This window comes from Thamnophis sirtalis, unplaced genomic scaffold, assembly GCF_051295495.1.
Source record: "Thamnophis sirtalis isolate CommonGarterSnake01/CBP01778 unplaced genomic scaffold, rThaSir2_p1.2 scaffold_11, whole genome shotgun sequence".
Classification (NCBI taxonomy): domain Eukaryota; kingdom Metazoa; phylum Chordata; class Lepidosauria; order Squamata; family Natricidae; genus Thamnophis; species Thamnophis sirtalis.
In genome coordinates, this window is record NW_028261391.1 from 30,132,438 (window position 1) to 30,260,275 (window position 127,838).

Consider the following 127,838-nt stretch of genomic DNA (forward strand, 5'->3'; position numbering starts at 1 on the left):
TCAGCATTTGCCATTTGCTGCAATATTAAATTGATAAGAGGAATCATTTACAAACATTGTATAGGCAGGACTGTAACTTTGTTGCTTGTATCCTTACGATTTATATTCATATTGTTTCCTGATTGCTTATTTGTACCCTATGGCTATCATTAAGTATTGTACCTTATGATTCTTGATGAATTTATCTTGTCTTTTTATGTACACTCATAGCATATGCACCAAATTCCTTGTGTGTCCAATCATACTTGGCCAATGAAGATCTATCTGTCTGTCTGTCTTACTGAAATAACATTTTAACTTAATATTCATGGTTGCTTTTATGTTTCTGGAAAAGTGATACTTTTTACATATATTCATGGACTTTCAACTATATGCTAAACACTTACAATCTATCAATATGGAATATGAAAAATGATGGCTTTGTTGATAATGGATTACATCAAAAAGATTTTGTTATAATGGAAAGGTTGTGCTACCCTGGACCAACAATTCCCCCTGCTTATGTGGTCTATCAACCAAATGGAATTATTATCATTTTGTATAAGTCAGTGTCTTAACAATAAAACATTCCTGAAACCTCTGCTTTTCCTGACTTTGCATGCCTCAAAAAAGTGACATCTGTTTCATTCCAAAGGGCCAGGCATGAAATAATGAATTCAAGTTACTAGATTTCAACTGAATGTTAGAAAAATCTAACAGTAAGAGCAACTCCTCAGAAATGATAACCTCCCCTTTATTGGGCATGTTGAAGCTACAGTACATAGAATGCTTTAATTTGGATTCCTGCACTGAGTGGAAAGCTGATCTTGATGGCTTAAATTCCAAATACTAAACAAATGTGTGTAAGTTTTATTTTTAACTATTAAATTACAGTTTCTAGTAACCAACCTAAAGCAATAGAAAGGCATTAAGAATTCTATCCAAAGGGTTTCAACTCCCGGCAGTTAACATTCTAATGTTCATAGCTCTGACACAGAACTTTCAGGCTCTATTCAATTTGTCCATAATTTACAATTCCCTGTTACAATATGTCCAGGAAGATCCAGTCAAGATTAAATACTTTTGAAAGAAGATGATTCTACAATTAAGGAACCCTTATATTTTCAAATTGGCATTTTAACACAGGAGTACAGGCAGACTGGGTATATGTTTTCATAAGCAAACTAATATTTTCTAGTCAGGTTAATTTGCATCAGCCCCCCATTACAATATGTACAAGTTTCAATTATCAAACTATTTTTGCTTGGGAAGTATGTTCCATGGTACAGTTTAATAAGTATGCAGCAGTAGGAAGCATTTTATCCCTCAATATGTTCAGAAGAGAGTAGCAGCTTTTTCGAAGGCCTATTGTAGAAAAGGAGTAAAATGTTGGGGTTATAAATGGTCAAGTATGAGCATTACTTCTGATGCAAGAAGACTGGAGTCTCACATCTTATTTTAAGACACAAAGTAAATTGTATTTTAATGTAACCTCATCTTTAATTTTAAATTAATCACATTTGAGGTTAATGAGATTTTGAAGAGTGAAAGCAATTCCACATCATGCCTACTTTCCAAGCAGGATTAAATAAGTATAAAATGCCTGAAACATTTCAATTAAACATAAAACCCAAATATTAAGAATTGTATTAAGAACTTATACGTGAGTTATCTTGTTTTTCTTTCCCTTCTGTTGTTGTATGAAGATGAGATTTGTCTGAAAGCAATAACTATATTTTTTAATTGATCTCATAGGTGCTCTGAAAGCACTTTAGCTGAAGAAAAAGATACAGATATGTTAAGTACATAAACCCCAACTATTTCAAAACTATCATTTTCAAATGTACAGCCTAGCCCTAGATGCTTCAATGCAAGCATGTTGTTTTTTTGGCAAATTCTGCCTACCTCTATCAGAGAAACAACCCCAACATTAAATGAGAGAGATAAATATATAATTTCCTAGTTACTAGTTTATGTTTCCAAATTCAAACTTTTTAATATAAACTATTAATATTTTAAATACATTATCTTCTATGTACAAACAACTTACACATTTCACAAGGATAAAAGGTTTAATTGCATGTGAAGAAATTACATATTTTGAAAAGGCAGTCAATTCAATTTCAACTTAAAGTACTATAACAAGCATTTATCAATACCTAAATAATGATAAACCAAAAAAATGCACCTCAATTATTTATTAACTAATAACTTCATTTTGAGAAAAATAGCAACATTTCAAGTTGAAATTGCTCATATTAATAACAATAGACCAATAAGCCCTAAATAATTCCCAAATAAATGAAGTGTTCATATTAAATATTTACATATATTCTTAAATACTGCAGCTAAGTTCCTGATGGAAGATTTTTAAAGACCAGTAAACTTTTACGAAAAATTTAAATCCAAGTCCCTGTGTAGACATAAATAAATATGATGGAATTCGCCACACTGTGAGTTCCTTCATAGAGAAAGTATACCACCAGTTGTATATAATTTCAAACAATTTTGGTGCAATAGCTGAAAACCGTGCTATTTGCCTATTCTTTGGACTACCCAGTCCTGCTGGCAGAGGGGACAACGGTTGTTCTGTTTCACCCAGAGTGACATGCAGCAATTGTGGAACGAATGATTACACTCTCCCCAGACCACTAAAAGAAAAAGAAAAGCAACTTGAGACTACAGAAATCATTTATGACAAAATGTAGTTCAAAGTGTAAACCCTGCAGTTAACATTATACATACATAGATTTTTTTAAAAAATAGCATGCATTTTTAAGAGCAGAGCTGTCAAGCCATACTTTTCATATTCATGCATATCCTACATTAAAGTACCATTAATATATTTCAGCAGTTATTATGAACTTCATACATAGTGCCACTAAGCCTTTATAGACTTCAGCCTTCACCTTTTTTGCTCTGACTAGAACAAAGAACAAACCATTCTTTTCTTTTCAGAGTCTTGGCTTCTTATAAATTATCAATGGTTTGTTTAAAGAAAAATCTAACTAGTTAAATAAGTCATTCATTGTTTAAACACATCTTGATTAGTAACTCTAGATTTTATTTTAAATCATGATTTTTCTTGTTAATAGCCAAAGTGTCAGGTACCATTTGGAAAGGATAAAATGGGAGCATCAAAACCTGATACTTCAGTTATTAGAAAAATATGACACTATGAGTCCTGCACAATTAGGGTTTCCACTTCTGGGTAAGATTGTAGAATTGGTAAATAATTTCTCCATTAACACAGGAAGTGTAGGAGAAAGGGTGAGAGCCCCATGCATCTTTTGGTCTTCCTCACATATTATTTTCTTTTTTACATCTGAGGTATGCATGCAATACTAAATCTTTATATGTGCATTCTTTATCAGATCTATTGGCTACCTATTATAGGAACACTATAGACTTGTTTTCAAACTTCCACAAATCTACAATGTCTTTCAAGTGTACTACCATAAATTAACAAATCAAACAATGGCAGAGAATTAATTTTAGTGGGAAATTATTAAGTGTATATAAGAATCTAATACTTTACTTAAGTTTGGCTGTTTCATTTTTTTAAACATTCCAATCCAACTATGATCCATATCAATAACTATGAAGTTATCTTTCAGTTTAAACATCCTCTCCAAATTCTGAAACTTCCTTCAGACATAGAAAATACATTATGAAGTCAAATGATTCCCTTTAATTTAAAATGATGCTTAACTGTTTCAACAAAACGTTTTAAAAACCAAAAAGACATAAAGAAGTAGCAACTGTTATTTTTCTAATTAAATATTAATACAACTTAGTTTGTATCAATATAGATTAAGCTAATAATTGTATGTTTTACACAATATATTCAAGAGACACTTTACTAAATAAAATATATTTAATTGAGGTTTTAAACTCCTTCCCACTAAGATAAAGCCTTTTAGGGAATAACAACAAAAAGTACCCCAAAACATACCAACGCAATCTTCTTGTTTGTTTTCAGCTTGACATCTAAGACAGGCATCTAGATGTAAACAAGAGCAAGACTGTTATTTTAGATGCAATATTAGTAACGTTTACAGAGTATGCAGACCATATTATGAAATAACCTAATTCACTCTAAATCATGCCCTGCTATTCATTCAGCTTCATCTATGTTATGAATCTTACTTCTTTCAACTAAATTGCAGATAGCTTTTAAAAACTGGCATAATTATATATAAACTAGTATATAAATTATATAATAACTAGTATATTATAATTCAGTATAATATATTAAAAACTAATATAATTTGTACAAAGAAAAAATGGATATTTGATAAGTTGATATACCTCAAAAATGACTTAGCACAATTCTCTTTTTAATAGGATGTGATGTGTTACTAAAGATTTATGAATGATCAAGTTAGGGCACTTGCAAGATAATATAAAAGCCTTATTAAAACTAATAAATGTGACCTTCCTTTCTTTATAATCCTGTAAGAAAAAATAAAGAGAAATATACTATGTGCCTAATAATATTTAATTTTATACAAATTCTTGGTGTATACAAAGTGATACTTGGTATTACTTCCCAAAATGCCATGCATTAAATGTATTGGAGCAATACATACATCTGTGGTGCACACAAATACATATTAACTATGCAGGGAAATCATACATTTTGGATTACCTATATTCTCCCTAAAGACACAAAATATGACTTTTGACACTGGAGTATTGATTTGTATGATCCAAGCAACCTGATAAGCCTTCTCTAAATTTTATTAAAAGGCATACATTTTGTGAGCAGTTACTTCCAGTATACAAAAGAGTGTAGTTTTTAATAAGACTTGGAAAAGGTCTATTATAGATTAACACAGCTTTTCTCCTACAATGAAACTGAACAGTCTCAATCAAGTATATAATTTGAATATTTTTGACATTACTGAAAGATCAGCATATTAGTGAAAACAAATAAACTACCTATCGCTGTACTCTGACCAAAGACCAAAGACTCTTTGAATTACTCAGTATACATAAATTCATACAACATTTTTTTTGTATTGTGTGAAAGTCTGAACCATAAACTAATCATACAAATTGGATCCCAACATAGTTTGAGGTGTGGTACAAACATAGCTATGTGCTCAAATCATATTACTATCATCTTCTTATACTTTTATGGGAATAGAAAAAGTTTACACATCCACATGAAGAATTCTGTGTAGACAAACATGAAAATACATGCAGTAAGTCAGATCCAGTTTGGTCTACATGAATTGAGCACTGCAGCTATGAATTCTACAATTTCAGCTGCTGTGTGTTAAAAAATGTATTTGATGCCTATCCTGATTATTATTACATACCACCTCAATCACAACACTTGTTCATTTTATATGCAGATTTACTATGGATTATACGCTATAGAACACCTCTAAAAGCATTTTGTTATATGAATTAATTATATGAACTGTGGGGCTTCCTGAAAACGCCTCAATGTTCAATACTAAACATCAGGCTAAATGCAGTACCTATGAAGGATATCTCAATACATACGTACACAAATAAAAGAGGTCGGGACTGGCATCATTGAGTTACAGTGTTTCTCAGCTACCCCTTAAACGCAGAAATCTTCTGCTATGTTGGATAGGAAATAAGACTTCCCATCCCGAAATATCTGATTTTATACATTCCCACAAAATGATTTAAGAAGGCATAACGGTCGCCCACGTAGTCTTCCTCCCAGTTGCAGTAAATCGAGGAGAACGGGGGAAAGACGAGGGAATGCAGCAAAAAGAAGCGCTCCTAAAGAAGACAATCCGGGAAGGAGATTCCCCACCGACCCCTTTGAACTAAGGCTGCGGGTCTACAGCGTCTAGCGGCGCAAGAAGGCCTCCTTCATTAATGCCACTAGGCATCCATCGATTTCTAAACAACGGAAGTCTACCGGGGGAGGTTGAGGAAGAGGAGGAGATGGTGGTCTTGGCCCGGCGCGGCCCATTCCCGTCCCAGGAGAACGAGCGGGTCGGGGAGGTAGCAGAGACTTCAAGGCCTTCCTTTCCGACCGAGCCTGCCTGCCACTCTCCGCTTACCCATGACCTGCACCCGGCAGATGGCGCAGGTGTCGCACTCGACGTCCCAGCTCCACATGGCCACGGCGTTCCACTTCTTCAGCGAGAACATTTTGTCGGCGCCGCCAGCTTTGGCGCCGGAAGAACCCGAGTGAGAAGTAGAAATGCCGGGCTCGTCTCCGTCTTCCACGTCGGCCATGGCTGTGGGCGGGAGGAGGCGGTGGCGAAGGCGGCTTGGCTGCCCCGCCCGGCTCCTCTGGCGCAGCTCTGCCCCCCAGCGGCAGCCCAAGGAGTCCCAGACCGCCGAGCGCCCGACAGGACTGTCATTTGCCTTAAAAATGGCAAGGATTGAAAGGCGCCTTAAATGTAGCAGCCTGGGGTCTGGATAAGGTGACCAGATTTTCAGATTGGTAAAGAGGGACACCATTGACCGGGAGCGGGGTGGGGGGGTGGAGGACTTGATTAAAAATGTTATATTTTATCAAAAGGTCACACAAGGCGATTACATGACCCCAGGACACTGAAACCATCATAAATACGAACCTGTTGCCAAAGATCAAAATTTTGATTACGTGACCATGAGGATGCTGCAACGGTCACTAAGTGAGAAAAATGGTCGCTAAGTGTGAAAAATGGTCATCAGTCACTTTTTTCAATGCCATTGTAACTTTGGTCATTAAATGAACTGTTTGAAAGCTAAAGCTAGCTTGCATTATAATGCCTTATGCTTATACATTTTCAAGAAAGAGAAGCTAAACTCTTTATTAGAATAGAAATAGAAATGAGTAGAGTAGAGTAGAATAGTTTATTAGCCAAGTGTGATTGGACACACAAGAAATTTGTCTTTGGTGAATATGCTCTCAGTGTACATAAAGAAAAATAAATAGAATGCATTCATCAAGAATCATAAGCTACAACACTTAGTGATAGTCTCTCTCTCTCTCTCACACACACACACACAAACAGACACACACACACACACACACATACACACACACACTCCTCTGGATTCACTGGGATGTTTATAAAATTCCCCTCCTGTGCACACACTCCTTCAGCTCTCGCTCTCTCCCTCTCTCCCTCTCCCTCTCCCTCCCTCTCCCTCTCCCCTCTGGATTCACTGGGACATTTAGAAAATCCCCCCTCCTGTGCACACACTCCATCAGCCTCTTTCTCTCTCTCTCTTTCTCTCTCTCTCTCCCCTCCTCTGGATTCACTGGGACATTCAGAAAATCCCCCCTCCTGTGCACACACTCCATCAGCCTCTTTCTCTCTCTCTCTTTCTCTCTCTCTCCCCCCCCCCTCTGGATTCACTGGGATGTTTAGAAAATCCCCCCTCCTGTGCACACACTCCTTCAGCCGCTCTCTCTCTCTCTCCCTCTCTCTCTCTCTCTCTCCTCCTCTGGATTCAATGGGACGTTTAGAAAATTCCCCCTCCTGTGCACACACTCCTTCAGCCTCTTTCTCTCTCTCTCTCTCTCTCTCCCCCATTCTCTGGATTCACTGGCACGTTTAGAAAATCCCCCATCCTGTGCACACACTCCTTCAGCCTCTCTCTCTCTCTCTCTCTCTCTCTCTCTCTCTCTCTCTCTCTCTCTCTCTCTCTCTCTCTCTCTCTCTCTCATCCTCTGGATTCACTGGGACGTTTAGAAAATTCCCCCTCCTGTGCACACATTCCTTTAGCCTCTTTCTCTCTCTCTCTCTCTCCCCCCTCTGGATTCAATGGGACGTTTAGAAAATCCCCCCTCCTGTGTACACGCTCCTTCAGCCTCTTTCTCTCTGTCTCTCTCTCTCTCTCCCCACTCCTCGGGATTCAATGGGACGTTTAGAAAATCCCCCCTCCTGTGCACACACTCCTTCAGACCCCCCTCTCTCTCCCCTCCTCTGGATTCACTGGGACATTCAGAAAATCCCCCCTCCTGTGCACACACTCCATCAGCCTCTTTCTCTCTCTCTCTTTCTCTCTCTCTCCCCCCCCCCTCTGGATTCACTGGGATGTTTAGAAAATCCCCCCTCCTGTGCACACACTCCTTCAGCCTCTCTCTCTCTCTCTCCCTCTCTCTCTCTCTCTCTCCTCCTCTGGATTCAATGGGACGTTTAGAAAATTCCCCCTCCTGTGCACACACTCCTTCAGCCTCTCTCTCTCTCTCTCTCTCTCCCCCCTCTGGATTCAATGGGACGTTTAGAAAATCCCCCCTCCTGTGTACACGCTCCTTCAGCCTCTTTCTCTCTGTCTCTCTCTCTCTCTCCCCACTCCTCGGGATTCAATGGGACGTTTAGAAAATCCCCCCTCCTGTGCACACACTCCTTCAGACCCCCCTCTCTCTCCCCTCCTCTGGATTCACTGGGACGTTTAGAAAATTCCCCCTCCTGTGTACACACTCCTTCAGCCTCTTTCTCCCCTCTTTCTGGATTCTCCGAAGTTTTTAAAATTACCTCTTCTGTAGAGACCAGGTTATCAGCCACATGAGACATATGCTGTGTTTCTATGGCACAGTAATCCCCTCCTCAAACAACATGCAATGCCAATTTAGAAGCCCCAAGCAGCCGAGGTGAAGCAGCAGTCCGGGGCGGGGGAGGGGCTGAGCTTGGACAGCCTCGGAGGCAGCCCGCCAGCTCCGAGAGAGAGAGAGAGAGAGAGAGAGAGAGAGAGAGAAATAGAGAGGGGGAGGGAGGGCTGCTCAAAGCAACAGAAGAAGAAAAAATCCGTGAGGGAAGCCCGCGGACTCCACATGGAGTAAAGTCTTCTCCTCCCTCAGCCATTGGCAACAGCTCTCAGGGACGCGCAGGCAGGAATGCACTCGGCTCGAAGAAGAATATACGCTCCCAGTTGCTAGGAGAGCCTTGGCGGCTGGAGGCTTTATCGTAACTTAAAAAAAATTGGGACTTTTTAAAATACCCCAGGACACGGGACAAATTGTTCAAAAGGGGGACTGTCCGGCCAAAAGCGGGATGTCTGGTCACCTTAGGTCTGGATGACATTAAGTTAGCATTCCTAAACTATGGTGATACCTATGTGGATTTGCGGTGCTGCTGTGGGGCTGTTTATTTGAGTGTAGTAGTTTAAGATCCGTTTGTGGGTCATACGCTGTGCTTTGGCCATACACATAGATAACTTTGAATCGTCTTCCTCAATAAATACATGAATAAGCAAAGCTTTAGATTCCGTTGTTCAAATTAAGTTCCCTTTGTCTAGTTTTAGCATTTCTGTAGAGAACAGTTTACATTTTAGGATAGCTTTATGCAGAAATATTGACCATACAAAAGAGTTCACAAACTTAAGCACCAGACCTGGAAGAAAAGAAAATGAATACCTTTGTCATTGAAAGCAGGTCCCAAATTCCAGTTCTCAAAGCCAGCAGTAGCATCTCCAGAAGAAAAGTAGTAGAAGTAGTGATAGTAGCTTCCATCAGAGGTTTTTCTGAAGTAGCAGCCTGAGTGCACATCTCTTGTTCAATATTGTACTTGCTCGTCATTTTAACTATTTGTGAGAATTGGACACTATTATGATAACTTATCCAGTAGATGCAATTCTTGCAAGAATGCATTATTTCATATAAGGGATCTTATGGAAATACATATATTGCTTCATTGTCAAAATACTGTTATTTGGTAAAACATGCTAACAACAGCATTTAGACTTATATACCGCTGCACAGTGTTTTCCAGTGTTCTCTGACTGGTTTACAATGTCAACATATTGCCTCCAACAATCTGGGCCCTCATTTTACCAACCTCGGAAGGAGGGAAGACTGAGTCAACTTTGAACCTGTCAGGATCAAACTCCAGACTGTGGGCAGAGTTAGCCTGCAATACTGTGTTCTAACTACTGTGCCACCAAAGCTCCTAGACCAGAATGGCTGCTAGACCAGAATTATGATCAATATGCATGACTATATCCCTGAGTTTCTTAATGAATATGAAGCTGTTTTCCTCTGCCTGAAAGATTTTAGGGTACTGCCAGTGGACTGATCCACTGTTACGGTCTTCTTTTTCACTGTGGGCTCAGGAGAAAATCCTCATGCTACACACTGAAATTCCTTTTTAAAAATGTTAGTATGGAATTCTATTTCCTTTTATACTTTATGGATAACAGATGGTTCTGAATAAGAAATGATTCTGCAATGATTTTCTCCTCCTTGCGCCCAGCAGCAAAAATCCCAGGCTTATCAGCTGTCATTCCTAACCTTGAGAGACCGCCTGCTGCCAATTACCTCCCACAGACCCATTAGATCTCACAGGGTTGGCCTCCTCCGGGTGCCATCTACAAGCCAATGCCACCTGGCTATTACCAGGGGGAGGGCCTTCTCTGTGGCAGCTCCGGCCCTCTGGAATGAACTCCCTGCAGGGATTTGGACCCTCACCTCTCTCCAGGCCTTCCGAAAAGCCGTCAAAACCTGGCTTTGCCGGCAGGCCTGGGGGTGATGAGTTCCCTCCCCTCTCGACATGTATGGTTGTGCGATTGTTGTCGACTTTTATTATTTGTATTTTGTCTTTTATGTTCCCCCCTTTTTCCCCTTTGAATTGTTCGCCGCCCTGAGTCCTCCCGGAGAAGGGCGGCATACAAATAATAAAATACAATACAATATAATACAATACAACCTAATTCAGAGGAGTGCATGAGGTCTCCTTTATGGTTTGTGTTAGAGAAGAAGAGGTACTTGAGTTCCAACCATTTCCATTGATGTTTTTTGTGAAACTTTCTGTCCATCCAGATCACGCTTCCCAAGATAATAATGAGAACTCCCCATAATCATATTTATACAGAAACAAAAAGAGTGCAAAATGCTTATGTATGTATACCTCTAATCCTAGGAACATACAAGATTTTCACACATCTAACATTACAGCTCTTTGGGTAGAAATTTACAACCACCAGCTGAAGAAATTAATGGCTACTTTTGTCCATTGTGATCTATCCAAACTGATAGCGATTATAGAAAAGAAGGGAACAGTTCTACTAAACCTTTAGCATCTTTTCATCCCCAGATACATAATTATCATAATTCACTTAAACATAACTAAGAACCATATAAAAAACTTTACTTGGATGAAATCCCTTCTTTATTTGCTGGGTAATGGATACAAGCATCCAAATGCCATCAGGGATGTATTCAAATTGTAATAGCTTCATAATATCCTGCAAACCTACTGATATTTAGATGTGTAATAATTTCAACTAAAGTAAATTAAAACCGTGAGAGCAGATTGGTGCAGTGGCTAACTCATCAGCTAGAAACTGGGAGATTATAGTCCTGCCTTAGGCACAAAGCCACCTAGAAAAAAGGCAATGGCAAGCCACTTCTGAAAAACCTAGTCAAGAAAGGGCAGCGACTTGTCCAGGCAGTCTCCAAGAATCAGACGCAATTGAACAGAAAAAAAGTTAACAAGATGCCGGTGAGACTTTTTAAATGTGATGTGGCCATTATTACCAGAAAAAAATCATTTCATCAAAGAATTTTAATTGTCCTGATTGTATTCCTAGCAATAGAAAAGCCTAGCTTTGAATGGAAAAAGAACATAGGGCTCATAGAGATATGATATTTTTTCAGTATATTGTTAATGCATATATAAACATTATATGTGCAAGAAACTGAAAAATTAGGAAAAGCATAACTTACAATGTAATGCATTTCCCCCCCGGAAGTTATATCTATATATTCTTAAACCTGCAAAAGGATTACATAACAATGAAACTATTTTTAAAAAACCTACAAGGTAAATCTTACTGAAAACATTTTATAACTAGAACACCATGTTTCTTTAACATATAATGTACATCATGAGGGTATTCATCTTCAATCTAATTTCTTCAGAAAGTGCATGTAGACTTTATAATATTTGACTGCTCATAAAACAAATATATACAGATTCTAATGAGCTGCAGTATTAGTATTGGAAGTTGAAGATTAACCCACTGTGTGTAAAATCATACATTTAGGTTATTGTTGCTATGCTTTTATTTTTATGAAAATTCTAATCCAGTGGTTAAGTTGTGTATTCAATGCACTAAAGAGAATGACATTTCTAACACTAATATTCATTTTGAGGGAAGACTGATTGAATCAAGCAACTCGCTTCTTCCATCTTCAGCCTATTTCAAATTTAGTACCTGGATAAAATATATGCCACACCTGATCACACAAATGTTGACCCTCTTCTTAGTCTGAGAGCATTATTTCTTTAACTGAATTTTAACTTAAACTGTCAGCCACTTCAAATCAAAATATACTTGTAATAATTTAATGTATACCTCATTTGTAAGATAAAGTGGTTTATGATTTAAAATGCTATAAAATATAAGTGCAGATGGGGGGAAGCTAAAAGAAAAATGATATATTAAAAGTTATCTTGTTAAAAAGTAGTTTGGTCTAGTGGTCAAGCATTAGCTTAAAAGAAAAAAACTAATCTTCGCATTAGTGATTTTGGGCTAATCATTTTTTCTCAGCCTTAGGAAGAAGACAATGGCAAATCACTTCAGAAACTGTTGCCTACAAATGCCTGTGGAGATTCTCAGTCATTCAGGTCATAGTTGTCTCAAAGATGCCTTTTTCTTCCAAAGGCATCTGGACGGTTTTTTCGCTTGAGGAAGAAGTTTGCCTGCAAAATTGTCCATGCAGTTGCCAGGAGTCAAGTCTAACTCGAAGGCAAAGAAAACAGAAAAGGTCATTATTACTCAGTGGGTCAGGCATTACAGATACAGAAGGGTAACAACTAGATTACATCTACTTTAAACCAAGCCAGATGGAATGAACTTTGTTTCAGATTGTTTTCAGATCTAGTCAGATTCTGTGTGTCAAAATGTGAAATATGATAAAGTTAATAATTTTCAATTGGAGTGTTTTGCATAAATAGAAGTGCAGTTTTTGCTCAATGTGATATAATTGAAGTGCCACTGGTTAGATTAGAAGTGTGTTGCTAAGAGCAAGAATATGCAGTGTGCAGATGATACAGTGTTGTTGACTGAGAACCTGAATGATAAGCAATCAATATTAGATTATGCAGTGTAATAAAATGACCAAAATCAGTTGCAATTTATAAAAATGAAGTAGATAAAAACTTGTACAATATTTCCTGAAGATGAGAAACTAATTTTAATATGTGCAAATGGTGATGAAAAGGCAGTGAACTTAATCTGTTATGCGAAATGGGTGTTTGCCAAAAGTCTTGAAGAGACCTTCCTGTGCCCATGTTATTATTTGGAAGTGAGAATTTGGAATGTCATGAGAACAACAGATTAAATGCATGGGAATCGGTTACTTAAGTGTGGGAATATAAGAAGAGGGGATCAAGAATGAAGGCGTGAAGAAGAAATGTAGACTGAATACAAAAGTGAGCAACTAATAAGAAATACACTGATCTGGCTTGATTGTAGAGAAGTCAAATCATTACTGTTTTTTTTTTTAATCAACATTTTCTTGAGATAGCTGGTTTCTTAGGGAGTCCATTTCGTTATCTGGTTTTGGGGATCATTTAAAATTCTATCCTTTACCCATCCCCCCCGCAATGCTTGAAAGTGGCAGGGACTTATAACAGTGAAAGTAAATGATCCTGTTGCCTCTTCCTCACCTAAGCAGAGAATAGCATTTTGAAAATGTGACTCTAGCTTGATGTATACTTTAAAAGTCTTCTGTATCTAAACGCTTCCTGCCAGAAAGGGAGGGGGGGAAGGAACTTCAATGAAACCATAGATCTCTCTCCTCTATTTAATGTAACTATAAAGCTTACTGAGAGAAGTCATCTGATGAACATGGGGATCAGTGTCATTAGTATTCAGATTTTTTTCTTGAAGTATACTGTATATGGCCTGACCTGCTTTTAAGATTTACTATATATTATTCACTGCTATGCAGAACTAGAGCTGCAATGTATGCATTAGTTGCCATGGCTAACATACAGACAAGAACAGAACTTCACTACTAGTCACAATTCTTGCCAAAGATTCAAAATGTATGAAGAATTGATTTCATATATTTTAATTCTTAAATGATTATTAATGAGATTGTTGAACATTTAATAGATTTAGCATGGGATCCTAGTGTTCTCCAATCAGTGGAAATTTTACTTGAAATCTAAAATGTAGCAGATTTAGATTTAGATTTAAATCTAAAGATTATAAAGTGCACACTAAGTAAATCTATACTTCAAAAATAATTTATGAGTGAATAATTAGTTTCAAGGATGAGGTAAACTGAGCAATTGATGTACATCAAATGATTTGCTTTCTTTTCTTATCCAATGCTATTTGTATACTAAGCTATAAGCCATAGAAAATCTCACAGGACCATCTTAAACCAACTTAATCTCATCCTCCTTAGACAGTATGGCTCCTGGCTGAAAATAGTTGCCTGTTCAGGTTACATTGTTATATTTGGACAAGTCAAACTGTTGTTTATGATTTTGGTATGCTTCTACAAATCACAGCTAAACTAACCATAACTGTTAAAATATAATCAAAATAATATGGTTTTTCATTATATAATCCAGAAACAGATTCTTTCCATCTTCTAATGGTCATGTTGGAGGAAAGAAAGAAAGATTCTTATGGTATACTAAAAACATATCCATGGTTTGACTTTAGTTCCATATCTGTTCAATGGAACATCAGTTTCACATTCTTAAAACTTCCTAAATGCCAATTTCATATCATAATATCCACCATAGTGGCACTAATATTGATTCACCAGCAAGTCCCAATCAAAACAGTTTAGACTAGTTGCATTCCCAATAATGCAGGGGTTCCCCCCTAATTCAAAATCTGGTCTTCCTACACATTTATACTATATCTGTATGGAGACAATAAAATCTTAAGTCTGTAAAAAAATGTCTTATCGTGTTGCTAAAATACAGTGATCAAGGTCATTTTTAGAAATTTCTATTTTTGTTTTAACTCAGCTTGGCTTCACAGAGCCATATCTGAAAAGGTTTAGAGCAGTGATGGCGAACCTTTTCAGCACCAAGTGCTGAAAAGGGAATGCGCATGAACGCTTTTCTGGGCTGCAACCTGGAAGAGGAGCTGCCCAGGGGGCATGTGTGCACTGGAAAATGAACTTCCAGTTTCCGGTATGTGCATCCCTGCCAGCCAGCTAGTCTTCCTGTTTGTACTGGTGTGCATGCACACAGGATGTTCAGCTGGCCAGCGCAAATGCTCACACTGGAAAACAGACGACCAGCTCTTCCCATTTCCAGCACTGCCACATGCACAATGGCCAGTTGATTGTTGTGAGTTTATGCGCACCAGAAACCCGGAAGATGAACGGGCGATGCCACGCGTGCCAGGTGACATGGCTCCATGTGCCACTTCGGGCATGTGCGCCATAGGTTTGCCATCACGGGTTTAGAGCCTTTCCTCATTAATTATTTACACTGAAATTGGAACAGTATTATCCCATGTTTACCTTTTTGTCGCCTATGACTTGTCTCGTCTCAGAACTATGATTTATGAAAACACCAAACTATCACAAAGAGAATTAGGAGAATGCATCCTTTATCTGGCAATTGTTTCTCTCAGTACTGCAAGGTTGGGGTTTGCCAAGATGAAAAGCTCTCAAGTTGAGAGAAAAACAACATGTCATACTAGGGCATTAGGCAGAATACCTTTTACAATGCAATCACATATTTCTATTTGGTAGAATTTTTAAAAAATGGGTAAATGTCAGAGTTTTTTTTTAAACTGTTACTCACTCTGTTGACCCAGATTAAAAGACCCCACAAAAGTACTGGGACAGTTGAATTACTATATTCTATTATTACTTTTATACAATTACTCATATGCTATTACTATTATTACTATTCTATTACTCCTATACTATTAGTAGTATAGAACAATGTTTTCCTCTTACAGACACTGGTCTGTCTTTAATTCCTCTCCCTCTGGGATTTCTTCTTCTTTAGTAATGGGCAGTTGCACTTTCCCACATTGGGCTTTGCTTTGCCACTTTTCTCTCTCCAAATCACTAGTCTCTGAAGGGAAAAAAAACCTTTTATTTGACTTTTTCCTGTTATTGCTGCTGTTGCTGCTGTACAGCTTTCAGAACCACACATCCCTATTCTCCTCCTGCTTCTTTGCCTGTTTCGTGGTTGCAGTTTTTATAGGCATCTCTGCCATGCTGACACTAGAGAGGAGGCTCAAATAGGAGTGGGAGGAAGGAATTTTTCCTTCCATTTTTCTCAGCAGCCTAATTTTCAATATAAATACTAAAGGCACTAAAACAATAAAAAAATAAATTGTAATCAAAAATCTTTCTGCAACTGCTTTGAAATCTGGAAGAGGAACTTCTAGGGATATAGGTAGGGCCGAAAATCATTTGGAGTTTGTTTGTTAAGAGTTTGTTAAGTATGATTCATTACATTCACAGATTCATTCATTACATTCACAGAAATTAGTCAAAATTACTTTGTAATGTGTTATTATAAACTAGTTTCTTTAGGCTGCAAATAAAGAAACAAATCCATCATAAATAAAACTGGCAAAGTCAACAAATTCACTAATTGTGAGATAGTTTAAATTTAACTATGAATGTCCTACATATAATGAATCTTTAACGCAAACACCCACTATTGCTTCTCCTAACACTCTGTTCTTCTTACATTGTTAATATGGAATTTATAATTAATTAAAAGCTACCCAGGAATAAAAGGTGTATTTTTTGTTGCAGTCTTGTTTCTTAAATCTTTAATGTCAATCATTTCTCTATCAAAATACTGTGGAAATTATGAACTGGAAAACTCCGGAGAAAGGCTGTCCTTTTTTTGTTTTCAAGCTTGACTTCATAAAATCTCAGGGGATGTGCAGATGATATAGGGATATATCCCTAGGGGAAAATGTTGGCCTGGGAGAGGATGTGAGAGATGAAAACAAAACAAATGGGTTAATCACATATCTTGAAGCTTATTTCTACAATAAATCTGTTTAAAGAGGTACCAAAAGAGTGCTTCACTAATGCAAATAGCAAAATGCCTGGTTTTCTTCCATCCTGTCCAAAACTAATGAAGTTTCATTAGCCAGATTTATAACAGGCTGTTGGAACAAATGACCTAACATTTGTAAGAACATCTGAAATACAAAATTCATTGATACGGAATAAACACACTGACCTTTGAAAACTATTTCCTAAAGTTCCTGTTACTTATTTCAATATTTAAGGTACCAGAAAGCTAAAAACTTTACAGAGATTTGTTGCTGTTGTAGACCCACTTTTGGCAAAAGAAAGTATTCCTGGCTACAATTTCCCCATCCAGTTCGTCCCGTGAATAAGTCCTTTAAGTTTAAGTTATTATGAATAGCTTCCTCCTGTAACCTAATAATTTTATATTTTTCATCTGTGCAATTCCATCCAAATATTTTGAAGTTTTAGCATCTTTGGTATCTTTCCCTCACAGATTTTTGAATGACCACAACCTGGAATTGAGTTAGAATAGCCTTCAATAAAGAGCAACTACATATGGTGAGATAAAATCAAATACATAGAGGAGTCCCCAAACTATTCAGTTCATTGACCCCTTCATGACGTTTCACGAATAATACCACCACCAATGGGATAGTCCCATTGACCCTTGAGATTGTCTATACTGAGTCTTTGGGAAACTATGATGTAGAGGATGGAAGTGATAAAACAACAAAATTATTGTTTATTATGACAACTTATCCAAGTATACTTGAAATAGCCTCATGCTACTTTCAGATCCTATTATCCATAGATCATTGAAAATATTACAATTAAAAAGCCAAGTATTCCAATATGTGAATGTTAATTAACTAATTGAGCCAAATTTAATAAACCGAGCAAATAGTTTGTGAAAAGAGTAAAGGTTAAATGGTGATATTTGATGCTGTTGTTGAAGCAAATGGCAATTGGCCTCACATGGTGACATCTCAGGCTGCTTCAGTAACATTAGAACAGAATTCTGTACTTGAAAGTAATTGACAAGGTAATTATGGGCAGGAGACTGTGTGCTCCGAGGGCAGCAACTACACTACTCCCCTGAACTCGATATGTTGTTGTACCTAATGAGATCTTTGTCTAATTAAATAAGTACTATTTACTGCAACAGGAATACTTTAAATCACAAATCATCTTCAATATTGCTGGGCATCTTTAATAATGAGATGTAATCTGAGCCTAAATTTAAATTCTGTGTTTAATAAATTGATATTTGTAAATGTGGTAAAATTGATTGTGTTTGTATCACAGTGGTATATGAACACTGCAAATCTCAAATATTTCTCTCATGTCTTCCTTTGTATTAGTTGGAATATAAGTTTTAAAACTATATTCTTGAGGATATATATTTTGTTAAGGAAATAAATATTTACTTTGCTCTTGTCAATTATTACTTGTACAAAATTATACCTATTTTAAAGTAAACTTGATGGTTTCAATGAATAAAATCTCCATTCATCTTATTTTACTTATTCCATTTAAATTGCATAAAATTATGTTTTGGCAAAACCCTTTATAATTTAATAGTTTAGTGAAAATACTTATGTAATTTGACTTTGATTTTAGTGGTAAAACTATTGATTTTAAACATCTCCGAACAAAGAAATTTCATTTACATTCTATCATATTTAAGAAATGAACTAAAATAAAGTGCAATAAAAAGTTTCAAACAATTCTATTATACTTTAATACTTTAAGAAAATAAACTTTAAATAAAACAATATCTATATATCATTAATACTCAATATACCATCATTAAAATACACTGTTAAATTTACATTGCCAACAAAAACTAAGTAGTGAACAGACAATACTTAGGATTACTTCAAATAGAAACTCCTTTCAATAGTTCTCACCTATTTGTACAAAATATAATGTACAACTTTCTACTGCATAGGAAATATACAATTGACAAAAAGAATTGCATGGGCAGATCTGGAATTATGTCTGGCACTTGGTTATGTTTTCATCAACACTGATATGGTATATGGAAATTTAAACTAATTCAGTGCTGCTGTGTTGATTTTCACTGCCTCAAAATTTCATTGGTACAATACCATCTGTTTTGAAAGTGCTTTTGTTCCTGTAATAATTATAAATCTAGTTTGTCAGATGAACATAATTGTCAAATGAAAATAATTATTGAATGTGATTTAAGATTTTCTGGTCCAGTAAGGTCAAATTGGTATTTATAAAAGAACAATGTAAAACCCATAGTTAAAATAGGAATGAACACTTTTAAGGACACAATGCTTCATATGCTACTGCTGTGCACTCATCCCTGAGAGAACAAGCAGATAGCCATGGAGGTCCTTTAATACAAAAAAGGTATACAAAAATAAGAATAGTGTACATTATTTGCTCAATAAGCTAATGAATTTGCAATCAGGAATTCTGATAAAAAAGGAAAAAAATATTGTATGAGGTGTACGCTAGATCTTGTTAATAGTGGGCAACCCATTGCAATCCAAATACAAAATAAACATTTCATTTAGCATTATATTAAAACCGTGTTGAAAATTCTGATGTTTCCCTTTCTGTTCCAATTCAATTTAAAATAATGTGCTTTCAAATTTTATTTCAGAGGAGAGAATTTTGGTAAAATTCACTTGGGCAAGGAGTGTTGTTTTAGTCATGATGGTCACAAGGTATCTGTGAATGTCCTGTCTTTCACTATGTAATAGTGATGGCTAAACCTTTTGCCATCACATGCCAAAAGCGGAGGGAGCACAGGAGGATCATGTGTGGGCATGCCCACACTATGTGACACCCCTAATGCATGCGTGTGCAACCTCCGCCCTTGGCGCGTTGTGGATCCATTTTTTGCCCTCCCCAGGCTCCAGAAGCTTTCTAGGAGCCTGGGGAAGGCAGTGCCCATAGGACTGTTTTTCGCTCTCCAGAGGCTTCAGGAGGCTTCCCTGAAGCCTCCAGAGGGAGAAAAACGGCCCAACAAAGTTAATAAATGAACCCATCCACAAGCGTGAAGCCTGCACAAAGCCTAAAAATCAACCACTTTTTTGGTAGGATAAAAATATTTCTCATGACAATTATTTATAATCTGACTTCCAAGATAGACATTTTACAAGGCAGTTTGCAATCAGTTATCAAAAATCATAAATAAAAAAGCAAATAAAAATTGTAAAAAAAGATCCTGGTAGCCTTCCTACAGGGCAGTTGGTTGGTGGAATTAGAACTTTGGTAGGTGATAGAGCAAAGTCCAGTCAGAGGATGTCTTGAGAGTTTTCATGGTCCTTTCTCTTCATCTCTGCCTCTCTAGAAATCCTCCCAATGATTGCCCTCAACAATTACTTCATTAAGCTGATAACATATAGTAGGTGTAGGGAACAATACCCAAACTAACATAGTTCTATTTTCTTTAATGACAACTATTATAATAGTATTTTAATACTATTTGCAGAATGAAATCCTCAATACTAGATGTCATGCTTTCTGAAAAGGTATTGTATACTCCCTGCAAGTCCTATTATAAAAAAAGGGAATAACTGTGATTGGGAAGCAAAAGGGTTAAGTTGAATGAATACCAATAATAGTAAGAATTGAGTAGCATCTTACAATTATGTGGTTACTACGTAAAATACTACAGAGCTTAGCTCAACTAATATTAGAATAGAATGAATGACAGTGATGATCAAAGTAATGCTGTAATTCAGCATATAGCAAATCTTTTAAATATTTGTAACTATATTTGTAACTAGATTGACTGCCTAAAAGTCTCAAGATGATATTATTCAGTCATATATATTGATGTCAAATGGTGATCTTCCACACATATCTACAGGACTGAGGAAACCCCAACATAAATATATGAATATTTTTAGATAAATACTTATGGGGGAAGTCAACTTAGCCTCTCCCATACACTAAAAACCAATAGCATATTAGCTATTTGAGGTGGAAATATATTTAGCAGCTGGCTGGTTGAGCTTCTGTATACAATATTCCTCTATGACAATTACACAGAAATATCTAATTAAAAAATCCCACTAAACAGACACAAAATGTAGTCCCAATGGTTGTAAATTATTTCCATTTATTATTCAAATGCTAGAATTTTCAGAACAAAATTAAGCTTTCATTTCTATTGTAGAAATATTTCAATAGAGCAATCTTAAATTGGTGTTATAGGAATAATTCAGGGCGGAGGAATTCACATTTAATTATACCCTATTGATTTGGTATAATCCAGGAAGGAAATAGTTTTTCTTACTGTCAAATACTGTAAACAGGAATAAAATAATTCTTAGACTGATAGTTATAAATCTAGAATATTTTCGGCTGACTCATGTCTGTTTCCTATTTGAAAGGGAAGCCAGGAGATAGAAGTGAAGGATTTCTGTGGGTGAATCCCTTGATTTTTCCTTCCATAGATGATAAGATTCAGAATTATCTGTGAAAATCTAATACTTCATCAAGGATCCACTTTTTTTAAAAAACTCAAAGATTATTTCTCTCCATGCTTAAATTATGTATAAAATTGATACTTCTTTTTCTTGTACTAAAATAATTTGCAATTTCCAAATGTATTAAAGTTCATGTACGAATATGTAGGCATAGGAATGAAAGCATATTATAATGCTTATAATTTTAAGGAAAAGAATCAGTCGAAGATTGATTTAATCCTGGACAGATCAGAGATAATGACTACAGTAGTTTATGGTAGATTAGAAGCTGTTATGAATTTTCTGTGTGTGAAATACAAGAATATATGGTTAAAAGTATTTGAAGTTTAGTTTTATTGTTGGGTTTACCTGATAACTTTTTAAATGGTAAATAGTTGGCAGGTCAAATTAGTTGGGCAAATAGAGCTGTACAAGTTTATAAACGGCAGACCTATTTTGCAAGGGGGGAAATTATTATTATTGAAATATATTTATCAGTAATCAACTGGGGTAACTATATATGTGCATTTTAATACACTTTTTTGTCATTTAGTTGCTTTGCTATTGTTTCCCTTTTTCTGTGGAAATTTGTATTTTAACTTTGGAAATATAATTTTTATTAAAGGAAAAGGAAGCATATTTTCTGATATTTTGCATAAAAGACGTTCAGGCTTTAACATGGACACAATTTCTGTTATCATTCCTCTACATCACACTTGTGTTTTGCTTTGCACTTACTAGTTATAATTTGTGGTAATGATTGTGTTATACAATCTGTATCATTCATTCTGTCACTAAATTATTACAGTTTCCCTTACATTTTACCCCAAATGCACAATCTGCATTGATAGATTTATACATCCAGTGAGTTTGTTTCTTTTAATAAGTATTTGTACCTATGTCTCAAACAAAAATATAAAAAAACATTTATGATAAGGATATCAACTATTGGGAAAAAGAAATTCTATTTAGGTGCATTTAATTTAGCGGTTAGTTCAGTCTTAGGATCAGACTATTTACCTCAATGGCAAGTTCTCTTATTTTGCTAGCATACCATTACAATCATGTAGTATTTAAGCCAGTTTTATCTTTTTAAAATCCCTATTTTATGTTTCTATTAGACAATGAAAGCAGTCTTAATGAATGATGGCAAATAATAGTAAACAGGAGTATTAAAAGGTAAGAAGCCCAATAAACAGATAATCATGAAAGTTAACTTCAGTGGAAATACACTGATTTTTATAGTGCTTAATAAATTGCTCCCAAGTTGAGTTTTCTGTAGTACCACATTCAGTAAAGAAAAGGTAAAGTCTCTTTTGAGTTAAGCTTGACTTCTGATAATGTCATATAATACTGATTTTAAAAACTTAGCCTTTTCTTCTCCCAAGTATTAGTTTGTTCATATTTATTACATACCGGTCTTTTTATCAGTCTATAGGTACAAATAAAACAAGGCAAGTTTAAGAATTTCTAAAAGTAAAGTTTAGTTCAAAACTTTACTTGGCAAGTAAAAAATATCCTAGATATAAAATATCATAAAAGTATGACAGTAGTGATCATTCAACTGATCATAATGATTAAATACTATAAAGTATCTAGAATTATAATCTGGGGTAACCAGATATGTAAAGTGCTTGGAGTGACTTTCAAAAAGAGCTAGTTACAATTGGGTATGGCAATGTTCACTGTATACCGTCTACTTTTAGGCATTTTTAAAAAAAGTATTATTAATGATATGCCTCATGGTATTCAGCTACAGTATTATATGAACAGCATATATTCTCCTTCCCCCAACCCCAATCACTAAAAATACTACTGTGTTATAAAAAACCACAATTGTTCCATATCACATCTTTCACTATTCACTCCAATTGTAAACAAGACATATAGATTCCCTGACTTGTCCTGCTTCAGTGACACCGCTTAAATAACATAACTTTGCTAATTGTCAATGCACATTTTGAAAAAGTACCATCATTTCTGTTCTTTTAAAAAATACAACACATTTATACTGTAGATTAAGAAAGGAAGTTTTAAAAGTGACTGTGCGCTGAATGTAAAGCTTCAAATTCTTTTGCCGCCTGTCAGAATATCTTTGTCCAGATAATAGCGATAGTCACAGAAGCTGATGATTATCCTGGCAGATAAAATTCCAACTGAAGGTGGTGGTAGTTGTTTTCTTCCTTAGAAAGCTTATTTCTTTAGAAGATCGTCCCAGCTTTAGATGCTTTACTTATATTTTCGTATGTTAAGTTCTTTAAACAATATGGATATGTTTCCCTTATCCCTGCAGAAATCTGATTCCAGATTGTTCTTTCCACTGTTAAATATTAAATAAGGTTATGAATGCAGCTAATTTGCAGGAAATGTATATTCTTAAATTCACTGAATGATCACAAAAGCAGTTTGTTATTAAAGAGTGAAAATTATTCCAATTCTTTTCTTTCAAAATCCATTTCTACTGAAGTTCCTTTGGTTAGGAAATTTTTCCAACAATTGGGTTTTCTCTACAAAAGAAAAAAAGAACCTTATCTAACTATTTGTTAGAGACAGCAAGTTAAAAATTATTTTTCACTTACAATAAATGCTGTGTTTTGAGATAACAACAAAATTTCAATTTTACTGATTCCTACTGAGCAGACTTAAATCCACCTGAATATCTCCCACAAATAAGGAAACAATCTGGATGAGGGATCTATTCATACATCTTAATTTTACAAAACCTGAGGCAGTTTATATAATTTGCATAATGACATTCCTATGGAAAGGAGAAAACAAATGCAAATAATGTATTTTCATATTTAACAGTTGGAAATATTGAACACTTCCTTTCCCAATTAGTCTATTAAATCATGGTTTTAGTGTATTAAGATTTGGAGAATGAAGGTTGTGGTCTTAACTGCCCATCTGAACTGCCCTCAGAGATAATTCCAAGTTCTAAACACATTGCATTCCCAAAACTAGCCATATTCATTTAAAATTAGTTCGGTATTAATAGGGATTGCATCTAGTTGTGACATATGTTCATTTTATTGTGGAAAATTTGTCATTATGTTTCAGAATTTACTTTCTTCCCAAATTACTTCTTGTAATATGTTGTACAGGGCCGGACAAAATCCACTTGCTTGATTTCTAATCACTTGACCCCAAATTTGAATTGATTGCAATTTATCTGCGTGAAAGATATAGTAAATAATGATATATTAACATTTCGTTGAACTATCTTTCACAACCAAACCTATTGTCATGATTTATCTTGGTAGTTATCTTGAACAATACATAATGCATTAGATGACTGTGTGGTCACAGAATTACATTAACATATAGTTGCAGTTTGTTAAAGAACAAGCCTGTTGTAATGGTAGAATTGCCTACAATACTTACTCACTGCCATATTTAGCACTAGATGATCTTTTTTCACGATAGTTATCATGATGTATGCCCAATTGTTCTACAATCGATATTATTTGCTGAAGAGTTTGGAAAGTTGCTACCGAATCCTCAATTTTGAAATCTGGCTCTTTCTGTGGACCTTGGTAGACTGCTATACTTCCACAAGCCTCTAGAAATAAGTATACATTAGAGTATTATGAAGTTTTAAATGTTCAAAAAACAAACTTTTGCTGTTCTGAATCTTCAGACATAGGTTTTGCCATAAATGTGATTAATTAAAATAATGAAGAAAGGTATTTTGGGTGCATAACAAATACTGGTTCATGTTAATTAACTAATTCATCAGTGTAAATTAAAACAATGTAAATTAGTTGTTTCTGGATTAATAAATGCAAACTTTTCTATGAAAAAAATATAAAAGGATCAAAAGGATCACTATTATATTCCTCTTTCATAAATCTGTAAATTCTATCAAGTCTAAATATCCAGGAGATGGCGCTGAGTCAACAATTTCTTGATTTAATGAACCTTGGATCATCAGACTTTATATAAAATGCATAAAAACTAACCTCAAGAACCTCAAAAAGCAGCAGCCCAACTGGATAAAACTTAGTTTCCAAATAATGAACATCAAATATAATCACTCCCTGGTTCTACAATTCCATATTTGCTACTTGGGGAATGCTTACAATACCCTTTTGACTTAGTTCTACTGGAGTCTTTAAATTCACAAACATCACTTCCGCTATTACTACATTTGGATAGATAGGCTCAAATTAAAACCTATTTAGATGTAATGGAGATTCAGCTTCAATAGAGTTCTCCCTTCCATGTATTAGCTTATTAAAAGTAGGCTTTACTTTATTAACACACATGCAATAATTGAGATGTACACTGGCAGGATACTTTTGAGAACCATATCTTGAATATAGTGCATTCAGACCTCCTTCACTTTTCTCAATTTTGTTATGCTGCAGTCTAATACCAGTTATTGAAATTCATTTTTTTCATTAATCTACACTCAGTACCCCATAATGACAAAGTAAAAACAAAAGTTTAGAAATGTCTGTAAATTAATTTTTTTAAAAACACCTCAAATGTTACATTAGCGTAAGTATCCCGACCCTTTGCAAGGGAGTGATTATAGTTGATGTTCATTATTAAGTTTTATCAAGCTGGGCTACTGAAATTTAGCTCTCGTACCTATTTCTCTTGATCGTTGCGGACATGATTTTACACCTTGACTGGAGTCAACCTATGGTAAATTAAATTCATTGGGCATGATTTGGAAAGGCACAAACCTCTCTAAAGAAGGCATCACAGCTGACAAAGCATACTGTAACAGAGCAAAAATCACGAGGTCAAAGGAACTGCCTGCAGAGCTCAGACAAGATTATTGCAAGGCACAGATCTGGGGAAGGCTACAATAAAATTTCTGCTGCACTGATGGTTCCTAAGAGTACATTATGTCTGGAGGAAACCAGGCACCACTCATCATCTGCCCAATATCATCCAAACACTGAAGCACGGTGGTGGCAGCAGCAGCATTGTACTGTGGGACTGGAGCAAAGTAGCGGGACATCCTCAATGAAAATCTGTTCCACAGTGCTCAGCACCTCAGACTGGGCTGAAGGTTCACTTCCCAACATGACAACGATCCTAAGCACACAGCCAAGACAACATAGGAGTGGCTTAGGGCCAACTCTGTGAATGTCTTAAGAGTGGCCCAGCCAGAGCCCTGTCTTGAACATCTCTGGAGGGACTTAAAATTGGCTATCCACCAACGGTTGTTATGCAACTTGACTGAGCTTGAGAGGATTTGCAAGGAGAAATGGCAGAACATCTCGCAATCCAGGTGTACAAAGTTTGTCGGGTCATATCCAAAAAGACCCAAGCTATAATTGCTGCTAAAGGTGCTTCAACCAAGTACTAAGTGAAGGGTCTGAATACTTCATGCAATGTCATAATTCAGGTTTTTAAAAATAAATTTACAGACATTTCTAAAATTCTGTTTTCACTTTGCCATTATGCCTATAAATTAATGAGGGGAAAAAAGAATTTCAACAACTGTAGAATCAGGCTGTAGCATAACAAAATTGACAAAAGTGAAGGGGGTCTGAGTACTTACTGAATGCACTGTAACTGAAAGCAAATAATTGAATCTAAGCCAAGAGGTTTTTTTTCTAATAATTGAAAGAAGCAACTGTGTTTACAATATATGGAATGCAAACAAAGGCAAGGAACACGCCAACTTTTGCATTCTCCTTTATACGTAATAAAGCTTGGCATCCTTTTAAAAAAGCCTCCAAGGACCAGGGATTCCCAAATGGGTTTGGGGTACTGTAGTGCTGGGGGCTGAGAGAGAATATCTGGGGAAAACTTGGAAATCTATCATTTTTGCCTGACATGATTTTTGTTTTGAGCCAACCTATTATATTTGAAAATTATCTAGAATGGACATGGGATTACAAATTTAGACAATAGCTAATACTAGCTATTAATATTTCAAAACTGATTGTTACTTTGACAAATGGGTCTTTCATACCTTGCATTTTTTGGAGTTTTGGCATACTGATTGCAAAGACTGAGTAGATTCTCTCTGTTTCTCGATCTCCATCTATTTCTATCTGAATGTCATCAGGTACACCTCTTCAATTAGAAATACAAAATTTTACAAAATGTTATTTTTAAAGGAGAATCACTAGTTATATATTAATACATTTACAAATAAAAGAGGAAACAAGCAAGGAATATTTGCAAAACTTCTAGATCATTTATGCTTACATTTATACTATATCACGATAGGTAAGAATTCTTAATATACGCCCTGCCAGAATTAATTCAAACAGTCTATAAGGCTATAGCAATTCATCTGTGAAACTAGTCAATTGCAATTTAATTCCTAATATCATGCAATAATCATGTATACACCATTCATATTATTTGATGCTGAGACAATATACGATTAGGGTTAAATAAGTATGAAATCCTACTCTCTGTAACTACTTCAGACAGAAATGTTCACTAAGCAAGCATCAATCAACCATCTTTTTAGTAAAAACAACAACCAGGAATAAGATTGAAAGCTAGGCACATACATATACAACTATCAGATTATTGCTTTGAGTAAGCAACAGAATATAAAGCACATAGAGTAAGAAATATCAATACCAAAATATCAAAAACTTGCAATGAGAAGTATTGTTAAATCTAATTTATGCCAAATCCATTCGGTATATCTCCCTACTTGCTTCCACCAATACATGTATTATGGATGCCATTTTTTTTACTTTATAGTTATAATAAACTTTTATTGCTTTTTTATAGTAATATTATAGTATGTTTTGGTGGGTTTTATTGTGAGATTCCCTATGTCCTAGGAAGCAGTGGGGAAGGAAGGAAGGAAGGAAGGAAGGAAAGAAGGAAAAAAGGAGCACTGTAATGATATATACTCAGGTTGCAAAGAAAAAAAGTCATTTCCAAATAGCAACTTAAGTACTTTCATTTATTATAGGATTAATATGTTGTTTCATAATCAGAATTGATGACAAGTTGCCATAAATATTAATACATTTTCAAATCTAGTTAATCTCAAGCACATGTATAATTCTGATATGAATCTCCCTTTGGTCATTAGGAAGGCAAGCTAAGTCACAGCAATATACTGTAAGCAAAATTATTTCTATTCCAAAACATGCATGTTATTTTTCTTGAGGATGTTACTTACGCAGTACATGGTGTACAGCCCTCTGTGTTTTCTGATGTGGCTTTACAGCAAAGCCAATTTCCATTCAAAAAAGCAGATGGGTGATAGATGTTCAATCGCTTTTGGTTGCATCTGCTCACTCTACAGAGAGCTTCTATCCACTCACTAGCCTCCACACAATTATTTGCCTGCACATAGAGTGGTTTTTCAACATGTATTACTTGAAACATCTGAAAAAGAAAACAACGCCATTCAAACTCTCAACAATTTATTTAAAGGAGAAAAGAAAAAAGAGCCTTGGCATGATTTTTTATGCTTATTTGTTTATGTATTATTAAAAAGCTTTGAAAACAGAGGACTGGATGCTTAGCCAAATGGCTGCCTTGGTGTAACAGATACTGGTTAATATATTAATTTCCATTTTGCTCAGAAAAGGAGGGATGTTATGATCACATTTTTGCTTCTAGGCTGATAGACTGCCCAATTTCATCCATGATTAACATCAGACCCCTGAGGATACCTCAAGGCAGAGGAAAAGAGAAAGTAGGAGAGCCATAGGTGGCACGCGGAGCCATTTGTCAGGGCACGTGAGGTGTTGCCCTGTCAGCTGGCCAGTTCGCATGCGCACACTGGCCAGCTGAGTTCAGCATTTTTAAAAGCTATTTTTCGCCAGAGGGTCTCTGGGAGGGGGGGCTGTTTTCACCCTACTCAGACTCCTATGGAGCTTGGGGAGGGTGAAAAAAGAATGCAAAAATGGGGGGGGGTCACGCCTCTCATGTGCGTTGCATTATGGGTGCAGCACGCCCACGTACGACCCCCTGCGCTCCCCCCTTATGGAACGCCAGCTAAAAAAAGGTTCGCCATCACTGTTCTAGTACAAGCTGTTCTAGTACAATAAAGAGATGCAGGAAGAGAATTCTGCCACAACTTAATTAATAAGTATGACAAATAGAAGTTAGACATTGAGGAATTAAGAGATTAATTAATGATTACTAAATTTATCTTTTTACTACCACTCATCCTCCTTGTGTTCTTGATTTAATAAAAAATAAATCATCCTACAAAGAAAAGCCCCAGCCTCTAACGAAGTATTCATTTATAGTTGTATCTTTTTGGAACTCATAAAAGCCCCACTAATATGCAGATTCACCATATTTTTTTTAGAGCAATTGAGATTGAACAGGTTGACACTTTTAAATGCAACCACCTTGAATGGTCTTCAACATCAAAGGATAGTTAAAGGACCATAATTATGCCTTTCAGGCAGCATTATAATTTTCTCCTGCCATTAGACATTCTTTTTCTCTAATGGTGGAGAGTTAATTTTTCCCACATTTAAAAGCTTTTTAAAGCCAAAACATTAGATTTTAAATGAATATACTTCTCACCCTTTCCAGGTTGTTGAAAGACTTTGTCTGGGCACAATATAAAGTGTTGCCATTAGTACTTCTATTCAGTAAGTACTCCAAACTTCCCTTACTGAAATAGGTTTGCTTTTGGGAATCAGAGAAGACTGAAACCATTGTCCACATATTGCTGCATTGCAATTTTTAATATATGGAATTCACTTATTTCACTTCTTATGTAGTATTCATAATGAACCAAACTCTATTCTAACCCTAGCATTAGTACTACTGTGGCTAAGTTCTGTGTTGGTTATAATGCATCTTCAAATTCTGTAGTTCTGATTATATTGTTACATATAATCATTAAACCTAATAATAATAGAGAAATTCTTACCCTAAATTCAGACAGTTGGTAACTGACTCTAATTTATGATGGTTGCAGTGTCCCGGGATCATATGATCACCTTTTTCAATCTTCTAGCAAGCAAAGTCAATGGGCAACCCAGGTTCACTTAACAACCGTGTTACTAATTTAACAACTGTGATGATTCATTTACAACTGTGGCAAGAAAGGTTGTACAATAGGGTAAAATCACTTAACTGTTTCACTTTGCAATTTTGGGCTCTATGGTGATTGTAGGAGGCTTGAGGACACTTTGTAGTTCAAAATCAACATACAACTGCTTTTTCAGTACATGTAACAAGAATTTGAATAGAGTTTTGTATACTGGCATTAAAGTTCTCACTTTTACGTGATATTTTAGAATTTTCCATGCTTGATTGTTATTTCAAAAGTTACTTACATTTTTCCTGTTAAATGCACCCTCATCAAGTTTTTCTACTGCAAGAATGTTTTTGACTGGAATGGTGAATATAGGTTCTTTATCTGGATCAAGAAAAATAAATTCTTTAATTATAAATAAAACCCTTAACCCTTAACTTTTTAAGATAATGCAAAACACAAATTCCTGGGGGAATACATTATATGTGATAAAGATAAGGATAGTGAAGCATCTGGTCAGGATGGTAAACTCAGTGTATTCTGCTGGGAATGTATCTGCAATGAATGAATGAATAACCTTACAGGTAAAGGAATCCAATATTTCATTTTTTGCTTTTTCGACTCCAAAGTATACATTTGTCTACAGTATCCTGATTAACTCACATACATATAAGCCCAATGGCAAATAGTTTTGTAAACTTAATACATTTTGAAAAATTACATAATTAAAAACATAAAAGAGTACTTTGTTTATACTGAACAAATACAATATTATAATGTACTCTTAACCATTGGAATTGAAGCATATAATCCATTTATCACCATCAGGTCAAGCTGTATAACTTGAAAGGTTAACATTAAAAAAAAGTACTGTACCACGTTGCTTATGATAAGTGAGTTCTCTACTTGTAAGGCAGAACCAACGCTTCTTGAAATTCTTTTTTCCAATACGAGTTCTTCCTTGTGCTCTTTTGAACATCTCCCTGTGAAACAAATACAAGAACATTTTTCACAGATATTTTCAAATTTTCTAATAGGCTATCCAGGTATATTCGTTTACAAGTTAGATTAATGGATTTAACTTCTGATCTTATCACAAATGATCAGGACAAAAAAGTATTGAGGATTTATTCCTGATTCTGCATCAAGGCATGCTAAACTGCCATGCAGTTTCTTTCCTATATTTTTTTTCTTTCCTCTAGTGCAGTCTCTTCTTTCTCATCCTCTTCTCTTTTTCTCCCCTCTCACACTGTTTTTGTGCTTTCTATTCTTGTATGAAAGTTGGCATGTAAAAACTGGGATATGGGGTTCGATTAATATTTTATACAATGTTTGTACCACTCACAATGTTTTTTTTAATGCTCAATTTTTCTACAAACACAAAATTGTTGTGGAACCAAATTTAGGAATATTAATCAAAACTGAATATAGTAAAAAAACCACAGGTATAAACTAGAATAGCATTTCATTGATACTGTTACTATAATTTATTACATAAAACAAGAAATGTTTACAAAATTTGAAGATAATTTTTTTGACCTACAGTCTTTGACATGACCACAATTGAGCCCATTTCTATTGCTAAGTGAGACAGTTGTTAAGTAAATTTTGCCTCATTGTATGACTTTCTTGTCAAAATGTTAACTGAATCACTGAAGTTGTTTGATTAGTAACACAACTGTTAAGTGAATCTGGCTTCCTCATCAACTTCACTTGTCAGAAAGTCACAAAAGGGAACACATGGCCCTGGGACAATGCAACTGTCATAAATATGAGTCAGTTGCCAAGCATCTGATTTTGATCATGTCACCATGAGGATGTTGCAATGGTTGCAAGTGTAAAAAATGGTTGTAAGTCAGTTTTTCCAGTGCCACTGTAACTTTCAATGGTCACTGTTGTGGCCCAGCAGGAGCCATTGGAGATGAAAACAGACTCCGATAGCGAGGGACCCTATGAGTTGGCTCTGGAAGATGTGGAGGACCCTGGACAGGATTCAGACTCCGAGCAGGGATCAGAGAGGCTGGTTGGTCACCAGGAGGTGCCTGAGGCATGGAGCAGCAGTGAAAGCCAAAGGGAGTGTGCCCATGACGTCAGGCCCTGGAGCAGTGGTGAAGACGTCAGGCCTTTGAGCAGTGATGAGGTTCAGAGGGAATTGGTTCTGGATGGAGGCGGGCAAATAAATGCCGGCAGCAATTAAGGAGACAAAGGAGATAATTGGACCCAGGTGGTTGTGTTTAGGTCCCTCCCAAGAGATTATATAAGGAGAGACTTTGGGAGGAGGCTGTTTGCAGGATTCAACTAATATACTAACGCTGGAGAAGCTCTCGTATGTATTTCTTATCTTGGAAATCTGATTTGCTGCCAAAGTCACATTTACTGTGAATAAATTGTCTGGCAGTAATCTTGTGTCGGCGTGCCTCATCGTATGGAGGGGGGGGGGTCAGGACAGGTCACTATATGAACTGCTGTTAAGACAAAGACTACCTGTAGTTTCCTTCATTGTATAAAAGAACATCCTTGTATAGATAGATCCCATTTATAAATAACTTCATGGACTCCTAAACTATAGTAAAAGTCAACAAGATAATGTCTATACCACTTCCAGATATTGTTCATGAAATTTCTTTAAAAAATGAAATGAAAGTGCTTGTGTTAACACTAACTAACACTGATGGTGTTACCTAGTTTAGGTAATGAAATGTCTACAAGAAAATAACCAAGCTCGAGGAGTCCTCATTTCAACACTGAGCTACAAATATTCTCCTTTAAGGCTATAATTTTTGAACTCCTTAATTATTTGTTAATTTTTATTTTCTGGCTTCATACTTCTTGACAGCATAAAACAATGGCAATTCACACTTGAAATGTTTGCCCACACTTGATTTATATACGTAGTAAAGAATACGGGAAGGCAATATTGTTCATAGGAGTAAGATGTTTTATATTTAGGTCAATAGAAATCCCTACAAAAGCCCAAATGTTAACACTCGTTTCACAAAGCCTTAACATTCAGAACAACTTTTTCAAACACATAAGTAGTTGTCAATGAAAGACTACAATTCTGCCTGGAACTAATATAAAGTGTCATAAATCTTACATATTTGATGTATTTTTTTAAAATCAATTACTGCCTTGCACAGTGTACTTTATATTAAGTTACCCTTCTTTTAGATGCAATGGCTCATTCATGACACTTGGTTCTTTACTTTCCGTGGAAGACACTTCATCTAAAAACTGAATATGGAGAATATATTAGAATAATAGGACTTATTTTCCCAATTTTACCCAGAATCTTAAAAATTAAAATTTAGAACATTAAAATACCCTTATTTTAAAGTAAAATAAACATTTTAATAGTTTTAAAGTTTTTCTACATTTTTCCTTTGCATTTAATTATGTATTTATTTTTAAAACATTTCTCCCAAGTATTTTACTAAAACAAGTGGAATTTTAAATGTAACATGTAGAGACAAACCTCTGCTGGACAATTTAGATTTAATCTGTGACTCACAGAAAAAATAAATATGATAAAACTTTCTAATTTTGCAGGAGAGCTAGGAAAACACTTTTTGAGAAAGTCAAATATGTATAAAGGAAACAATACCTTTTTTACTATTTTAATGCATTCTTCTTCTTGAAACATTTTGAAAAATTCACACATAAATGTCTCCTTGAAGCTTGACTAGAAAGGGAAAATAGATAGAAGTAAATCTTTTATAGAGAGATGCCAGTAGACTAAAGTAATTTCAGTGTGATACTTACCAGCTTATTTTTGGATAAACTTCCCCAGCTTCCCAGTGTCTGAATTGCTTTTGATATAAGAGTTAATGTTCTAGATGTTTGTGCATCCTATAAGAGGCATTTAAAGAAACACATTCACTATTTTACAAGTGATAGTTCAACTGGGTTGTATACATGTTGTTCTTGACTAACAACCATTCAGTGATGTTTCAAAGTTACAATGGCACTGAAAAAAAGTGCCTTATGACCATTTTTCACACCTACTAAGTCGCAGCATCCCCAGACATATGGCCAAAATTCAGATGCTTGGAAATTGGCATGTACTTATGATGGCTGCAGTGTCCCAGGGTCACGTGATCACTTTTTACAATCTTCTGACAAGGTAAGAGAAAGGGGGAGCCAGATTCACTTGGCAACCATGTTACATCAGCATATAAAACATACATTTTCTGCAACTATAAAGGTTTCATGGGCATTCACATAAGCATTGTAATATTGAAACAATAATTGTTTTTCTTCAGATGTAAAGAAGTTGGTCTTAACTGCACAGCAGTCAATACAGTTACATCCAGGGTAATTTTGCCTAAAATAATAAGAAATATTTGTTCATGTGTTTTGGAAAGTTCCTCAATCTTTTGGAGAAAGTATTTTTGGCAAGAATTAAGAACATAGAAAATAGCTTTAATTAATTAATTAATTAGTGGGCAAAGGATTTTATAATCCTCCTATAATTCTATAAATCTCAATTTAAATTAATCCTTTAGTAATGACAACATAAGTTTCAATTTTACTTTAATGAAGAATGAGACCTAAGCCTGAAAAAGATGAATTGATAGGCAATGTCCAAAAAACAGAGAACCAAGTGTGATATAGTGGTTAAATGTTGAGGTGGCACTGGCAAAGTCTAGGTCCACTATGACTCATGGAAACTCACTAGGCGATTTTTGGCCATGCACTATCTCTAAATCCAGCCCACTGAGAAGGTAGTGATTGTGGTTGGGGGTGGGAAGAAATGAGAGGAACGAATACTGTATGTAATATCTTGAGCTGCTGAGTGAAAGGAGGAATAAAGTGGATATGAGAAGTGGGGTGTAGCTGAGAAAACACTGGCCTAAAAATTTGGAAGAAAAATTGTGCAAATTCCACATGTACTACTTGGTGTTTTCTAAAGGAAAAAAATGCATCTTCAGTGCCAAAATAAGCAAGAAAAATTATCACATTTTTTGCCAAAATGCTTAACTTCTTGGTCCAGTGGAAGATTTGCACATAAATACGTTGTAGAAGTTATGCACCTAAAAGAATCATATACCAATAATTCAGGAAGAAAAAAAAATAGACATCTTCCTACAATATTACTGAATTCATTCTGTCTGCATTGTATTTCCTGTGGAAGCTTTCATAAGAATTTTGCTTAGAATAATAATATGACTCGTTTATTAACTGCACTGAGGATTATCTGTAAAGAGATGTCATTAAAGGCTTTTGAGCAATACAGTTAAAGTTAAATCAACTAAAAAGATTTTTTTTAAAAAACAAAACAAATGATGGAGTATGATTGCTCTGTGTGTGTTTGTGTGTGTGTGTGTGTATCTGCCTATCTGTCTTTGAGTTAATGTTGACACCTGGCATCCACCTGAATTAGTCCTTGCAGGTCTCTTGGCAAGATTTGGATGTTTGCCATTGCCTCCTTCCTAGGGCAATGAGAATGACTGGCTCAAGATTACCCAGTTAGGTTCATACCTAAATCAGAAGTTATAATTTCCTGGCTCTAACCTGTTGCCTTAATCACTACACCAGACTAGCTCTTCAGTATATGTTTTCAAATTTTTTATAGTTATAAACCAGCATGAATGCATTTTTAATTTTTCTCAATTTTACTGAAAATAGGAAATACACTCCCAAATGTTAAGTCATTAGATTTCAATTAGTCAAATGTTTAGTTTGGTTTTAGTCATATACTAATTTCTAATGTCTATTCTTTTCAACATATGAAAGTGAATCAGAATGCTTTACTGTTTGATAACTGATCAGTGAGGGTTTTTTTAAAAAAAAAAAATTAAAAAAGTTAAGTAGTTTCCAGGCTCCCTCAGCTGCTTATGTTGTAAGCTTATCTCTGAATACATCCTCCTAAGCTCACCAACTGTATGAACATAACATTATCAAAACTTACTGGATGATGAGGTCGTAAATGGAAAGTATGAGGCGATACTACAGCTACAGCAAAGAAACGAAGGAACACAAAGCTGCTCACTGCAGAGTACTGTACATGAGGGTCATCTGCAGAGAAAAACCATGAAATGTACAACTTAGCAGGAAATGGGTGAAATAAGATTGTGAAAAACCTTAGTAGGGTGTCAGTAGAAACAAAATGGTTACTATTCTTCTGCAAAATAGAGAAGTAGCAAGTAGTGTGAAATGAAAGTGAAGTTATGATGAAAGATGCATAGCCCTGTGTCATTGGGCATGTATCAGAATTGTTACAGTTTATTTGATGTTACCTGCTTATTATAGTAAACTAAGGATTATGCCCCTTCCTCTTCTCTGTCACAGGTGTGAATGAAATTGCAGGTTTCCAGTTCTGCATTTACTTAATAGTAGACTCTATTGTTATGATTAATCTTAACTATGCAAAGGAAGATACTTCCAAAGATACATTTTTAAATTTGATACGTTTCCATAAAACACAGTTAATATTAACGAAAATATATAGTGCAATCAGTTTCCTGCCTGTTTCCTCTTACTTTAGAAGTAAAGGTAGAGATGAATTTAGGCATCCAAGGTTGGTGCATGCAATACTCACCTATGAAATATATTTTCTATGACTGTTACTTTCTATACGGAGGAAATGTAAATTATTTTTCTGTAAAATAGCAGGAAGAGGCAACTTATTAAGAAATTTTAATTTACAACTCCTCAGCCTCAGTCTGCATATCCAGTGATTGATTATTATAGTAGTCCAAAGCCACTGCTTCCTATCCCTTTAGTACAGTATTACTGTGGAGCATAAGTATGATTGCTTGCTGTTAACAGCAGTATATCAACACAAGGCAGGCAGTGTCTATGACTGGTATATTAATAATTTGTATTTCCCTCTTTTTGTAAATGCTATAGAACTGATTTTTGGTAACATTCTCATGGACATCGACTCTTTATTCAAGCCATAGATCATATAGTCATTTTGAGACATTGATACACTTACTAGGAAATCTTTCAGCAGCCAAGCGCCTCAGAGAACACAAGACATCACACATTAAAGTTGGGCAACTTATGCTTGATTGTACAATTGTACTGAAAACTTTGTCAACATAATTACGAAGATTTTCCTGTGCAGACAAATAATTTCAGAAAGTTAATTTATTTTATTTTAAGTGTTTACCAAGTTCATTTTATCAATGAGATAAATCTCTTCAACAAAATCTGTACGTATAGTTACCATCCTAGCATTTAGTGGCAGTTTAAAGAATAAAAGGCATACTAATAGTCTAAAAAGGCCCTCCAAAAGCTCTTTCTCTTTCCCATCACTTTATATGATGTCATTCTGTCCTTGGTGGTGACCGGGGCAAAATTCTGTGATGCCATCTGGGATTCCTCCTGGTTTGTGACCTTAAAGGAAGTTAAGACATCCTATGCTATTGTCTGCCATCTGAATCAGGGAAATTGTCAACAGCTCTTTATAGGGAGGGAATTCCTTGAAGTCTTGCTAAGTACTGTGGGGTGCTCCCTTCTGAAAAGGCTGGTCCTGGAATCAGGGGTCTTGGCCAACTACCATCTGGTTTCCAACACTTCCTCATTGTTGTTGAGACAATGGTGTTCGACCAGTTTCATAGAGCCCTGGATGAAACAATTATCTGGACTCTTTTCAGTTAGGATTCAGGCCTGGACAAGGGAGAGAAAGGACATTGGTTCTCCTATTGGATGATCTGGTTTAGGACTCTAAAGAGGGATAGTGCATCTATCCTGGTTGTATCAGACCTTCTGTTGGATTTAGTATTACCAACCATGGAATCTTACTGCCTATGGGGGTTGAGAACTGGAGGCATTGTTTTGCAACAGTTCCACTCCTTCCTCAGTTGTTAGTTCCAGTCAGAGGTGGCACGAGCTTGACCTGATAGCCTGTGATATGTGAAATGTTACAGGAGTTATTCCTCTCTGCCTTGCTTTTTAACATTTACATGAAGTCAATAATGAGGTCATCTAATGGCCCAGTTGTATAATCAATATGCTGATGAGACCAACTTTACATTGCCATCTTGAAGTATAGGGGGGAGATGCTGCTGATATTCTCTCTTGGTTTCTGAAGACTATTAAATATCTGAACTGGAGAAAACAGAGTGAATCTGAGCCCAAGTAAGATAAGAGTTACTGTTTGTACAAGAATCTTCTGTTCACACCAGTATAGGTAGGTATTGCCCACACGAAGGAAGGTTTGCAATGGGGGGAAAGGGCTTCTAAACCCATAGATCCTTCTAAAGCATAGTTAGAGGCTACTGTCCATCTGTGGCTGGTGTGCCAACTGCAACTTGACCTTGTGTAGAAAAACCTTTTATGGTAACTCATGCCCTCATTTTCATGTGTATAGATTATTGCAATGAATGTCACATGAGGCTGCCCTTGTAGACTAGTTGGAAGCTGCACTGGCCCAAAATGTGGTGGCCTGCATAAACATCAGTTGTTGGTGATGGACCCTAATGCTTCAATTTCATAGGCTCTGCATTGGCTGCTGATAGGTTTTAAGGTACAATTTAAGGTACTGGTGTGGAATATGATGATACGGTTTGATTTAAATTGTGTCAAGTATATATCAAATATTCTATTTTATTCTACAGTTGTTTTTAATTATACCCATTAATTACAGTGAGGTTGACACAATGAAGCTGAAGTCCAGAAATGCAGTAGGCAAAATCATAAGAGAAAGAAAAGATGTTCAGATTCTTAATATACTTTATTACAAAAATTATTATGGACTTTTACATTCCAGAAAATGCTTGGTTGACAAAAGTTCCATAAATATAATTTTTTTTTAAAAGAGCCATACAACATTTTAGCATACCTTGTGCATTTCCACATTATCTCCTTCTTTCAGTTTCAGGGGATCAATTTCACAGGGTTTAGGATTTTCACATATCTAAAACAAGATTAAAATTTGCAGCACAATTATACACCAATCTACTCAGACATGAATTCAGTGACATTTGTTCTTAAATTAAAATAATGGAAGTTTTATCAATTATAAAATGATAATAATATGATAACTATGTTGTCTCAACAATTTGTGTGGAAAATTTTACCTATGCAGTAAATGCAAAGTTGGCCATTTGAAGCATTACAGTTATAGGAAAAAATCTGCTCTTTTTAAACATGTATCACCCATATGGGTAACTAGGAAACAATATACTTTCTTGTTAAAGTGATATCTGACTTGCTCTGGCTTGCAGCTAGTAATGGTAGATGATATTCAGCAGGAAAAGTTAAAATGCAGTCACAAGAATACCAGCAATCTTTGCTGAATGAGACTGAGCTGTTTTGGGAAGAGGAAGCTACACACACTATAAATGATGCTGTGTTATTTATCCCCTACAATTGTAGTTGCTACAATGAAAAAGGTAACCCTTTTTGTGACAACAAGGAGTCAGAGAAATATAAGCCAGGAACATATGGGTTGCCAAGCTGTCTTTTTATAAGTATAATCTTTATTGTCATTGTATTTAAATACAACGAAATTGGTTACTTACTTCAATCTTCCCATAAAGTCAATACAATATGGAATACTCCAAGCCCATAATAAACATTGCATATTTTCTATTTCCATTGTGATATGCACAAACTAATGGATATAGTAATTTCCAAAAATGTTATATTTGTCCTTAATGCTCTATCCTAGGGTGTGTTTCATTGTCATTTTTTAAAATAGTTTTGAAATCTAATTCCCACTACACTTTGGAATTCTGACCACTGAAACAACATTCTTTCTATTTGCATGCTGAAAATTCAATTTCAAATCTATGTCTAGTGAAGTAGATGTATGCTACTGAAAAGGGAAGATGATGGTAGATGTAAAAATATCGTACATTCAAGTTTAATATGAGGTGCTCAGCCTTTGGTAAGCTGTTCACACAATATATTAATATAAGGTGAAAATATTAAACAAATGGATTAAACAATTTGCAACCTTATATTTTGCAAAGTGATTGGACTCTTATGTAGCATATTAGATTTATCTTGCAGACTGGCATAAGAACTGGAATAGTTTATCCTTATCTCAAGAAAGCAATACAGACATTTTAGACCTGGCACAAAGCTGAAAACAACTGATATCTGTAGTAATAGCATGAAATTTTAGGTAGTAGGAATTTTTCTATTCCCAATATATAACATTTTAATGCATACATTTATCATACCTCATCTAGAATTGATTTTAAAGTAACTTTCAAGTAGTGCTTTCCCACTATTTTCATCATCTCATCTACACATCGAGTAGTTAAAGAGTTTCCTCTGAAGATTGTATTTACTTCTCTGTAATACAATTCAAATTAGAAATTCAAGACTATATGCATATACACATATCAACAAACACGCAAGCAGATACAAAATGACCAAAGCTCTCTGCTGCAGTTTTTCTAGCTCATATAGTTTATAATAATGCAAAATGTTAAAATACCTTTAATATTAAGAATATATATCTGGATACATATTATCAATAGATACCAATGTCTTCTAGGTTGCCTTAATAGTAGGTATAATCAATATTATACAAACATTTATTAAGATACAAAAGGCATAATTTAATTATTGACACCTCTTTCCAAACACTCAATCAGAATAGGCATGGTCTTCAAAAATGCACATAATGCCACCTAACTTAGTCAACTAACTACGGTATGTAGGAAGCACACCACAATAGCAGTGGGGGATTTTAACTACCCTGACATCAACTGGGAAACAAACTCTTCACCAAGTGAAAGATCCAACAGGTTCCTGACAAACCTAGCAGAAAAAAATCCCCAAAAGTAGAGAAGAGAACAAGGGGATCAGCCATATTGGACTTAATTCTCACTAACAGAGAGGAAATGATAAAAGGCGTTGAAGCCATAGGAACCCTGGGGGAAAGTGACCATGCAATATTGGAATTCAACATTATGCAAACACAAGTAGTAGAACAAAGTCAAACTAGACTATTGGACTTTAAGAGAGCTAATTTCAATAAACTTAGAGAGAGCTTGGGAAGAATTCCATGGATGAGAATCCTCAAGGGAAAAACAACTCAAGAAGCCTGGGAAATTTTGAAAAATGAGATTACAAAAGCCCAGTCTAGCACAATACCAATGAAGAAGAAAAATAACAGCTCCCAAAGAAACCAGCATGGTGCATAAAGAACTCTCTGACAAATTGAAAGACAAAAAAGATAAGTATAAAAAGTGGAAAGAGGAGGACATAACTAAGGCAGAATATCAGCAAATAGCCCGAGCCTGTAAAGATGAAGTGAGGAAAGCTAAGGCTAACAATGAAGAAAGGGTTGCCACAAAAGTAAAAAAATAACACACACAAAAAAAGCTTCTTCCAACATGTTAAAAACAAGAAAAAAGTTAAGGAAACAATTGGTCCATTGCTGGGAGAAAATGGCAAGAAGGTGACAAGCAACAGGGAGAAAGCAGAACTATTTAACTCATTTTCTGCATCTGTCTTTACACAAACGGCTAAAACAGTCCAACCTATCAAAAACAGCACCACAAAAATCAGATTAGGAACACAAGTTGAAATAGGGAAGAAAATGGTAAGTGAGCACCTGTCTACCCTAGACGAGTTGGTACCTTGCTCAATAGTAGTAAGTGTGAAAAGGATCTTGGAGTCCTAGTGGACAACCATTTAAATATGAGTCAGCAGTGTGCAGCAACTGCCAAATAAGCCAACACAGTTCTAGGCTGCATAAACATAGGGATAGAATCAAAATCATGTGAACTGTTAATACCACTTTACAATGCCTTGGTAAGGCCGCACTTGGAATATTGCATTCAGTTTTGGTTGCCACGATGTAGAAAAGATGTGGAGACTTTAGAAAGAGTGCAGAGAAGAGCAACAAAGATGATTAGGGAACTGGAGACTAAAACACAAGAAGAACGGTTGCAGGAACTGGGTATGTTTAGTTTAATAGAAAGAAGGACTAGGGAAGACATGATAGCAGTGTTCCAATATCTCAGGGGTTGCCACAAAGAAGAGGGAGTCAAACTATTCTCCAAGGCACCTGAGGGTAGTGCAAGAAGCAATGGGTGGAAACTAATCAAGGAGAGAAGCAACTTAGAACTGAGGAGAAATTTCCTGATAGTTAGGACAATTAATCAGTGGAACAGCTTGCCTCCAAAAGTTGTGAATGCCTCAACACTGGAAGTCTTTAAGATGTTGGATAGCCATTTGTCTGAAACGGTATAGGGTTTCCTGCCTAGGCAGGGGGTTGATCTAAAAGACCTCCAAGGTCCCTTCCAACTCTATTTATTGTATTGTATAGTTTAGTATTGATTCAATTTATTTCCAGAAATATAACATCATCATATAACTGATTAAGTTCCTCCATCTTTCCTTGGTTCTATATAATCTTGATATTGCTATGCCATTTCTGTTTTTTAAAATCAAATCATTAATAAACTCTAGAAAACTGAGAGAATTTGCACATTCTACAACCATTAATAAAACCAATTCATGCTTAGCTGGCTTCAACCAGGAAGGAGAAAGAAACCTTGGACTGAATTATACTAATCTTTAATGCAGTGTTTCATTGAGGAGGAGGCAAAGCATAATTGCATGGATTCCCTCTTTAATAAATATAAGAAAGATAAACCGTGGAAGACCCTATATGTTTTTCTCTAGCATCAGAAAATTGCAAGATTTCCCCAAAATTTAAAAATAGTGCATGTCAAAGCTGCTGTAATTATCTATTTTCTAACAAAATCAAGCAACTATTACATTCATTTCAAAAGATTCCGAATCACTTAGTCCTAAGCAGCAGAAAATTTGTAATATTTACTGACAAAAATAATTTCATTGAAAATGTATGTGACAAGTTTATCTTTGTCATAGACATAGCTATTGGAGAGAATGGAAAAAGTCGATCACTTACTCAGTTTCCTTCAGTTCTAATTCTGCCACTGCAGCAATAAACTGCACTAATTTATGATGGTGCAGCAACAACCTTATAAGTGGCAAAATACCATTGAATTTCTCACGACACACTTCGGCCAAGATGTAAGCAGCTGATGCAGAAATTGGCTATAAAAAGGAGGAAATGGGATGAATGTACATAATTGAAATATACAGGGAAACGTTAATAAGAGTAATAGTAATTTTTCATTTTAGCCTAAGTTTTAAAAAAAACTATTTAAAATACTTTTCTTCCAGTTTCAAGAATTAGTTACTTTTTGCCATATAGAAGAAAACCTATATTTTTTGCCTTTCATTTGACAGAAGAGGAAAAAATATCTGAAAATTACTGTTTTATGTTCATATTTTTTAAATATCAGATGGAGCATCGAACTGCAAAATACTTTCAATAAAAGCAAAATCAGTTCTTTATGAGTGCAGGCTATCCAAAACTGAGAGCACTTCCAGCAACCAAATAAACTGTTCTCAAAATTAATCAGCAAATTAGACCTGGGAAAAAGGTTAAGAGTACAAATTGAAATGGTTTACCTTTCAAAAGTATACTTTGCCATTTGAACTCTTATTTCAAAAGAAGTCAAAAAAGATTTAGGGAAATTTGAAAAGGAATAGTAGATAGTGGCTTGCCTTTTAGAGGATCTTTACCCACCTTTAAACCAACCCAAATAGGTTCCAAAGATAGTCCACTAAATTATGGCAGTATTTTTGACTTTATGACAGTATCTTTGACTGTAACAGGGAATTAAATCAAAGCAGTTGTTGGCCGTTATACAGAATGCACTCGCATAATAGTTATGAGTGTGGCCTCCACAAAACACTAATTTCTTAGCGGGGAAAGAGGTCTGAAGCAGACTTCAAATGTTTATTACATATGCAAGTCCATATTGAATTATTGAATTTTGTACTTATGTACATCAAAAGGGATAAGGGGAAGTATGAATAATATAAATATGTGGCAAATTAAAAATGCAAATTAAATAAAGAACCTTCTTTTGAGTAAGTGAGATATAATTCTGTGCCAAATTCAGAAAAATTCTATATACAAATGTAGTGTAAAAGCTGGACCAAGAACTGAGATGGTTCTGTTATCTGACTCATATGTACAGGGCGGGGCATAACCTTTTCCTAGGGGGTCACAGCAACACTTGTAATAACAACACAAATAATTCATACACCATTCGAAAGCCCATCAAAAACTGAGTTTATTGACACGATTTAATAGTCAGTATGACCACCATTAGCCCTTCGAACAGCATTCAAACGAGGTGGATAAGAACACAACAAATCTTCAAACAGTTCCGTTCGATTTTCCAGATTTTTCAACACAGTTTCCAAATTCATTCTCAAAGTTTCAACCGAAACAAATTTAACATTTAATAGCTCATTCAATTCAGTTTTTAATGGGCTTTAAAATGAGGTGTCGCGGAAGTTGTAAACTGCTGTCGATCTTGCTGTGACCCCCTAGGAAAAGGTTATGCCCCGCCCTGTAGTCTACCAGATTTTTGATGCAATAGAAGTCTGATTGCTGGCTACATGACAGAATATTTGTTCTTGTCTAAAAAAATGATGTATTGAACCAAATCTGTACAATATGCATACTTCTCAATATTGAATAAACACAAAGCAGCTTTTAAATTTTGTTATAATGAGGAAAATTCTTTAAGCACACTTTTTGTAGAGAACTTCTGTATAGTTCAAGTGTTTGTTTTCTGAATGGCAAACTCTTGACAATCATAGCAAATAGCATCTAAAATTCTATCTTTTCATAGAGTATAAGAAGTTGTTTTTAAATGTTAACCATTTTAGGAGTTGTACAATACTGTATTATACATATTTTTGAATTCTGAACACAAATCTAATCCAAAATATCTCCTTTTGAAAGGAGAATTTACCAACAAATCCAGTACAAAAGGAGTAGGCTAATGGCAGAGCATTAGCTGCTTAAAATGAAAAATGGAAAATACCTCCACTTCTGATGATTTCAGAAGCAAGTCTCTAAGAGACTCATAGTACCCAGATGGAAGTACATAATCTTCAGCATAATTTATATTCAGTCTAAGAGATCCATGATCTTCACTTTTGGCAGATTTATTTCCATTATCTTTTGGCTGTAGGAGGTACCTTAAAAAGAAGAAATTATAAGGCTTAAGATATTATCTAAATGACAGGCTGAGCAAACTGTATTTTTAAGCAATTACTGAATTTTTTGGAGTACAAGATGCTCCTTTTCTCCCCCCAAAAGAGGGTGAAAATTTGGGTGCGTCTTATACATCGAATGTAGAATGTCCCCCCACGCACACCAGAGGCCAAAAATGCAAGGCGTGGCGGCAGCGCTCATCTGTGGCAATCCCTGGAGCCTGGAGCAGCTGATTGGGGGTATTCCGGCAGTACGATCCACCTGCCAATCAGCTTTGCTGAATCAAGCTGCAGTAAGTGCTAAAGCTGACCTGGCTGGTCAGAGTTTGCAGCAGCAATCACATTCAGAAAACACACACAAGTAACTGATTCAGCATCTTATACTCAAAAAAAATACGGTAAGTCAGAATAAACAGAGATACGACTGTGGTGGTGAATCTATGGCACACATGCCAGACGTGGCACACAGAGCCCTCTTTGTGGGCATGTAAGCCATCACCCCAGCTCAGCTGTGGAAGCGCATGCCTCCCACCAGCCAACTGGTCTTTGGATCGCTGCTGCACATGCGAGGGGCATGCGTGCATGCTTGAGGGCGGGCAGGCCGCATGCGGGAAGGGTTCATATGTGCAGGTGCGGGACACATCCACGGGGCCCGCGCGTGCATTGTATTTTATGGGTACGGATGGATGCACGCACGCACACACACTTTGGGCACTCAGTCCGGAAAAGGTTAGCCATCACTGCAATAGGATATTTTGTATTTTTTTATATTTTTGTACATATAAAACGGGGCAGTTTTATATGCAATTTTACTAAAGCTTTAAATAATATTGGGATCTATGGCTACCCTATACACGTTGCTGGATATACACTATGTCCACATGGCTTTTGAGCAGTTCTAAACTATCAATTGCAATCTGACTTTTCCTGTCTTTGATTGCAGTTAAGATTAACTGTTTGCTTATTTCACTGCAAACAATAATACTTAAAAAATGTGTTGGTTTCAATGAAAATGTAGGAAAGATTAATTCACTTGGACTAGTCAGTAAAGATATGGAAGGTAGAAGAAGCTATGCTAGTTTAATTATGTTAAATCTATTCTTCATTTTACCAATATGACAATTTAGTGTCAGTTCCTTACCATGCTTGGAAAGTATCACTTCCTAATGCTTTGACAGGAATCTTAATTTCTCCTAGGAAAAGATCTTGCACCAAGTTGCCATTGTTCCATAAGTCAATCCTGAAAGTTAAATCTTAGTTTTAATAACTGATTTGTTAGCCGTCATAACATATTTAATTTTTAAGTGGTCATCTGATTTAAAATAATCACACAGAGCAGCACACCAACTGCACATGCACAAAGGTAAGGTTATTATCTCTCATCTAATAGTTTGTCTGAGTTAAGAAGAAAAGTGTATCTTAGTTCTATAGAAAGCGATCGTGAGAACCTGCCTACCGGTACTAGTTAAATCTAAAGCTTTATCAGTAAGAAAAAAGTAATGGTGCTGAGGCATTCAAAGAAAAAATGTATATTTTCTTCTCAGGCATTTACTATTCTTGTTTTATTTTTCTTAATTCCATTTAGTCTTTATTCTGATTAAACTGTAGCACTCCAATGACACATGCATTATGCATTCTTTAAAATTACTTTTTAGCCAAGCCAATTCAAGTTTTCATAACTTAAAAGCATATTCACACACTGTATTTGGGTTGCTGAGTCTTACCTCACCAATATTTCTGTTAAACAGCACATATATTAAGAAGAGAAAAAATCCATTGTGTTGTGAGACTTCTGAAGATATTGTAGCAGGTTCTGTTGCCTCCCTAAATGTTATACCTACTGTGATATGAATTCACATATTCTAACTTACCCTACAGAAAAGCTTTAGTTGAAGTTAGATTAAGAAATAATGTATTTTCTTCAAAATATTCCAATTATAATTCCTTTTCAAGTTATTGCATTGAGAGGTGTATATACACATTTGTCCACTTAGTAAGTAAGAAATGTGTAAGTCACAAACCAGTTAAAATGTCTGAACAGTTATCTAGATGTACTCTAAAATCAATAAAACTAACCATAATATGATTTACTTTTTAGCCACAAATGCTTGTTATACACAATTAGAATAAATGCTGCAAGTAATATACTTTGACTTAATAAATTGCTTTTCTGAATATGCTTCAACTGCTGTTTTTGAAAGCATTAGTGTTTTTCAAGACCAGTTTTAAACTGAATCTCATCCCAAACTTAATTATCCCAATCATTTTCAGCAATTACACAGCAACCTTTTTATTTTAATTATAAGAAGCATTGTCTACTTTGATTGCCATATCTAAATTAATTTTAACATGTTGAACAATATACCTGACTTCCAGTTTCTCAATGTCTTCTTCTTCTACCTGAAACTGTGACTTCTTGGTGTAACTACTGGACCTAGTTACCTGAAAATAAAACTTACAAAATTAATTTGTTTCTCTTTTAGCAGTACCCATTTAATCCAGTCTAATAGCTAGGCCTTTCTAATATTGTATGTTACTAGAAAATGGATCAAATTTTAAGTAAAAACATATATCTTGAAATGTAAAGAAGAATATTACAGTAAATGTGTTTGCAATATATCAATGATAACATTCACTGCTGTAAGATGGTCAGCTCTAAAAAGCATTTTAATAATCTATATAAAACATAAGAAATGCTTACTCTTTGTTTTACTCAGTTAAAGCCCAAGTCCCATGTTTTGATATCATGAAAAAATTAGTTAATTAACCCTTGATTTTTAAAGTGTTTAAAAAATATTCCTACAGCATTTATAATCTTATTCTGAACCAGTAAAAAGTCTTGGATTAAGTTCCAGGTTCGGATGTTAGCTGAAAACAATTACAGCTAGCATTCTTCCAGGAAGAACATAATACATTTTTAAAAAGAAAATACAGAAGTTGCCACAAAAAATGCTATTTAATAACTGTCTTTTTAGTGTATAAACACGATTATCCTATTATTATGTTAAAAATAATCTCTCATACATCCTTTTCAACACTTTAAAAATATTCCAAAACGTTCATGTTAAAGTGTAGCTAAAAGAAGCAAAAGGTTGGTACATGTTTCTATATAGTAGCTATCATATCAACATTAATAATCAACACTCATACATTTCTATTAATAATTCTCAGTTCTCAACTTAGGGCCATTCACTTAATGATGGTTCAAAGCTTGGGAAAAAGTGACTTATGACCTATACTCAGATAAACATCACAACACCTTTGAGTCACAATTCAACTTGGCAAAGGGCTCATTTACAACCAGTTGCAATGTCCTGCAATGACTGCAATTTGTGAGCTTTTTTAGAATCTTTTTACATATAGACTGTTCATCATAATCTTTCTCCTATTTTTTCATGATTTTCCACCCAAGAAAATATGAAAGTATTACTGCACCCTAATTCCAAAATTTTACAAACTGATTCATAATTAACATATAAATGGCTAACAAAAAAAGCAGTACAGAATAAATTGATGGACAGAATGTCAACATTATATTGATAAGAAATTAGTTACCTCAAAATAAAATGTTTCATTAAATTGTGGATTGCTTGTTTTCTTCTTTACCTTTGTCTTCTTTTGATCATTCCTGTTCCAATATAATACAGCTTTACTATACAGATCTTAAAATATATTATTGTAATTAATAGGATTAATTTATGTGAGTAACCATTTATTTGTTAGTTTAAAATGAAAAAAAGACTTTTAAAAATTATCCAAGTACATCACTGACTTCTTGAAATTGTATAGTCCATTAAAAATGTAAAAAATATTAAGTAGGTTAATATTTGTGACTGAAAATATAAACAAACTATACACAGTTTGCATTCAATACATTGGAAGATTTTGGCCATTTGGGATTTAAAAACCTATTACAATTTGATTATGTGAGATACTTATAAGAAAAAAATTAAGAAATTTTCAAGAAATATTTAGAATTACAGAGTTTATAAAATCATTTATAAATGAAGTTATTTATATATTGTAGCCTGAAACAGATTAAGAATGAATTACAGAATTCAGTTTTTTACATTTACATTAGCATTTTAAAAACTCTTTATCTACTATTGCTTTTATATACTCATTGTCAGGCCTGCAGTCATATTCCTTTTAGGATCTTTGGCCTGCCACACACTCTATTATTTTACTATGCTGTTTCATTAGTGGGGTAATTGGGAGGGGGAATAGTAAGGAGCAGAATGTGTTGTTGTCAAAATAAAACATTCCTTTCTAGAAGCCCAAGGTCATTCTTTGTCTCTGCACCTGACTGGAAGTGGATGGGTGGAGATGCCAGCGTGGCAATGGAAGATTGGATGGACTTGCGGGGGGTGGGGTAGATCATGAACTTTCAACTGGGTGAAAAACACAGGAACCTTTCAAATTCGGGTTTTCCACAGATGTGCCAACATGTCTCTTTTAATAAATTGGAACTTATAGCAATGTTTTGCCTTGGACTCTGATTTAATTTTGGATGATATTCTGAATGCTGACATTCATATGATTTCATATAGAGACACAATAGTCTTTTAATAGGTATTTTCTTCAAGCAGGGAATCAATGACTGAGGGGAAAATAGAGCCATGCAAACTAGTTTTTCTTCTCATAACCTAAATATCAATGTGAACAGGAAGGGAATCTTTACATGCAATACTGAATAAAGAGAAAGTAGTACACACCAGAATGTTTTGAAGGAACAAAGTGATTATAATGAATAAAAATATTGTGGAGACAGCAGTAAACTAGCATTATTTCATACACAGTTTTTTAGTTTAGCCAACTGCATATTTTGGATCCCACATGAATGGTGTGGATGTACTGCTGTCATGGGAATGCAACTGTATGCTTTTATAAGATCTATATCCCACATTTTTCAGAAGCTCAAACAGTGTACATATACATTTCTTCCCCCAACATAAATCAAGAATGTAAATTGGGGTAAGAGCAGAGAGTTGTCCACAGACAACATGTCAGCTTCCATATCCAAAAGCAGAGTTGAACCCAAAGTTCCCAATTCTAGGACTGTAGTTTATCCACTGGCTTTACAGTGACATGGTTAGTCCCCAAAAAAGTATTATGAGGCACAGTGCCTACAAAAAGCCAAGGATTTAAATTTAATTCAGATTATTTTCATGCACAATATGCATACTAGCACTTTTAAAAAACATGCCTCTATATTGTCTTATATGGAGTATCCACAATATGCAGTGCTATAATTCAGTTTAATCTACCATATAATACTATTTAAAAATGTGCATTAACCTTGTATATTTTGTTAATGAGACATTTATCAACTGAAAACTGGTGTACTAATATCAACCTAATTTTGACGTAAATTTTAAATTGTTATCTTGGCAACTTCAATACATTTTAATTAGTTACCTTGAAGGACCTACAACAGATACTGTAGCATAAGGGTCACAATTTTGCCCATTAATAAGAGGTAGTCCATGACATTCCTTCAACCTAGAATTTAAAAAAGAAAAAGAAAAAAGGAAGTTATTAATGTTTCAGTTCATTTAAAGTATGTCACATCTGATAGATAAGTGAAAAATAGGTTGTGTTAATCCAACTGTCAGCTGCTGTTGGACATATATTCTTCACACAGGCTAGCAACCATGTTTTCCATTTTCATTATCTTGTCAGTAACTTTTAACAGCATCTATTACTAATTCTAAGTAATTAGACTTTTTTATACCTGTTCCATTCTAAAAGCTAGTGCATTTAATCTTGAGAGAACAAAAGGGATGTGATATCACACTACAAAAACCTGAAAGACTCACACAGCAAGAACTGTCATCTCTCATTCCAAAAAACAGGCAATAGTATAACAGATTTATGTTACAGAAGGCAGATTCCAATTTCATTTAGAAATAACTCTCTAGTGGTAACTGGAGATCAGCAATAGAAATAATTATTCAGGGAGATGGGCTATTGCAGTAAAAAGGTTAAATACAATAACAGTGTAATAAAATGAAATAATAGCAGAATATTATTAAAACATTAAGAACAAACTAAATCCCATTGAGAACAACAAATCAGGATGAGAGTTCAACTTCTAGATCTCCTCCTAAGGCTTTCTTAAAAAGGCACGTTTTCACAACTCTCATGCTATGTAACAGGGCTCATCTCAAGTGGCATATCTATGTAGAACTAGTACTGCTAGAAGAAATTTATTCCTTCATGCTTGAGAAACACAGAGAAAGAATTTATGGGAAATTTGATGCTGGATCTTCTGAAATTCTGAGCCAATACAGATGTGGTTCATATAGAATTTCAAGATAATTTCTACTGGGTTATACCAGTGTAAAAAGTATGTTTAACAATATGAATAAAAACCATCTGTCTCCGTGGGACAAGGCATCCCCATACACTGATAATACCCAGTTATATATATATCTGACCTGGGTGAAGTGTGTTGCAGTGGGCATTCTTTTGTGATGTCTGGAGACTATAGGGATCAGAACAGGAAACAGCAGACTTCAGCTGAACCCCAATAAAATGGGTCTACCCATTGCTTCTGTATCCATGAGTTTATCATATTTGGTCTTGGATAGGGTCCCACTACTTCAGGAAGACCCAGAACATAACTTGGGGTAGTTTTGGACTCACAGTTCCTGTTCAAAAAGCATATGGTGGCTATGGCTGAGAGCGTCTTTGCCTAACTTCGCATTAAACATGGGGCACCTGCAACACGCTCTACATGGGGTTAGCCTTGAAAAGTATCCAGAAACTTCAGCTGCTGCAGAGTGTGACTGTGGGAACAATACTGGATGCCTCAAGAAGAGCACATGTAACACCCTTGCTCCATACACTGCACCAAGTGCCAGTTTGTTTCTGGTCCAATTCAAGGTGCTGGTGATTCCCTGTAAAGCCCTACATGGCTTAGGACCAGGTTACCTACAGAACCAGCTTCATCACATCAGCCTGTCTCATTTATTCGGGCAGGAAATGTAGGATGCAGACCAGCAATCAGAGAATTTCAATTTGGTGGATTTAGGAAGAGAGACTTCGTTTCCACTGTTTCGCAATATGGAACATCCAGCTCCCAGAGATGAAGGAAGCATCCACTCTCTTGGCCTTGGGCAAGGGAGTCAAAAACCTGACTTTGCAACCTTGCGGGGGGGGGGGGGGCGGACACAAAGGACCACCAACCATGGGGCTGGCTAGTCCATGAGAGGGCCCCCGCGTAATAACCAACATTAAATGGCCACAGTGGGATTTTCATCCTTTTGAAGTTTACATTGTCATTATTCTATAATTTTCTTTTTTAACCCTAACTTAATTTTAATGTTAATTTTATCCATTGTTTTATCAATTATTGATACTGTACATCATCCAGAGTCTCTCTTTGATGGAAATGGGTGTTTAGAAATATGAAATATAAATAACTTCATAGTGCAATAAATTTCCAAATGACGCTCTCAGTTATATGCTTCATTTTTTTATTAATATCTTTTGAAAATAATCCCATCCTCCATGTCTTTTATATTATAGATTATATGATGCTTTTTAATAATGTAGATATACTAATTAACATATGACTTGTTAAAAGATCTCTATGAAAACATAAAATAACATTTGCAATACTGAAAAGTAAGAATTTCAGAAACCTTAAGTTAACATTTTTCTTATCAATGATCAGTTCTGAGCATGTAATCATTTATTTGCTAGCTATCTGACTGATATGGGCTCAGAACCAAAGTTTGAATACCTCCTGCTATACCTGAAAGAAAAACTGCATGTACATTTGTCAAGATCTACCATTTTATCTATCAAAATAAAATCTTGGTAAAGTTTATCTTTTTGTGCCCTTCTACACATTTAAGTGTTTTGTTTACTTTTAATTAGATACTTTAAAAAAAAACCTCAAATATTATTAGATACAGTATGTACTTATATCTCATGTCAGTTATATGAAATTTTATAACATGCTCAAACACTGGGACCTAGGAGGTTTGGGTATACAAGGCTTGTTTTAACTGTATCTTCTCTTTCTCATCTCCCCAAATATGAAATGTGTAGTTGGAAAAAAGAAAAAGGATAGATCTCATGTTAGATACCAAAATTGTCATTCCCCCACCCCCTCAAAAGAATGGGAAAAGTAATGTTCAGAAAATTGAATTAGAATTTTTTTTAGGAATGTAGTCATTATTAAACAAAAGTAAAATTCAAAGGTGTTTTACATTTGGAAATTTTCCTACTGTTATAATAATTAATAACATTTTAATCTGATTATTTAGTTTCCATAAGCAAACATTTTTGAAAAGAATTAATAAATAGCCTTACTGTACTACTAGCTGCTGGCATACAGATCCATTATCTGTAATCAGTTCATTTAATTTTAATTCAAGATGTACTTTTCCCTGTAGGTAAAGAGAAAAAACATTGAGTTGAAAGTCTGTCAAATTATACTTATTATGTTGCCAATACTGTTCTATATGTTTTCAATATGTTTTCCAAAAGTTACCATAAGATTATAAAAACATTAGCAGAAAAACTGAAAGCTCTTTCCATAAATAAAACCCAAATCTTACCAATTAACATGTTCCTCTGAAAATGTTGGATTTAAATGATTATTTACTGAATAAATTCCACCAGGATGTTAAATATTAAGCAATTAATATTAACGAACAATAGATATTGCTTCTACTTCCTCTAACAAACAATTGATGACATGGAAGCTCATGGTCCACGTTAGTAAAAACCGTTGAAGAGAACATATGGTAGAATATTACTCCTAAAGGGAGAATCATGAATTCAGGTAGTCCTAGTTTAGTGAGTTCCTTATTTAGCAACAGTTGATAATGGTGATGATGTAAGTTTAGAGACTTTTTTTAGGTCTCTATAGAAAGGAAAACTGGAGTAAGACAAAAGCACAGTTGCTCTTTCACTTAGCAACTACCTCACTTAACGACTGAACTGTTAGTCCCAACTGTGGTTACAAATAAAAACTACCTTTATTCCTCTTTCTGGGGCTGTTTTTTCTCCTGAACCGATTATAACTGCTATACAAACTAACATAATGACAACAGCACAGAACAGCCCGAAAACAATAACCTACCCTACAATAATTACAGCATCTGTTTAATATTTCAAGATATAATTTAGAAAATCTGAAATTTAGCCAGTATCAGATGTGCTAAACATGCTAGAGTTATAATCCTCGATTTATGACTGCTTGCCTAATGATAGCTTGAATTAACTATCTCCAAAAAGACAGTTACGATCTAAATTTGAACTTATGACCATCACCCACCCCCCTCCATCATTACATAATGGCAATTTGAGTACTTGACAACTGGCCCACATTTATGACTATTTTCAGTGTTCCATAGTTATGTGATCATGATTTATTTTTACCCCTCTTTTTTAGCAAAAAGTGGAAAAAAAAACCACTGTTAAATTGGATCACATTTAACAACCGTGTGATACAACATCCAACCATAATAAACATGGTCATAAAATGAGGTCCAGTCACATGATAACTCCACTTGTGACCACAATGACTTACAATAGAAATTCTGGTTCCAGTTGTGGAACTCTAACCTGGAAAACTGTTATCTTCCCATAAAAGAAATCAATATTTCTTAGATGACTTATATTTGGAACTACTTGTATAAATGTTTTTCTTCTCATTTCTTTTATACAGTATTTTACTGTATTTTACTGTATTTTCCATAATCTCCAATCAGTGGTCAGTTCTAGATGATACCAGCTTGGAAAGACTACAACTGCTTCATACTTCTTGCATAAAAATGGCTCTGTGCATACATTCAAGCCTGCCCTCTAAGTGATTTTTTGAGACCTCCCAGAGTATTACACACATTGCTTTTGGGGTAATCTTGGATTGTCAATCGCTCCTGGGAAGAGTAACAATGGTTTAGAACTGCCTCCATTTGTATACAATCTACCCAACGGTGGACTGGTGGAATTCAAACTCTTTAGAAATAGTTCCATATCTTTTAATCAACAATTAATTTTTAGAGGTTCTCAGAAATCTCCTTTCTTCAAGTCATGATACAGTTCCACATATTTGCATCAGGAAGATCAGACTTTGACAGCAAATACCCAGAATTCTGTTGTTTAAATAAGGCAGGACCTGATTATCATCCCACTGATGATATCAATAATGACCACTAATTTTCTTTGAACTGATAATCCTAGAAGTTTACATACTTTTGCCACATACATTTTCCCCAAATGAATAAATTAACAAATATAATGTTTTTGACTCGTTTAATTCTTTTTATTTAGTTTTAGGACTTGTGTAGAAAATAGATAACAATTTAGGCTATAATTATACAGAAATATAGCTGATACACATGAATCTATAAACATGTAAGCACTACTACACACACATGGACCCACACATCAGCATTAGTTTTCATATTTATTTGATTTTACCTGAACTTCTGAGTTAGAATCAACTGGTTGAAGCATAAACCATGTTTCCTTGCCAGAATATATGCTCAAATCTTCTTTTTTGATAGCTATTTTACCTAAAAGAAAAATTGAATAGGCATATTAATTTAAAAATGTATTATGTTCATCTAACATAAGTCTAGAAAAGATTTGTATCAGAATACTCTATATCCTAACCAACATTTTAAAAATACAATCAATCAGTACTTTGCATTCTAGCATTAGGAAAATATAATAATCATTGTTTGAAGATGAATGAAGAAAATATTTCAGAATGAAATGTCTGGTTTTGCGTGTTATCCCAGAATATCCTATTTAGCAGACTGATGATAGTTCGACAGCATGTATTAATTTAGTCATTTGGGACAGAAAATCTCCTGAGCTTCACACAATGTAGAACACATATTTTATATTTTAAAGGATGAAATGCATGCCCCTTAATGATCAACAATTTCACATTTAATATAATAAAACAACCCATGAATATTAATACATCAATTGTTATTTCTTACCTATGCGCAGGTCCCTCTGTAGTACATTTTTGTCATAAATATAGAATGATAAATACTGGAATATTCTTGGTATTTCAAAGTAAAACTCTTCTCCAAAAAATGGACTGTGAAAACAAACCAGCAAACTATCTGATTATTTTGCAACTTGTTTGCTTTATATTTGTAAGTTTCAAATTTTAATAAAGAAATTATCCTTTATGAACATAAGGAATTATTCTGCTAATTTTAGCATAGCCTTCCTAATTAACATTAGGATACATATTTTATTAAACAATAAGTTAATCCTAAGAATCTTTCACTGTTCTTGCAAATGCCATTCTCTATATAAAAACTCCAGAAACTTTTTGGAAACTGTCCACTATTAAGTTTTTACCTGTTTCCAGAATGCCTTAAGAATTGTGGCTATCCTTGACTTGTAAGGTATATTGTTCCTCAGGAGAGTATAAGGAACAAACATAAAAAATAAAATCTTAATGCAGGAAAGCAAGTATGATTCAGTAGGCCCTACTGTAACTTGGTGAGATGAACCTCATGAACAGAGTGTCACTTACTAAAATAGAATAGGCAGGAAAAAAATGGGAGAAGCAACATTTTATGTGAAGGAAGTCCATATGTATAGGCATCCAAGAATCTGAGCACAAAGGTTTAATTTAGAGAGATTGTGTAAGAAGGATAAATAGCAAAAAATATTATCTTATTGACATGATACTGATTGAGCCAGGTGAGGCAGAAGATAGGGATAATGCTGTTCCAAGCTAGAATTCAGAGGCATTAATTTAGAGAGTTAAAATACCCACAAATCCACTGGAAAACCAACTTAGCCAATATTGCAAAGTTACAAAAAATCCTTTGTGGTCTTCTTATGGCTTTTCCAGAAAGATGAAAAAATATGAGACGATCGACTGTTCAAATATTATCTAATCAATAAGGAGGTTTTCACTTGTAAAAGTACAAGGAATCTTGGGAGGCAATTATAAATTATTGAATTTAAGATACTAGAATGGGAGAGTTAAATCTCATGCAGTCAGTGAGAGACAACATGATCACAAATCAGATTGTTTTCTAAACAAAGAATAGACATTTCCATTCCCCAAACTGGAGCTAAATAATCCTTTATGAGGACATGCAAAAGAATAAAATGCAAAAAAGTCTGAAATCTATGAAAAGTGTTTGCAGTTGAAACACAGTCATCCTGGAATTCTATCATTATGGCTTTGTATTTTTTCCAAATGAAAAATCACTTATCAGGAATGCTTGGATTTGAATTTGCCTAATTGGTTCCAGTCCTGCCTTGCTAGTCCAACATACAGAAATTAAGAAAAAACTGTAGAAAAAACTGTAGATTTTAGGAGAGCCAATTTTAAGAAGTTTTTAAAAAATGCTGGATAGGTCACTTTGAACAGAAATCTTTGGGCCAAAGGAAATAGAAGAGGGTTGGCAACTTCTCAAAAGCAAGGTACTTGTGGTGGACTAGTCTGGATTCCCATGAGGAAGGGACTGAAGGCAAAGAGACAATGGAGCTTGAAGTTTGGTCTGTCGAAATGAACTTAATAGCAATAGCAATAGCAGTAGACTTATATACCGCTTCATAGGGCTTTCAGCCCTCTCTAAGCGGTTTACAGAGAGTCAGCATATTGCCCCCAACAATCTGGGTCCTCATTTTACCCACCTCGGAAGGATGGAAGGCTGAGTCAACCCTGAGCCGGTGGGATTTGAACCGCTGAACTGCTGATCTAGCAGTAGCTTGCAGTGCTGCATTTTAACCACTGCGCCACCTTGGCTCTTGGTTAAAATGGTTGCTTAAAATGGTTGCTCCATAGCAATACACAGAGTATATATAGTATATACAATTAGGCAGATAGTCATTTTAGTTTGCAAGATTCTGTCTATAAAAACACTAAAGAAAACTACAGATGTAATTCTACATGTATTCTTGGGGCCTGACAGTATGAATGTACATTCACCCTCTATTTCAATAAAAAAAATTAAAGTCACAGAAAAAATGTTGTGGAAGCATAAACAGCTTTCAGCTAAATTAAGAATCAAAGGTATTATTTAGGAAAAGGAAAATATGTGCAATCACCAAGGAAACATGCCAGCCAAAAATTCTAGAAAGAATATTGGGATAGCATAGGGAACAAAAGTATTTTGAGGAACAAAAAGCCTTTTTAAATGACGTCAGAAGTAAGAGATATGAAGAAGATGATTATAGGATGGAAACAGGGATAGGTAGAGGGCAAAATTTCTCTACTTTGCTTTTTATTTCCAAAGGGGAACCTCTTCAGATGGATATAAGCAGAACTGTCATAAGAAAGGAGTTGCAAACCAAGATCAGTCATCAGTTATCAATTAAGTTTTATATCAAGTACATCTTAAAATCTTGAAGGAACACATAACAGATTTTCCCCCCCAAATCCTTTTCTTTTATGTTTGAGAAATCATGGATGTATGTTGGTGCTGAAGGACTGGAGAAGGGGAAATGTTGTGTGTGTAATTATAGATAGGTCAGCAGTGCAGTGGTTAGAGTGCAGTACTGCAGGCTACTTCTTCTGATCACTGTCTCTCAGCAGTTTGGCAGATCGAATCTCACCAGGTTCAAGGTTGACTTAGTCTTCCATCCTTCCGAGGTGGGTAAAATGAGGACCCAGATTGTTGCAGTCAATATGCTGACTCTGTAAACCACTTAGAGAGGGCTGTAAAGAACTATGAAGCGACGTATAAATTTAAGTGCTATTGCTATTTCAGAGCAAACGTATAGTTTGGCAGGAGCTAGCATGGATTATTAAGAACTAGTCACGCCAAACCAAAAAGTTATCTTTTTAAATAAATTGACCGGTTTGAATATGTTGAACATAGTGTAACTTGTCTAAATAAAGTATTTGACAAAGTCTCCTATGAAATCCCAGATGAGAAGACAAGTTGGGACTGTGCTACTTCAGATGGATGGATACAAAACTTGTTGAACAACTCTACTTATTAAGTACAGCTTTATGTCAAGCTGGAAAGAGGTAGTGATTGGCATAATTGGTTATTTTATTGTAAGCTGCATAGAATCATTATTATGTCCCACTATACATATTTGTTCAATTCAAAGAAGCAAACATACCTAATACTTCTGCCTATTTACCCCAGAGGAGCAATCCTGAAAGGTGGGTTGAGTTGAGAAAGAGTGACTGGTCTCAATCACCCAGGCAGCTTTCATGTTTAAGAGAAGCCTAGAACTCTAGTCTCCTGATTTCTAGGTCAGCATCTTAACTACTATGCCAAACTACCTTTATGCAATATAAGATAGCTATATAAACTGAAAAATAAAGCAGAGGTCCATTCTAAGCCCTGTACTATATAATGCATTTTTATTTGATTGATGAGTGGTAGATAATATGATCTAATTTACACATGCCAAAGATCAGGATGATAAGAAACATTATATAGGACAATTGAAATTCAGGAGGAATTGGAACAACTGACTGAAAACAACTAGATCACACATTAGGAAGGATAAATATAGGAAAAGGTAAATGCATAAGCATAGAGTGGGCAAGATCATACCGAGCAAAAAAATATGCAAAAAGGATCTAAGTGTCTTACTGGGTCAGTAGGCTAAATTGACCAACCCTGTGAGGAAAAAGATTATATTGGAGAATATCCACGTTTCCCTAAAGCGATTATGATACACTCCTTCAAACTGAACACAAATTTAATTTCAGAATTACTGCAGTACATAGAAATCTTGAAAAATATGAAATTAACTCTTAAAGAGTAGTTTTTTAATTGCATAATGTTTCTGACATCATGATTAGAAGCTTACCTTAAAGATTTTTCTACCACTTGAGTACGAAACACCTCTTCTTGATCCAAATTGATTGTACAAAAGCAGTCTCTCATTTTATTTGGTCCTGAATATGGCACTAAGTTTTTGGCTTGACCTAATGACAAAATGAAATATTTTTAATTCTGTATAGAAGAAAATTATGGTACAATCAATTTGCAAATGAAATGTTGAGATGCCTTTATTCTCATCAAGTTAAAAAAATAACAGAACACTGAAAGTAGCCGGTAAACATGATTATCCTACGTACCGCTATAAATTAGTCTATTACAATTATGGAGTTCTTGTGGTGAAACACATAGAAGAAAGTGACAAAATTGAGAAAATACAATCACATGGACACATCATAGAACTCTATTTAATTTAGTCTAGCTATACATCATATGTTAATCTCATCCAAATCTCACCTAATTTTCGTTCATACTTCAACTATTTTGAAAATATTTCCTCTCTGAAATCTACTTTAAGGACACATGTACAGCCCCATATTAAGACATCTAGAAATAAGGTAACCCTAGTTTATGAATTTAAGAAACGTAACCTATTATCTCAATAATCTTATTATCTAAAAAAAATTACAAAGCCACTATACAAATACTAGGGATTTGTAGCAAACTGAATTCAACGGGGAGGGGGGGGGATTAAATGACACATGCAGGTGAATTAATTAAGCAAATCATTTAAAAATGCTTCTTCTTGCGTTTGTGTGGCCAAAAAAAAGGCATGTTTGATAGAGAAAGCACGATATCTCACTTCTCTCTTCAAATTTAGATTGTTACACAACACTAACAAATACTGAATGGAGATAAAACAGAAAAAGAATACCTTTCTTTAAAAAATCGTATTATTAGCATGCAAAGCATGTTGAAGTATAAATTCTTTGATTATCCAATGTCAGACATGTATAAATATATTTCAAAACCCCAAAATATACATACACATATACGAAATTAAATACTTCATTAGTTTTTATTAAATACATAAGCAGAGTCAAATGCAATAGTTCTAAAAAATGGTTTGCAAGAATTGGAATATGCTTTAATATTATTCCTTAAAACTAAATCCAGCATCTCAATGAGAAACTGATACAGCACAGAATTTTGATTGGGATAAAAATCAAATCAAATACCACTGGCTAGCAAGTCTAAGCCAGAATTTTGAAAGTGTAATGTCCACTTTAAATAGTAAAGATTTTGAAAGCAGACATGGTTTTAAACCAAATCTAGAACAGAAGACTATATTGCAAAATACATTTTCATTGAAAATATTGTTCTTGTAATTATTTCAAATGCATGAGAAAGGAAATGGGTGTTATTTGACTTACATGAAAGAACTTCAGTTCCTTCCATCTCAACAAAACCACTACATCCTGTTTGTTCCTGTTACCCTAAAATTGACTCATAACATTATCACTTTTCTATTCCTTACATCTCAGACTATAATTTTACATTTTCTGTCTTCAAGTTAAGATGCCCCTTTGCCAGCAACATTAACTTTCAATCCATTTGATAGACAGTTATATCATAAATATAACATTCTCCCCCATACTGTAGTCATTTATAACATTTCCTGATAAACTACATAAAAAGGTTTCTTGTCAAATTATTAATTTATTAATTTATTAATTTATTTATTTATTAGACTTATATACCGCTTCATAGGGCTTTCAGCCCTCTCTAAGCGGTTTACAAATTTTTTAGCAAATTGAGTCAGCAACTTGCCCCCACAGTCTGGGTCCTCATATAAGTCTCTTTTATAAATAAGTCTTTTTTATCTAGAAGAACAATTTTTTAGAAATTAAAATCTATAAATGCTAACATTTTCATTAAAATGTCATGGTTACAGTTATAACTATTTAACATACCAAAATTATAATCAATACAAATGAATTTCCTAAACAAATATACTGTTATCTACCTATCAAACATAGGTATGAGGTTCACTTTATTTTTCAAAATAAATTTCAGGCTAAGAATAAGATGTTAGAGAAGCTCATTGTTATGAATTGTAAAATCATTAGTCGATTCGACTAATGATTTTTACCAATTCATAACAATGAGCTTTGACCACTGCATAGGCATTTTAATTGGTCTCATTCCTTCACCTCAGACATCTGTCTGGATAGGCACAGAAAGAATATTTGCATTAATTTGTATTCTGTTCTCGAAGATCAAAAATATCTAAGAATTGGAGTGAAAACAAGAAAAGTGATACTTCTGTTCCAAGCTTTAACTCAAATTTGGAGTGCGGAAGTAAAAATCAGATTTCTACCTAAGTTTCAGAAGGTACATTTTGAACTATAATAATTCATTTATTAAGGACAATGTTGATCAATAACTCAAAGGGTTGCTGAACATGTAATTGTACTGCATGTGTCATATACCAGTATGTCATTTTCAAATTTTGATACGCACTGGTTTTTTTCATTTATAGTTGTTCTAATAATTTCTAAGACCTGGAATTGCATTTCTATATGTGTACATAATTTTTTACACATAAAAATATGATTTAAGTACTATTGTAGTGATGGCTAGATCCATTCAATTAGATGTACACCATTTACCAAATACAGGAAGACTTTCAATGGTAAGCTCAATGCCTTAAACGTTATTTTTAAATCTGTCAAAATACAATTTGTTGTTCAACAGGCTAACATAATTAACCACCTGGAAACTTAATTATGAAGAGAAATATCAAGGATTTATCATATAAGCCTACCTTGATATATAGTCAAATTAAATTTCCCCTAAAACATTAAGTGTTACTTACACAGAAGTTTCCACATAAGAAGTCAGAATTGGGAAACAACTATTAAATGCAACATGTAATAAAAGCTTTCAAGTAACAGAGTTAGCTTCAGGCAAGAGAAAAGTGGACTGCCTTGCTTAACTTCTGCATCCCTTTTACCAAATAGCTAGTCTTTCCAAAACTTACATTAATATCCCATTTACCTCACATGCCAGCTTTTCCCACCCTGATGCTCTCAGATCTAATGGATTTCAAGCCTCCTGGTTCCCAGCTCAAAAGTAATGATATACCCACACATTATCTGTGCAAAACTCTTCCTTTTGAAAGTTCCTTCTATTTTCTTTTTACTTCAACTCTCAATCTTCAGTCACTCCACTCCTTTTTTGATAGGGGTGCGTGTCTTTATTGATTTCTCTCACGACACTTGGCTACTATTTACTTTTATTAAAGACAACTGCATAGAGCACTGCACACCAAGACAACTAGACACAAGAACAGGTCCCCCCCCCACCCAGAACGCCATCACTCTGTTAAACAAATAATCCCTCACCACAGTCAAACTATTCACTAAGGCTGCATTATTACGATTAGTCTTCTCAGCGTTCCTATCACCCATCTCCTCCCACTTATGACTGCAGGACTGTAACTTTGTTGTATCCTTATGATTTATATTGATATTGTTTCCTGATTGCTTATTTGTACCCTATGACTATCATAAGTGTTGTGCACCTTATGATTCTTGACCAATGTATTTTGCCTTTTTATGTACACTCAGAGCATGAGCACCAAAGACAAATTCCTTGTGTGTCCAATAAATATTCTATTCTATTTTCCAGAGGGTTTAATCCATGCAATCTGAATGGCTTATTAAAAAATATATATACCTTCCAATAAGAAGGGTAAAAGCAACCCATCAAAACCAGAAGGCACAGCAACAAGTAAATTAATCACAATGACTGCACTTCCACCCCAACTGCCTGTAGCTTTTCGCCACGAGGCGGACTAATCTACTCCTACACACAGGCACACACCCGCCGACAGCACCCGGGGAAGCAGCAGGGGTTGGAGGGCTGGGGCGGATGAGTCAGTGAGGCCGCTCCAAAGCACAGGCACTTCCTTCCGGCTCAGCAGCCTCGTCTCCGACCTCCGCCCTCACACGCATTTCCCTCTCCCTCTTTCCGCCCCCACCTCTCTCTGGCCACCGACTTGTACATACACACATACGTACATAGACACAGAAAAGCGGGTGCGGAGAGTCGACCCCTCCCAGTGACTCACAAATCTTTCCGCGGAGAGTCTGCAGCACTCGCACCTCTTCGTCGCCCCCCTCGCCAGCAGCCATAGCCGGGGGCCACCCGCCGCGAGGCCAAGAGAAAGGCCAAACGGCTTCCGCACGCGCCCCGACGGCACTCGGACTGTGTACAAAACCGCGTAGACCTACCCCGTCGCGGCACTGACGGGCAGAGCCCTGACCACCGCGGCCACGCCTACCGCTCTCGGGCTCCTCTCTTCTGCCATTGGTTGGAAGCTCGAGGGGGGGGCGGCAGGGCACGGGTGCCGCGCGCGCATGCGTGCTCTTTCTGCTTTCCTTTTCCCCGGTAAAGTGAGCGGCTATACTCCGGGGTTATCAGGGTGATGCATCGCCCCCCCCCGCCCTTTGGAGGGGGCAGCTGCCTTATCTTTTCCGTTGGCGTGACTAAGAGAAAGTCAGGGCGGCCGGAACTGTCAGACGTTAGTCAATCTGATGCGGGCCCAGCGTCATAGCAAGATCTAAACCGCAGTATAGAATCGGTGCTTTTTGCAGATCAAAACCAGTGTTGATTTGGAAAATGGAAGCCGTTTTGAAGAAATTGGGAGAGGTGGGGAGCGGCTGTTTCGGCAAAGACTGGTACCTACCGGTACTGTGACGATGGAAAGTTATAAAAACGCATGAGGCTCTTAATTGGGCATTTCTATATTAGTGTCTTGAGTTATGGCCACTGTCTGCGTTTACTTGGCAGGACTTGGGAAGTGGTTTGCCATTGCCTGCTTTCTAAGGCTGAGAGAGAATGACTGGCCCGTAGCCATTCTGGTTTCATGCCTGAGTTGGGATTAGAACTCACAGTCTCCCAGGCTGCTACCTTAATCACTATGACAAACTAGTTGCCTAAGTCCAAACTGCCTGTCCCCTGTTCGAGAAATATACTGGCTCTTTGCTGAACCTGTATCCTTCATTTCCTTTCCAGATCCTTCCAATTGGCTGGTTCTGGGTAACAAAGCCTGTCAGATGTTTCTGGAGACTTGTGAAATAATGTTGAAATAAGGAGGAAGATACTATTTTAACACTTGTACATCTAAAGATGAGGTCAACCTAGCTCGTTTCTGGAGTGGGAATGAGATGAAGGTGGCATCATGGAGATAGCAAAAAGTTATTTGCCAGGCCCATCTGTGCTGTGATTAGGTGCCAGGGAGAAAAAGTGCTGTTGGATTATAAAAAAACCTCTCACACTAACTGTCTGCACTTGGGCTCAAATTATCCCTTTTTGGGCACATTATGGGTTTTTCAAGAAAGAAAGAAAAGGATTTTCTTTAAAATACCTTAAATGAGCAAAGATCTAACTCTAAATTTATTTAGTTGTATTTAAATTTATCATGTAATTGTAATTGAATGTTACAATTAGAGTTGTAGCAACATCATTAATTTTTCTGGTTACCAAAGATTTTTGAATATATATATATATATATATATATATATATATATATATATATATATATATATATATATATATATATATATATATATATATATATAATATATATTTATATATATTTATATATTTATATATATATATATATATATATATATATATATATATATATATATATATATATATATATATATATATATATATATATAATATATTTATATATATTTATATATATATAAATAAGTTTGAAAATTTGGGACCACCATCAGCAAGGTGGATCCACTTGGTAACATTGGCAATGAGCATAGTATTGGAAAAGCTGAAACAACAAGTTAGGGACTGATCATGAAGAAAATCTTGATGGTACATAAGCCACCATGCCTGGACTGGAAATATCCATAGGACCAATCAGATTATGGCTATGAATTAACTGTTTCAGTAATTCTTTGTGGCCATCTTGTGGATGCACTGAAATTTGCAGCCCAGATATGATAAATGTACTTTATAGACATGGAGGTAAAATACAAAAAATGCTCTGTTAATTGACATTGCTTTATTAAAGATTCCTCAAACTAGTAACTCAACTGCACTAAGCCATGGTTGGCTTAATGATGGTTTGTTGAAGAAATGGTTGAATTTACATAGCAAAAAGTATATAAAAGTATACTTATAAGCTATAAGAATAGCCTAAATCCACAGTGGCTTCTGATTTAGCTATTTGGTTGAATACAATCCACTTTTAATTGTGTTAGCACAATTGTTGGCACTAAAATGGCTTTTGAATGAAAATTCCTTTCTAGAAAGAACAGTTAATGCCACTAGAATTATCTTTTTCCTTCCTCCAATGATTAATAATATAGAATAGAACAGCTTTCTACATTTCAATAGATTTCAGACAAATCTAGGGCAAAGTAATAAAGGAATCTAAAGCTGAAGAAAATGCTTTTCAATATATTCAGTGAGATTTTTCTTTCTTTCAGCAATGTACTATCACAATCAATACAAATGCATTTAGAATGATAGAAAATTTTTTTAGGTAAGAGGAAATTATATCAGTAAGGTCTGACCCATACTAAATTTTCTTTAGTATAATTCACATGCATATCACCTAAAATATACATGGAATGAAAAGCAGCAGCAGCAGCAGCAAAATCTACAGGGCTACTTTCTTGTATAACATAGTTTGCCATAATGTGATTTGTTTTTGGCTTCATAGCTAATAACCTGTAGCTTAGTGTGTTGTGCTACAAATATATTGCTTGTTTAATCTCTAATTTAGCCTCCTGTCATTTCCATTCATCTTTTATTAATTTGCACCCAGGGATCCAGAAAGAGGGTGAAAGTTACAAGATACATGTTGCTTGCTTTGAATGAGTTTCAAATTAATACTCAAATATTTTTTATGATGTTTTTTTGAAAATATATTTTTAGCAAAAAGGAGTAGGTGGATGTAAAAACAGAAGGTTTTAGAACATTGAGTGCAGATGGATATGTAACTTTTGGATGTAACTCACTGCAGAAAAGGAACATTAATAATAACAGTAGAAACTTTTAATAGGATATAACTGAAGAAAGTGGATTATTTTGAAGTAATGCCAGCCAATTTTGGTATTGGTTACTGCTCAGTATTTCCTAGAATTTATTCTAATTAGCAATACTTAAAGGCCATCTTAAGCATTCATATCCTGTGCTACAAAACATGCAGAATATGAAGTATACTTTCCATCTGTTTCTATGCATACTAACATATACAGTACTTTAACATGCTAATCTTGAACTTGGGAAACTGGACTGTAGTGACTGGTCATATGAAAAGTATTAATGCTAAATAAGATTTCTTTTTGTTCATTTTTAGATCAGAGAAGTAGATTTACATACATCAATATTCAAAATGTATAGTTTGTTCAAATGTTCTTGGACCTAACTTCTTTCATTCCTGACATTTAAAATTGATTTTGAATCAGAGAATTGGTTTCAGACAAAATAAGTGATTTATATTATGTAAGAGTAAAAGAGTTAACCAATGTGTACACCAACCTGTATCTTATTTTGGTATGTAATGTTCCTGTCATAACTACTTGTAGAACAGGAGTTGTGAAACAAGCAAATAGCCCTGGTGGGAGAGCAACTAAAGTCCAAGAACAAGGACAATTACTCCAAAAGAGTAATAGTTTTAGTAAAACAATTTTTTAGTAAAATTGTTTTAGTAATTGGCATCCTAGAACTGAACTGAAACTCTGACATGGAAGCAGATTTCATTCCTGATCGTTCCTTATTCTGTTGAGTCATGAGGAGGAGCTCTCCATATTGAATTTAAAAAAGTTTTTTAAAAATAGATTTCTATATTGAATTCCACATTATGGCAGTGGAGGATGTCGGAAAGGTTTCAAAGAGTAACTTCTTGTTGTAACCCAAGGAGTTCGTAATATGGTAGTGACACAGTGCACTTTGCACGCGCACACACACAGGGAATAAAATACATACTGTTCATAGTATGGGATGGGCAGACAGAGGCATTAACCTAAGCCACAGTGCAGTCTGTTTGTTGGATTTGGGCATGTATTGACTAAATTCAATCATGGTGGTTTGTAAAGAATGGTCTGTGATGTAAATTCCCAGATATGCCAATGTATTTAGTACTTAGTTTCATAATTCTTGGTTCCCATCAGCCTTCACACCCACCTGTTTTTTGGTTGTTTTTTAGATTATGTTTTTGCAAAAGAGTGATCATTTAACTTTTTTCTAAGATAGTCATGCAACTTGTATGGTCATATTTGAATTGTGGGTGATTTTCACATATGCTGGTATATAAAGCTTTCATAAAATCTGAAACAATAACTATACTCTTGGTTTTCTTAGGTTTTAGGATGAATTTTGGGTAAGCTTTATCAACCAACTTCTTTCAAAATAATTTAGCACAATTATGATGTAATCATTGCATGCCAACCATTGCATGCTTTAAGTGGTATGATAGATAAATTGCGGAAGGAAGGAAGAGACAAAACAGAATGAATGAAAGAATTTGGCTGTTTTTATGAAGTCATTATTATAATATTTTGTTGAGAGAAAAAAGTTTGATTCTCTTAATAGTTGTGAATGCCAGTTTTTAATAATTCTATTAAAACAAAATGCATATGCCATTATGTAGTAAACATTGTCCTTAACAATTATATTTGCTTTAATTCTATGTTTGTTGTAATACTTGTCCATTAGGCTGATTAATAAAATTCCAATAATGAATTATAAACATAATATTGTCATATTAAAATTGGTTTCTATAAACTGTAGTGAACAAGCAGAATTACAAAGTTAGCATGTTTTTATCAAAATATACAAAGCCCTCATGTAACAGAAGCTATTATTTTCCATATGAATTAAACAGCTATAGAAAATATTTATACAATTATCACTACATATAAATCTTAACCAATGTTGGCTTTGGTCTAGAATTATTGAGATAATATTGTTTTACAAAGTTTCATAAAGTACTTATTTTAAATAGCTCACAGTAATTATAATTTTCTAAGTGATAGATTTTTCACATCAAAAATGTTTTATGTATATAGTTAGATCTTTTTCAGTGCTTATATTGTGAGGGATACGTTCTATTTAGTTACGTGCAAAATGACATCAGACAAATTAAGAATAAATACGTTATCATTATCACAATTTGTGTTATATAATGTGGAAATGTGAGCATAAAAGGCCAAAATTAAATGTGCCAAATAGAATATTTTTTAAATAATTCTTTTTCTATAATAAAATGTGTGCAGTTTTCTACATTCTCAAAGTGTTAAAAATTTGGGTATGTTTTACAAATAAAACTTAATTAAAGGACCTCTGTTTAGACGATTTTAGATGCAGTAGGCCATGTTTTGATCCAAACATTCTCCAAAATAATGGACAAATCAGCTGTATTCAAAATAGTCTGAATGAGACAAAGTTATATCAGTTTTTCATCATCTGTGACAATTTATATAATTTGTCTTGTATTTTATGCAAAATTATGAAATCTATCATTTGCATAATATATAATGTGCAAATTGTATAAGTTACTGTGAATAATTAATTTGTGATTTAATGGATACAGTATTGCCCTCTGGTTGGTATACTCTTTTCAATTTTCTTTTCCATTGATTCAGTGTTCTCTTTTCTTTAGTCACCAACGTGCCTAATAAAGTAACTCATTCAGAATAGTTTTCTTTAAAAAATTGCTTTTTTCCCATATCAGTTTGATTTATGTTTCTTCTTGTTAATATATGTTAATTGTTTAGCTTGATCAACAAAATAAGCATAGTTGATCGCTAAAGCTGGAGATATCTTTATTTGAAGGATGTTAATTTCAAATAGAAAAAAAACCCCATAGTGCTCAGGAAAACAAAAAAGATTAAGAAAAGAGAGAGAGAGAGAGAGAGGGAGGGAGGGAGAGAGAGAGAGAGAGAGAGAGAGAGAGGGAGGGAGGGAGGGAGGGAGGGAGGGAGAGAGAGAGAGAGAGAGAAAAGGAAAACAATAACCCAAACCCTTTCAAGTATATTTGATTAACTTTGTGGTTGGTACAAAGTTGTTGAATAGAGAATGCAACCCAAATCACTAATGGTGCAGAGTTACAACTATAATATAAAAGGATGATCTCTTAGAAACATGTTACCTCTTCAGATAAGCTTTTTTAAAAAAGAAAAGAAAATGCCATTTATATAGCCTGTTGGGTAGGGAAATCTTCTCTTAGTATAATGCAGATAATTCACAACCTCTATAGACATAGGAAATATCAGCAGAGGAGATGATAACAAGAATTTCTTTTCAAAAAGCTTACAGAAGAACCACCTTATGTAGAATTACCAAAATTTCTGTGCAGGTTTAATCCATTTCTGGGTAATGATGCATTTTTACAACATTCCTAATTTTTAGTAGTAAAAAAATCAATATATTATGGTTGGTCACATTATTATTATTGAAATATTAGGAGAGGGGTGTGTGCACAGTGTGCCCATTAAGTATGCAAATACAAAATAATACTGAAAACCCACATTAAATTATTCAGGTAGACAGTTCTATATATCTTTGAGGTTAGGATTGGAGTATCTAAATTCTGTGATACATTACACAAACTAGCTGGATGACTATGTAAAACTCTAGGAAACTCAATTTGGAATACAATTCAGTAAATCCAAATATGATAGTGTTGGTCTTGGATTAAATGAAGGTACCAAAACTATCTTCACACTCAAGAGTGCACTAGTATACTTAAAATAAGATCAGTGGTGCCTCTCCTCCCCCTTTTGGGCCTTGAATGTATATTTAGGATCAAATTTGAAACATCGGGTGTAAATTTAGGAAGATTCCATGGAGAAATTTCATATTTTATCCAGCCACTTGTTCCTGTACTGGATTCTTGCAAATTATTTCTTCTCAGAGGACAAGTCAAGCCTGGACCAAGTCAATGGGGAGAAATCATTGTATAAAGCAGACAGACATGGGCATTGAATTGATAGTCTGAATGTTCTGGTGCTTGTAGAGCCACAGACTAATGGTAAGAAAAGTCTCTTCAAGACAGAGACCTTATTCCATGTGTGTAACTAACTATGCTCATGGAGGAATTGTGTATAATGCTATCATTTAAACTTTACTTGCACATCAGTCTGCAAAGATGATAGCACTAATATATAATGAGCTCATGACACATTGTGGTACATGTTAAGAATATAAATATTTATTATAATAATACATCTGACTGATTGTGTGACGAACCAATCATAACCTCTTACAAAATTGTTTTATAACAGCATATTCAGACTTCAGAATGGGTGAGTGGACTACTCAAATAACAAATGCTAGAATCTTAACCAGATACTTATTGTGTACACATTAAACTAGGGCTAAATTAAAATTTTAGAACAGTGTTGACCTTTGAACAAATTCTAGTTAGGAAGATATAATGTATTTTCTTCTAGCAGAAAACACTTTAACCCTACTATGTTCTGAATGGATATCACTCATTTTTTAGTTGCCCAAAATGATAGATATCATTAACAAGTTATATTTTGAATTCAACTAAATTGTTTATAATATCCTTTTAAACATTTGAGTTAAGCGTATTCTTTTCTACATAAACTTTCTTCTGATTGATATTAATATCTCCTTATACTTTTTTAGGCTTTATCAGCTTCATTATAGTTTCCAAATTTTGCTTTGTATGGCACATTTAAAATGTAAAGTATGCAATATATTTATGTGAAAAATATATATCTCAAGTTTTAAGAACTTCTGTAAATTGGGATTTATTTATTTATTTCTTGCATTAATTACTTGCATCTATGGCCTTTCATCTCTCTCTTTTCTTTCTTGCCACACCCTTTTCTTACTCAGAGTCCAACATCCAATGTGGCATTCTGAATATTACTGGCTTTGTAACCCTCTGCATCAGTTATGTGTTTAGTTAGCAGAGGTTTAGCTGTTTCCTGTTTCTCTGAATCAAAGACATGTTGACTTTTATATGATTTTGAGCTTTCATTAAACAAACAATCTTTTCTGTCCTCTTGCTTGGGTGGTTTAAACAAATGCTTCTTCTGGTGCATCCCAAGAGCAGCTGCCGTCTTACAAATCTTGGGGCACTGAAAACACGCGTAGCCTTTCCCAGTGTGCTCACGCTTATGCCTTTGCTCATGATTCCTTTTGGTGGAAAGATATAAGAAGCTCTGAAAACAAAACTGACAGTGGTAACGCTTTTCTCCTGTATGGATTCTCTCGTGTATTTTGAGTGTTTCGTTGAGGCTGAATGCTTTGTTACAGTGTTGACAGATGAAATCCTTGACAGCAGAATGGGTGCGTTCATGCTTCTGTAAATTGCTGGAGATGGAGAAACTTTTCCCGCAGGTTTTGCAAAAGTAGGGTTTCTCCCCCGTATGACACCGCTTGTGCATCCTTAGGGTGGAAGAGCTCTGGAAATGCTTTTGGCATAAATCACAAGTGAAAGACTCAGACTCTGTGGTCTCCCGGGGTGAGTGATCATGGGATATTTCTGTAGATGTGTTCTCCCTTTCACAGAGCTTACAGTTAAGATCTGGCATTTTCTCTTCTTGATTACAGACCTTCTCTTCAGGAATATTCCTAAGAGCATAAGTGGTGACATAGGTCTTCTCGCTTTCCTGACAGGAATTTCTGCTCCTGTATTTCTCTCTCCATTTTGCTTTTCTCATTTTTCTTAGTTGTTTAGATTTCTTTTTTGGTTTGTAATTGTAATATGGCCGCCAAGGTTTATCATTAGAGTCATGGTCACTGATATCATCGCCCATTTCACTTTCAATGTAGTCTGATGGACAGACTCGAGACAGGCTTCTCTTTTCCCGTTCTGCAACCTGAACTGTCTGATCGTCTTTGGATTCATATTTAGATCTTCTGCCTTTTTTGTAAAACAATTTGGACCCCAAAATATGTCTTTTCACAATAGCTTCATTTCCAATTTTAACTGTTATTTGACAAAGTGGAGCAACATTGCTGTCAGCAGATGTTCCTGGCAGTGCAGGTTTTGCGATATAAGTTTCAGTCTTGCTTGAAGTTTCAAAGATATGTGTAGATGGGTTAGAAGCTATCCCTGTATTCGTTGTATATTTTACCTCCTTTGAAGTTGCTTCTCTGTCATATAGAGGCATCTTTTTCTTTTCTTTATTGGTTTTTGTTCTACTATTGCCATTGTCTGACTCATGTATAAGATCATTGCTGGCTCCTTGACTGATTGCAATATCTGAAGTTCCCTTATCACTTTTTCCTACTGCCTTGACAGCATTACTGTGCATTATCACAGATGAAACTCTTCCACTATGAACTATAACTGAAGATGCTGAATTGTTATAGCTAATAACAGAGGTTGAATTCTCATGGGAATTGCTATTACTAATTGTTTGATTAGAGGAATCATATTCCTGAGGACCAGAATCCTCAACAGAAGATAATGTCCTTCTGTTAGTGGGAGTATTATTAATATCTGTCCTTGATGAAATTTTCCAGGAAGAAACATTTGGAGGATTTTCAGAGGTTGCTGTAGCATCACCACATGGAGAGTTATCCAAAGAAATGCTGGAACTTGGCAACATACTGTGTTCAAAATTCAAGGATGCCAGTTCAGAAGTGACAGTATTCTGAATAATACAGGTGCTAGATGGAACTTCATTAACTTGTACACTTTCATATGATGAGTTTCCATAACTCTTATATGGTGCCCTCTTACATTTCATAGGCAAAAGCCTGTAAAGTTTGTAAGGATATACATTTGGTTTCAAGCCACCATTAGCTGTTTTCTTGTTTACACCAAGTCGGTGATCAATTGCATGAAAAGATTTCTGATGGTTCTTGAGTATATAGTATGTCATAAAGGTCTCAAGACAGAAGATACATTGGTATCGCCTTTCACCTGTGTGCCAAATTTCATGTCTGGTACGGTACTCTGCTAATGCAAAGACTTTGTTGCAATAATGGCAAGGATAAGTTCTTCTCCAAGAATGAACATTTGAATGTCTTCGGAGGCTGGACAAGGTAACATAGGTACGTTTACAAACACTGCAAGTATATAGTATCTGTCCACCAACAACTTTAACAAAATGGTCTGTTTCTGGCATTGCGCCATTTGTGGCAGGATAATCAGTAAACTCATTTTCAGTTTCTGTGGGCTCCGGGCTTACATACGAGGTGCCAATTTTTTCATTTGAAGGAACAAAATTATCCAGACTATTCTGTTCATTTTCAGCACAAAAATTGTTCGGACCCCTACATGCTTGTTCATGAGTCTCTAGTCCAGCAATATTTTCAAACTGTTGGCTACAATATTTGCAAACTGAAGTCTCTTGAGATTGTGAATGAAGAACGCTTAACTGAGTTTTATCATTAAATGATTTAGTACAACAATTGCAGTTATAAGGGTGTGGAATGTCTGTGGCTATTGATCCAGAAAGGTTATCAGATTTATTTTCATCTTCCTTCGAAGAGAGAATATTGGTTTTATTCAGCTGAGATTTTTGAAAAGAATGGCTGAGGTCATTAATGACTTTATGGGGAGCCGCTGAACTGCTTCCCTGGTGGGTTGATGTCTTTACAGTAGGAGCATCTGTGATCTGGGAGTTAAATCTAGCCTTTGGTGCATTATATGACTGTGTTGCTAATTTAACTAGAGGCACTGACTCGGCAGTTTCAGAACAATCTTCACCAGTTTTATAAAGTGGAGTGTTTTCATAATAAAAAGAATTTTGTTGCAAAGCATTGCAACCTGTTGTAACAGCATAGGAATGTTCCGCTAATGTGCTGGCTCTCTCAACCTCTTTGCATGCATCAGTCCTGTCCAGATCGCTATTGGATGCTTTATTTGTTTCAGGCGTTTTTTTAAAACTTGCCCTCAGGTCAAGAGGAGAAAACAAATTATTACTATTTTCAGTTTCAAAAATCGAGTATGCATTCGTGATTCTTGGTCCATTTGTAACGGCTGAGTCTTCCTGTCTTTTTTCTTCTTTCACATCATTTTTTTCAGTATTGCAAAATGAATACAGACAAGAGGAACCGGAAAGGCTCTTTTCTGTAAGATCTTCTAAAAAAGATATTCCCAATTTTTTGCCAGCAGCTGCAAGATCCACAACAGACTCTTGTTTTTTAACAATTACTGTAGAACTGTAGATGTAATTAAGTACTTCTGTGAATACTTCAGCCTTGAGGCCATCTAGTTCCAACACATGTCCAGAAATGCAGATGGTATGACTCCAAAATATATTTTTGAAATAAAGGCTTGAAGCAGCCAGGACATTACTATGGGCTTTGAATTTGGTGTCTTCTACAATTATGGTGACATCACATAAAATGCCCCGAATGCGTTGTTCATTTAATATGGAAAGGACGGTGTCACTGTGGAAGTCATCTTTGAGATCCTTGAAATGGGACATGATGGTCATCTGTTTAAATAAAGAAGAGATTTTAAAATCAACAAGTTCAAATGCTAACTTACTTCTGGTCCTCATATACCCCATCACAAGCTAATCACTCTGTCACTTGCATACAATATATACCCACAGTATGTACAAAGTAAAACATCTGCAGTGTAATTAAAACATAATGAGACCATAAAAATCTCCAGTGAAGCCCAGTAAACAACCAACAAGAACAACAAAGAAAAAGTGGACAAATATAAAGTTCAGAGAATACCTCAAGAATAGTTCTGTTTTCAGGACTTTTTAAAAAGTCAACAAGGAATCTGATCTCCAGTGCAGATTATACCAGAGCAGTGACACTGTTATGACTGAGCAGAGGAAGTCATAAACCACCAGTCAATCAGTGTCAGCTTCTTTTTCCAAAGAACATTTTTTTAAAAATCACAGAAAGCTATCCACCATTATCATTACAATGCTAGCTTTCTCCCCCCCCCCCCAAATTTCAGTGTATGTTATATGTATTCATCAGACTATTTTGCCACAAAACAAAATCTGAATTGTTGCTATGGAGAATTGCTGCTTGATCATCAATGAACAGTTAGTCTTGTATACAAATCATTGCTGAAATCTGTGATTATGTCATGATGACATAGTTTTGCATTTCCCAACAGCTTCAACCCTCTAAGCATGATGGTGGTGTGTGGAGAGGATATAATGACTTCCTTACTCTCATAGATCAGGGGGTAAAATAAAAGAGTTTGATACATAACGCTTAAACAGGTAGGCAAATAGCACTAGACAGGCTTTATAGGACCGTGAATTAAAACAATGGCATAATTTTGGTTAACCTAGGCCAGGTAGATTTCCCATCACTACCTGTATCTTGTACCACAGCTTCAACATAGCCATGATACACAGGCATGCAGCAACATTTGGACAATCATGATCTGCTAGAAGGAAACGCAGAAAAGCATTACCCTTTGCTGCCATCTAATGGTGCCTGTAGATTTATAGTCCAGCTCTTATATACCTAAATAAGAGTGTTTCTGGTGGGCAAGGGGAAAGATGCTGAACAAAGTGGAAAGTTAAACAAAGGGAGAAGGAGATTTGGAATGACTGAATTGAGGGGAGATCTTCATATTTATTTTTTGCATTTATTTGGTTGCCTATCTTGTAAACACGATTCCCATATTGCTCAGGGCTCTGCAGCTTCAAAACATGCAAGAATATGCTCTGAACATGTATCTGAAACTTATTAAAGCAGCTGCAACTCTTCATATCACAAACATTATTAAAGAGAGAGATTTCATTTATTCATTTGTTCATTCATTTTACAGGAATTACAAACTCCTTCAATCAGGATTGACCCCAGTGGCATACACTTTCCCCTCTATAATTAGGATAAAAATAAAAGTCAAGATGCAACCAACCAGCCTAGAATCACTTATGTAAGACCCTGAAATGAAACACAATCTGCAAAATAGAATTACAGTGAGTTCTCATTAAGCAACTGTCTTGTTTAGCAATAATTCACAGTTACAATGGTGATGAAAAAGTAACTATGATAATCCTCATATTTATGACCTCCTTAGTCCTGCAAAGCCAAGAAAAACTGAAGTAAGATAATAAGCACAGTTACAGTTTTACTTAGCATCCACTTTGCTTAGCATTTGAGTTGCCAATCCCAGTTGTGGCCACCAAATGAGGATTGCCTGCAATAATATTTTATTGTTCATGGAAAAAACAAATGCCAAGTTTTAACAAAGTCATGTCAAAAGAAAAGGGGCCATTTGAATGTGCCCCAGGAGTAGGGCAGCAATTATAGCTAACATTTATGATTTATATAGCTTAAAACATGTCTACGAAACAGAGCAGAAAAATAATAACATATATTAGGAAAGGTAGAGTGAGAAGCTTTAAGAAGCTTCTTTAAGCAAGCTATGATGTAACATAGTTTTAATTGCTGTTCTGAGATATGTAATGCCTGTCCTTCCTATGATATTCCTCTATTGTTGAAGACCATGAATGATTGATTTTGTGACTCCTAGCAATCGGATGGATGGATGGATAGACGGACAGACAAACACGATAAATAGGTATGCAGGCAGAAGTCCTAAACTATTTGAAAGTCTGGAGACACATGCCACTTCACTGATTTCTTTAAAAACAGCCTTTGATTATTGGTTTAACCCAGTAATGAAGGCGGTCAGCTTTGTCTTCTGACATTGTGAACTAATGAAATTTACAAATTTATTGCCTTCCTATTTTCTCCATACATCAGCTGTATATCATTTTTGGGAGTAGCATATTATTATTTTCACAGTTGAAATTATTTGCTACATCATTCCCTAATAAACTCCATAAACAATCTTCAAGGAACATTGAATGATTTTAATGGTTATAACTTTCTTTTTACAGTAACACCTATATTCACAAAACGTATGCATCTCCATTTTAACAACTATTTTTCATTTTTAAAACAATGGGTGATTGCTAGAATTTCTGGAGGCAAAATATTTTTCATTGCATATTTTCATTTTTATATTGGAAACTGTCTGTCTGTCTGTCTGTCTGTCTGTCTATCTATCTATCTATCTATCTATCTATCTATCTATCTATCTATCTATCTATCTATCTCTATCTTCATCATCACCATCATTTATCTATTTCTGCACATTTGAAGGCCAATATGAAAAAAAGAATCTTCAACAGAAAGATTGAAGTGGAATGTTCATTGCTGAATTAATCAATTCTGCACAGCACTTCTTCCACACACAGAAAAAACATATTCCTCCTGAATTCAGTCTAGAAAACAACTTGCATGTTTGACCATAGATATTTTCTGAGTGTCTGAACCAGCTGAATCCCTGGAATAACTAATGCCTTAAATTTACCTGAAACAGGATGTACTGTATGAATCTCTAAATGGGATTTTTTCCTGTTATGCCCCTACTTCCTTGCATTATCTTTTGTCTTGTATGTGTGACCACAAGATGGAGCTCAGATCAAAGGAGAGTACATCAGACTATTGGAAAAAGAAAATAAGAAATATAATTTTAGTAACACGAGTGATCTATTTCTAAGTTGCCAAATTACATATTAGTCATTTGTAACTAACAAATCCTGCTTTATTTACTGTAACACCAAGACTTCCTATGGAGTGAATTTGCCTTATATAAATAATGAGCACAATCATTATTTTATATTTCCTATTTACTCATAACTGATTAAATACCACTATCAGATACTGGAATTTATTAAAATTATCCACAAATTTTCATCATCCATATACTTGTCTCAGATTGCACTGCTACAAAAATTGTCCTCATGAAATCAGGAGATTGAGTACCCATAGTTGTTACAGCGTATAGATGATGGACTGGTAGAACAGTGACAAAACCGAGGGTTCTGATTTGCAAACATTTTGAGTCATGACAGCCATCGTGTGACTGATTCAGCAAGTGTGTAAGAGTTATTGTTCTGCAACTGATGAGATAGCCGTACTATCTCTGAAGATACAGTTCTATAGTTAAAGAAAGATGGACTATTTTCCTTCTCTGGTAAGGCAGAGAATAAAGAATAACAGATTTGGAAGAGGCCTTGGAGGTCTTCTAGTCCAAACCTCTGCTTAACAGGAGAGTTGTACCATTCCAGACAAATGGCTGCCCAATCTCTTCTTAAAAACTTACAGTGATGGAGCACCCATGACTTCTGGAAGCAAGCTATTATACTGATTAGTTGTTCTCTCCATCAGGAAATTTCTTTTTAGTTCTAGGTTGTAGCCCTCTTTTATGAGTTTCCATCCATTACTTCTTATTTTGACTGTAGGTGCTTTGGAGAATAGGTTGACCCCCTGCTATTGTGTCACTTGTAGTACTTCTCTTAGTTAGACTAAACCAGTGATGGTTAACCATTTTTGTGCTGAGTGCCCAAAGCGAATGCATGCGCACGTGCTCCAATCCCCCAAATGCAATGCAAACACCCCCTGTGCATGTGCCCTGCCCCTGTGGACATGTTTCCTGCGCATGTATCTTGCCCCTCCTAAAAAGGAAGCTTTTCAGCACCCAAAATGGAGCATGGGGGGACTTCACAATCCCCAGCACGTCCTAGCTTCCTCCTGCATTCCTGCCATGGAGAGGCACCTGCAGAGATTAGGGAAGGCATGGACAGCAGAAATGCAGGAGAAAGTTAGTGCGCACTGAGGGGAGAAAGGTAGGGCACACTGGGGAAAAAACTGCAGAGATCGGGGAAGGCCCCACCCCCATGCATGCATGGCAGAGAACCAAAGACCAGCTGGCTGGCAAGAGCCGCACCCCAGCAGGGTGGCCTGGCTGGGGTGATGGTTGGTGTGCCCGCACAGAGGGTTCTGTGTACCATCTGTGGCACACGTGCCATAGGTTTGCCATCACGGGACTAAACATTCCCAGTTCCTGCAACTGTTTAGCCTCCAGCTCCCTAATCATCTTTGTTGATCTTCTCTGCACCCTCTCTAGAGTCCCAGCATTTTTTATATCATAATGATTTTATACATCAGACCAATTCCCTAAAAGTGATAGAGTTTGATTTTATTTTTCTCTACAAAGAAATTTCCAACAGTTCACATGAACATTATGAAGCATACAAACAAAAGAGATGAATGTCTTTGCTTTTAACTTTTTAAACTTTTGACTCTGTCAAGTCATGACTCAAATTCTTTGAACCTTCATTCATTTCCATTTAAAGTTAACCTTGAATTTAAATCCCTTATAGGAAATTAACTTAAGCAGTGTTTCCTATAAATTGCTCCTTAGTTTCAAAATATTTGTATGAATATTGGGTCCATTTGTTGCAATTTGTATACCGAATATGGCACATAGACAAATATACACATAAAGAAACTAAAATAAAATAACCAGAATTAAAATAAAATTTATTAAATATGAAAATTATATCCGTAAGAATAGGTATAAGCTTAGTATACGGTTGCAGAATAGATTTTTGTGCTGTCTTAAAGTAATGAATATATTTATTTATTCTAAGCTTAATTCTGATGTGTTATATTTACTTGCTTGTAACAAAGAAGTCCTAATAGCCCTAAGCTGCCTAATAATGATGATAGTAAGTACTGTAACTACGAAATATAAGTGTGCATCCTAAGGAATAAAATAATAAAACAGCTACCTTTACCATGCCTCAATGAAACTCAAGTGAAAAGTCAAAGTCAATACCCAGCAGTGAGACAATCTAAGAAGATGAAATGGTGGAAGATAGCCAAAACAAGATAATGCTTTAACACAGTAACCTGTGACCACAAGAACAAAGAGACGATAAAAATCCTTGTAGATCTAAGTAATTCTAGAGGAAAGAAGAGGGCAAATAAGTAGAAATTATGAAAGCCAAGATGCCAATAAATCAAAATAGTACCAATTACAACAGTAGGAGGTCAGGTGCATAGTAAGTTAGCAAGAAACTATAACATTATTTCATTGGAAGCCAAATTTTTAACTGAAGAAAGAGGAATAGATGCAATATGTCATAATTTCAAATCAAGGTATATACACAAAGATAGAGCTCCTTTCCCCACTTTCATCTTCAAATAAGGCAACCTCTTATCTTCATGCTTTTGCCTTCATCTCCCCCACCCCCCAACTCTGTACCTGATCAGCTTCAATTCATCTTTAGTCTTTCCATGTTAAAATGTTATTTCCCCCTTGAAGTAGTGGTAAATTATATAAAACCTGTTAAACTTCACTACCCATTATCTCAGAGGCAGTAAGTCTTCCATATGGGAGGTATCAAACCAACCAATGACTACTATCAACTTGAGAAGGGGGGAAAATGCCATGCATACTTTTTGCCAGGATAAAAAGTCTCATATTTCTGTAACTGGGATGTGAACGCGCATGTCCAGAACCTTGCCGTAACATCCTATTGGAGAATGTGATTGATAACTTCAGGCAGAGGGGAGGGGACACGGGGGTAAAGTTCTGACGCCATTAAATGAGATTTAGTTTCGGCTCCATAGAAGTCCGTGCCAAGATGTTAGTCCTAATAAAGGAATGGGTTTTCTTTGAACTTTGTCTGAAGGCTCGTAAATTAATTAGGTCAGCTCTTTGAAACTTCACGGGTCTGATGTCCCAGATACTTACTCTGATACCTACCCTTAGGCAATAGATAATTGCTGTCTGATTAACTATTGTCAAGGTTAGTGTCATTTTCTTCCGTTCTTTTCTATTCCAGTAAATTTGGGCACTAGAACTTCTATGTATAAAAAGAACTTATATTCCAACTTTTCCTAATTTAGTTCTTGCAGATTTGATAGATTTCAAATTCCCTAGCTAGCATATCTTTAGTCATGTTGGCGACAATATATTACGTTCTTGTCCAACAATGCAGACTGTAATGTATTATTAGTATCATACATATAGATGTCATTTAGTAAACACAATTGGGATTGGCAACTCAGTCATTAGGCAAAATAGCTGCTAAGTGAAACATCACAATTTTATGCTGTTATTTCAGCTTTCCTTTGCTTTGCAGATCTGCAAAGGTCATAAATGTGAGGACTCATCATGGTTTATGACCATGGAATAGGGGCCCATGAGTGGAAGATGTCAAAAGGACACTTTTCCCATGTCCAACAATACTGGAATTTGGAATCATCATGATCTTGATTTGGGAACATCGTTTTTGTCAGAGTTTGTTGCAAAAATCAAATCCAGAAAGCACACACAGATAACTGATTCAGCAGGATTCATTAACTTCTCTTTATATACATAATAATACAGGAAGTAATATATACAATACCAATAGTGGATTCTCCAACATGGTTGTAGTTACAGGCAAAACACAGGCAGAGGAGAGATTGGTTTCGGTTCAGAGTTGCAGAGCTTAATTAGTTTTCTTGCACAAACTTAGAGCTACATAGGCAAACAACGCCCAGGTTCCGATCCGTCTGGCATGGCTCTGAGACACCAAATAGTTCCCATTGGCTGATCCAGTTGCCATGCCTATACATTGGCTGGCCTTGTTACCATGCCCTATTCCAGCCAGTCCCTAATGGTTGACCTGTTGCTATGTCCTATTCCAGTTCATGAATATTCTGACAGTTTTTCATACACTGAATCTGGAAATCATTGCAAAATTAAAATGATAAAGAGGAGATTAGTGGCCAGTATGTGGTTATCTATTAAATTTTGGTATATTTTATGATGAAGGATGCTTAAACAATTATAGTCAAATGAAAATGAAGATATGATGATGGTGACATGTATAAATATTTGAGTTAAAATGCTTGAGTTAATATGAATTATGTTTGTTGACTGTAGAAGAGATGCACGAAAGTCTTTTTGTAACCAACTGATACACTTTCTACAGCATGTAAAGGAGGATGTTGTGTTTGTTTTAAATAAAAAATAAAAAAATATTTAAAAAATAAAGAAAGAGGAGATTGGAAACATTCAAGGAAGATAATAAATCAAATCATCTTGCCAAAAGTCAGTATAATTTTGACTGCTGAGGATAATGATACATATTAGAAATAGCACAATCTCTCTATCAGCTTCCTGAATATAGTATGTTTTTAGTCATTAAAAACATTGGAAAAAGTGGTTGGTGGGGTCTTATGAATATATATTTTTGTGTTAATAATTACCAAATACATAATTTTTACAAATGACTCAAAAGGAAACTTTTCTAAGGTTTTTAAGATTCTATTATATTAACTGAAATGATTCAGAAAGCACAGACAACTGTGCTTTTCTAAGATCAGACAACTGATCTTAGAAAACTGTAGCTTACTACCCTCAGCTTCCATTTTCTCTCTCTCCCTCCCTCCCCTGTTGTAATATAGTTCCTTGTGCAGGTGTGTGTCCTCCATGGCCTAGTTCATACTAGGGCCTGCAGAGTCACGCTGAATCACACAGGAGAAAACAAACTCCTAGAAAGCCATAACATCCTGATAATGCATAACATAACATCCTGAGATGTGCCCTACCAATGACGCCCAGGATTTGACCATATATAGACAGAACTTCCCTGAGCAGTAGATTAGAAATTGTACTTTTACAGGCTGTTTTTAAGCACATGCTATTGCTCCTCCTGCCTTTGTCCTATCTCAATAAAAGGGGCTCTCAGACCCCAATCTGGGTCGCTCCATCCCGAGAAAATTTGTCTCCTGTCTTTTCTCAACATTGGCCTCATGGGCGAACAGTGGAAACTTCACATTTGGTAGCAGAGGATGGTTACTTCACACTCCCCCCTACAATGCTACACTTGAGAATGCAACTCAGACGAGTATACTAATGTACATACAAGAAAGGACATGAAAAAATTAATCCACGTGTCTTGTAACTCCAATACCAAGAATATATCTTGCTGTTTCCACAGTAGAAGTTTCAATATGTTTTTCATCTTTGCAATGTTGTTTTTCAGCTAACACCACTGACAGTTATAAAGTTGAATTTTTGCATTATAGTCACTCTATTTTTTAATAAAATTTTCACCCAATTGGTCATTACTGACAAAAACTGTATCTACACTTGCACCTAACTATAGCATGAACAGATTTTGGCTACTTTTTTTGTTGTTGTTCCCTGCATCACATTCCATCTCATGCTGCTTGGTGAAACAAAGTTGTGTGTGTGTGTGTGTGTGTGTGTGCGCGTGCGCGCTTTGTTCCTTCATACTGCTCATGATATGTATGCAACCTAATCAGTGTTGCTCTATCAGTGTCTCTGTGTGTGTTTTTCTTCTCACCTCATGTGGCATCTATGTATTTCTAGATATGTGTGCAATGTATGTAGTAGTATAGGCAGCTGCACATGTTTTTTTCTGAGTCATGTCACTCAAAATAGGAGGAAAGGGTTTAGAACTGGTGGGAAATATTTGTAGCTTAGGTGGTAGATGATGTTGGTGGTTTGTTCTCTGAGCTTGTTTAGTTTCCGAACGTTTTATCACCAGGCTAGGTAACATCAGCAATGGAACTTTGGCTGAAGTGTCTTGTTTCAGTTCTCATCTGCTTTTATAGGCTTATGTGATCAGTTGATCCACATAAGGAAGGGGTTTAAAATGGCATTCCTGCTTGATCCACAACTGCTTCTGTCATAGGATTGCAATGGGGACTTGCACAAAGTCACCCATAAATCAACAAACCTGTATTATATCTGGGCACAAGATATATTTCTTGTGCCAAGGTGGCGCAGTGGTTAAATGCAGCACTGCAGGCTACTGCTAGATCAGCAGGTCAGCGGTTCAAATCTCACCGGCTCAGGGTTGACTCAGCCTTCCATCCTTCCGAGGTGGGTAAAATGAGGACCCAGATTGTTGGGGGCAATATGCTGACTCTCTGTAAACCGCTTAGAGAGGCCTGAAAGGCCTATGAAGCGGTATATAAGTCTACTGCTATTGCTATTGCTATATTTCTATATTTCTATATTTTGTCCAGGGTTCCTTAAAACAGTGTTTGTCAACCTTGGTGACTTGAAGTCCTGTGGACTTTAACTCCCAGAATCCCCCAGCCAGCATAGCTGGCTGGGGGATTCTGGGAATTGAAGTCCACAGGACTTCAAGTCACCAAGGTTGACAAACACTGCCTTAAAAGGCTAAATTCATGTTACCCACATGTATGATTTTATATTATATTTATATTTTGATTTTTAACCCAAATCAGCTCCCCAGATTGCTTAGGATTAAAACCCTCAGTGCAAAAGTATAGCATGTTCGGAGGTACACGGGTACCTCAGAAGTTGGCAACATCTTGCCCTATTCGTCAGATCTCAATCACCACTTATCTAAAAAAAAAAGTTGCAAAGATGTATATTTTTGCATTTTCCTTTTATAAATCATATGCATTCTGTGTTATATCAATTCTACTTTTTATATATATGCAATTTTTAAAACCTTCCTCTTCATATTTGAAACTCTTTTTTCATACTCCTTTTCAATACTTGAAACAATTCTCCCATTAAATATATAGGAAAAAACTATTTCCAAAGCTCTGGCGACAATAATTTCCTTCACAGCCAGACACTGTCCAGATTTTAAGTTTGTTTAGAGTTATTTTGGTGAGCAAACTGCAGAATAGTTTTACATATTTTCCACTTCCTCCAGTGGCTAAATGTTTCAAGGTCTGTGTTATCAGAACATACTGTATTGAAGAGAAGCTGTTAGAGCTTTACTGCTGTGTTGAAAAAAAAAATCCTGCATTCTTGCTACCAGCTCTCTGTTGATTTGATAAAAGAGATTTTTTTTTTGAATTTTTTTTTTAAATAGGATTTTGGAGAATTCTCAAAGGCTGAGTTTGGTATTTTTGTACTTAATTAGGTGGTGAGCAAGGTGTCCATGTGAGTGCCTTAGCCTCCTTGGCTTCTGATGCTACTTCAGCGAAGTCCATGGAAAGGCCCTACAAGGACACTGTTCCTGCTGGGATCCTCCATAGTAGAACACGTGGGTCATCAGAGAGACTTCAGAGTAATGGAAAGATATGTAAAAGAAATCAGGCACTGTTGACCATCTCAACAATAAAACTCAGGCTAAAGCACTACGAAAGAAATTCAAGTATTTTCAAGCACTCTGAGAACATGACCAAACACCAGGAACAAAATTAAGTAGAAATCTGTTTTACAGGAGAATAAACCCAGGAGAAATTGCAAGGCAATTTTTGACATAGCTTGAATTTACACATACACTAGTAGAGGGTAATTAGAGATAAGGAGCACAGAGTACTTAGCAGGTAGTAAGTCCTGTAATTCCACTTTAAAAATCAAGAAAACTGAAGTATATTTGGCCTTCAGCTAATTTTCAATATCTTTGAGAGTGCTAGTTCTACTTGCTGATTTAAAGTGACATGTAAAACAGATATCACTTTCAAGTTAATAATAACTAGAAATTGAAACCAATCATGGTTTTAAACTGCAACTAACACTTATGTCTTGTTAATGCAGGGAGAAACTGCAAAGTATGGTTAAGAAGCCACACAAAATGGAGGTAAGATTTTAGACCACATTATGACAAATCTAAAAAATGCATATTCAAAGATTAGAATATTGAAGATTATCTTCAAACTGCCAAGGCTGAGACCGTGCAGTATGTCCATAAAACCCCCCAAACTACCATGAGATCCGGACAGAAAAACTAGATGGCAACAACGCAACGGGACACAGAAAAATAACTCTTTGGTGCCCACCAATGAACTCCTGGAGTTCTGCAGCCTAGTTCTCATAATCTTAGTTTACAGTAATGTGTGAACCATCAACATTGTATAAAATGTATGAGTTAGTCCCCTATGTCTTTTCAGTCGTTTAAAAATATGGTTGAGCATAATTCAGGAATCTAACCCTAAGAAGAGATGATTTCAGCTACAAAATAAAATAGGATATGAATAATCATTATTATGCTTAAATATTGGTTCATTAAAGAAATTAATAAAATAATATTTTCTAAAGCATATCAAACTGGTGAACTGAGTGACGCTTAAATAATGGTTTATGCTGTGAATTTATTTTCTGAGTAAGTTTTTAAATATGAGCTTCCTCAACCATCAGAGCATCCTCACATCAGGCTTCCCAAACTGGAGGCCCTTCCAGATCTGTGGGAATTCATCTGCCTAAATTACCAGCCTTTTGCTGCCTGGAAAGTCTGGGAGATGAAGCATAGATAAAGCATGCTGTATATGCCGGTATTGTGAGTAAGAGATTACATTTCCAAGCAAATTCAATCAGCAGGTCATTAGTGATGAATAATGGAAGATGTAGTTCAGGGCCACAGATTTTCCATTCTTTCAGTGTGTGCTGGTTTCTTTCCAGTGATAAAGTGGGAAACCATGAATTCACATCCCATCTTTGCCAAGAAAGTCAGTTACTTTCTCTCAGCCTAACCCACCAAACAAGGTGGTTGTGGTGAGGAAAATAGAAGACGGGTATGCTGCATATGTTTGCTGCATTGAGTTATTTGTAAAAAAAAAAAAAACAAAGATGGGAAATAAATGAATAAATAAATATTTAGCAAGTTGAGACTTGTTTGTGCAATTAAGTATAACCATTACTAAATTGTTCTGCTGCATCTCTGAGAACAGCAGAAACAGAGTAGACATACCAAATTTCCTCCAGCCTGGAAATGAGGCAGCCATCTTCTCTGTATTTTTACTTTGGAACACCCATTAAACAAAGCGAGAACAGTTGAGAGGCACCCAGAACCACCAGGCTCTGAGAATGGAAGATGCTTCCAATCCTGTGCCAATTCCTTCCCTGAAACTATGTTGCTTAGCCATCTTTTTCAAGGAAGAGAACCTACAAGAGATTTATGTTTTTCCTCAGAATTCTAAATGTCATATAACCATATACGGAAAGGTTCAGAGGTGGTGTTCAGCAGGTTCTGAACAATTCTGGAAAAACGGTAGTGGAAATTTTGAGTAGTTTGGAGAACTGGTAAATATCATCTCTGAATGGCCCCTCTGCCTCATGAGTCCCAGCTGATCGGGAGGGAATGGAGATTTTACAGTATCCTACCCTTGGAGATGGATGGGAATGGAGATTTTACAGTATCTTTCCCCTGCCACACTCACCAAGCCACACCACGCACACCAAGCCACACCCATAGAACTGGTAATAAAAAAATTGAATCTCACCACTGGATAGGTTACAATCTTGTATTCTGAACTGCTGCCATCAGTTATTAATAATAGGTTGTTGAGGGAGGCAGATTTTACCTGATGATCAGGACAAACTTCCAAATAGGAAGACCAGTTTGAGAATAGAACCAATTACCTCCAGAAAAAAGGTCTTCCTGTTTGATGTATTCAAGTAACAGGCACCTTTTGGGGATGCTTTAAATTGGTTTCTTGCAGCAAAGAATATGTTGTGTGATGGCATAAATGATGCCAGCTTACTCTGAGATTGTATGGATCAATGAGGGCTCTTCCATCTACTGAGATACATTGGGAGAAATTATCTGTATCATTATTATTGCTATTGCACTATACATTTTCAGGAGTTTGACTCCAAACTGGATATAACGTCTTTTGGAAGGAGGCCAATGGAAGATGATTGGCATTTTATAATATTTTTATTTGTTCACAAATCTATAGAAAGAACATACCATAATACTGCAGAAGACTATCAAAGCCATTGCCCTTACACCAGGTAATAAGGGATGTGAGTTTGCACATAGCAGAAAATAATGATTTGTCCTAACCATAGCTTTGTTGAGCAAATTATAGAAATCTGATTGGCATATCAAAGTAAACTGTACCCATTGCTTACAAAGTATAATACAAATGACTAGCCAGAAGCTAAATTAGCCAGATTATCTATCAATCAATCTATCTACCCAGTGGTGGGTTGCAGGCGTTACGCCCCGGTATGGGTGTACCAGTGTCTGCCCGGGGCACCAGGTACCATTCCGGTATGGTGCTCTGGAGGATCCGCCCAAGCTCCTTACCTGTATTTGAGCTCTTCGGCGTTTCCGTACACGTGCACAGAGCGCACCGCCTGTGCAACACTCTGCCAAGCAGCTGGAGCATCACAGAGACTTACAGAAGCATTGCAAGAGGTAAGGATGCAGGCACGCAATGCGCGCATTCATGTAGTGGACACCAGGGCCTGTTGCAATCATACTGGTTGCAATGGGATCCTGAACCCACCACTGTATATATCTTATATATTCTTCAATTCTTACCATTGGTTACATTGGTCAGACTCCAGAAGCTGTAACTCAAAACATTTGGAGGTCTTCTACTTAACAACTGGCATGAATTTATAACAATTGCAGCACCCCAGGGTCATGTGATCATCTTTTACAACCTTCCTGCAAGCAAAGTCAATGGGGAAACCAGATTCACTTAACAACTGTGTTACTAACTTAGCAACAGCAGTGATTCACTTAACAACTGTGGTAAGAAAGATTGTAAAAGGGGCAAACTCACTTAACAACTGTCTTGCTTAGCAATGGAAATTTTGGGTTGTAGTCGCGTTGAGGACTGTATATCAGTTTTATTTGCCCTTTTTCTTGCATGTCCTTCATGTAATAGATTTAATGTCTATGTGCATGATATTGGGCCTCTGTGTTTGCAATTTTGATACATCCCAGATAATAAGGTTGGTTCCTTTATTTTTGAAGTTTATCAATACTTTGTATAGTCGCATAAATTTCCTACGTGCTTGGTACATAGCACAGTATTAATCATCTATGTAGCCATCACAGGGCTACAATACTTTGTGGTGAGCATGCCCCTATAAAAGAATACATGTTCTCTAGTTGAGTTCCTGCCAGATTTTCCAACCGTTCTGAATTTATATATCTAATAAAGTTATATTGTTAGCTATAGGCAGTTTTAAATAAAGATGAAATATTCCTTTTAAGTATATGCTTATTTTACTACTGTCTAGTCCACTTGTGTTGGCTCACTGACCTTTCTATGTAGCAATCCAACTGCACTGGCTAGATCAGGTTTATTCAAAGTTACAATGCATAATAGTTTTCCTTTGGCTGTCGTATACATGACAACTTGTTTTGCTTTCCATCTATGTTTAGGCATCCAACTTTCATGGGGATACTTCTTAGTTTCACTGAGACTTAGAATCCTAATTAGCCACATTATCTTTGTTTTTGACTAAGCAAGCTTTCTGTGCTTTTGTCCTTTCTTATTTCAGTTGAAAATAATGGCTAATATGCCCACAATATTTTATTTCCCCTTCTTTATTTTCCAAGCTGCCTATTGCACATACAATTAAATCAACATAACAAAGAATATACACGTGTACTCTACATTTAATTGCTGTATGTAAATCATCATTATTATCATTTTAGCCATTGTCTATCCACTGCAGGATAAAGGCCTCTTCCGCATGTTTTCAACCAATACAGTTCTTACCTTTCTTTTGCCAATTGGACCCACAATACTTGCTGATATTGTCAAATCCATCTTGTTTTAGGTCTCTTTCATGGATGCGTTTTATCAAGTGGGATCCATTCTATCAATGCCTTGGTCCACCTGCCATCAGTTCTTCTTGTTGTGTGACCAGCCAATTTCCATTTAAAATATTTTACTCTCTTGATGGCATCATATACTTTTGTTTGTTCTCTAATCCATGTGCAGGTCTGTCTATCTTGTCTTGCAATGCCAAGCATGTATCTTTCCATGGCTCATATGTAAATATGAACCAGCATTTCCTTAATCAAAGTTCATGTTTTCAACATTTGGTTAGGTTTATCAGACCATTCTTTGGCTGCTAGCTTTAGCCTGTATGTGGATTTTTTGCAATTTACACACCAGTTTTTATTTGGCTCTTTAAAATTTGGTGATTGCTCTGTCTTCTTTTTCAGATCACCATCACAAAGGTTGTCTTTAAGTTTTTCCTGTGCAGTATTTGAAATACTTCTAAGCTTAGAATTCTAATACTTGCATGCTTAACTACTAATGCAAAAACATAAGAAACCTTGCCATATTCTGGTCTGTATTCCTTAACTATTAAACCTATTTTATGGTTTGGATATTTCATAAGCATCATACTTTGTTCTGAAAGAATGCTTACAGTCTATGGGTTTCTTTAGTAGCGGTGTGAAAATCCATGTTTCATTTTTGTGCAAGGATTCCTTTGCTTTTCATGTAGCTTCCCTCCATCTCTATGCCTTCTGTGCTGCTGGCTAACACTATACTTTTTTTCCATGGATTGGGCCCATCCCTGGTGCAGCAGCTTCTCTTGATTTCTTTATTAGATATTTCACATCTTCTTACCTCTAATTCTGGATTTTATCTGCTGCTTCCCTTTGCTAATTGCCTAGATAGAGATGCTATTGGTAAAACTGTATTTTACTGGAAGTCATTTATCCTTTATTGAAGGGAGCAATATTGTGGGTGTTTACTTTTTCAGTTTTTAAGTCCAAAGCCATGTAGCCTTTTGTTCTTATTTTATAAACCTGCATTATTTCTAATTGGGTTCTGGAATTAAACTGCTTTTCTCTCCCTAGCCTAAGATCCAGCAAATTAGTTGTCAGCCTGGAAGCCATATTTTGCCTTTTGGATTTCGGGCCTGCCACATTTTCTACTGCGGGAAAATGGGAGGGGGGATTATTCAGAGTATGGGTGATATGTAGCCATAATAACATTCCTTCTCAGAAAGTCAAACTCGCCTTGTTCCTGCATCTGAATGGATGCGGATGGGTGGAATTTTTCTTTGTGGCAATGATTGATTGGACCATGTGATAGACTTGTGGATGTTGAGGGTAGGGTCTTGAACTTTCAACTGGGTGGGAAAACCTGGAAGCTTTTGGATTCGGGTTTTCCCAGATGTGCCATCTCTAATAAAATGGAACTTTGAGAAACTCAAGCCTTGGAGTCTTCCTTCATTGGGGGTGTTACTTGGAACCCTGACATTAGCTTTATTGTACTTTCCACTTGGTAGTTTATTGTAAGACTGCAAAGTCTATTTTTAAGTAGAATTTTACAGCTATATTGCATAAGATAACATAGACTTAATGCAATTGCAACCAACTCAGTGGCATAATAGGCTTCATGAAATATACTCCTCATTTTATTATGATTTACTGGTCATTTCAGTTTAATACAGCTTTTTCAGCATGTATTAATGCATGTATTAATCTTTTTCTCATAAGATTCATCAATCAGATTTATTGATTTGATGCACCCCTATATATCAGTAACAGTAACAGAGTAACAGAAACAGATTTGGAAGGGACATTGGAGGTCATCTAGTCCAGTGGTGGGTTTCTATTTTTTTACTAGTAGTTTGCTCATACGCGCGCGTGTGATGCTTCTGCGCAGAAGCTTCCGGGCAGGTGGCTGGAGCCTCTGGCTGCCATCACTGCTGGTTTGCCTGACCCGGGCCGAACTGGGAGCAACCCACCTCTGATCTAGTTCAGCCCTCTGCTCATGCAGGAGACCTATACTAGGGATTCGAACTGCCGAACTGCCTACCTTTCTGATCAACAAGCTCAGCGTTTTAGCCACTGAGGCTTGTCTAATTTCAAATAAGCAATTTATATTTGCTAATATAAGTAAGTCTCCATAAGTCTCCATGATCACGTGATCAAAATTCAGATGCTTGGTGACTGGTTCATATTTATTACCGTTGCTGTGTCTCAAGGTTACATGATCACCTTTTGCAACCTTCTGACAAGCAAGGTCAAGGGGGAGCCAGATTCACTTAACAACTGGATTACTAACTTATCAACTGTAGTGATTCCCTTAACAACTGTGGCAAGAAAGGTTCCAAAATGGGGCAAAACTCGGTCTCACTTAGCAACAGAAATGTTGGGCTCAATTGTGGTCATAAGTCAAGGACTACCTATATTTTGTTTTAGTGCCCTCTGAATAGAAAACTATTTTAACATATCTTCCATTAAACTACATACGGTACTCTGATAATTTCAGATGTACCAGCTTTCTGAAAATTAACATTTTAAATGTTATATACGGTTTTTATGCTTTTAATATTTATTATACATTGCTCAGAGTCCCTCTGTGAGGAAGATGGACAGTTCTTAAATTTGCTAAACAAATACATAAAATAATGTACCAATTGTTCCTTCCTAAGGATGTGCATATCTTCCTTAGCTTGTTCTAAATCTCTTTTTCTAAACCAGTTTTCAATCAAATTAATTTAGTTTGTTGAGTTAATTATGTCAGATTTTGGTAATCTATATATTTTTTTTTACCCAAGCTGTCCTGACCTGGACTTCTTTTGGACATGGCATCTTCAAGTATTCTGAGAAGTTCATATTTTTCAAATAATGGCTCTTTTTCTATGCTTCATTGCTATATTCTTTCCCATCTTCATGAGATTTTTCCAATCCAGTCCATTTATTCAAGCTCCGACAGTACGAAAGAAATGTTCCTCAATTAGGATGTGTTAATTCCCAGTGAACATCCATGAGACATGTCTTTGAGCGTTGGTTCAGATATATACTGGACCAGAAATAATTTGGAATGTTTTTGTGACTGAGGTCCTTTGAGTACTCTTGAGTGCTCATTGTGTAGGTCTGACTTCATACTAGGCCTGTAACTCTTCTGTTGGAAAATTATGATGGGTAATTTCCAGTTTAGTTTGCACCAGCACACTGCCAGTCAATTCCTATATTCAGATCAAAGCAAGCACATCTGCCAGCAGCCAGCAAAAATATCTATCTTGACATTAAACATTAGCAAACATCTAAAATAGTTACCATTTAGTAACTGGATAAAATGTAGAAAAAAAGCAGGAAGAGACAGATGTAACCAAACTGTCAGCATTGTCTATATGAAATATCACATAGGATAGAAGCTTCCATAGAGCTACTGAAACAATACTGGGAATAATTAGCATGGATGGCTCCAAAGCTTTTGATTATTCCATCTTTAACCCTTTTTTGTACAAGAAGTAGCGTGTGCATATAGCATGGAGATGGAAACTGGGACATCACCCGATCTCTTCTTTTGTCTGGATCTTAAAGGAAATAATTTGGTAGATGGGGATGATCTATCCAACACTAAATGGCTATTTAGAAAATGAATAGATATTTACAGCCTTTTGGGTGAAAATAGTTCTTGCCAATATTTTGGCTCACTTACCATATTGATACTTTGCCACAATTTTGTTTATCACGGTCTGTCTAAGCTATATAATTCACATCTCATACTAAGTCATAAGCTGTGGTTTATAAACTTCAGTAACTGGGTTCACATAAATAGCATCCAAAGACATAAATAAGCAAATGGCATTACTGCATGAACAGTATCATTAGTACTACTGTGGGCTAAAATGGCTGAGGGGGGAAATAAGGATGGATAGGGAATGGATAGTAACTGGTTGGTAATACTTAAAAAATGAGACTCAGCAATGCATGTCAACAAAGTAACCTATTTGGGCTGCTAAAATCAGGATAAACACTAGATGTGGTAGCATAAAGGTACAGAAAACTCTCGTTGCCATCTAATGGTTATCTGGATTTCTGTAGCTTAGAGCTAGTAGCCCTATGAAAACTTCAGAGCTAGAGAGAGCTGCATTTTTTCTGACACCATCATTTATTCTTCAAAGATGAAATGAAATGAAAATCAAGAAGTGCTTCATAAATCCTTATTTTCCTGCTCTCCTGTAGAAATGTGTAGTACAATAACATAGAATGATGTCTAAGATTTATTAAAAGGGAAAAAATATACGCATAAAATGAATAATAATGTTCTTAACACTATCAAGGACCTGATAATTACATTGTATTTTCTAAAGTAAGTGATCAAAATAATCCATCCTGAAAAAATGTAATCAATCCTATCAGAATTTTAGTACTGAAAGTTAGCATTTGAAAGAATTATTAAAAAGTGAATAAAAATGCCTGATTTTAGTGCATGCATCCATTTACATCTTTTTGACTAATGTAATATGCATATTCTATGACTTCATTTTAAACAGGTTTTATTAGTATTTTTCTGAAACAAAAATATTATGTCTATTGTGAGCTATCTTACCAAATTAATATTGTCATTTACTGTTTATATTTACTGTAAATACCTGTGCTTGATGGAACTGTATTTCTTAATACTGCCACTAAACATCTCTACTGAGTGCTGAATGTGATAATCTTTGATTATTTTGAAGTTAAGCATTTGAAAAGATGGCTTCTATGCTGAAAATATCTTTACTAAGAGCTGTGCTTCATTTAAAGTGCATGTTCTAAAGTATCTATATCAAAAGTGGATAAATATTTACACTAAAAGTAATACCTTTCACCCTTAGGTTTAATTTTGCAGATACTATTAAAAATGCTATTCATTACGTGTTATATTGTTGTCAACTTCATCTTGCATTAGTGTTATAATAAATTACAAACTGCATCATCACAGCTTTCACCTCATATATTTCGTTGTACATGATGTTCAGTTTGGTTAAAATGTCAGATTAAGTTACGGGTAGGTAAAAAAAAATCTGTAAAATTGTTGCTAAAAGAAATAATTAGAGAAGGAAGCTTTAAACCAATTTATAGTTTTGAGCTATTTTTAAATTTAGTTCTGCTTCTTCAGTACTGAATCTATTTTAAATATAAATAAATATTCTACATTTGTGTCACAGTGAATTCCTTCATACTATGGTGTTTGTTTTTGTGAGAATGTAACTAGCGTTGTTGCATTGCTTAAGTAATCGTTAAGATGACAGAGAATATTACAGTTACAGGCTAAGATTTCCTATCAGTTAAAAATCAGAGCCATGTAAAAATGTTATGAAATAATCATCTGCACTGAGGAATAATAAACAATAATAAATGCCTCTGCAGCTCTGTTATTGCATCCTTTATCAGAATTCGGTTACCAAGGTAACAGGTTGGCCCAATATAGATGTGAAGCAACTATATTATAAAGCAGCTATGTTAGTGTACGTTATATGTCTATAAAATGACTTAAAAATTATCTTACAGATTAGGATATCTACATATTTTGTTTTAATTTGCTAAGTATGTCCAGTTCTAATTCACATTCATTTCAAAGGGAAAAGAATACATATAGGTGCTAATCTTTTAAAAAATAGCTGACATCTCAAAAAGAAAAAATATTGTATTTAAATTATCCTTACTTTATGTCAGCAATCTATAAAAGAACAATAAATATTAAGTTAGTTTTTATGATAAATGCCAAAAGACCGCTTTTTTAGTACAAAATTTGAATATTTTAAATTTTTATCACAGCTATATTCACAACTTAGACGTTTGTATCTTAGCAAAAAGCCTATTCATTTTCATAGTTGACTTTCAAATCTTTTAAAATTGTCCAGCTTTTTAAAAAGTATTTTATTGCATAAGCGGTGCCACGCCCAGATTACCTAGCAGAAATGCTATTTTCAATTTTGGAAGAGGTATGTTTTTAAACTGACAAAACTGTCACTCGAATAATTGCAAAGAAAATATTTTAGAATTACCTCATTACCAAATATACTAATTTAATAGCTTACCAGCTCAGTGTCTATATTTTCATATTCTTCCTTTGTGGAATAACAATTGGTAAAAAAAAACATGCAAATCTTCACCTACCTGTTTATGTGGTTTAATTAAGTCTTAACATGGCAGTGCATTCAGCAATTCTTGCTTAAAGCAATGGAGAGATCGTGAAAGCTTGACTACTAAAAAAAAATTTTTTCCCTAAAGGAAAAAAGAAGCTGTTTTAAAAAACACCTTGCTTGAACCGACTGTGACCAAGATAGCTGAGTTTATCAATGGGAAGGAGAGATGTGGAATGCAGAGAGATCTTCTCATCCAAGGTGGTGATGAAAAGGTGCTAGTTTGTTTTTAAAGCTGCAGCACAGGACTTTCCTCTCCTTTTCTGAAGGTTCAAGGCTTGAAGATGACCACTGACTGCAAAGGCCCCTTGTCACATCTGCTTGAACATCAGCCCAGGATGATTGCCCTTGCTGAAAAGAAAAACTCAGCAACCAAAGCCCTATGCACACCTCTTACGCAGTAAGAGTTAAAAATAGATTGCACAGGCTTTATAAGAAACACGTCAGTTTCGAAGGGTTTAATTTGATATTGCCATTAATTAGCAATACAGCATTCATTATTTAAAGAGCAGCCAAGGCAAAGGATGACACCAACTGGAAGCAGCATCCGCTTAATTCTTTTTTAAAATAATCATAATAACAATAGAACCAATGCTGGTTTTGAAGTGAGCTATTAACTAACCGTGCAAAAAATGACATTGAATTCTGAAAATGCCTGCTTATATAGCCATCTCCATTAGGAAGAACAAGCCCTTGCTATGGCATGATATGGCACGCAGAGCATTTACATGCTCCCTTTAGAAATACTAGGCATGGTGTAATGAATTCAGTCTCTACACCATGCAGACAGTGTAAACTGCATTAATCCTGCCTGCCATTTTAGGCTTGCAACAGAATGAGACAGAGAGAGCCACAGCAGCACAGATCCACTGGGAGAAAAGGCAAGGGACAGCTCACCTTAAACGCAGTATCTGATTAAGATTGCTAAGTGACATTGCAAATATGCTCTGTCTTAGAGCAACCGTGTGGGAGGGAACAAAGGAGAAGAAGGGGGGGGGGGCGGCCTTTCCATCAACTGATGATGCAAGGTAAATTGTTACTATGCTGTGTTCAGCAAAGCTCCAGTTTCTTCATCAATGCAGCCTCGAAGTATGGCAGCTTTTCTGGCAAAAACCTGTCTGCAGATTCCTTTCTACTGACCACAGCCATCTCCTACTGAGAAAAACAGAAGATTCCTTTTTTTAAAGAGAAAAAAAAGAGGATCGAAAAGAAAATCCGCCCCAATACCCTTCTTGATGAATGAAGATTTCACATAGTACGTATTAGGTCCTAGCTCTGTAGTACTATTGTTCTGTTTTGATATTTTCTTTACGATAAATAATTAACTCTGTTGTGGCTGTTGTTAGGCATGTGTAAGAGGCGAGACCACCTTTCCTGAAGCACTAATTCTGCAGTGGATTACTGAAATGCTGAGCCTATTGACAAAATCACAGGCACATCAGGTCCGGCTGCAGAATCAGCTGTTTACATCTGTGTTGCACCCTGCTTAACCACAAGCAAGGTTACAGCTAAATATATCTGCAAGGCATAAACGGAAGCTATTTTGCAATACAGCTTATGCTTCAAAACGCCTTTCCATCCTTAAAGAGTTCCTAAAATCAGCGCCTGCTAGAAAATGAAGAATCACAGGCTTCTTTATTGTCCTATGCCATGGAGAATGACCATAAACGTTACTCCTGAAAAAAAAATAGTGACCTAATACTAAGATGACTTAAGTGATATACATGCTCCCTGTAGCAGAAAAGGGGAAAAAAGCAGATTGGCCAGAATCAGGCTGAATTCACAGTAGAATTCCAAACTGCATGCCCGCTTCTTAAGCTAAGATGCTGCTTCTTGTTTGTTTTTATTTCTGACATTCTTTTTTATTCATAAGCGTATCTCTGCTATTGTGGTACGTTGACATTTTGGCATCATGGAAGTCAACGCAGCCGCTGAAGTACTCTCAGTTTTAACAATCCAGATCTAACGTTTTAAAAGATAATTAAACCACAAAAACTAAAGCCAATCGCTGTCACACACCCTGTTGAAACAGCTTTTCTCTGGCTTTTGAAATTAATAGCATTTTATCTTGTCTCACTGCATTAGAAACACTGAATGGCAGCAGGATAAGATTTTTTTTTTAAATGAAGACAGGATCTTACAAATAAATTTTGTTAAAAAGAAGCATATATATGCCATAAAATATATATGGTGGAAATAGAGGAGCAAAAAATAAGTAGTTTTTTAAAAAAACTCTCTGGAATAATAAAATGTCTTGCTTTCTATTTATTGCCAGAATTTCGTCTCGGGGTGGGGGATAGGGAGGAGTGGAACAGCTTATGATGACCGCTAAGACTAAACAGTTAATAGAAGCGGGGGGGGGGGAATTCTACCTGACTAGAGAAGAATGAAATCCTTTCCATTACAAAGGATTACAAAGGGTTATAGGCTTTATTCTCTTTCAACTCACAAAACAGAAGTCTACTGGAATCTTTCAAAAGTGCTCTTATTTCTTACTCTCCACAAAATAATCTTTGAATGTTTCAGATCCATTGATTCTTATATCAAACACCAATGCGTTTATGCCACTAGTATAGTTAATCTGGAAATCCCTTTTGGTACAAATGCCTGTCTCCAAAATAACAACAACAATAACAACAACAACATCATCATCAACAACAACAACAAGTTTCATCCATAATCGCGTAGTTTTGATGGCCAGGTTGTGATATTTTGTGATTTTTTTCCAATTCTTTTTTTTTGACTCTGGCGTCTCCTGGTACCGTGATATCAAGAAACGTGCAGTTTATTGATACAGTCAAAGAAAAAAAATCACAAATTATCATGACCTGGCCATCGAAACTACACAGTTATGGTTGAAGCATGTAACAGTGATACCCATTGTCATTAGGGCACATGGTACCATGTCCAAGAATTTTATAAAATACATCAAGAAACTGCAGCTTCCTGCAATAACACAGCGGAACTGCAAAAAACTCTGCTACTCAGAACATTGTACATTTTAAGAAGGTACTTGGTTGATACCTAGGACATTGACAGCAACCCGTATCAACCATTAACACCAGTCAATGGTATTTGTGATGCATTTTTGAATGTATGGTTGACTGAGTTTCATGTTTAATGAATAAACTATATAATAATAATAAAAAACAACAATAATTAACATTAAATATTTGCTCAACATAATTGTTCATGAATTAACTAAGAATAGCCTAAGCTTTCCATTTACACTATAAATGAAGAATTCTACTTAAACAAATAAAGATTGCAATACACAGAAAAGTAATAAAGAATCTTAAAGCCCTTTTTTCTTTATTGCTGCTTAAAATAGAAATTATAGCATAGTCATATAAAGTTTGAGGCCTTGCTTACAATATGTTCTCTAATATTATAGAAAAATCTAATGTGGGGTTGTGTTATAAATTTCCAATTCCATGCCTCTTTTAAGAAGCTCTGAACATCGTTATTGTCCTCAGCTTCATGATTTGAATATCAAACTCCACAAAATCCAGTATTTTAATTATATACTATTTCTATTTACAGATTCTGACATCACTACTGGAAGCATTTCAAGAATACGAGGAAGAATTGAGATGCTTAACTCATAATCTGATGACACCAACGTATTATGTAGAATAGATAAAATTTTCCCAGGGTCATTTTGACAACTGCAGACTTAGCACAGCAGATATTTAATGTTATAAAATGAGGACATTTATTTAGGGGACAGTGTCAAAATTAAATGGATTGAGAAAAATAAAACTATATATAATTTGCAGCAACAGAATGTCTGTATCACTATAAACCTTTTTAATTTCATATCATGTTAACCCCTGCAGACATAGTACAGCTTAAATTCCTCTTTCATCTACCCTGCTTGAATGTATTGGCCCATCACTCTGGGTAACACAAACCAGCATTGGGATGGGCCAACACAGATATCAATTATATTACATGAGATCATCAAATACATTATGAAGCCACAGTTAACTAGACATTTGTGTTGTATATTTTTATAATATCCTTTGAACATATTTTCCTGGAAGAGTCTAAAATCAGGCGTTACCAGGTCAGATTTACACTTAGTAAGGCCCTAAGCTACATGAAGCTCGGAGGTCTCTTATTATAAACTTACCATACATAATACAGGATACAGAAATATATCACAGAGGTTCACACCAAACCTAGAGTCACCACAAAAAAATTGAAAATGTGTATATGCTTTTTATTTATTTAATAGCATGGTGTTTAAGGTGAAAATGCAAATTATTTTCAAGTGAATGCATTTAATTGCAATGCAAATAATTATTACTTATTTAGATACAAGATATAATGTCTTTTTATGTACACAGAGAGCATATGTACCATTCCTTCTTTGTTCAATCACACTTGGCCAATAAAGAATTCTATTTTTCTGACAAAACAAGTAATCACAATCCCTTTTGTTAATATAAGAAATAATGAATTAATTTGCAAAATCAGAAAACTGATATAATGTGTAATTTAAAACTTTCATTTCTTAAAAGCAAACCATGGATTATCTGCTTGTGATATATTACACAACTTATCACTTTCCGGGAACATTAAATTAATTAAATTTAAGGCTTTTAAACTACACATAAAAACTTGTTACATAAGATTTTACAAACTACGGTACCCATGAAAAGTCACATAAAAATCTAAAGGCAAAAAAAAAAAAAAAAAAAAAAGATAGAACAAACAAACCCAAAACTGAAATTTTGAAGGATTGTGGGGCCCTAAACTCTAGATTATTTAGTTTATACCTACATCTGGCACTGGAAATTACTTTTTAAATTCTTCAATACCATTATTGTTAAAAAGTAAGCCTGAAAGTTATGCAGTAACTAGTGTTACTAGTGTTAAGAGAAAGGGGCTAGGCCAAAATCATTTGAATAGATTTGTCTATGACAGGACCAGAATATTCAATCTCTGAGTTTCTAGCATAGTGTGTTTCACTCCTTTACAAGCTCAAGTTAAATATATTTATTATTAAAACCATATCAAGTCATGTTTTTATTAAAGAAAAGTAGAAGATGCCAGTAGATTTCAAAAATTAAAATAATACAGTACTACAATATCATGTAAAACTTGCAGGGACATGTAAACAATACAATTGTTTGTTAATATTACGTATCAAAACAGACCTAGTGGAATAAACTTAGGGAAAGCAAATAACAGTAAAGCAAAAATTACGCCACGAAAACCCAAAAGGAGCAAAACACTTACTTGTCTCAGAATAATAATAGTATTGCTTTTCTTTCCAGAAAAATCAGGTCATAAGCAGCGCCATTGAAAGACTTTTCTACTTGGTTGTTACAGTCAGAAGACCACCAGCTAGCAGTATTATAGAAGCCGTTGCTATATTAAGTGCTTTCATTTTCCTTCTTAAACAAGCCAAGAGAATTGCCTGCTAACAAACTGTCATGTCTATAAACAAAAAAATAGAGCTCCAAAAGTTGTTTGAATGTAATAGTTTAACCCTATTAAATTTGTTTTATTTGCTTTATTTCTATTTCTTTAATTAATCATTTCAACTCAATGAGATATTTATATAGTGAATAAAGTTTACACGCATGGAATAAAAAGTTTTAAAGGAAATATGCCAAACCTGTAAGCCTAACATTTTCAAAGTTTTGAAAATATAAGTGAGTTGTGCCCCATTTTATGAACATTTTTGCCACAGTTATTAAGCAAATCATGCAATTGTTTAGTAGATCTGATTTCCCCCATTGACTTTGCCAATTGGGAAGGTTACAAATGTGGATCACATAACTTAGGGACAGGGCAACTGTCATAAATAAATGCCTTTTATCAAGCATTCTAATTTTGATTATGTGACCAACTGGGCAGTTCCCGGTTTTACTACCGGTTCGTTTTGCGCATGCTTTGCAATGCGCAGAACAATTTACAGTGAACTGCACACTATTAAACAAAATGCTGGCAACGGCAGTAGCAACGGGGGAACCAATTTGGGGTGGGTGGGGTGGCAAGCCTGGGTCGCTGTCAGTTCTGCGACCCAAGCCAAAATACACTACTGGTTCAGCCGAACCGGGAGCAACCCACCTCTCGACCATGGAAATGCTGCAATGGTCTTAAGTGTAAAAAACTGGTCACTATTTTCAGTCCTGTTGTAACTTTGAACAGTTACAAATGAATGGTTGTAAGTTGAGGGCAGCCTGTAGAAATCTCCATTACTGAATTGGCTCTGAGACTTATAGGATTACACATAGTGAGGCAGTCACCTTAGAAGAATAACATTTTAAAGGACACAATTGTATGGGTCACACAGAATGTGCTTTACCCCTCTGCTAGCTTGCTGCCTTTAAATACAATGGAAGAAAATATCCACTTCCCAGTATGGATTATAACACATGTCTCCCTTTTGCCCTTAATCAAAATCAACTTCAAATATCTATACCTGAAAAGGGAAAGAGAACGTTTTCAGAAGAAAAGATTTCAAGATGTTTTTGACTGGCAATAAGACTTCTCAAGACAGAAAATAAAAACAAAACAGTTTTCCTCTAGTCCAGTGTTGGTTAATCTTTTTGGCACCCAGTACCAGAAACTAGAAGAGCAGCTGCCTGGTGCACTTGTGCATGGAAGATGATTTCTGGCATGCACATGCGCACCGACCATCTGGTTTTTGCATGCGCATGCATGCCAGAAACCTGAAGACCAGGTGACCTGTATGCATGCACATGCTAGAAACCGGCAGGTCATCTTCCCAGCATGCGCATGTGCACTGGCAGCTGCTCTTCCAATTTCCGGCACTCCCGTCTGCATGAAGAACCAGCTGGCTGGTGCGCTGGAATCCAGAAGAGCAACGGATGATACTTGCGTGCTCGGAGAGATGACTCTTTGTGCCACTTCTGGCACACGTGCCATAGGTTTGCCATCACGGATCTAGTCCATAGGGCAAACCTTGGTCATGAGAATAGACCATGGTGTTGGGAAACAAGATTCAAACCAGAAGTAAGCAAAATTTGGGAAGTACATGTGGAATTTTGAAAGCAGATCATAGCTGCTGTCACAAAACTACTGCTATGAATGGTGTGGTCAATGACAACTTCCATTTGCACAAGGCAAACAAGATTGCTCACCACCAGTTCCAGTGCCCCTGCATTTACTTTAACCCGTTTTCTGGGTATGTGTGGGGCATAAATTTGTTTTCTAAGAATATGTACAAAATCTTTGTAAAATAGCATTATTTTAAATAAATATAATTTTAATGGATCATTGTTGCTTTGCAACATATCAACTTATTTATTTTTAATGAAAATAATGTTTTTAAAAAGTCAGATAAAAAAGGACAGTTTTTCTGCTTGTTTGCAAAATAATCAAATACAGTTAAAGACGTGATAATTTTTTTCGGATAGCAACATAATTCTTAAAATATATATATTTTTAAAAAGCCTCTCTTAGCAGGATGTGTGACCTCTCATTGGTTATTCTTGCGAGAACAGATGTACTGAAATTTATTTGGCAGGCCTGGAGGTTGATGGCTATAAAAAATAAACTCAAATGCATCTGTTTAGTTATGTAGTTTGTCACAGTATGTTATAAGCAACAGGCATCCCTAACATTTAATTAAAAATAGTATCTTCTACTTTTCTACTTAGACATTCTTCTGCTCTTCGAAGATGCCTTTTGCATTTGTGAATTCATATTCTTTACACCTTATTTGTGTATATTCTTCACATCTGATTTTTGTACTCTGAAAACAAAATTAGTCTCTTAGTTCCTGTGAACAACCCTTGACCCCATCCTTCCTTTGTACATTTTTTTCTGCTTGGTGTCAGGCTCTTTGGTGGCTGCCTAAATCAAAAGTGATTATTTTCCAGCATGATTATCACTGATGTGTCAGGCGTGCCTCCATCAATAACCAAGAAAGGAAACTCCTAACTCCATTGTTCGTGGAATTAGAATACTTTCGCTGTTATCTTTTCATAACCAGTAAAAGTATTCTAATTCCACAAACAATGGAGTTAGGAGTTTTCTTTCTTGGTTATTGATGGAGGCACGCCTGACAGATGTAGTCTTTAGTAAGGCCTACTGAGATGGTGGGATATTTTCAATGTAAAACTATAGTGGTTAAGGTGCTACAAACCACTGGGGTGACTTTGCATCAGTCGCTCTTTCTCAGCTCAAAGGATTGTTGTGGGGAAAATTGGATGTATAGGTAGTCCTCAACTTATGACAACAATTGAGCCTCTTTGATGTTGAACCTGCCCTATGGAACACCTTGCCCCGCGATATGGAGTTGGTCTCAACCTTCCTATCCTTTCGTAAGGCGTCAAGATCTGGCTCTGGCAGTTCGCTTGTAGCCCCAAAGGAGAACAGCATAGTGGTGGTAGTAGTTAATTAACAACAGATTCCCACCTCCCCCTCCTGCTTCTGCCCTCCCCACCTTTTTGAGGATTTCAATGGTTTTAACTTATTTTTGTTTTTTTAATATAAGTAAATGTATAAGATTTAAAGTTTATGGTAAAATGGGTTGCCGATAAATTTTATAAACAAATAAATGAAGAGCATAGGTTAAGACTTGCATGCACAAGGATGCCAACCTTACTTGGCATCCATTGGCTGCAAACTCTACTTTACCACTAGATGGCAGCAAGACAGTTTTTCTGTAGCTTGTCTAACAGTTATACCTGTTTTTTTTCAACCTGGTAGCTTACTACCGGTAGTGATGGGATCCCAAAAGAAGCAATAGTGCCCAGTACAAAAGAAAGTATGAGGGAGAGAAGAGAAACCAAAAAGAAGGACTAGGGATGACATGATAGGAGTGCTCCAATATCTCGGGGGCTGCCACAAAGAAGAAGAAGTCAAGCTATTCTTCAAAGCAGGGAGAAGGTCATCCTGAGGGTAGAACAAGAAGCAATGGGTGGAAACTAATCAATGAGAGAAGCAACCTAGAACTAAGGAGAAATTTCCTGACAGTTAGAACAATTAATCAGTGGAACGACTTGCCTCCAGAAGTTGTGAATGTTCCAACACTGGAAGTTTTTAAGAAGATGCTGGATAACCATTTGTCTGAAGCGGTGTTGGGTTTCCTGCCTAAGCAGGGGGTTGGACTAGAAGACTTCCACGGTCCCTTCCAACTCCTTTATTCTATTAGGAACCACTGCTGCTCCTGTTACTATTTCTAGTTTTGATGGCACTGCTAGGTCAGCCAATCCTTGAACAGTCCCATATGCATTGAAAGCAGAATCCTTGGGAGCCATGACAGCTTCCCCAGAAAGTGCTGCTTCTCCTTCATAGCTGGACTGTGGGAATTCAAAGCATTGGAGGGCATAAGCAGCAGTACAGAAAACCTAACCACTTGGTTATCTAGTGCAGTGGTTCCCAAACTTGGCAACTTTAAGACTTGTGGACTTCTTCAGCTCTGCTGGCTGGAGAATTCTGGGAGTTGAAGTTCACAAGTCTTAAAGTTGCCAAGTTTGGGAACCACTGATCTAGTGGCTGTCCAATTTTTTTCTGCCTACACCCTCATATATCTCAAGGTAATTTCTGTTGCAGTGTCAGCAGAAAAGGAATAAACATATGATTTTACTCTTTCCTTTCATCTTTCTGTTATCAGTGCTGACACTGGGGATTAGAGGCCAGGCTCAACCCCAGCCAAGAGGCTATTTGGGCCCAGACAGGACTACTTTTAATCCTTGTCAGAGCCAGGCCCGCTTGAAGAAATGGGTTCAGCAAGAACCTTTTCTCTTTAGCAAAATAGCCACATGAAAATAGAAAAGAAATGGCAACATGAAAGGGTGGGATTCAGACAGCTTCCAGATGGCTTTTAAGGCACAGCATGTGTGGTTTTTAGGATACATTTGCACAGCATCTGAGTCTTTTTGTCATTAACAGGGTGAGAGCCAGTTTAGTACAATGGTTAAGGCTCTTGACCAGAAAGTGGAAGCCTGAATTCTAATCTAAAGGAAGATTAGAATGAAATAAAAATTGTGAATTTTGAACCAGTCATTCTCTTTCAGCCCCATCCGCATCATCGGACTGAGGTGGAAAAAACAGTAGAGAGATAATTATGTATATTGTTTTGAGTTGTATAAAGTAAAAAAATGAAAAAAAAAGTTCTGTTTATCTTCTTTTAACTTGATTCTTTTGGTTAAGACATTTAAGCATTAAAACCTAGAAAAGAAGGAGACATCTCCACAGTATTGGCCCAGTGCCAACACTGGGTTCATTCACCTGGGGCAATGGGCCAATGAATTGCACACACGAGGAAAGTGGAATTCAAACATTTTATTTCTGCGCAGAAGGACTACCTCGTTGATAGCTTCAGCAAAAGAGGAGCCTTAAGATATTTTTACACCAAGCTGTTTGTACAGTTTGCTGAAGCCTAAGATTATAATTCCATTCATTGGTTAGTTGCCACTTCCTAGTTTTACCTACTGTGCATGCAATCTTATGTAACAGCTTCCATCCCATAATATTCTAAGCGCAATCTGTATAATGCTGATCTAAATATTCAGGGGTTATGCTTTTAGCATGCTAATGATAAACTTCGTTCACCTTTGGACCCTTGTCTGGATGCCTTGCCTATAGCTCAAGTGCAGATCACATTACTTTCCTTTATTCCAGTAATGGGTTCTCTTGAAACGTTTCTTAGTAATGTTACTCAACTGCATCACTAAACTACTTTCTATATGTGGTCAATACCTCAGCTTCTGTTGACAAGTATTTATGTTTATCTGATTTAAATTGCTGAGCCTCGGCACAAATAGGATGATTTAACATGGAGTAACTTAGGTATAACCTTGACTGAATATATAATATGTATTATATGTAATATATATTCAATATATAATGCATAAACTCAATATATAATGCATAAATTTGTTAAAATACCAGGCCTTCAAAAGCTTTTATATTCGTTTTACGTCTTCCTCTCGTTTCTCCCTTAAACACTCCCTTGTAATGCTATACCTGTGTGACTTGCCTAATTCATTTTAATACCAGAAATATTTAATACCACAACTAACAAAAGGCCATTTTGAAACCAGTTCAGTGTTTTACTATGCTTATATTTCCACATTTTGCTTTCATTATATTCTCTATCATCACTACAAGTATATGAAATTGGACAACCTATCTACAAATGTACAGTGTTTCTAAATTACTATCTCTGTATGCCATATGTTAGAATTTCCAGCACACAAACTCTCAAACTGAGGATCTAAATCCTCCTACCAAAATTGCTGCTGACTTATATTCCTTTGTTTGTCAAAAGGGAGAAACTATTAAATCTATGGGAAATAAACATTTTAATTATGTGTATAAATACAATTGTTTAAACATTAATTCAATTAAGGGGCACAATGGCTCAGCAGTTAAGATCCTGGGCTTGTGGGCTGTAAAGCTAACAGCCCAGGTTTGAGACTCAAGCACCATGCAACAGGGTGAGCTCTTGTTACCTGTTCCAGTGCCTAAAATCTAAACCTAACAGTTTGAAAGCATGAAAATGTGAGTACATAAGATTCTCAGTCTAGATTACTAGAATGAGAAGTCCCAGGTCTATCTTCACAATTTTTCCTCCATAGCCTTTTTCCTAGTTTGAATTTGCTTATCAATCCTATCTCTCATGTACACCCTCCAATAGAGTTGTTTCTCTGAGTCTTGACCACAATATTCAAAGTTACTTCTTCGTTTCCTAACCTTCAAAGAGAAGTACAACATTTTAAATTACATAGCCAGTTTGGTCCAGTGGCTAGAAACCAGGGCTAGAAACCAGAAGACTATGAGCAAGCTACATTACTACCAACTGTAGTTTCTGGGTCATTTTCAAAGGCAGCCTCACACAGAGTATCTTATAGTAGTTTAAGGCTTCATCTGCTTCTCCTAGCTCAAGGATGACCCAGTTACTAATTCTGGAAGTCATGAATATATGACATTATCTTCAACCTACTCCTAACCTGCTGTGAATTCACCCCTCCTTCTTTTTCCTTGTTCTGTGTCAAAAGTAATGTTTTTCAGACTCATCTGGAACAAACAGTGCTGTGCAAGCTGTCTGCTGTGCTTCATTTCATTGTAGGCAATGTCATCACTCCTGCTGGAAGATTGGAAAACAGAAGAATTGTGTCTATACACTTGCAAGTACATCTCATACCTTTTCCTCACAAGTGATAAACCAACGCCCTCATTCTTTCCCAATTGCCCCTGACCAGGTCTAGTAATAGCACTTAGCAATAGCATTTAGACATATACCACTTCAGCATGCTTTATAGCCCTCTCTAAGCAGTTTACAGAGTCAGCATATCGCCCCCAACAATCTGGGTCCTCATTTTACCCACCCCGGAAGGATGGAAAGCTGAGTCAACCTTGAGCCTGGTGAGATTCGATCTGCCAAACTGCTGGCAGCTGCTGCTCAGCAGTCCTGCACTCTAACCACTGCACCACCGCGGCTCAATTTCATTTAGAGCCACTATCAGCATGGGAAACAAGCAGCCTAAGACTTCTGTGTGAAATTATATTAATATAGTAATAAATGTATTATTGTCATAGTTGATAGGAACTCATAATCCATGAAGAACTGCAACTGATGCATAAATATAACTGGGCAACAGTTTACCTGGCCATTATCTTAGCAGATATCGTAAGCCCAGGATGACCACTTATGTCATGGACCTACTTGCTTATAAGAGGCATGCTCCCATCAAACAATCACTAGAGGGAAAGGTGATCAGAGTTTTTCTGATTAATCAAAAATTATATTTTGCTAGCATTCTTTGTGGGTTTTTAAAGATGCCATTCAGAATCTCATAACTCCCAGGCACTGGGTCAAGTTTTCCACAGCATTTCCAGCCTAGGTAGGGTGATGATGTATAATTGAATCTTCTCTTTTGATGATACCTCACTCCAGACTGATAGAAAATCTATTCCGATAGTTCTATATAGTTAAATATTATAGTGGTGAGTTCTATAGTACTCTTGTTAGGACCAAACACAGACTTGGCTAATCTTCCCCTATAATTATAGTTTGGAACTGCCCACATTGGTGTGAACAATAAAGCAAAAAAAAAAAAAAAAAAAAAGAAAGAAAAAAGAAAAAGAGAACAGAATTCTTAGCATGAAGTGACTCATTATAATGAAGTGAAGGTTATCAATAAAGTTTTATACTTTGTTTTTAAATGTTCCGTTAATTTATGATTAAAAGTCTGGCTAAGATTTTGTTGATTATTGGTGGCTTTTTACTATAGCTGTTACATACTCTTGGTAAAGCCAGATGTGGCAAATTACTATACAGAGTGCAGCTTAGACAATCAAGTAGGGATAAAATAGAAACTATAATTAAATGTTATCTTTTGACTTGGATTTGTGGCTAAGATCTCTGCTTGAAATTTTACTATATTTAAAATGCTAGTGACTATAGAATCCTATCTGAGATTTTGTGCCATGTTTTCCCAACAGGATTGATCCCTCTAGTTTTGATGGATAAATTTCAATGTTTTAGGTATCTTCTAGTGATATGACAAATTGCCTGTCTTTGCCTCCCTCTTGACCAGATATTGCCCTGTTTCAAATGATTAAGATTGGGTTTCTTGTGGCAGAAAACACGATGAAGTTAGTTTATTTTCACATCATATCAAGGAGCATTTGGATGGGAACCAAGTAGATGATTAACCACACACATTCCCTGCTCAGCAGTGAACCTTTTAAAAAGCCAGACATGGTGTTTTCCTTCAGCCTTTCTGAATGGTAATTTGCCAAAATTCCTTTTTCCAGAAGAACTTGTCTCAGCAGTTCTAATTCCACAGAAATCATCAATATGTTTTGTTCTGCAATTATCAAGATAATTGTATCTCTCCCTGTTTGGAACATATGCAAGGATGTTGAGATAAGTTTTATCTTGCTTTTTTCTTATAAGACAATAAGACTAACATTTCCTATAATGTGGCAAAATGTTGTGCCACAGCTATTAATGCACTCAAATTACAACGATACGATTTGCAATAATGAGGAGTAAATATTATGCTCAGGATGAGTTATGTCACATTCAGTAGAATTTTACATATGTTTAACAATTTTATTCTGTTATACTATTTTAATAAAAAGGACTAGTGCAGTTTTTGTCTATTCTGGTACCGTTCCAGTACGATGCTCCGGAGGGCCCACTCTCCTGCTCATCCTCCTTACCAGTATTTGAGCTGATCAGGGCTTGCAAGCACGCACACAGAGCGTATGGCACCTGCGCAACCCTCCGGCAAACAGCTGGAACGTTGCGGGAAGTAACTACGGATGTGCATACTGCATGCGTGCTGTGCCTGTGCATGTGGTGGATGCCCAACCCCGTTGCACTGTACCGGTTGCAATGGGACCCGGATCTACCACATGCATGCATGCATGCATACTTACCATCTGTGATGCTCCAGCTGCTCGCCGGAGTGTTGCACAGGCACCGTACGCTCCATGTGCATGCACTGAAGCCCAAAGCGGGTGGGCCCTCGTATCCTACCACTGATCTATCTATCTATCTATCTATCTATCTATCTATCTATCTATCTATCTATCTATCTATCTATCTATCTATCTATCTATCTATCATCTTTTTACATATTAGGCAGTTATATGAACAGCTAAGCCACAAGCTCTCCTTCCTTATCAGCTGAGACAGGGGAATGATTAAGTGTTTTTTCTTTTGTCAAAATGCAACTCAAAATGGTTTTTCTGCCTGAAGGCTCCTGGAGTGAAACTGAAAGGCAAAAGGGAAGCAGTATGCCCCTCCCCCCATATTTGGGCATACTATGTGCTTTGACAAAAGAAAAAACACTCTGTTTGTGTGTGTGTATGTGTATATGTGTGTATATATGTGCGTGTGTGTATGTATATGTATATGTATATGTATATGTATATGTATATGTATATGTGTGTGTGTGTGTGTGTGTGTGTGTGTATGTATGTATGTATGTATGTATGTATGTATGTATGTATGTATGTATGTGTTATGTCAAAGCACCTGGTATGCCCAAATATTGGAGGGAGCATAGATCTATACTAGTCTCCATTTATTTATTTATCAGCACACAGAGAAGAAAACCTGACCTCTCAGGATCTGCATGGCTTAGGTAAACTTGATAGATCATGGGGTGATCTATCCTTTCTCCTAATTATACTTATACTATGCAAACAGCTTGTGTTCATTACATTTCAGCAATACACTTCCAAGTGAATCTCAGATAATACCCGCTCTGCAAGAAGATAAGCAGCAGGCAAGCTAACCACATGCAACTTCTTCTTTTAGACAAGGCTGTGTGTGATGCAAAAACTCTTATTATCTTTCTTAGTTTCCTTCTCAGTAGTGAGCCCTGTGGCTACAAATATTGGACATACATTTTATGAGAGAGGAACAAAACTGATTTGTCGATAAATAGCAATAGCACTTAGATTTATATACCACTTCATAATGCTTTACAGCACTTTCTAGGTAGCTTGCAGAGTGTTGTGGCCTGTGGGCTGCCAGCAGAGATAACTGCAGAGTCAGATGAGGAGGAGGTGGAGGGAGAACCTGGACCAGCTTTGGAGCCTTTGGAAAGGTCTGATAAGGAAACAGCATCAGAGGCCGAGGCAGGGCCTTGCGTCCTCCCCCAGGTGGAGAGGCAGTTGTCTTTGGGACCTGAGTTGAGTGAGGGGGAGGAACAGATGGGGCCCATCAGAGATGCACATATGTGCAGAGAGGAAAAGAGAGTTGAGCAAAGGAAAGCAGGCCTCAGGAGAGGCAGACGATAGCCAGCTCCTCCCTGGCTGGGAAATAAATAGGAGGGGTTTAGGAGTGGTCGGTTGTTGCAGGCAACTATTCGTTTCTAGTATACAAACAAATTGGATTTCTTGGATAAACCCAGGTTTTTGGGGACTAATTACATTTGCTACTTTTGTTTATCCCTGTGAATAAAAGACTATGACTGCCCTGTTATTAAAAGAGGTTTGTTGTACTCGTGAGTAAACGTCTTATTGCTACTTGTGAAGGCTGGGTCAGAACATAGCCCCCAACAATCTGTGTCCTAATTTTATTGACCTCAGAGGGATAGACGGCTGAGTCAACCTTGAGGATTGAACTCCTGGCAGTGGGCAGAGTCAGTCTGCAATATTGCATTCTAACTGCTAACCATACTGCATTCTAACCAGTCACCCATCCATAAGTATACCAAGTGTTTCAATATTACCTTAATGTTACAATTAATTATATAAATATCAATTCCGAGTACTTTCTGAAAGTGCATGACTTTTGGATGCTTAGTTCCCAAACCTTTGAGGCCTAAACACATCTGGAATGATGGATATACTGTAAGTGCTTTTTCAAAATACCTGCCATGAGACACGTGGCCTATCAATAAAAAGCAGATTTAAAAAGAAAAGCAAGTTGATGAGGCCGCATAAAAGTAGCTTATCTAAGAATTAGGATCTTAATAAAATGAAATAAAACATTTTCTGTTTCAATGAAGAAAACAATAGTTGACAAAAAGGTAACTGATGATATTTAGAACTGATGAAAGAAATGTCCTTCTGGGTTCGGCTCCAAGTGGGGAAAAAGACACTGGAGACATGGAGGCTGCTTGGAAAGATGGTTTATTGGTGGACAGGACCACATGGCTTGAATCCTGAACAGAAAAGGTGATCGCATGCTTCAATGTTGGTGGAGAAGAAGTGAAGGGCTGAGGAAGGGGCTTGCTAGGCTTTTTATAAACTGTTCAGTCCCACCTTTCTGTTTCCTGTTCCTATGTAAGAAATGTATTCTGATTGGTTGTCAGACTCCCATAGGGCCATGCAGGGGCAACTCTCTGGGCTGTGTTTTGAATCCAGGTTTGGTTGAGTTCTCAGATGCCATGTGGTCAGTTGGGGCCAATATTATCATGCTTTCCTGTAGCTGAAGTGGAGGTCTTTATTATGTAAAGTGGCCTTCTTAATGGCCCATTAACAAAGTGGGGATGGGCTGGAAGCTACAGGCAACTATTCTGTCTTTTAAAACATGTTTCTTTCTTTTCACATTGAGAAATATTCTGCCTTTTCAATATTTCCTAGGATATTTCATTTTTCTGGGAGAGGGCTGAATGATAACTTCCCACAGAACAACATCCATTCCTCAAGGAAACACATACTTGCTCTGCCCAAAACCTTCACAAAGCCAGATCAGGTAACACATATACTCAGAGAGAGAGAAGAACATATAGCAGAGCAACCAAAGGAAACATTTTTATTTTAAGCAAATATTTTATTAAGCAAAACAAGTAGAAATATAAATCAAAAGCATGACAACACAGACAAAATATCCTCAAGAATGCTTTCTACTACTCAGGTTCCTCAGGATGTTTCCAGCATAATTTTTATTTTATCTCTCCTCCTTTTCTCCCACTCCAAAGCCCAGATATCTGATGTGCTTCAAAACAAACTGTCAGGATACACCCCATTGCCATTTTTACTTGCTGGATCTTATAGGATTCAGAAGCAACCTTGAAAATAAAAAAGTATTAGATGCATTTATTTTGCAACATGGCAATTACCTTGTTATTTTTAATTAGCCAATATGTAGCAATACAAATAGGACAAGATTGAGGTCCTCAGACTTATGACTCCCTAAATTTACCAATGATGGTTGATTTGTACAATACTATTTTGAATTTAAGTACTGCAATGCTAATACCTTTGGAGGTGATGTAAAAGCCCAGAGAAAATAGAAGAAAAAGCAGGAGAGGGAATTAGTAGCCCTAAAGCAACTCATAATGGAGTAAAAAAGTAGATACCAACTAACTATCGGTACCCCTGGGTGCATTGAGAGCCTTCTCTGTGGCTGCTCCGACCCTCTGGAACGAACTCCCCATGGAGATTCGAACCCTCACCACCCTCCAGGCCTTCCGCAAAGCCCTTAAAACCTGGCTGTTCCGACAGGCCTGGGGCTAAAGAACTGTTGCCCCCGTCTCGAATTAGTATGACTGTTGTGTTTTAATCATGCATCGTTTTTTATGTTGTTTTAAATTTTTGTTTGTATCCCCCTTCCCTGGTTGAGTTGTGAGCCTCCCTGAGTCCCCTTCGGGGGAAAAGGGCAGCATATAAATAAAATCAACATTCAACATTCAACATTCATTGATATTTTCAAGCATCAGATTAGAAGGCTGAATGTGTCCAAAGAAAGAATATATTGCTCCAGTTGCAATATGAAAAATATTGTATACCAAATACCATCACATTTGAGCAATGTGATCTGGTGGTATTTTGAGGCTGAAAAAAAGAGAGACTTGGGACTCTACATCAGAGGTGAGTTGCTCCGGTTCGGTGAACCAGTAGTGGTGGCGATATGAGGCTCTGCCCACCTGCCCGGACACTTCTGAGCATGCGCAAAAGCGTGGCACGCACAAGCGAACAAGGGCATATGAATGAACTGGTAGTAAAAAAAAGAAAAAAAAAGAAACCCACCACTGCTCTACATGGACCCAGATTTGTGCTCAACCCTTCTTTAAAGTAAAAATGTAGCACTCCAAGATCCCAACTGGGTATGTCAGCCAAGCTTTTGATTAAAAGTATACTCCATTGAAATGAAATGAGATAAGAATAGAGCATATTCATTAACAGAATTACTTTCACTTTAGAAACCAATATGATTCAGACAGAGACTTTTCTAGTTTCTTAGTAACAGTGTTTCTGGGAACCAACAAATTGTCTGTCCTCTTCTCAGATAAATGAGGAATCTGCAGGTGGCTGTTGTTTTCCCAAGTCGGTCATGAATCTTTACCCAGCTGTGCATAGGCTATTTCACTGGCCTTGAAATGCCCAATATAAACGTTTAACTCTGTATATTCAATTGAGTTGAATCATTGCATGTGTTTTATATAATTCTGAAGTATCCAAGAGTTATAATCCAGAAACACATTCAGAAACATAAACACCCAATTTATTAGATACAATATTACTTGCCTTTGAGACATTTATACATTACATAGAGAAATTCTTCTTCCATTTACTGGGTTTTCAGTCATTTGAAGCGGCAGTGGGTTGCTATTATTATTTACCAAGTAGTTATTGTCTTGAGTTCCTTCTTTTTTGATGCATAGTTTCTCCAGCATTTCCTTATTACGAAGTCCATAAACCACAGGACTAAAACTTTGTGCAAAGGAAAAAACCACAAAAGCTCCAAATTTTATTTCTGTGTGTTCATATCCTTTTCCAATGGCTCCAATAATCAAAGGTGGAACAATATGAAAACTCATCTGCAAGCTATGAATCATAATTGTTTTTCTGGCTTTCTTATTTGAAGAATTAAAATGACCAGAAAGTATTCCTTCTCTGCACAATAAGATGTAACCAATTATTATGGCAGCTGCAAGAAGTGATATGAGAAGAAGACCAGATATTTTTGCAAAATTGCCACCAAGCATAGTTGGGCAAGAGAGTTCCTCTTCAAAAATTTGCTCTGGATTCTGGTTTGTACCTTCAATAATGATCAATAATGTAGATCTGAATATAGTCACAATCCAAATAGAAGCGGTCACTTTGTTTTTCACTGAGTGCACAAATGCCAAGTATCTCAAAGGCCAGCAAACCGCAAGGCAAGTGTTGAGGGCCATCAAAGCTAAAGTGATGAGGACTGATTCTGCAGCTGCTGTTTGTATCCTGAAGATGATCCAGATCCAGACAGTTTTCACTTGGGATATTTGTATTGCATTGCTTATAACGCCAAAAGCACAGAATAAAGTACAGCCAATGAGATGATGGCAAAGAAAGAAGTATCTGACTTCCTTCCTCATTTTGTAATTCTGCCTTATAATATTAATTATCAATATACTCATAGTGGTAGTGAAGGTGAAATTAATGAAATAAAGGCCTGTTTTTACTGCTATTAGTGTTCGTATTAAATCAGATTTGTTCCGTGAAGAATAGTTGGATGAATTCATAGTGAATAGAAATTTTGTGCCCTGAAAGTACATAAGTGTTAGATTATTAATAGCATCGAAATCATCTATTTATATGTAGCCCCATGTCAAACAAGTGAGATAAAATAATAGGATTATAATATGCATCCATTGCTGCTCATTTTATTTGTTTGTTGAAAATATATGCCACCATTACCTCAGGAAACGAAGGTGATTACATGACAATCTCCCCTCTTTTTATCCCCACAAAAGTGCAAGAAGTAGGTTGGTCTGAAAAAAGTGTCTAAGCTTCAGTCACTTAATAAGGTCCATGGTGAAGGTACACTTAAAGTTGAATGTCCCTAAATCTAATCTAACGCTGCACCTACCACACTGTCCTGACTCTCATGTTTCTATGTATTTATTATATAGTGGTTTATCAACTTGTCCTCCTTTTCATTCTATATATATATATGAATCATCAATCTATATGTAACTAAAACTCTTCTGGTTGTGGTTTGTAACCTTTGATTGGGTGAAACAGTGCATCGTAGGGCAAAAACGTTTGGTATCGCAAATGGGCCAATTTAATGCATTCAAAATCCAGGAGCCATTACTCCTGTGGGATTGAAATTCCAAGGATCTTCAGAAAGATTGTGTTGGTAAAATTGTGGCCATTGCAGCAACACCATGTGGCATTGTAATTTCTGATGTTCCCTGCCAGCTGCCCACAAACAAAGTCAGTAAGGAAGCCAAAAGGAAGTCAGAACTCACTCCACTCTCATTGGATTGTTGTTTTTTTGCCAACCCATAGTCATTTACTTTATGAGTTTAGGAATATATTTGAAACAATGCCTAGGGTCATGGGTTGTCCCTAATTGGTAATCAAGTTGTGATGGAATATGTACCTGGAGAATCAGGAGAGAGGAGTTTCGGCAACACAAAGCTTTCTCAGGGAAGAGGCAATAGATCACATCAGAAAGAGGCCCAGATTAAGAGAATGCACAGTCCAGAGTGGATGAGGGAGTGGGGAAGAAGTTCAGAGTAGCCACACCCTAGAACCGTGATGGCGAACCTATGGCACACGTGCCACAGGTGGCACACAGAGCCATTTGTCAGGGCATGCGAGGCGATGCCCTGTCAGCTGGCCAGCGTGCATACTGACTTCGGCCTTCTTTTGAGGCCATTTTTTGCCCTCCGGAGGCTTCCGTGAAGCTTGCAAAGTACGAAAAACTGGCCCTACGGGCAAACTGGAAGTTCAAGAACACATTTCTGGTTTACTCGTAGGACCATTTTTTGCCCTGTGCTCCACCTGCTTTTGGCATGGCAGCCAAAAAAGGTTTGCCATCACTGCCCTAGAATCTCTCAGGATATATCTATTAGGCTAGTGGGTTACACCTTCAATTTGGCAAAATCTTGTACATTAGATATAAAAACTGATCGATTTCGTAGTGTTTGGCTTTGGCTTTGGACCTGACAAATTCTGTATCACACATGGAAAGCTAAAAAATGCTCCAAGCTAACACTTACTAGCCACCCTCAGACAAAAGAAACTATTTTTTTCCTCAAATAAAGAAACTGCTATTGGTCTATAACTTTCGGATTTGCTATGCAACTAGGGAAATTTTGAAAACCCAAGGGAAGTACACCAAACTTCTATTTTCTAACTGGAAAATTACATAAATTATATCTAAATTTCATACAGAAATGAGGATTGTTTATTTTATTTACTATTTATGTTACTATTTAATAGTTTAACTATTTTGATGTTATACAATATTCATGAACTTTCTAACTGGTAAAGGAAAAGTTATGATATTAGCTATCTCAGGCCTTTGGTATCATTAGCTTGCATTATTTAAGAAGTTATTAGAAATATAGTCAACATAATGTGTTTGTAGAAAGCAAAGTGAGTTCAGTCAGGAAAAAATACATACATTTTTAGTATTTTTTTCTTTTTAAAAAATTCAGCATTTTTAGTATAGCAGAGAAAGGAAGCTGCAACACTTGATTTTGATGTGAAGTAAAACCAGCCATTTTATTAACGCCTTCAAAGGAAATATTTACTTCTCAATTTGAGAGAACTAGTATGATGTAATTTAAAATGTTGACTAGAAGAGCAAAAACTCAAGTTTAAGTTCACCCTGTGCCATGGAAATTTACTGGTTCATTTGAACCAATTGATTACTCTTAATCCAGCTGACATGATCATTCATTCAAATCAAAATCAAAATCCATGTTCAGATTTTACCTTGTCTCTGGACTTGCTCTAGTAGATTCTCAACTGAAATTAAATGGCTCCTGATTATATAGGAATATTTAATGCCAGGCTTATCTTGAAAAAAAAATAGTGTATTTACAAATGTGAAAAAACAAAACAAAAATGAAAAATAGGAAATAGGAAATAGGGAGGGGGGGAAAGGATCAACTGAAAATCTAAGTATCTCTACACATTATTGGATTGAATTGTTAATTAAATGTACAGCTGTTGTTGTTTTGCCACCAGTGCTTCAATCTTTCCCAAAACAAATTTAGAAAGTGTTGAAAGAGATTTGTGGTCATTGCAAAAATAACTACGGTAGTCAGGTGGAGTCACCAGGACCTAAGCTCAATTTGAAGGAGACTTGATTTTACAGAGATTCAAACTTGTTTTCATGGAAGTCCAGCTACTTCAGTAAAATGGCTTTTTTCAATGTTCATAGAATTTTGAATAAAGACAATATTCAAGCCAAAGATTGTCTGGAAATTCATAGTTCATTAATGTTTCTTATTGAATCTATTTGTTTAGTCCTAGAATATGATTATTTGCTGCTTTATCTGCATTACAACTGACTAGGGAATATTATCTACATTGTGTTTCTTTAGATTCAGAACTTCAGTTGATCCCCATAATTGGATTCATATGATCTCTGAGAATCAAAGAACTACCTTTTTATCTACTTGGGTTGCATACAGATTTTCTTGATTTGATTTGTTTCCCTCCCCCCCCCAAGAAATTCATGGTCTCAGATTTAAAACTTATAAGTTATGTCATCATATTTATCATTAAGCTTTGTGACACTGTCAAATTAGATTTTTAGAATATTTTTTAAAAATTATATTTTCACAGAATGCTGACATTGATTTAATAAATTCAAAATATAAAGTTACCTTCTTAGCTCTTAGTGGGACAGCCACATTTGTCTGTGGTAGCAAAAAATCAGGAGTCCAGTAGCACTTTTCTGACTAAAAATTGTTATTAAAAAGCATAAGCTTTCATGCACTACAGCTCACTTCATCAGAGAGTAAGTTATACTGTTTCTCCTTTCTATATATCAGAGTACTAAAAATGCCATAGCAAAATGAAGAAGTAGTGGTAGTAAGATGAGGAACTTTTACCTACCAGATAACATCAATTCTACATGCTATTTAGCTCTTTCATATCAATTCACAATGCCATTGATTCTTCAGCTATTAATTTCATGTAAGGTAAATATTCCTTTCTAAAAATAGGGAGAATCCCTCAGCGTGTCAATACCAGTACCTCTTAGTTGGTGGGTTTTGGTCCACAGTATTGTGGAATCAGGTGCTGTGTTACAGAAGGAAGGAATAAAGAGAAACATTAGCCTTGAGTCAATGCTGTACAGGAAGTGGTACAGTAGTGGCACAGGAGGCATACTTCCTAATTTCTTCCCAGCATTTTATCATATGATTAATGAAGAGTACGCTTTACTCTGTCAAGATTTTGTCTATGGGTGAATATGCTTGGATCTTTTACATGTGTCATTTTTGGCTTCCCGCACCTAACAAATACCTTGATTTGAAGGTCGATCTTAGAATAAAGATCCTAGCATGCACAGAAAGATTGAGCATGCAGCTTATAGGAAAAGCTGGACCTTAGTTGCATTTATGGCATATGGAAAAATGTGTAATGCAATACTGAAAAAGTGGATTGAAACCTGGTTATACTGTGTTCTTCTCATGAGTATGGAATATTATATGAGGATGACTAAGGCTGCTAATTTAGTCTACTTTTTCTTTTCTTGTAATAAAAATTATGTAGCAGTTCAATTAATCAAAGTAATAATGGACAATGATGATCAATATTTATGGGAACATCTGGTAACAACCATGGGAAAAGAAGACTGTAAGGTACAGTGTAAAAGGATTAAATGATAAAGAGCAGAAATGAATAAATCTAATGAAAGAGTGGAAATAGGTTAGTAATAGTGTGTTTGTGAAATTAAGGCAAAAGGGAAAGATGTATCAGAGAAGTTTTTAAAATACATATATGGTTATGAAAATGTAAGTTTCATTTCATTGTCATAAAGTATGAATATCATGGACTGTTGCAAATATGTGTGAAGAGAAAAATTCATTTGTGGATACTAATTGCATGTCATACTCCAGTGAATAGCAATGAAGGAATCAGGGATGAATTTTGGAAAAAAATAAAGTGCAACATTCTGAAAGAATGCAATCTATAAAAAGTAATTCTGTTAACTGACATAAATGGATTAGTAGCAGCAAAATAAGAGATTACACAAAAGCTTACTGAGCCATTCAGAGACCCAAGAATTAATGAGATTGGTGACTTCTGATTAGCTGTTTCAAAGATGTTCTGTTAATATTAAATATGTAGTTTAACCATGTTTATTCATAAGTACACATTGAAAAAGAAGAGCCTATAAAGAGTGGATCTTTGGGGAAATCCAAAGAAAATTTTTTTTCTAAGTACAGAAAGAAAGGAATACAGTTAAAGAGAGCAAGATGAAGATAAAAACATTGAAAGACCAAAGATTTATGAGTATTATAAAAGAAGCATTCAGCAGAGTGAATGGAATTAGCAATAAAAATAATCTAATGATAGGTGTACATAGAATATGCTGCAATAATGTTAATGTCATATAATATAGGCACGATGGATGCATGACTACAATTGCCAAACTAAAAATATGTATAGAAAAACACTCCTTGTGGACTTATGGTTGACATGCTAGGCTCCTGTGCTGAGTTCTCTTTGTCGGGTGGCTCCAAAAGGAGCCAAAACCACCCTGTAGGTGTGGTGAAGCAAAGAGGGGTGGGTACCATGTGAGGTCACGGAGAGTTTCACCTCTTATGTCTGATCCGGGGTTCTTTTTCCCTTTCAGCCATGGCAAGGAGAAGAGGCAACCTAAAGATGGCTGCCACGAAGCTGGGACAACCGAGGAACAACTAAGACTGGTGCTGGAATAAAGTAGGGAAACAGTGACTGAAACTGGGGAAGAGGATTCCTTTTCGCTTAAAACCCAATCCCAAGGAATAATTTAGAACTATTTGCTCAAAACTATTTATTAAAGCAGTGATTAAGCATTCTAACAAAAATACCAGTTAGGAAGGAAAAGATGCAAAGAGAGAAAAACAATAAATCTTTAAAAATACAGAAAATTGGACTCTTAAACAGGGAAGACATGGTAATGGGAGGGCATTTTAAAATGCTGGAATTATCTATTTTAAAAAAACCTATCCTGCTTTTATAATTGAATTATAATTAAAATTACGATTGAAAGACTAAAACTAGATTGTTTAGTGGCAACACTGACGTTTAAGTTGAGAGTGCCACCTGCTGACAAAAAGAAAATATACAAGTCTGGGAATACTTATATGAAGGATTTTGAAAATATTTTTTGGATTATATCTAATTACCCCTTGACTACTGTTGACTTAAATATGAGAACAAGTAAGTTATTTAATTAAAATGACTCCTGAAGATTGAACCTGTAAAGGGTACATAAAGAGGCTTTTGATAACTTCTAACTTCCTCACAGTTTTTCTCCTCCTCAGTATCATCCTCCCTGCTCGAGCAGCAGCGGGGTCCACGAGAATCATTCCTGCCCGGCGCAGTGAATTCCGACTGGCTGGATGTGGCTGGGAAGGGCCTGGCTCTGCAGTGCTTTCTTGCTGAGTTGAAAACTTCACTCAGCCTACCTCTGCAGACAAGCAGAGGTAGCAAGCATACGCTGCACTGTGGGAAAAATGAGAGACCCTGTTGTGCCACAGAACCTGTCGCTGTTTGAGGGTGGGCAGAAGAACAGCGAGACTCAGGGAGCTGAGTCAGTCAAGTAGAACTGGATGACTGGAGAGGTGGGGAATCATGCTGCTGAGAAGCTGCCCCTGCTACTGCCTCCACCCCCACAGAGAGAGGTTGGTGAGCTAGGAGGGAAGGGGTGAGCAAGGCGCCCTTCGATGTGAGTGATGTTGAGTTGGCCACACTCACCCAGTCACATGACTACCAAGTCAAACCCACCAAGCCACACCCACAGAACTGGTAATAAAAATTTTTGAATCCCATCACTGGTCAGAAACCAACAGACTACTACAACCACATGGCATCAGCATAGCACACCAATCAATTAAATCTCTCCAAAACATCCTAATTACACCAAAAGACCCAAAACAGACACTACATAGGCAAATAAAGCACAAGAGTGGCTGAGTGCATCATGAACACCAACTATCAGTCAAAAGACATGATGAAAACTCTTTCATTTAACAACACACGGACAGACGTAACCATAGTTTTAATTGGGAAATTCTAATCTAAACCAAGTCAAGTTCAAAAATGCTAGAGAATTGTTGGAAGCCTGGCACACTGTCAAATTGGTCATTAATGGTTGTTGCTGTTGTTAGTGGCAAAGGTATGTCCGACCCATCACAATCCCATGGGCAACCTTTGTCTTCCTGTACTTCCTGTCCTATATCATCTTCTGGAGTCCATTCAAGCTCACACCTACTGCTTCGGTGACTCCATCCAGCCACCTCATTCTCTGTCATCCCCTTCTTTTGCCCTCAATATTTCCCAGCATTAAACTATTCTCCAGTGGGTCATCAATAGGCACATAGATAAAAACAACATCTACATACTATTCAAAACAGACAATCAACATGCTAGAAAAGGAACAAAAAGACCACCAGCATTTAACACCAAGATGAGCAGAGATTAACACCAAGATTAACATCAGACCAACAATCAAGAAATAAACAATACCCTAATCAAGGAACTGCCAAGCAGTAAAAAGGCCAATGAAAGAACTACCAAGATGACCTCCACCCACCCTGACATGGCAAGCCAATAGAATATGAAATAAAAGCAAGCAAGCTTCACTCCCTAAGATAGCATTGATGATATTAACTGCTGTGGGTAGTGAAACATCTGCAAGAAAACAACCCAGCTCAGAGAGCACCAAGAACCCTTCAAATCATCATTCAGTTTTGTGTTTTCTATTTAATATAGAATGTTCACTACCTATCTTTTTTCAAACAAAGCCAAGAGATAAAACAGATTAAGAAAGAGTTGTAAGCAGTGGACAATATCACTAGTAGTCTAATTCTTCCTGAGAACCAGTTTTCCAATTAACACTACACAAAAGTCTCCAATTTGGCTTGTCACCTATTAGCTCATATTAATGTTCAGTTTGCTAGTAGGAACACAGTCAGTTTTCTCTTTATCTCTCCTCTCTATCTTTTCTTCTTAAGTATTTTAGTTAAAGATGGAGCTGAACGTTGTGTTTTGCACTTTAAAAATGTTGAATCAGCTTATATCATTTTGTTATCACAAAAATGTGTGTGTGTGTGTGTGTTTGTGTGTGTGTGTGTGTGTGTGTGTGTGTGTGTGTGTGTGGTGGGATTCAACCAGTTCGCACCTATTCGGAAGAACCGGTTGGTAACTTTCTAAGCAGTTCGGAGAACTGGTTGTTGGAAGAAATCTTTTGTTTTTTCCCACTTTACAGGGCTAATCCTGTAAGGAAGGCAGGAGGAAGGAAACATTCTAGTGTTGTTTCTAGCTTAATCTTTATTGCCCTGCTTACAGAAACTGCCTCTCCGGTTAACCCTTGTTACATTGTAACAGCTAAGGCGAAGCGCCCATCGACCTGAGTGACCTTGAGTTGGCCACGCACACCCAGTCACATGACCACCGAGCCCCACCTACCCAGATGATCATTAGGGCAGAGAACCGGTTGTTAAATTATTTAAATACCACCACTGGTGTGTGTGTGTGTGTGTGTGTGTGTGTGTGTGTGTATGTATGTATGTATGTATGTATATATAAATCAGAGGTGGTATTCAGCAGGTTCTGGCCAGTTCTGGAGAAATGGTAGCAGAAATTTTGAGTAGTTGAGTAAACACCATCTCTGACTGTCCCACCCCATCTCTTCTCTGCCTCCCGAGTCCCAGTTGATTGGGAGGAATGGGGATTTTGCAGTATCTTTCCCCTGGAGTTGGGTGGGGATGGAGATTTTACAGTATCCTTCCCCTGCCAAGCCCATCAAGCCATGCCATGCCCACCAAACCACACCCACAGAACAGGTAGTAAAAATAGTTATAGTTATAGTTATATATATATATAACTGAGATGCCATGCCATAGAAGCCTAATTCAGTTGGTTTTACCATGTCAGGTATTTTTCCCTCATCTCTGCCTTTTTTTTGTAATATTCATATTAAGAGTTCTATGAAGTCAGAAAGTCCCTTGGTATTTTATCATATTTAGGATGATATTGGTCAAAGTAATTTTTTTTTAATGAGCTACAATTCAGTGGTCTCCAACCTTGGCAACTTTAAGACTTGTGGACTTCAACTCCCAGAGTTCCTCAGCCAGCAAACTTCATAGTCCACAGTTGCCAAGGTTGGAGACCACTGAGCTACATGATTCCCTTTATTTTTTTAAGCCCATTAAGTATTGCGAATCATTTCAGGGAAATTAGAAATCAACTACAAAGAGATTTACTTTGTTTGTAAAATGTATTTATTTTATGTATGTATTTATTTTTACATCTAAACATAACAGAATCTTTTGTTTGATAAATTTTTGTAATGTCAGAACTGAACTTAAAAAAATATTATTATAGCCAAATAGAAATCACCACTATGATATTCTTATGCATTAACATGATGGAATCATACCCTAAACAGAGATTCCAAGAGTAAAAATTTAGAACCTCTGGAATATACCAAGGTCTATTATCATTGTTAGCTGTGAAACAGCAAAGTTAGTGAAGTATAAGGGGTCAATTGAATGACTAATCATTAAAACTGAATTGCAGAAAGAACGTCAATAATCGACATCTTTTTTTCTTAAAAAAAGAAATTCTAATGCTCTAGTACAACTTGAGAGTGTTTGATATATTTAACTTGTTTAACTAATAATTATCCATTGATAAATGTTGATGTTTAAATAGTAAACGTGCACAAGATTGGACCTAGACTTTTTTTCAAAGAAGTACAAAAAGTATCTTTAGTAGCACCATGATCAAATTTGTTAAGGCATACATTTTCTGTATTAGAATCCATTTTTTAGATGTGTAACTTTCATCTGAAGTGGATTCTACTCTATAAAATGTATTGTTTACTATTAAAACAAAATGTTAATTAAAAAAAATACTTATAACCAATAATCCTTTCCCTTTTAAAACTAACATGATTTAAAAGGCTGTTGATTTCCAGCACTAATGTTAATACTGTATATTGTTCAGTGTTTTCAATATTTAATAACTTTTGTTCCCCAAGCTAAATTCCAAAATAGAGCAAATATATGATTAAAAACATAAAATGAAAACAAGGTATTAAAATGTTAATGTTAAAGAAGATACTGAAACATAAAATACAGCATTGTATTAAAATATCTTTAGACACAGAAATATTTATGCACAAGTTAATAAAGATGTGAGTGACAGCTGATTTTGTACTTACTTTGTCTGTCTCTTTTAAGTACCGCTGAAGGTAGATAGACCACCATCTATGTATGGAAAAGTCAGATACTATCAACTTTCCAGCTGCATAAGCAGATCTTTCCCACTTGATTATTGACATATTAATTATTGAGTAAACAAAGCAGTACAAATGCCTCTATTCAGGCAGGTTTGTTTGCTGTGCTTCTCTCAAGATGTGCTGATGTTCTAGACAACCAGGAAATTGAAAAAGAGCAGCAGCAGTGATACCAGTCTTCAGTACTCTGAAGAATAAAGACATAGCAGAATTTACTGTTCAGTTCTTTCAGTCTTCCTACACAGATAATGCTGTATGTAATAATACATGTAGCTCTTACATTGGTCATTCACCTGATCGCTTTCTCTCTAAACCAGGGGTCCTCAAACTTTTTAAACAGGGGGCCAATTTTTGGTCCCTCAGACTGTTGGGGGGCAGATTGGCTGGGTGGGTGTGGCTAGGTGGCCATGTGACTAGGGCATATGGCCAATTTAACTGTCTATTGAACAATGCACACAAATTAAACTTTAATTTGTTTTGCTCCTGGGGATGTTTTATATGATTTTCTTTGCATGTTTCTCTCTTGGTTGCCTTTTCTTTTTACTAGATTGTTTTTTCAGTTGTTTAGGAGTCTAGTGGACCATTTCAGGAAACTCACTTTTGCAGCAATTCTTCTCAGCCCCAAGGAGCTTGAGAAATCTTTGTCTCTTTCTTTCCTGTCTCTCTCTCTCTTTCTATCTTTCTCTGTCCTCCCTCTCTTTCTCTCCCTCTCCCTCTTTTCTCTCTCTCTCTCCTTTTCTCTTCTCTCTTTTCTCTCTCCTTCTCTCTTTCCTTCTCTTCCTTCTTTCTTCCTCCCTCCCTCTTCCTTTCTCTCTCTCTCTCTTCCCCTCTCTCCATATCTTTTTCTCTTTCTTTCCTCTCTCTTTCTCTCCCCCTCTATTTCTGTCTCCCACTCTCATTCTCTCTCTCTTCCTTTCTTTCCTTCTCTCCTTCCCTCTCTCTGTCTCTCTCCCTCTTTCTTTCCCCGCTCTCCCTCTCTTTCTCTCTCCCCCTCTCTTTCTTCTTCTCTTCTTCTCTTCCTCTCTCCCTTCTCTTTCTCTTCTCTCTCTTTCCCGATCTCTCTCTCTCCCTCTCTGTAAAGCACTGTGAAGCGGTATATAAGTTACTTCTTTGAGAGTTACCCAATCACTCCCAAAGAAGACTGTTGAGTTCACCAGATATGCTAAGCCATAATTTTTCTAATAAACCATGATGACCTGCAATCATACAACCATGCAACCATGATTTATAAACTATAACAGGAGAAAATATCACACAAAGCCTTACTTTTTAATGAATGAACATGTGTGAATCTAGTCATTACAATTAATCAAACTATCATGGTGAAAGTATGGCTTAGCTATAGAACAAGATCTTATATTGTGTTTACATAGCATGTTAAATTTGTTTATTTTTCTTAAGTAAGGTGGACACTTTTCAAAGAAATCCCTGAACAGTAGCTATCTACTAATTATATTTTCTGAGAATTTCTCTTGACATCTCTGTGAGGCCCAGAGACGTAACTGCAAATATACCCATTAGTGCTTTACATTGCTGGCTCCTGCTCCTCCTAGATGGTTAACAAACAAACAAAAATCAGATGGACAAGGACAACAACAAAGAAGAACCCACTGGCATCTCTTGGTGCCAAGATGAGAGCCCAGAATCTAGATCACCTTTAAGTATTGTGGTTACTACAAATTATGGGATTCTGAAGTGGAGGAGCTG

The 127,838-nt window shown here is 36.0% G+C and overlaps 4 protein-coding genes across 8 annotated transcripts; all 4 read right to left on the reverse strand.

Moving 5' to 3' along the window:
- Positions 1-2,032: 2,032 nt before the first annotated feature.
- Positions 2,033-6,239, reverse strand: RNF7 (ring finger protein 7). 2 transcript variants are annotated; one of them, XM_087725439.1, is made up of 3 exons: positions 6,040-6,239; positions 3,935-3,982; positions 2,033-2,630 (listed from the first exon to the last, which is right to left on the reverse strand). In XM_087725439.1, exons 1-3 carry the CDS (start codon positions 6,208-6,210, stop codon positions 2,574-2,576), a joined length of 276 nt encoding a protein of 91 aa, XP_087581565.1. In that variant the 5' UTR covers positions 6,211-6,239; the 3' UTR covers positions 2,033-2,573. The 2 variants fall into 2 exon arrangements, with proteins under 2 accessions (XP_087581565.1, XP_013912896.1); XM_014057421.2 differs by having other exon boundaries at positions 6,033-6,239.
- Positions 6,240-11,650: 5,411 nt separating this feature from the next.
- Positions 11,651-64,333, reverse strand: RASA2 (RAS p21 protein activator 2). Of its 3 annotated transcripts, none has more exons than XM_087725440.1 (24): positions 64,154-64,333; positions 60,107-60,224; positions 56,299-56,402; positions 55,769-55,863; positions 53,651-53,727; positions 50,744-50,827; positions 48,881-48,953; positions 47,691-47,767; positions 46,467-46,565; positions 45,154-45,310; positions 43,152-43,300; positions 40,441-40,555; positions 39,093-39,167; positions 37,242-37,365; positions 36,213-36,319; positions 34,064-34,150; positions 33,906-33,983; positions 33,462-33,535; positions 31,178-31,284; positions 30,603-30,685; positions 28,475-28,683; positions 27,293-27,396; positions 24,739-24,916; positions 11,651-12,647 (listed from the first exon to the last, which is right to left on the reverse strand). In XM_087725440.1, the coding sequence occupies exons 1-24, from the start codon at positions 64,215-64,217 to the stop codon at positions 12,533-12,535; spliced, it is 2,553 nt and encodes an 850-aa protein (XP_087581566.1). In that variant the 5' UTR covers positions 64,218-64,333; the 3' UTR covers positions 11,651-12,532. The 3 variants fall into 3 exon arrangements, with proteins under 3 accessions (XP_087581566.1, XP_087581567.1, XP_013912894.1); XM_087725441.1 differs by having other exon boundaries at positions 64,104-64,221; XM_014057419.2 differs by lacking the exon at positions 11,651-12,647 and adding an exon at positions 18,618-23,861.
- Positions 64,334-70,234: 5,901 nt separating this feature from the next.
- On the reverse strand, positions 70,235-96,784 carry ZBTB38 (zinc finger and BTB domain containing 38). The gene is made up of 2 exons (XM_014057417.2): positions 96,459-96,784; positions 70,235-75,491 (listed from the first exon to the last, which is right to left on the reverse strand). Exon 2 carries the CDS (start codon positions 75,489-75,491, stop codon positions 71,925-71,927), a length of 3,567 nt encoding a protein of 1,188 aa, XP_013912892.2. The 5' UTR covers positions 96,459-96,784; the 3' UTR covers positions 70,235-71,924.
- An 18,585-nt stretch (positions 96,785-115,369) lies between these two features.
- On the reverse strand, positions 115,370-126,520 carry LOC148043585 (uncharacterized). 2 transcript variants are annotated; one of them, XM_087726146.1, is made up of 3 exons: positions 126,412-126,520; positions 126,057-126,318; positions 115,370-116,412 (listed from the first exon to the last, which is right to left on the reverse strand). In XM_087726146.1, exons 2-3 carry the CDS (start codon positions 126,174-126,176, stop codon positions 115,426-115,428), a joined length of 1,107 nt encoding a protein of 368 aa, XP_087582272.1. In that variant the 5' UTR covers positions 126,177-126,318; positions 126,412-126,520; the 3' UTR covers positions 115,370-115,425. The 2 variants fall into 2 exon arrangements, with proteins under 2 accessions (XP_087582272.1, XP_087582271.1); XM_087726145.1 differs by having other exon boundaries at positions 126,057-126,514.
- Between the last annotated feature and the right edge of the window lie 1,318 nt (positions 126,521-127,838).

Excerpts from the sequence above, each read along its gene's own strand:
- RNF7 (XM_014057421.2), bottom strand. The coding sequence starts at position 6,210 with ATGGCCGACGTGGAAGACGGAGACGAGCCCGGCATTTCTACTTCTCAC. Across the intron at positions 3,983-6,032 it reads CTGCCGGGTGCAGGTCATGG|ATGCCTGTCTTAGATGTCAA; the intron begins GTAAGCGGAGAG and ends GTTTACATCTAG. Across the intron at positions 2,631-3,934 it reads CAAACAAGAAGATTGCGTTG|TGGTCTGGGGAGAGTGTAAT; the intron begins GTATGTTTTGGG and ends TTTTTCTTTTAG.
- RASA2 (XM_087725440.1), bottom strand. The coding sequence starts at position 64,217 with ATGGCTGCTGGCGAGGGGGGCGACGAAGAGGTGCGAGTGCTGCAGACT. Across the intron at positions 40,556-43,151 it reads TTAGAACTGAAGGAAACTGA|AGAAGTAAATACAATCTTCA; the intron begins GTAAGTGATCGA and ends ATTGTATTACAG. Across the intron at positions 34,151-36,212 it reads ATTTACGACCTCATCATCCA|GATGCACAAACATCTAGAAC; the intron begins GTAAGTTTTGAT and ends TGCCTCTTATAG.
- ZBTB38 (XM_014057417.2), bottom strand. The coding sequence starts at position 75,491 with ATGACCATCATGTCCCATTTCAAGGATCTCAAAGATGACTTCCACAGT.
- LOC148043585 (XM_087726146.1), bottom strand. The coding sequence starts at position 126,176 with ATGTCAATAATCAAGTGGGAAAGATCTGCTTATGCAGCTGGAAAGTTG. Across the intron at positions 116,413-126,056 it reads ACTTAAAAGAGACAGACAAA|GGCACAAAATTTCTATTCAC; the intron begins GTAAGTACAAAA and ends ATGTACTTTCAG.